The following is a 126,832-nucleotide window of genomic DNA, read 5'->3' on the forward strand; positions in this document are numbered from 1 at the left end:
GATTCCCCCTGTAGGAAAGAGGGACTTCCTGTGCAGCATGGCAAGTGCAAACTCTCCACATGTCTGGCCAAAAAGGCTATTCACTCCCCCCCCCCCCAGCCCTTGCAGTGGGCAAAACTCTGCTCCTCCTCTATGGACTGTTTTGCCCTGTAGAAAAGAATGATTTATTCTGTCCTCTGCCTCTGTCTAGCTCCTGGCAAGGAAGTTGCCAAGAACAGATCCCGTGAACAGACAGCAAACACCCTGCCCACATGAACACCAAAGGGGCAGTCCAGTGGGAGCCAGGCATCCCCAGCAGGGGCACTGCTGAGAAATGTCGCCACCTTGTGGACACGGAGTAGAATGCATCTCAAGGGAGACTAGAACCCAGCAAAGGGCTCCCGTGTTTCTCTGAATGTTGTCTTTTCCTCACACACATCCAGTGAGAAAAACACAGAGAAACAACACCACACCTATTAGCTCAAGCTCATGATGGTGCCACATACTGAACCTGAGTTTTTAAGCTGTCTCCCAGCCCATGCAATTCTTTCAAATATGCCTATTTTACTGTACTTTGTTCATCAGCTTAGTAAAGAGAAGTTTAAAGAGAGAAGGATGGTAACTGAGAGGCAGTCGCTCAAAAAAATAAAAAAAGAACAAACAAACAAACAATCCAAAAAAATAGAGGCAGTCACTTCTGCCCAAGCTCTCTCATTTTTCTTATTTCTTCATTCTTCTTTCTCCTATTTTATTATATTGTCCTCTTAGGGATGAGAGGTAGAGACCCATGAGGAATATACAGAGACACTGACATGGGCAGGGGCAGGTATCACAATGGGGATGCAGAGAGTCTCATTCCTGAAGCTCTGAGGTTCCCACAACTGCATGATGCAGGGTTGATCTTTTTTTTTTTTTTTTTTTTTTGGTAGAAAGAAAGAGAGAGATTAGAATTCCAGATTGGGGTATAGCACTGCCAGGTCAGATTTATGCTGGAGAGCTGGGATTGAAGCTGATGCCCAGCTACGTCAAGCACAGAGCCTTTGGCGTCACCATGATGCTGTCTGCACAGCCCCTAAGGTGTTCTATGAACTCGAGCCCACGCATTGGTGATTCAGGCCAAGAATGGAGCAGCCTGCCAGAGGGCTCAGTGCACGACAGGGAGGCTTACATCAGAGAGCCCCACTTCCATTCCCTGCCCTTCCCTGGCCTAACTGTTCAGATACCCTCTTGACTGGCTTGGCTAAACGCACAAACCTGTTCTGGCCAAGAGTGGGGCAGCCTGCCAGAGGGCTCAGTGCACAACAGGGATTCTCACACCTGAGAGCTCAGTTTGATTCTGTGCCCTTCCCAAGTATAACTGTTCAGATCCCCTCTTGCCTGGATCAGCTAAATACACAAATCTGCTTCCCCCTGTAGAAAAGAGTGAATTCCTCTGCAGCCTAGGAAATGCCAACTGTAAATACCCCTGGACAGAGAGAAGACCTTGACTCATATCCCCCATCAGTGGGCAAAACTCTGCTCCTGCTGGGTGGACTGTCCATTCTCCCAGCCAGCACTGAGCAATCCCCAATCCACTTTGATTTTTCTCTTTCTCTCTCTCTCTCTCTCTCTCTCTGTAACATTTTCAAGATATCATTTATTACCTACCATGCACTAACAAAGGGAGAGGGAGAGGGAGAGACTGAGGGAGAGAGAGAGAGAGAGAGAGAGAGAGAGATTCTGAGCATTTTGTGCTCAAATAAAGATCAGAGGAACTCAGACCTCACCATCGGAGGCCCTGTGCACTTACCCACCTCCTGGGACACCAGAGACCTTTGAGAGACCTCAATGAGGTGGACAGCTCAGAGATTCCTGGGTCAAAAACTGCAAGGGAATGAATCCCCTTGAAGGATTCCTGCTGGGGTCACCTCCACCCTGACCCCAGGCACTGTGCACAGCTTGGAAACTTTCATGCACTTTCTGCTTGTTGGCTCAATGACAAGCACCAGCCTTGTCCTTCATTCTACCAGTTCAATCGCTAGCAGTACCTGTGAGCTTTCCTGCAAATGAACATTAACATTGTCTCTTTCTTTCATTCTTTCTTCCTTTCTTCCATTTCTTCTCATATGTACTTTTTCCCATTTTTTCCCCTCCTTTCTCTCTTTTTAAAACTAGACCACTGATCTGGTGGTTAGGGGCATTGAATCTAGGCATTCAGAGCCTCAGGCCTGAGAGTGTCTTTGCATCACCATTATGATATCTTCTCCTGCCCCCTTTTCTAGTTTGGATGCCATTAGGCTGACTGATGAGGCTCTGTGCCAGCACTAGGAACCCAGACTTACCCACAGCTTCACCACCCCTCCCCAAGACCCACCCATTTGTTCTTTCTCTGAGTTCTAAGTGCACTGAGAAATTGAGAGGGAGGGATGAGATAGGGACATGAAAAAAAAAAACAAACCACTGCAGACTTGCCTCACCTCCCCTCCCTTTGCAGGTTGGGAACAGGGTTACAACGCTGGTTTTTGTGCACTGAAGTCTGGGAACAAAGCGAGTTCCACAGAGCCCAGCAGACCAGCATAGGTGCTAAAATCACTTTTTTCTTGTAAGGGGGGTTGGAGCAGTGCAGGAGATGGTAGGGGACTGGCCCATGGCAAAGACACAGGGAGTGCAAAGGCAGAGCTCCAGGACCCTTCTATTCAAGTGGTCACCCCACCAGATCAGTGAACCGGGAGCCTCAGCCTCGAAAGCCTGGTGCTCAACCCAGTGAACCCTGTCTCCTGCCTCTTTCTAGTTCCTGGGAAGGAAGCTCCCAAGAACAAATCCTGTCAGCAGGCTGCAAGCATCCTGCCCATAGCAACAACTAGTCTGGACCAAGGGGCAGTGAAGTGGGAGCAAAACCCACCCAGCAGAGGCCCTGCTGTGTTATGTCGCCGCCTTGTGGACACAGAGCAGAATGCACCTTATGGGAGACTAGAGCCAACCAAGGGCTCCCGTATTTCTCTGAATATTCTCTTCATTTTCTTTTCCTGACACAGATTCAGGGAGAAAAAGCAGAGGAACACCAGAACACTGTCAGCTCAAGCTAAAGGGGCTGGGAGGGACTGAAACTGGGTCCCTGAAGCCACAGACATGCAAGTCCTTGGCAGAAGAACTATTTAAGAAAGCTCATAATCAAAAGGTCTTTTTATCTTAATATTTGTAATAACTTGTATTATTATATTTAACTATGGAGAGACAGAAAGTGAGAGAAAGACAGAAACAGAGATACAGAAAGACAGACAGAGAGAATTATGCTAACTATGAAGCCTTTTCATAGCCAAGGAATTCCTTTTAAAAGACTTTTACTTTACTTTGTTCCTATTTTGAGTAATGAGAAGGGTTTAAAGAGAGAAAGATGATAACTACTAGGCAGTCACTTTATCCAAGCTCTCCTATTTTTTTAATTTATTGTATTTCATTGTTATGTTTAGTAATGAAAGGTAGAGATACAGAGAGAGTGAGATGGGCAGGGGTAAAATCATAACGCTCATGCAAAGAGACTCTCATCTCTGGAGTTCTCTGGGTTCTGACTCACTATGATGCAGGGCTGAGCAGGGCTCTGGTGTAAAAAAAAATGAATGAATAAAATAAATAAATGACTGTGAAAGCAGAGCACTGCTCAGCTCAGACTTATGCTGGAAACCTGGGGATTCAACCTGGAGCCTTGAATACTCAGGCATGAAAGCCTTTTACTTAACCACTAAGCTATCTGCCTGGCCCACAAGGGCTTCCTTCAACAGGAGCCCACAGACTGTTGATTCAGGCCCAGAAAAGAGCAGTCTGCCACAGGGCTCAAAGCAGGACAGTCCTGCTTACAGTGGAGAGCCCCAGTTCCATTCCCTGCCCTTCCCAGGCCTAACTGTGGTGACCTCCCTCTTGACTTACTTGGTTAAATAAACAAACTTATTTCCCCCTGTAGAAAAGAGTGGCTTCTTGTGCAGCATGTCAACGGCAAACTCTCCACATGTCTGGCCAAAGAGGAGACTCACTCCCTGCCACCAGCCCCTGCAGTGGGCAAAACTCTCCTCCTGCTCTATGGACTTTGCATTTTCCTAGCAGTTAGCAATCTCCAAGCCAACGTCATTTCCATCCCTCCCTACCTCCCTCTCTGATTTTCTTTCAAAATGGCATCAAATTAGGATGTATCATTTTCAAGATGTTATCACCTATAACACACCAACAGGGAGAGAGAGTGAGACAGAGAGATAGACACAGAGAGGGAGAGAGCATGCATTTTTTGCTCAGACAAAGGTCAGAAGAATTCAGACCTCCCCACCCAGGGCACAGTACACTGACCTGGGACACCAGAGACCTTTGTATCCACGTGAGGGAGGCAGCTCAGAGCCTTCCTGGGTCAACAACCCCCAAGGGAATGAAACTTTTTGAAGGATTCCTGCTGGGGTGACCTCCACCCTGACCCCAGGCACTGCACAGCTTGGAAACTTGATGCACTTACTGCTTTTAGTCCAATGACAAGCACCAGCCTTGTCCTACATTCTACCAGTTCAATCCCCAGCACCTCTTGTGAGGGTTCCTGCACATATACTTTGTCCCTCCCATTTTTCTGTTCTTTTCTTTTATCTCTTCTTGTTTGTACTTTTTTATTATCCATCTCCTTTTTATTATCTTTTTCTGTCAAATATTATTCTAATTTCTTAGTTGGGGCATTAATGCCTAAGACTTGACAGTAAAATACAGTGGTTTTCAGTTTTCTTTTTTAAACATTTTGTTTATATTTATTATTATTATTATTATTATTATTATTATTTACCAGAGCACAGATCAGTTCTGATATATGGTGGTGTGGGGGCATTGAGCATAGAACTTCTAACCCTCAGGAGTCGGGCTGTAGCTCAGTGGGTTAAGCGCACGTGGTGCAAAGCACAAGGACTGGCATAAGGATCCGGGTTCGAGGCCCCGGCTCCCCACCTGCACAGGAGTCGCTTCACAGGCGGTGAAGCAGGTCTGCAGGTGTCTGTCTTTCTCTCCCCCTCTCGGTCTTCCCCTCCTCTCTCCATTTCTCTCTGTCCTATCCAACAACGACAACAACAATAATAACTACAATAAGGGCAACAAAAGGGATTAAATAAATAAAATAAATATTTTTTAAAAAACTTCTAACCCTCAGGCATGAGAGCCTGTTTGCATACCATTATGCTATCTATCCCCACTCTCAGTTTTCTATATAATAATAAAACCCCTTCTAGGTCCTCCTCTGCCATCATGTTTCAGGGTCTGAATCATGAACCCCACACTGGAGTCTTCACCTTTAGTACAGTATACCATTTATTCCCCTTTTCCAGTCTTTCGTTTATTTTTTCTGTTTTTTTTTTCCAACCAGAGCACTGATCAGCTCTGTCTTATGCTGGTGCTGGGGATTAACGCTGGGACTTCAGAGCCTCAGGACAGAAAGTGCCTTTGCATCACCATTGTGGTATCTACCCCTGCTCACTTCTTTAGTTTAGATACCACTTGGTGGATTGCTAAGGATTTGCAACAACACTAGGAACCCAGGCTTGCCCGAAGTTTCCCCACCCTCTCCCTAACACTCTCCCATTTGTTCTTTCTAGCTCCTGGCAAGAAAGCTCCCAAGAACAAATCCTGCAAGCACTCTGCCCAAAGCAACAACTAGTCCAGACCAAGGGGCAGTGCAGTGGGAGTAAGACCCGCCAAGCAGGGGCCCTGCTGTGTTATGTCGCCGCCTTGTGGACACGGAGCAGAATGCACCTTACAGGACAACACACCCAACCAAAGGGCTCCCGTATTTCTCCCAATATTGTCTTCATTTTCTTTTCCTGACACAGAGCCAGGGAGAAAAGCAGACAGAGAAACACCAGAACACTGTCAGCTCCTGCATTAGGTGGTGTCAGGGATTGAAACTGGGCTCTTGAAGCCACAGGCAAGAAAGTCTTTGGCAGAACTCCTTCTAATCCCTAGGTCTTCTTATTTTAACTATTTTATTGTATTGTTATACCTAGATATGGAGAGAGCGAGACAGAGAGAAATACAGAGAGAAGGATGCTAGCTACCAAGCTGTCTCCCAGCCCAAGGACTTCTTTTAAAATATTTTTATTTACTTTAAATATATTTAGTAATGAAATACATGTAAAAAAAAAACCAGAAAGATGATAACTACTAGGCTATCACTTCTTCCCTAGCTCTTAATTTACTTATATTTTATCACATTTACTTATTTTATCACATTTACTTATATTTTATCACATTTTATTTTATGATGAGAGCTAGAGATACAGAAAGATACAGAGAGAGGGAGATGGGCAGGGGTAGATATCATAATGCTGATGCCAAGAGACTCTCCTACTTGGAGCTCTGAATTTCCTGTAGCACCAGGACTCAGGGCTGAGCATGGCTCTGGTAAAATAAATAAATAAATAAATATAAATGTGTGTGTGTGTGCGTGTGTATAACAGAGAGTGAGATCAGAGCACTGCTCAGCTCAGACTTATGCTGGAGAGCTATAGCATCAGTCTGAAGTCTTAAAACCTCAAGTATGAAAGCTTTTTACCTGGCCACTATGTATCTCTGTGGCTTCTAAGGGCTTCTTTCTACAGGGTCCCACAGACTGTTGATTCAGGCCCAGAAAGGAGCAGCCTGCCACAGGGCTCAAACCAGGACAGTCCTGCTTACAGTGGAGAGCCCCAGTTCCATTCCCTGCCCTTCCCAGGCCTAACTGCGGTGACCCTCACTCTTGACTTACTTGCTTAAATACACAAATCTCTTTTCCCACTGTAGGAAAGAGGGACTTCCTGTGCAGCATGGCAAGTGCAAACTCTCCACATGTCTGGCCAAAGAGGAGACTCATTCCCCCTTCAGCCCTTGCAGTGGGCAAAACTCTGCTCCTCCTCTATGGACTGTTTTGCCCTGTAGAAAAGAGTGATTTCTTCTCTGTCCTCTGCCTCTGTCTAGCTCCTGGCAAGGAAGTTGCCAAGAACAGATCCCGTGAACAGACTGCAAACACCCTGCCCACATGAACACCCAAGGGGCAGTTCAGTGGGAGCCAGGAGTGCCCAGCAGGGGCACTGCTAGGAAATGTTGCCACCTTGTGGACACGGAGTAGAATGCACCTGAAGGGAGACTAGAACCCAGCAAAAAGGGCTTCCGTGTTTCTCTGAATGTTGTCTTTTCCTCACATACATCCAGTGAGAAAAACACAAAGAAACAACAGCACACTGACAAGCTCAAGATCAACATGGTCCCACGGATTGAAACTGAGTTTTTTTAATCTTTTTATTTTATTTATTGGATAGAGACAGCCAGAAATCTAGAGGGAAGGGGGTGATAGAGAGTGAGAGACAGACACCTGCAGCCCTGCTTCACCACTCGCAAAGCTTTCCCCCTGCAGGTAGGGAATGGGGCTTGAACCTGGGTCCTTGTGCATTGTCACATGTGCTCTGTCTCCCAGCCCATGCAATTCTTTTAAATATGCCTATTTTCTGTACTGTGTCCATCAGCTTATTAATGAGAGGTTTAAAGAGAGAAGGATGATAACTGAAAGTCACTCAAAAAACAACAAACAGATAAATAAACAGCCAATCCAAAACAAAAAAGAGGCATGGGGATGTAAATTGGTCCAGCCTCTGTGGAGAGCAGTCTGGAGAACTCTCACAAGGCTAGACATGGACCTTCCATATGACCTTGTGTGGTCTTAAAGGGGGTGGGAAGGCACAGGACTTTGGTCGAGGGTGCTAGACTTATACACACCCTGTCTGTGAAACTATGCTCCTGAAATCTTACAATTTGGTTACCCACCATTCAATCAGCAGCAATAAAAGATATCAAAATAACTCTTTTCAGCCGTCAGGTTCCAGATGCTAGCAGGATGCCAGCCGGGCTTCCCTGGGCAGATGATCCCACCAATGTGTCCTGAAGCTCCACTTGCCCAGACCTCTGCCCCACTAGGAAAAGAGAGAGGCAGGCTGGGAGTATGGATCCACCTGTCAACACCCATGTTCAGTGTGGAAGCAATTACAGAAGCCAGACCTTCCACCTTCTGCATCCCATAATGACCCTGGGTCCATACTCCCAGAGGGATAAGGAATAGGAAAGCTATCAAGGGAGGGGATGGGATACAGCGTTCTGGTGGTGGGAATTGTGTGGAGTTATACCCCTCTTATCCTATGGTCTTCTCAATGTTTCCATTTTATAAAAACAATTTTAAAAGGTATCAAAATAATAAACAAAGGACACTCAGCAGGGAACAGGAAACTCCCCATAGCAGTCCCACCCCAGAGCCACACAGAAGCCCTGCCCCAGACCTCTGGAGCCCAGGGCCCACCCAAGCCCCCAGCTGCAATCCTCACCCACTGGCCCCACCAGGGCTCTCCACACCCTCACAAAGCAAAAAGCACCCCAAGGTGCTCTCCAGAGCCAGACACTCACCCAGAGCCCCACTGACCTGCTGGTGTACGTGCTGTCAAGGCCGCAGGCAAGTCAGGAAAGCACCGAGTCTAAACTAATCAGTTCAGTCATGCAGCTCACGAGATCTTCAGGGGCAGAGATGGTGGCCAACTTGCCCCATTCCTGGTATCTGTGGCCAGGCAGCAATGTCTTCTTGGGGTCAGCCATTTCAAAGTCTGCTGCCCTAACGCAGACCAAGCCTTGGTTCCTCTCCCGGGAAAGCTGAAGTCAGAGTTCAGTCACAACAGCCCCACTCACCTACCAATTGCAAACACCTGAACTCTGTCAGGGCTGAGCCTTTACAGTGTCCAAGGGGGTGGCGGTGATCATGGAGAAGGTGGAGGCTGGGCTTGCATTCCTCAATGGGCAGCTGCTCAGAAGCCAGCCGGCTGCCTCCCCTTCACACAGTTTTCACGGGGGGGCTGAGGGTTGGGGGCTGGACCATGACCCTCAGGGAGTTTCTTTTCTCCTCCTCTAACAATTGTTCCTCCTCCTTTTCCTCTTTTTACAGAAGCTGCTCAGCTCCGGTTTAAGGCTGAGTTGAACACTGAACCTGGAACTTCAGAGCCTCAGGCAAGAAAGCCTTTTGCACACATTATGCACAGCCCCACAGCCCTGTGACTGGTTGGCATTCAATGTCACTAATTTGCAGCTTCATCTATTCTTGCCCTCAGTAATAGCCACTGCAGAGAACAAATTGCTATTTTTCATCTCTACCAGTTTAACTTGGATTTTTCTATGTGTTTATTTTACTTTATTTTATTTTTAACCAAAGCAGTGTTGAGCTCTGGCTTCTGGTGGTGCTGGGGGAGGGGTGCGGCTTGAACCTGACACTTTGAAGCCCAAGGCAGGAGAGTCTCTTTGCAGAGCCGTTATGCTAGCTCCCCACCCTATGTAAATCTTAAAAAGAAAGGCCAGTAAAATATCTCACCTGGAAATGCACTGCTTCATTCTGTGCATGACCCAGGTTTGGCCCTGAACCCCACCTCATTGAAGGAAGCTTTGGTGTGGTGGGCTCTCTCATTCTCTTCACGTCTTTGCCTCTCTGTCGATATCAAAATTAAATAAGGAGAAGTTATGAGATAGAGACTCAGTGGGAATCTATGGTGCCATAGTAAAAAGAGTATTGTATTCTTCTGGACAAAACAGAGGAAGCTGGAGGTGATTATGTCTCTGTCTATCCTCTCCTGGAGCTTTCATGGTTGTCTGTCTGCCATTCACCATCCCAATCCTCCCCAGCTCCTGGGGCTCCACGGGGTCCTCCCTGCCTCCCCAGGTCCTGGGGGCTGCAGTCTACCTTGGGGGGACATGTCCTTCTCTCTCTACTTCCATCTCCACGGGACACGCACATGTGTGTGTCCTGTTCTACCTCTTGGGAGCCGTCCTGGGAGTAGGGACCCCATCCTCCAAGAGGAGCCCATCTCAGACCCTCCCCTAAATCACCTCTGCAGAGACTCCATCTCCAAGTAGACCCCCATCTGCAGAGTCTAGGTGGCTGTGAGCTTGAGGGCCACCCCACCCCATACTCTGTACTTCCAGACAGACTGTGGCTGCAGGGGCTGCCCAGGACTCCTGCTGGCCACCAGGCGAGCAGAGACGGGCAGCATTAGCCCAGGGGTGGGGGAGGCGGAAGAGTCTAGGGGATTTCTGTGCTGGCTGGAAGGCGTGCACATCGGGTTCCAGCAGGAGTCTGGGCTTGAGGCAGGCCTGAGTCGCAGCTATGAGCAGAGCAGCTGTGCAATCAGAGACAGCTGTGGTCTTCCTGCAGAGTACAAGGACAGACCCAGCCTTGGAGCATCACTGAGGCAGGAGCAGGGGTGCTGAGGGTGGGAGGGCTCACCCAGCGAGGGGCTCCTGAGTGCGGTCCCAGCAAGCGGGGCTGAGAAGACTCACAACATCCCTGAGGCCAACCCGGATGGCAGCAGGCAGCTGGCATGCATTAAGGGGAGGCTCTGCCATCTTGGGGTGGGGTCAGGGGGTTGTGCAGGTAGGTCCTGACCTCGGAAGAGAATTCAGCTGCCTGCCAGCTGGGCAGATGGCCCCCGTTCTGCTTCCTGTTCCTGGCACAGCATCCTGGACAGCAGGGGTGTACAGGCTGTCCTCTCTCAGCTGCCCTTCTGCTGACGGCTGGGGACTGACTGGTGGGAAGGACGAACTGAGAGGAGGGGACGCTTGACTGGGGATATCAGGGTCCATAACCTTCCTTTCTTTCTTTTTTCTTTCTTCCTTCCTTTCTTTCTTTCTCTCTCTCTTTTTAACATTTTTAATTTGTTGGGTAGGCTGGGCTATAGCACAGCGGGTTAAACACTCATGGCATGAAACTCAAGGACCAGTGTTAAGGGGGTTGTTTTACTAACGGTGAAGTGTTGTTTTTGACGGGCTATGTTGTTTTCACCGGGCTGGCTTCATGGGTGGGTAACAGACGACCAGGGACTCATGGTTGAGCTGTAGGCAGTATCTCTTTATTCATGCAGGACGCAGCACAATCTAAGATGAGCTAAGCTAAACTCAAGGTAAAGTACTCTAAAACTCACAGTGCTGTCTTTATATATACTTCCCAAGTAGGGTGGAAACAGGATGTGACATAGAGAGGGTGGAGAGAAAAGTGACTGGTGAAAATCAGGGTGTGACAAAGAAGGGATCAGGGTGTGACAAGGAGGGGGGGGGGGTGGAGCAAAAACATATCATGAAACAGTGGGGATTGAACCAATGCCCTGGAGGGAGGTGCTTGTTAACAGCGGTTATGTAAATAGAATGAAGTGGTTATGTAAATAGAATAGTGTTAAGCAGGGGGGATTTAAACCAAATGAAACAGAAGGGGTCTCATGCATACCAACAGTGAAGCAGGTCTGCAGATGTCTGTCTTTCTCTTCCCCTCTCTGACTTCCCCTCCTCTCTCCATTTCTCTGTTCTATCCAACAACAGCAGTGGCAACGATAACAAGAACAATGAAATGGGAAAAATGGCCTCCAGGAGCAGTGGATTCATAGTGCAGGCACCGAGCCCCAGCGATAACCCTGGAGGCAAAAAAAAAAAGTATATTTATGATTATCTTTATGTATTTATTTATTGGATAGAGACAACCAGAAATGGAGAGGGAAGGAGGTGATAGAGAGGAAGAGAGACACCTGCATCCCTGCTTCTCTACTCGCAAAGCTTTCCCCTGCCAGTGGGGACCATGGCCTCAAACCTGGGTCCTTGCACATTATAACATGCGTGCTCAACCAGGTGCACCACCAGCCAGCCCTCCCCACCACCACCACTCCTGCATTCTTTTTTTTTTAACCCCCAAATAACGTGATTGACAGCTTTCTTGTACCACAAATAGTAATTGGCCAGGAGGGGCAGCTGACGGGCAGGCAGCTCAGAGTCTGTGGCCTCCCTGTACCCCTGAATTTGCTCTCTGACTTTATAAACTAGAGCATGGCCAATGGTCCTAGAAGGTTCCAAGATCCACAAATGCCCCCTGGGAATGGCAGGGGAGTGTAACACCTGGGCCCCAGGTGTGTGTCAGAACAGAGCAGGGTCAGCTCCGGGGTGCGTGCACAGCCAGCCAAGATCACCTGCAAACAAGTGGCTCAGTCCGAGGGCCCACACAGTGTGCTGTGACTCAGGGCTCCTCAAAGTTTTTTAATTAATTATGAGAGAGAGAGAGAGACAGCGAAGGGGACACACACCAGGCCCATGTAGCAGCCCTGCACATGGGCCTCACCTGGAGGACCCTGGTAGCAGCTCCATGAGGGGCCCAGACAGGTGGGTGGTCATGTGGCGCCATCCCTCCCCACCCTGGGGATGGTGACCTCCCTACTTGGGCAATGGCCCTTCTCTGAGGGACTGGGCTGGGGTGGGCAGGGCTCATCTGGGGGGCACTCAGCAGTGAGACTGCCACACATTCAGGTGAGTCCTAGGCAAAGGTCATGTGCAGAAAAGCTACCTGCCCAGGTGTGCCCAGGCAATGAAGAGGGCCCATATGCAAGATGCCAGTGAGCCCAGTTTTTTTTAAGTTATATCATTATTCTCTTTTTATTATTTATTTATTTATTCGCTTTTGTTGCCTTTGTTGTTTTGTTGTTGTTGTCACTGATGTCATTGTTGTTACCCAACGTCGTTGTTGTTGGATAGGACAGAGAGAAATGGAGAGAGGAAGGGAAGACAGAGAGGGGGAAAGAAAGATAGACACCTGCAGACCTGCTTCACCACCTGTGAAGCTACTTCCTTGCAGGTGGGGAGCCGGGGGCTCGAACCAGGATCTTTACCGGTCCTTGTGCTTTGTACCATGTTGGTGTGCTTCTAAAAACCCCTTCTGTTTCATTCGGTTTAAATCCCCCCTGCTTAACACTATTCTATTTACATAACCACTGTATTCTACTTACATAACCTCTGTTAACAAGCACCACCCTCCCTCCAGGGCATTGGTGGTTCAGTGGTAGAATTCTTGCCTGCTCCACCCCCTCTCCTTGTCACACCCTGATTTTCACCAGTCACTTTTCTCTCCACCCTCTCTGCGTCACATCCTGTTCCCACCCTACTGGGCTAGTATATTTATAAGGACAAGATTGTTTGTAGTTTTAAGTTTAGCTTAGCTTGGTATAGATTGCCCTGCGTACTGCATGAATAAAGAGATACTGCGTACAACCCAGCCATGAGTCCCGGGTCGTCTGTTACCCGCCCGTGAAGCCAGCCCGGCGAAAACAACAGCACCACATGCACTTAACCTGCTGCGCTACCACCTGACTCCCTCCCTGAGCCCAGTTTTCACCCATGTACAGCCTCCTTCTCATACAGTTTCATACAACTTCCTATTTGAGAGAGAGAGAGCACTGCTCAACTCTGGAAGAAGGCAGGGTGCTAAGGCTATAATTTAAGTGAACATTTTACCCAGAGCAAGGACCTCAGTTTGAGCCCCTACTCCCCACCTGCACAGGCAGGGTGGGGGGAGAAGCTTCATAAGCAGTGATGCAGGTCTGCAGGTGTCTCTCTGTCTCTGTCCCTATCTCCCCCTCTCAGTTTCTCTGTTTTATGTAATAAAATGGGGGAGGAAAAATAGCCACCAGAGAGGCTCCTGGGATGGGGAGGATAGAACTGTGGAGTTGGGGGAAGAGTAAGGATGGCTGACACTTGAGATTATTATTATTATTATTTTAAGATTTATTTATTTATTAACATGAGAAAGACTGGGAGTGAAGTGTGGAGAGAACCAGACCATCCTCCCCTTATTGTTTTTATTTATTTATTTATTTATTTATTTAATATATTTAAACTTTTCTTTTTTTAATATTTATTTATTCTCTTTTGTTGCCCTTGTTGTTTTATTGTTGTAGTTATTGTTGTTGTTATTGATGTCGTCGTTGTTGGATAGGACAGAGAGAAAAGGAGAGACGAGGGGAAGACAGAGATGGGGAGAGAAAGATAGACACCTGCAGACCTGCTTCACCACCTGTGAAGCGACTCCCCTGCAGATGAGGAGCCGGTAGTTCAAACCCGGATCCTTACGCCCCTCCTTATGCTTTGCGCCTTATGCTGCGCTACGGCCCACATCCCCCCGCCTTTTTGTTTTTAATGCAGTACCAGGGATTGAACTCAGGGCCTTCTGTATGTGCCACCTGGATTCTACCTATGCTACCTCTACTGAGCTACCTCCCCTGTCCACTGAAGACTAAGGTGGCTTAGTAAGGAACATCCACTGAAATTGCTTTAGTGTTCAGACTTGTATTCTCCAACCAGAATTTTTTTTTCCCCTCACTCCCCAAAGGCCAGCTCTCCAGAGTTAGTTTTACTGTTGCTTCCTGAGGGGAAGCAATTTCTACAGTAGTTCCAGCCCTACTATTTTGTGCTAGGTGATTTATGGGCCTCTTTGGTCTCCCAAGAGTGTGGCCATAAGCTGTCAATCAAATACGAGCTCTGGCACACGGCAGGAACTCAACAATACAATAAAACTCAATTAACAAGCTGAGCCAACAAAACTCTGCTTCCACAGTATAGGACTGAGCAAGGGAAGTCAAATCAGACATGCTTCCTGATCTAGATTTAAGACAGAATTGGGGAGAAGTGGGACAGAGCTCACCTGATTAAGAGACAAATTTACCATGCATGAAGACCCAGGTTTGAGCCCCAACACCACAGAACACCAAGCAAAGGGAAAGGGGTGTGTGTGTGTGTGTGTGTGTGTGTGTGTGTGTGTGTGTGTGTGTGTGTGTGCGCGTGTGTGTGTGTGTGGTGCACTTTTGCTGCGATGCACTTACAAACTGGTCCCTGCAGCTTCTCGGAAGCTCAGCAGCATCTTAGCCCGGGGTGCAGGGGCGTCTGCTCCTGAGTGGATGGTCTGCCAGGCAGCTGCTAAGCAGGGACCCGCCGCTCCCTAAAGGCCCACCCCTCTCGGGGGCGGGTCCCAGATGCTTTCTTCTCCCCCACCCCCACCCCCAGCACTTAGCAACAGCCACGTCCACCATTGGCTAGGCTTTCCCTCTGACCAGTCAGAGCTGACTTGACTTCACAGTCATAGCATTGGCAACCAGTGGGTTCCATTCAAATTCCCCAGAGGAAACCTGGAGGCCTGTTACCTGATTGGTGAAGTCATCTGTCCATCTCCGGGGCCCTGGCTTATCAGGCGCACTGGGAGCTGGAAGGCGGGCAAGATGAAGGACTGGCAGAGATCGCTGGAGGGACCCCAGAAGAAGCGTGCAGCCGTTCAGGGCCACCCCGATCCCTGGTTGGCACTGAACTAGGAGTCTGGCTGGTTTGCACCCACCCCGCCCCGGACTGGATCTAGCTGGGCTGTCAGGGGCCAGGCAGGTGACGGAAAGAGGGGACGTGGCAATCAGGACAGAAAGGAATTCAGTCTTCTCAAGGACACCGCGAAAGCCCCTCACTTGGAGTGGAATGTGAGGCGGTGCACAGGAGAGGGCACTTCAGTGTCATCTTGCCTTTTACCCATTGAACCCATGGAAAGGGCAGCCCTGGGTGGCATAGACCCCGTGCACGTACCTTTTGGGCACATTGTAGCCAATGAGAAGTGGCGCGGGTCCGAGCTGGCACAGGGCATGCAAGGTCGGTGGCTTGCTCCCTGCTTTCACCTTTTAATTTTATTTTTTTAACCTACTTAAACTTTTACTTTTTTTCTCTCTCTCTCTCTCTTTGAAGTCCAGCAATCTTCAAGGCATTGTAATAGTTGAAAAAACTCAAATGAGTGAACAGTACTTCTTGGCCATGCAGAAGTTTACTGTTCTGGACCTGGGAATGGTGTTACTTCCAGTAGCCAGCCAGATGGAAGCATCCTGCCTCATTATCCAACTAGTAAGTACTGATTCCTGCACTTCCAGGAGCCTGGTCTTAGGGACAGACTGTCAGCTGACCTTTGTTATACTTTCCATCCATCTATACAATCTAATTAATAATCCCTGTGTGCTTCCTAAGAGGTGGCACACTAGTATAATTCTGGACCTGAAAGCATAAGGTCCAGAGTTTAATCCCTAGTATCTCGTGTGCCTGAGTGATATTCTGGTTCTCTCTCTCTTTCTTGAAACATACAGGGCTGAGACCCTAATTAGAATTGGAGCCAGCCCTATGTGAATCAGAGATTACCACATTACTTGCTTCACTATTCCTAACTTCTTTTTTTTCTTAGTATGTATTTTGTGATTTTTGTTTATATCTTTATAGGGAAATTGAGAGGGAAGGAGGTGATAGAAGAGAGAGATACCTGCAACATTGCTTCCCCACTCATGAAGTGCAACCCCTTCCATATACACACATGGATGGGGACGGGGGACTTAAACCTGGGGCCTTGAGCGTTATAACATGTGCCCTGTGAGGTGCTCCACTCCCCGCAACCCCTAACTTCTCTTGATATTAATGCTGTTAGCTCTGTTAATGTAACTTCTGACTGGACTGTAGGAACATGTTTGAGTTCTTCATTGTTTATTGGGTTCATCCTAAGCATAGTGGAAATGCAAATGTTTCTGTGTCATTTTTTTTTTTTTGCGTCCAGAGTTTTTGCTGGGGCTTGGTGCCTGCACTACAAATCCTCTGCTCTTTTGAGGCTGATTTTTTTCCTTTTGTTGCCCTTGTTGTTGTTATTATTGCTGTTTGTTGTTGTTGGATAAGACAGATAAATCGGGAGGGGAGAGGGAGAGAAAGATAGACACCTGTAGACCTGCTTCACTGCTTGTGAAAACGACCTCCATGCGGGTGGGGAGTTAGGGGCTCGAACTGGGATCCTTACGCCGGTCCTTGCTTTTTGTGCCATGTGTGCTTAACCCACTGCACAACCGCCCAGCCCCCTAAGTTAGTCATTTTTATCCCTTAGTCCTTTGTATTGTCATATGGGTCTTTTTTTTTTCAATAATGTTGCTAATGACAGAAAAAGTACATAATGGTATATGAAAACATCTCTCATAGGAAGTCAATCTAATGTAAAAAACAGCTGGGGAGATATTTCAGCCTGTGAGAGCACCAATGTGCATGGCTGAGGCCCCAGAGGTCCCAGAGTCGACCCCCATCACAACCAACCACAGAGCCTAGCAGTGCTTTGATCAGTCTTTCTCCTCCTTTCATTTTCTTCCCCCCCTTTTTCTGTAGCCTTTGTTGCTATTATTGTTGTTGTTATTGCTGTAGTTGTTGTTGCATAGGACAGAGAGAAATGGAGAGAGGAGGGGAAGACAGAGAGGGGGAGAGAAAGACAGACACCTGCAGACCTGCTTCATCACTTGTGAAGCGACTTCCCTGTAGGCGGGGAGCCAGGGGCTTGATCTGGATTCTTGAGCTGGTTCTTGCGCTTCGCACCATGTGTGCTTAACCTGCTGCACCACCGCCTGGCTCCCCTTCTTTCATTTTCTTAATAAATAAGTATATAAATAAATATTTTAATTGTTTATTTTTCCAATACCTAAACACAAAACACCATTTAAAATTTATTTATTTTTAAAATATTTATTTATTCCCTTTTGTTGTTTTATTGTTGTAGTTATTATTGTTGTTGTTATTGATGTCGTCATTGTTGGATAGAACAGAGAGAAATGGAGAGAGGAGGGGAAGACAGAGAGGGGAAGAGAAAGGCAGACACCTGCAGACCTGCTTCATCGCTTGTGAAGCGACTCCCCTGCAGGTGGGGAGCTGGGGCCTCGAACTGGGATCCTTATGCCAGTCCTTGTGCTTTGCGCCACCTGCGCTTAACCCGCTGTGCTACAGCCCAACTCCCCGTTTAAAATTTATTGAGCTGCTAGGCAGCAGCGCATCTGGTTGAGCACACAAATGACCATGTGCCAGGCCCTAGCTTTAAGCCCCCAGTTCCCACCTGCATGGGGGAGGCTTCACAAGTGAGGCAGTGCTGCATGTGTCTCTCATTCTCTCCTCTATTTCTCCATCCCCTCTCAATGTCTGTCCTATCAAATGAAAAAAAGGGGGGGGGGTGCTGAAGAGATAGTATAATGGCTATGCAAAAAGCCTTTCTTGCCTGAGGCACCAAAAATCCCTAGTACTACCACAAACCAGGGCTGAACAGTGCTCGGGTAAGAAAAAAAGAAAAAGGGAGTCGGGTGGTAGTGCAGCGGGTTAAGCATACGTGGCGCAAAGCGCAAGGCGCAAGGACTGGTGTAAGGATCCCAGTTTGAGCCCCTGGCTCCCCACCTGCAGGGGAGGGGCGTCACTTCACAGGCATTGTCTTTCTGTCTTCTCTCCCCCTCTGTCTTCCCCTCCTCTCTCCATTTCTCTGCCCTATCAATAATGACATCAATAACAAGAACAACAATAATAACTACAACAATAAAAACGAGGGAAACAAAAGGGAATAAATAAATATTAAGGAAAAAAGAAAAAAAAATCAATTGTTGGGGCCAGGCAGTAGAGTACCTGGTTAAGCACACATTACAGTGCACAAAGATACAGGTTCAAGCCAGTGTTCCCCATCTGCAAGGGGAAAGCTTCACAAGTGGTGAACTAGAGCTTGCAAGTGTCTGTCTGTCCCCTTCTCTATTTCTCCTCTTCCCCCTCTCAATTTCTCTGTCTCTATCCATTAAATATAACTTTTTATATTTATTTATTCCCTTTTGTTGTCCTTGTTGTTTTATTGTTGTTGTTATTGATGTCGTCATTGGATAGGCCAGAGAGAAATGGAGAGAGGAAGGGAAGACAGAGAGGGGGAGAGAAAGACAGACACCTGCAGACCTGCTTCACCGCCTGTGAAGTGACTCCCCTGCAGGTGGGGAGTCAGGGGCTCTAGCCAGGACCCTTACCCAGGTTCTTAGGCTCTGTGCTATGTGCGCTTAACCCACCGCGCAACCTCACGAATCCCTATAGTTTTTTTTAAAAAGCTAAAAAAAATTGTAAGATTATGATTGAAAACACTTAAGATGAAATTTCTATGAATGTTTAAAACTGCCAGTCCTCTAGAGGGCGCTCGTATACTTAAACTTTTTTTTTTTTGCCTCAGGTTCAAGAACAAGTCAAAGAACCCAGTAGTAACCCTTTCCTTAGGAATAAGCAGGCTCAGATATCCGAGCCATCCCTCCTCAGAATTGTGCAACAGATCTCAGGAGTTGGAAAAGTCAAAGCTCCTCTGCTGCTTCAGAAGTTCCCAAGTATCCAGCAGCTGAGCAATGCTTCTGTCTGAGACCTGGAGCCGGTAGTTGGACAGGCAGCAGCACAACAGATCCACACCTTCTTCACACAGCCCAGGTGACAGCTCTTCTCCTGGCCTGGACTTCATTTCCCGCTGGAGACCACCAGCTCCAGGACCTTCTTTTTTCCGCTTCATATTTAAAAACCAAGAACAATTTCTCTGGCCTGGGAGATAGCATAATGGTTATGCAAAAGACTCATACCCGAAGCTCTGATGTCTCAGATTCTAGTCCCAGCACCACCATACACCAGAGCTGAGCAATGGTCTGGATTAAAAAAAAAGAAAAGATTCCCTCTTACAGCAACTAATGAAAGAAGAGGTGATGTCTGAATGGAGCTGGTTGTCCTGCCTGGGATACAGAAGTGTGTGTGTGTGTGTGTGTGTGTGTGTGTGTGTGTGTGTGTGTGTGTGTGTGTGTGTGTGTGTGTGTGTGTGTGTGATCACTGGGGTCTCATGGCTCTGTGATGACTTTCTCAGACAGAGATAGATACAAAGAGGCAGAGAGAGAGAGTGTGTGTGTGTGGTGAGAGGCCACAACACCAAAGTCTCCTTCAGTGTGGTGGAGGCCAGGCTCAGACTTGGTCTCACACACTGCAAAGCAGTGCACTATCCAGTGAGCTACAAGATTTTGTTAGCTTGGAGAGGGCTGGTAGAGATGTTTCCAAGCGAGTCTATTTAATTAATGACTCTTCGGACACAGCAAAAAGCCAGCTTGGGCGGATTGTGTTGTGTGACCTTGACCTACTTGTATCTTGGAAAAGAGCTTCTCAGATTGCCCCGTGGTGGTTGTGATTGTCTAAGGGAAACAAACCGACAATGAAGCACTGTGTTCCCTAAGCCCCTTGTTCCTGGTTACAAAGCCACTGTTCTTCAGGGCTGGTTTCAATATACCTGTGCTTGGAGGACTAATGCCAGTGTAAATAAACAACCCCACTGCCTTTTTATTTCTTTCCTTCCTTCCTTCCTTCCTTCCTTCCTTCCTCACTCCCTCCCTTCCTGGTTGCTACAGTTTGTTTCTAATCACTAGTTATGGCTTCTGAACACAGAGAACCTAGAGTCTGGAATTCCTGTTTAAGAATTTAGCAGCCTAGTATAAAAGGATATAGTATAGAAGGAAAATAATTTGTTTATGCCACCACTGTGGGGTGATATATGGCACGGTCAAAGAGAGTTGGCTGGATGGTTCAAGCCCCTGGTCCCCACCTGCAGGAGGAAAACTTTGCAAGTGGTGAAGCAGTGCTGCAGGTGTCTCCCTCCCTCTCGATTCTGTATCCATCTTCTTTATCCAGTAAATATATTTAAATTTTTTTTAAGTAAGATAAATGTAAGACCAGCAAAACAGTTCACCTAGATAGTGTGCCTGTTTTGTGATGTACAGGTTCAAACCCCGTCCTCACCACACTGGAGGAAACTTCAGTGCTATGTGTTTATCTATCTGGAAGGGGAAAAAAACCAAAGCAGTAAGGCCCTCCTTATAACAACAAAGTAAATGAGTACAATTAAAGATGCGTTCATGGGGCCGGGTGATGGCGCACCTGGTTGAGCGCACATGATGCTACAATGCGCAAGGACCCAGGTTCAAGTCCCGGTCCCCATTTGCAGGGGAGAAATCTTCACTAGTGGTGAAGCAGTGCTGCAGGTGTCTCTCTGTCTCTCTTCCTCTCTACTCCCCTTTCCCTCTTGATTTTTGGCTGTCTCTATCCAATAAAAGATGTGTTCAAATAGAAGATGAACTGAAAGCTCTGTAGGTGCTATTTTTGAAGTGTTAGTGATCAAAGTGTTGAAATCAAACACAACAGAAACATTAATAGCACCATTTGAAGAAGGGAACTGAAGAAAAAAAACATTGTCTGGCAAATGTGTTTATTTAAATATTTATACAAAAGATAACTCTAAAAATAGTGAATATACTTTCCCTTTTGATATTGCACAATAGAAAACAAGTTATTAATTCTCAGAACTTAAGATTTCAGTGATACATAGCCTGTCCTACGTTTGTCCACAGTGAATCTTACTAGAATCACAGTATCATCCAACTTAGAAGCAAAGTAGTCAGAAAGAATGTCATTCTGAAAAGTCGAATGGAGCTTTCAAACACAAATCAGTCACATCTTTACTTTATCAGCTGTAAGAACTAGTTTCTAGCCCCTCCTAAAGACTCTTATTAAAATATACAATCATGGACTTCCTACTTTAAACAAAACGAGTATGTTTTGAGTATCAAACAGCATATCATCTACCTTGTAGATAGCATCTTCACCTAACACTGCCACTGTGTTAGCAACTTTAAATGACAAAACTGAAAAAAGCTGCTTCTAATTTTTTTTTAATCTTATAAGTCACCAAAAAATTTGGCACTGAATTTTGTCTGGAAATAGTTTTTGTACTATGTATTTTGTACTGGGAAGCAGCTTTTAGGAACAGTTTCTAAGTCTGTCCTCATCCCCCAAAGTGCCTTAATTTAGGGTCGTCTTTAATTCTGAGTTAGGGAAAGTTCTGTTGCCCAAATGTAGGAATTATAACAAATGGGGTAATTACAGATAAATGCCATGAAGCTTTCACAACAACTAAGACATTTTAGGTATTTGGAAAAAAATGGCTATTTTTTTCAGCCTAGGGAATATAACAGAGTGGTAACACATAGGACTTCACATGTGAGAGGTCCTTGGTTCATTCCTTTGCACCTCCAATATCCACAGCTATGTGGCTTCCTGGGGAGGAAAAAGTCATATTCTTTTTACAATACTTTATGGAATAAATAACTTGCAGCACTATGGTGGCTTTCCTTGAATGAGTTTGTTTCCCCCAATTTCTAGAGGTTTCCTGGAACTTTCATTCATACAGACTTAGCATATTAATGATTTTGCCCAGGAAGTTGAGATTTGAGTATGTTAGAATGTTGAGAAATATCCCAACCCTGGCACAGATGCAACAGTCTAATCAAGACCTAAATGTCCAGGATCGGAACATTTCTGTTTCCTTGCCTTAGTACAGAGAACTGTCAGAGGTGAGGAGGCTGAAAGGAGAAGGGAGCTTCTTCTTGATCTGAGGTCTGGTGACGCCCACTGACGGAAGACACAAGGTGCTGGCGGATTTCTGTCTGTTCTTGTTGGTGCCCCAACTCAGAAAGGAAAGCTTCTTTGAGATCTTCTTGGTTTTGTCGGTTTTGTCACCATCTTCAATAGCTAAGCAGATCATTGAGTAGGTTTTCTGCATCCCCACAGAGTAGGTAGCACACTTGTTATGCTGCACATAGAAAAGGATGGAAATGAGTGTGAATAATCCTCAAGTAGTGCAAGTGATCGTGAAATTTGAGACTTGCAGGGGTTGGGCTGAGCACAGTGTGTTAAGTGCACATGGCGCAAAGCTCAAGGACCAGAGTAAGGATCCTGGTTCAAGCCCCTGGCACCCCACCTGCAGGGGTAGTCGCTTCACAGGCGATGAGGCAGGTCTGCAGGTATCTATCTTTCTCTCCCCCTCTCTGTCTTCTCCACCTCTCTCCATTTCTCTGTCCTATCCAACAATGACAACATCACAACAACAACAATAATAATAACCACAACAAGGGCAACAAAAGGAGGAAAAATGGCATCCATGAGCAGTGGATTCATGGTGCAGGCACTGAGCCCCAGCAGTAACCCTGGAAGTAAAAAAAAATGAGACTTGCACTTTAAATCCTCTTAAAAATCTTGGACCAGGTGGTGGTGCACCTGGTTGAGTGCACATGTTATAGTGCGCAAGGACCCAGGTTCAAGTCCCTGGTCCCCACCTTAGGGGGGAAGCTTCAGGAGTGGTGAAGCAGGGCTGCAGGTGTCTGTCTCTCTCCCTATGTCCTTTTCCCCGCTTGATTTCTGGCTATCTCTATCAAATAAATAAATAACAACAAGGACAACAAAAGGGGAAAAAAAGCTCCTGGAGCAGTGGATTCATAGTGCAGGCACCAGTCCCAGTGATAACCTTCGAGGCAGTGCAGCAGGTTAAGCACACGTTACGAAGTGCAAGGATAGGCTCAAGGATAAGGTTCAAGCCCTACCTGCAGGTCTCTTCATAGGCAGTTAAGCAGGTCTTTCCCCACCTCTATGTCTTCCCCTCCTCTCTTGATTTCTCTTTGTCCTATCCAACAACAGCAATGGCAACAATAACAGTAATGACAACAATAAGGGTAACAAAATGGGAAAAATGGCCTCCACTGGGCGGCCACAGGAGCAGTGGATTTGTAATGCAGGCACTAGCGATAACCCTGGAGGCAAAAAAAAAAAAAGGGATATATTACATGTGCCCTCTCTTCTTCATCTGACCCTAGATGAGTGCATCCCAGAGATAAGCCTAGGAGTTTTGTTTGTAGTAGGTGACAATGCAGACAGGAAGCAGGGGGTCTGGCACAGTCTTCTGGGGCAGGACTCACTCCACACCCCACCATTTCCTGCTGGGGTGGTGAGTGCTCACCATGGAGGAGGTGGAGTCCAGGAGCCGAATGACTTTCATCTCAATGTCCTCATCACCAAAGCTTTTGAGCAGCTTCATCACTTCACTTACAGTCAGCCACTTACAGTCCACGTCTTGGATGGAAATAATATAATCCCCTTCCCGGGCTCCAGCCACCTACAAAAATGATTTGAATAACGGTCAACTTTGTGTCCAAGTATCCGAACCAGTAACCAGGTTCCTTAGCAAAGAAGTCTTTGCATATGACTGACTCAAGAAAGGAAGAAAAACATAGGCCAGGGACATCGCTTGACATAAGTACAGACTTTGGTCAACAATTTGTTTGGCTTTGTATATGTTAACTCTCTTTTCAGCCACCAGGTTCCGGATGCCAGCAGGATGCCGACCAGACCTCCCTGGACAGATGACCCCACCAATGTGTCCTAGAGCTCCGCTTCCCCAGAGACCCACCCTACTAAGGAAAGAGAGAGGCAGGCTAGGAGTATGGATTGACCTGTCAACACCCATGTTCACGGGGGAAGCAATTACAGAAGCCAGACCTTTCACCTTCTGCATCCCGCAACAACCTTGGGTCTGTACTCCCAGAGGGATAAAGAATGGGAAAGCTATCGGGAGAGGATGGGATACGGAGATCTGGTGGTGGGAATTGTGTGGAGTTGTACCCCTTTTGTCTTATGGTTTCGTTAATGTTTCCTTTTTAAAATAAATAAATAATTAAAAAAAAAAAGAGTACAGACTTGTCTGCCTGAGGCCTCCAGGGCCTCCATATGCCAGGGTTGAATGGTGTTCTGTAGTCTCTCTCTCATTCTCTCTCATCAAAATAACTAAATCTTTTTTTAAAATTATTGGGGATTTTTTTTTGAATATTGTATTTATTTTGGATAGAGACCAAGAAATCATGAGGGAAGAAGGAGATAGAGTGATAGAGAAAAGCAGCACTGGGGGGTGAGTTGTGGCTCACAATGCGTAAGGACCTGGGTTCAAACCCCCATGTGAAGCAGGGATACAGGTATCTTTCTGTCACTCTCCCTTCCCTACCACCCTACTACTTTCTCAATTTCTGGCTGTTTCTATCCAATAAATAAATAAAGATAATAAAAAATTTTTTTAAAATAAAATAGCACTGCTTCACCATTCATGAAGCTTCCCCTGTGCAGATGGGGACCAGGGGCTTAAATCTGAGGCTTTGTACATGGTAATGTGTGTGCTCTACTGGGCGCTCAGGCCCCAATATATTTAAGATTTATATATTTATGAATGAGGGAGAAAAAAAAGGAAGCATCACTCTGACACATGTGGTGCTGGGGACTGAACTCAGGACTTCATGCTTGCCAAGTCAAACTCTTTTTCCACTACACCATCTCCTGGGATACAAAAATAAAGTCATGGAGAGATGAGAAATTGTATTCATGGCGGGGGCTGGGTGGTGGCACACCTGGTTAAGTGGTTACATTACAGTGCTCAAGGACCCAGGTTCAAGTCCCCAGTTCTTACCTGCAGGGGGAAAGCTTTGCAAGTGGTGAAGCAGTGCTGCAGGTGTCTCTCTCTCTTTCTATATCCCCTATTCCTCTCGATTTCTAGCTGTCTCTATTTTAAAAAATACTAAGAAAAAAAAAAAAGAAGAAGAAATTCATGGCCCTGGAAGTGGCACAGTGGGTTGAGAGTTGGACTTTCAGACAAGGGATCTTGGGTTCAGTCCCTGGCATCACATGTGCCAAAGTGATATTCTTGATACACTGGTTCTCTCTCACCATCTCTCATTAATAAATAAACTAGTAAATAAAGGGAGAAAAAACTAGTTTTTTAAAATATTATTTATTTATTTATTATTGGATAGAAACAGAGAGAAATTGAGAGGAGAGAGGGAGATAGAGAAGGAAACAGAAAGACACCTGCAGCCCTGCTTCACCACTTGTAAAACTTTCCCCCTACAGGTGGGGGAACAGGGGCTTGAACCTTGGTCCTTGTTGTACACTGGAATATGTGCATTTAACCAGGTGTACCACTGCCTGGTCCCTGAGAATTTTTTTTTTTTTTATCAGAGCGCTGCTCAGTTCTGGCTTATGGTGATGCAGGAGATTGAACCTGGGACTTTGGAGCCTCAGACATGAGACTCTGTTTGCATAACCATTATTCTATCTACCCTCCACCCAAGAAATTCTCTTTTTATAAAAGAAATTGTACCACTGTGCCAACAACTGTCCTATAAATCATTATTTCCCCTAATAAAATTATTTCTTTTTTTTTAAATGAAGGAAGAGGGGGCCAGGCGATGACACGCCTGGTTAAGCACACACATTACATACACCGTGCAAGGAAATGGGTTCAAGCCCCAGGTCCCCAACTGCAGGGGGAAAGCTTCACAAGTAGTGAAGTAGAGTGCAGGTGTCTCTCTCCCTCTGTTTCCCTCCTCGCCTCCAATTTCTCTCTGTCTCTAACCAATAATAAAGTAAATTTTTTAAAAATCAAAAAAAGAAGGAAGAACAAATTCTTTCATCTTAGGACATTCATGAGCAGCCTGTCACCCAAAGTCACACCTTTTCCATAAAGGAACCAAACATTTTATTGACCTGCATAAGCAGCATTCTTTGACTTTTTTTTTTTTTAAGGATTTTATTTATTTAGGAGAAAGATAGGAGGAGAGAGAACCAGACATCACTCTGGCACATGTGCTGCCGGGGATCAAACTCATGCTTGAGTGTCCAAAGTTCTATCACTGTGCCACCTCCTGGACCATGCTTTCTTTGACTTTTATATCTAACTGCCAATAAAGACACAATGAATTTTGCTTCATATCTATAAGAATCCGCCCCCCTACCTGCCACCCTGCTTACCGCAGCAGAGCAGTAAGGATCCAGGAATTGGACTTGCACTGGGGAGTTTCCTCTCAGGGTGAATCCCAAGTCTCCCTCTTCTGCAGTAAAGTGAATGCTCCGGGGAGGTGTCCATTGCTTATTAGCCGAAAACACAGGCAACGGGCCCTGTGGAGGAGAGCACTGTGAAGTGGAGGAGCTGCCAGCTCAATCAGACATTTGGGGTTAAAGGGAGAGCTAGTAAGATAGCTGGCCTGGCTCGTGAGCTTGCTTGGTCTTGTGCCTGGCTTGAGCCTGGCCCCCCTCTACACTGAAGAAAACATTTGTACAGGGGCTGGGAAGGGGCAGACCCAGCAGAGTATGCATGTTACCATGTGCAAGGACCCGCCAGAAGCCCCCGGTTCCCACCTGCAGGGGAGAAGCTCCAGCAGTGGTGAAGCAGTGCTACAGGTCTCTCCCCTCCTCCAGCCACCTTTCCACCCCTGCTAACTCCCTCTTCCCTCTCGGTTTCTCTCTGTCTCTATCCAATACATAAATAAATCATATTTAAAATAATAATAAGGGGCCGGGTGGTGGCGCACTTGGTTGAGTGTGCAGGTTACAGTGCGCAAGGACCCAGGTTCAAACCCCCAGTCCCCACCTGCAGGGAGAAAGCTTCGCAAGTGGTGAAGCAGACTGCAGGTGTCTGTCTGTCTGTCTGTCTCTCTCTCTCTATCACCCCCTTCCCTCTCAGTTTCTGGCTGTCTCTATCCAATAAATAATTTAAACAATAAAAATAAATTTAAAAGATTATTTTGAAAAATAGTAATAATAATATAGAAAAGAAAATGTCGGTACTGTGATTTTTTTCTTTCTTGCTGTCTTTCTTTTTTTAATTTTAATATTTATTTTTTAATTTATTTTCCCTTTTGTTGCCCGTTGTTTTATTGTTGAACTTATTATCATTGTTGATGTCGTTGTTGGATAGGACAGAGAGAAATGGAGAGAGGAGGGGAAGACAGAGAGGGGGAGAGAAAGATAGACACCTGCAGATCTGCTTTACTGCCTGTGAAGCAGCTCCCCTGTGGGTGGGGAGCTGGGAGCTTGAACCGGAATCCTTACACCAGTCCTTGTGCTTTGCACCAACTGCACTTAACCTGCTGCACCACCTCCCAACACTCTCTTTCTGTCTTTCTAAATAACTGAAAATGTCAGCCTGGAGCAGTGAAGTATCTCTTCACCTAAATAAAACAATGAAAGCGGGGGCCAGGCAGTTGTGCACCTGGTTAAGCACTGACATTACAGTGTATAAGGACCCAGGTTCAAGCCTCTGGTCCCCACCTGCAAGAGGAAAGCTTCACGAATGGTGAAGCAGGGCTGTAAGTGTCTCTCTTTCTCTTTCCTTCTCTATCTCCCCCCTATCCCCTCTCAATTTCTCTCAGTTTCTATCCAATAAAAAACTAAAGGGAAAATTGACCTGCTTTCCTTGCTGATTTCAGAAAAACCTACTCAGATACTAATAACAACATCTGGGATTAAAACATGCTACAGCAGTTAATACAAAAGCAATGTCATTTTCTCTCCAATATCCAATATAGTTTTAAATAAAAATGTAAGTTTATTTATTTATTCATGAGAAAGGGAACCAGAGCATCACTCTGGCACATGATACTCGGAACAGAACTTAGGACCTCATGCCTAGCAGTCAAACAGTTTTATCCACTGCACCACCTCCAAATTGGAATGTGTGTTTGGCACATGACCAGGGTAGGTCCTGGTCCCCACTACACTGAAGGGAGCTGCAATGCTGATTTCTCTGTCCTTTTGTCCCTCTGTCTTTCAATAAGAAAAAGTCCACCTGCAAGAATGATGTCCCAGTGGTCAAGCAAACAAACAAAAACAAAACACTATCTTCATTAAAGTAGAATTTATAAAAGGGGTCAGAGAAGTGGCTCAGTGGTAGAGCCTGTTCCTTACATGAGTAAGATCCTGGATTCAAACCAGCACTACATTAAAAACAAGAAAAGTGTGGTCTGGGAGGTAGTGCCATGGATAAAGCATTGGGCTCTCAAGCATGAGGTCCCAGGTTCAATCCCTGGCAGCACATGTACCAGAGTGATGTCTGGTTTTTTTCTCTCTCTCCTCCAACCTTTCAAATAAATAAATAAAATCTTTAAAATATATTTATTTATTTATTTATTCCCTTTTTGTGGCCCTTGTTTTATTGTTGCAGTTATTATTGTTGTTTTTATTGATGTCATCCTTCTTGGATAGGACAGAGAGAAATGGAGGGAGGAGGGGAAGACAGAGTGGGGGAGAGAAAGACATCTGCAGACCTGCTTCACCGCTTGTGAAGTGACTCCCCTGCAGGTGGGGACCCGGGGGCTCGAACTGGATAAATAAAATCTTAAACAAACAAGAAGACCAAGAGATATTAAAATAAATAAAATGTCATGAGATAGGGAGCAAGCATCATGGTTATGCAAAAAAAAAAAAAAAAAGTGTTTCACACCTGAGGCTCTGAGGTTCCAAGTTTAATTCCTAGCAACACAAATAACCCAGAACTGAAATAAATAAGATTAAGGGCTGGAGTGAGAGCATTATGGTTATGCAAATGAATTTCAAACCTACGGTTCTGAGGTCCCAGGTTCAATCTGCAACACCATCATAAACCAAAGCTGAGCAATGCTCTGGCAAATAAGTAAACAGCTAAATATTAATAAATAAAAACTGGAAAAGATCCTCTGGTATCTCTTACACACAGAAAAAGATAAACATAGTTGAAAATACTCTTTTACACATTTATAATAAGTATAACCCCTAAGGCCATTATGAAATGAGTATTCAACATACCAGCTTCTGGAAGAAGTCTGTTACTGTCACCTTGGAGAACTGTGGGGGTATAATTTCAACCTCTTGTTCAGTTTTAGCTAGAACAGAAGATTTAAAAGGAAAGTATAAATATTTCCACAAAAGAAAATTATTCCCAAAAATCCAGGTCTAAATCTTTTCTCCAAAGAGAAGAGAGACGGTGGGGGTAGATAGCATAATGATTATGCAAAGTGACTCTCATGCCTGAGGCTCCAAGGTCCCAGGTTCAATCCCCTACAACACTATAAACCAGAGCTGAGCATTGCTCTCATAAAAAATAATAAAATAAAAAATAAAGAGAAGAGAGAGCAAGCCTCCTGTCCAGTTACTTGTTCTTTGGTTACTTGTTCTCTTTGGTTTTAAACAACTGTACAACCACTGGCCCATGCAGCCTGCAGCTTTCACTTGGGTACCTTCTATCAGTCATATGCTCTGGGGTTGAGGGCAGAACAGCGACAGTTAAACACACCTACGCCAAGGGAGGAGCATGAGCAAAGGGCTCCGCCTTTCCCACGCAGTGCGTTCAGCAAAAATTACTCACGGATAATTGCGGGAGCGGAAGCCAACGTCAGCAGGTCGTCATCCTCCTGGTGTTGAGCGTACTTGAGCCGGGAACGCTGGTGCGCTGCGGAGAGCACCTCCTGCAGCACTTCAATGTCCCGCAGCTTCCGGCACAGGCTGGCCTCCCTCACACACTCCTCGTGGTGGGAGATGGCGCTCAGCAGATGGGACTTGCCTGCCAACAGAAACCCGCGGGTGACTTCTGTTCTCAACAGCAAGGGGTCAGGCCAGGAGGAGGGGCATTCTCCTTTCTGATGTATAAGAGGGTGAGTGGCGGGTCGAGCACACATGTTACAGTGCACAAGGATTCAGGCTCATGCCTTCGGACCCCACCTGCAGGGGTGGGGGAAGAGGGGGATGGGACGGGGGAACTTCATGAGTGGTGGGGCAGTGCTGCAGGTCTCTCTCTCTCTCTGTTTTCCCCTCCCCTATCAATCTCTCTGTCCTTTCAAAATAAGATTTTTAAAATGCAGATGTATAATCCTTGTGTATAAAACATTCACTGACCAAGGACATAGTGACCACATGTTCTAGACACCAGAGATAAAACAATAAACAAAAATGAACTGCTGCCATTCGTGGGAAGCACATACTAGAAACTTAAGACAGACAAGGAACAAGCAAAGAAATACATACTGGCTCATGTGATGAGAAGGCAATAGAGGAAAATAAAACAGAACAGTTACGCATGGCAAGAAATGACTGGGATTGTCTGAGAGGTGGTGCAGTGGATAAACCATGGGACTCTAAAGCATGAAGACCTGAGTTCAAGCTTCAAGTATTACATGTGCCAGAGTGATGCTGTTTCTACCTCTCCCTACACCGCCCCCCACTCTGTCTCTTCCCCTTCCTCTCACCCCCCACCCCATTACTGAATAAAATCTTCACGAGGGCCGGGTGGTAGCACCGTGGCTTAAGTGCACATGGCTCGAATTGCAAGGACCAGCGTAAGGATCACAGTTTGAGGCACTGGCTCCCCACATGCATGGAGGTCTCTACACAGGCAGTGAAGCAGGTCTGCAGGTGTCTATCTTTCTCTCCCCCTCTCTGTCTTCCCCTCCTCTCTCCATTTCTCTCTGTCCTATCCAACAACAACAACAATAGCAACAATGTCAATAACAACAACTATAAACAACAAGGGCAACAACAAGGAAAAAATGGTTCCAGGAGCAGTGGACTCATAGTGCAGACACCAAGCCCCAGTGATAACTGTGGAGGCAAAATAATAATAATAATAAAAATAAAATCTTAACAAGAAGAAAAGACTAGAAGTGGGTGTTCTCTTCTTTGGTGGGTGGTCAGAGTGGGTTCTCTGAAGGTGTTTTGAGCAGAGTGCTCAGAGAGGTTAGAGAGTGATGATGAGGATATCTGACAGAAGAGCATTTTCTATTCTTTTTTTAAAATATTTTATTTATTTATTAATGAGACAGATAGGAGGAGAGAGAGAAAGAAGCAGATATCACTCTGGTACATGTGCTTCCAGGGATTGAACTTGGGACCTCATGCTTGAGAATCCAGTGCTTTATCTACTGTGCCACTTCCCAGGCTACAGAAGAAGAGCATTTTCTAGACAGTTCACCTGGTAGAACACCTGCCTCACCACGTGTATGGCACAGGTGTGGGGTCCTGGCGCACCACATGGGAGTTCTATGCCACCAGGGGCAATTCTGGTGTTATGATATCTCCCTCTCTCTATCTCTCTGAAGAAGTCAGCCCAAACAGATGAAACCGGGCATAAAATTTAACAAAATTGAATTAAGCACAAGGACCGGCATAAGGATCCCGGTTCGAACCCCCAGCTCCCCATCTGCAAGGAAGTTGCTTCACAGGCAGTGAAGCAAGTCTGCAGGTGTCCGTCTTTCTCTCCCCGTCTTCCCCTCCTCTCTCTATTTCTCTCTGTCCTCTATAACAATGACAACATAACAACAACAGTACAAAAGCAACAAGGGCAACAAAAGGGAAAATAAATAAATATTTTTTAAAAAGGAAAAGCATGAAACAGCTGAATCATATTGCATAGATAGTACTTCAGATACAAATAATATACTCAAATTTAGTAAACTCCTAGGCTTAAAAATTCAAATAACAGGCTCATGATTAATCAACAATTTGTTGCGCTTTATTTTTTTTTTAATTTTTATTTATAAAAAGGAAACACTGACAAAAAACACAGGATAAGAGTGGTACAACTCCACACAATTCCCACCACCAGAACTCCGTATCCCCTCCTCTCCCGATAGCTTTCCCATTCTTCATTCCTCAGGGACTATAGATCCAGGGTCATTATGGGGTACAGAAGATGGAAAGTCTGGCTTCTATAATTGCTTCCCCGCTGAACATGGGCATTGACAGGTCGATCCATACTCTCAGCCTGCCTCTCTCTTTCCCTAGTAGGGTAGGGCTCTGGGGAAGCGGGGCTCCAGGACACTGGACGCTGTTTGCCCAGGGAAGTCCGGCCGGCATAATCTTAGCATCTGGAACCCTCTCCAGAGAATCCCAGGTTGTAAGCTGCTTCTTCTGGGGCTTACACCAGGTGTTGTCTCCAAGTTGCCATCTTGGCTCTGCCTCCTTTGTTCTTCTTTGCATCTTAACTCTTTTTTATCCACCAGATTCCAGATGCTCCATGATACCAACTCGACTTCCCTGAGCAGATGACCCCACCAAGGTGTCCTGGAACCTCCCCTCTCCAGATCCCTGCCCCACTAGGGAAAGAGAGAGACAGGCTGAGGGAAAGAGAGAGACAGGCTGGGAGTATGGATCCACCTGTCAATGCCCATGTTTAGCGGGGAAGCAATTACAGAAGCCAGGCCTTCAACCTTCTGCATTCCATACATAATGACCCTGGGTCCATTCTCCCAGAGAGATAAAGAATAGGAAAGCTATCAGGGGAGGGGATGGCATACAGAGTTCTGGTGGTGGGAATTGTGTGGAGTTATAACCCTCTTATCCTATAGTCTTGTCAATATTTCCAACTTATAAATAAAAATTAAAAAAATAAAATAACAGAGCAAAAAGATTCAAATAACAGTAGAATGCATGGCAAAAAAAGATGTTGGTGTAGTTGGGGGAAATGAGAGCTGAAGAGAAAGGTAGTGGATGAAGGCAGAGAAAAGCAGAGGCCAGGCCATGTCCAAGTTTATCAGGTCCAAGGTGAGAGTGACCCAGGAGATGGTCATGGTGACTCAGGATGCCCTGTTCTCCTACCCTTTGCCCTGGGAACCTGTCTGGGGCTGGCTGTGAGCAGGACCCATTGGGCGTCAAATAGGACACAGGAAGGAGAGGGCAGGACAGCTGGCACTCACCCAACTGTTTTCGCTGGTGGTCATTCTTCAGCGTGGCCAATGGCGTCAGTCCCTCGGGCATGTGGTCATAGAGCTGAGACAGGCATTTCTCCTGGTGGTCTTCATCTGCACCAGGCTTCACTGCAACAAGAAGCACAGGGTCACTCCCTCCCTGGGGATATGAGTTCGATGATCTGGATGTGACGCCACAAGATGCATCTAGAAGCTTTTCTCTGGTAAAGCATTGGACTTACATGTATACGGATCCTATTTTGATCCTGGGTATCACATGTACCAGAGTGGTGCTCTCACTGACCCCCTTTGATGTGGGACTCCCTCTTGCATATAATAAATCTTATTTAAAAGGGGGGTGGCTGGGTCACCACATCCACACTGAAGTTCCAATGCCTCCTCACCCAGCTTCCCTACCATTCCTGAGCCCCATCCTAGTTTTAAAATATATCTTTTTATTATCTTCATTTGTTGGATACAGACAGCCAGAAATTGAGAGGGTAGAGGAGGAAACAGACATCTGCAACCCTGCTTCAACACTTGTGAAGCTTCCCCCCTGCAGGTGGGGACCAGGGACTTGAACCTGCATCCTTGCACACTGTGATATGAGTGCTTAACTAGGTGTGCCACCACCTGGCCCCAGTTTTTTTTTTTTGCCTCCAGGGTTATTGCTGGGGCTCAGTGCCTGCCTGCACTATGAATCCATTGCTCCTGAAGGCTATCATTTTTCTATTATTCTTGTTGCTATTATTGTGGTTGGATACGACAGAGAAAAATTGAGAGAGGAGGAGAAGATAGAGGGGGGGAGCATAGGATAGACACCTGCACATCTACTTCACCAATTGTGAAGCGGCCCCCCCTTGCAGGTGGGGAGCCAGGGAGCTCCAACTGGGATCCTTGTGCTGGTCCTTACGCTTCACACCATGTGCGCTTAACCCAGTGTGCTAAACGCCCGTCCCCCCACCATAGTTTTTACTGAGTCTAAAGCAAGTTTATTCATCTCAAAATCAGTGCCATCAATAGACAAACAGAAGGTGGTACAATGGCTAGAGTGTTATATTTCAAGACATGAGATCCTGGGGGTCACCCAGGTGGTGGCGCACCTGGTAGAGCGTACACATTCCTGTAAGTCCACCACAGTTAAGACACAGGCAGGGGAGGCAGGGGTAGATAGCATAATGGTTATGCAAACAGACTCCCATGCCTGAGGCTCCAAAGACACAGGCTGGGGAGGAGGCTCAGTGTTTGGGGAAGAGTTCAGACTTGTGCTAAGGGTCCCAGGTTTCATCTTGGCACCATATATCCCAGAGTAGAGTGATGCTCTAGCTCTCTCTCACTCTCTTGTAAATATGTAAACCTATAAAACATTAAAATGGGGGCTGGGTGGTGGTGCACCTGATTGATTGCGCCTGTGACAATGCTTAAGGACCTAGGTTCAAGCCCCTGGTCCCCACCTGCAGGAGGAAAACTTTGCGAGTGGTGAAGCAATGTTGCAGATGTCTCTCTCTGTCTTTCCCTCTCCATCATCCCCTTCCCTCTTGATTTCTGGCTGTCTCGAGCCAATAAATAAAATCAAGATAATTTTAAAAATTAAGATACAGGACTGTTCTGTTGGAGCTAAGTAAGTGGTGGCTCACTTGGAAGAGACAAACACCTGTTACCATGTGGGAGGGTCAGGGTTTGAGTCTCCACTCCCTACCTGCTTCATTAGGGGAGAAGCTTTATGAGCAGCAGTAGAACAATGCTACACTGTCTATCTCTCTCTCCCCCCCCTCTAGCGCTTTCACCCTCTATCAAAAAGATAGAGAAAAGGTTAAACGCAGGTGGCACAAAGCGCAGGGGCTGGCGTAAGGATCACGGTTCGAGCCCCTGGCTTCACAAGTGGTGAAGCAGGTCTGCAGGTGTCTATCTTTCTTTCCCCTTCTGTCTTCCCCTTCTCTCTCCATTTCTCTCTGTCCTATCCAACAACGACGACATCAATAGCAACAATGATAATAACTACAACAATAAAACAACAAGGGCAACAAAAGGGAAAATAAATAAATTAATTAATTTAAAAAAAAAGCTAGAGAAGGGGGGGTGGGCCACTGAGAGCAATAGAACTGAGCGCCACTGATAACCATAGTGACAAAGGAAGGAAAGAAGGAAGGTAGGAAGGAAGAGAGGGAGGGAGGGAGGGAAAAAGCAAGAGAGAGTTAGAGCAAGAGAGAGGGAGGGAGGAGGGAAGGGAAAAAGATTCTAAGTTTGAGCACTGGCATCACATGTGCCAGAGCAATGCTCTGGTTCTCATAAAAAATTAAACAAAGGAACAAACAAACAAACACAACTAAGTCATACATAGCTACCTTAAGAGCCCGAGGTCTTAAGTTTGGTCCCTGATATCATGTATGTGACAGGGTGATGCTCTTGTTCTCAATCTCTCATGAAGAGAGAGAATGACTAATGGTTATGAAAAAATACTTTCGGGGTTAAGTGCACATGGCGCAAAGCGAAAGGATCAGAGTAAGGATCCTGGTTCGAAACCCCTGGCTCCCCACCTGCAGGGGTGGTCGCTTCACAGGCAGTGAAGCAGGTCTGCAGGTGTCTGTCTTTCTCTCTCCCCTCTGTCTTTCCCTCCTCTTGCGATTTCTCTCTGTCCTGCCCAGCAAAAACGACAGCATAACAACAACAACAATAACAAAAGCAACAAAGGAAAGGCCCACCACCATGACCCAAGCCCTGAGCCCTGAGCCCCAGGCATACACTGGTGGTCGATGAGGAGAATGGCCGTGAAGTAGTGGGCCAGGGCTCCGTAGTGGTGCAACTTCACGCAGGCCAGGCTGGCCCAGGAGTAGGGGATGTTCTCCTTCACTGGCGCCTGGCTCATAGCCACAGACAGCTGCTTATAGACTTCTCCCACCTGAAACAGAAGGGACAGTAGTAAAGGCGAGCCCAACACAGGGGGCCCTCATGTACCTGAACTGCGAAGAAAAATTAAAGGGAAAAAAAAGAGAGAAAGAGAGAAAGAGAGAGAGAGAGAGAGAGAGAGAGAGCCCTTTCTTCTCAACAGCAGCCCCTGTCAGAGAATGCTCCAGAATCTGGGAGCAGCTCCAAGGGCTCCTCATGCCCTCAGTGTCAGAGCTAAGAGGGCGAAGAAGGACCGTCATTATACCGGCTGTTAAGCTAAGCTACTGATGGAATCAGTGATCCGTATCTGAGATGCTGGTCCTTGCCAAGAAAAGGGCAAGCCGACATTCTGGCCTGAGTGGGCAGGTGGCCCAGGTTAAGGGAGAGTTGCTGTAAGAGACTGAGTCTGCACTAACACCCCCACCAGCCCCGGTTTGGCCCCAAAGTTCAGAAAGCCTAGGGTCTCACCTTGGCAGCCTCCTGAGCCACCTTGACCAACATGAAGAACTCATTCCGGATCCCAGGAAGGCAGAATTTCTCGAACACGTTCTCCTGGGCCTGTGCAAGCATCATTCGGACCAGCACACTGAGCATGGCGGGACTCATGTCGTAACTCGGAGTGTGAGTGAATGTCTCTCGCAGGTAATTTAAGACCCCTACAGGTGGACATTTTTTTTTTGCATGTTACATACAGATCATATGTGTTTTACCATGCTGCCCAGAAGACAAGAGAAATGACAAGAGAAAAAAAGCTAAAACTGGGGAGTCGGGCAGTAGTGCAGCGGGTTAAGCGCAGGTGGCGCAAAGCGGAAGGACCAGTGTGAGGATCCCGGTTCAAGCCCCAGGCTCCCCACCTGGAGGGGAGTCACTTCACAAATGGTGAAGCAGGTATGCAAGTGTCCATCTTTCTCTCCCCGTCTCTGTCTTCTCCTCCTCTCTCCATTTCTTTCTGTCCTATCCAACAATGACAACAAGGGCAACAAAAGGGAATGATTAAAAATAAACAAAAAACCTAACACTGGTGTCTTAGAATATATGGGGAAAAATCTGGCTTTTAATTACCAGAAGAAGACCCAGCAATTCTACTCCTAGTAAAACCCCACAGAACTGATAGTGGGGATTTAGTTGGTTTTTTTTTTAAAAAAAAAAAAAAAAAACCAGAGCACTGTTCAGCTCTGGCTTATATAGGTAGTGTAGAGGATTGAACCTGGGACTTTGGAGCCACAGGCATGAGAATCTGTTTGCATAACATTATGCTATCTACCCTCCACCCAAATTTGTTTTTTAAAAAACTATGTATGGAACCAGAAAAGACCTAGAACTGCCAAAACAATCTTGAGAAAAAAGAACAGAACCGGAGGCATCACACTCCCAGATCTCAAATTGTATTTATTATAGGGCCATTGTCATCAAAACTGCTTGGTACTGGAAAATGAATAGACATACTGACCAGTGGAACAGAATTGAGAGCCAGCCCAGAAGTAAGCACCCACACCTATGGACATCTAATCTTTGACAAAGGTGCCCAGACTATTCAATGGGAAAAACAGAGTCACTTCAATAAATGGTGTTGGAAAAAATGGGTTGAAACATGCAGAAGAATGAAACTGAACCACTATATTTCATCAAATACAAAAGTAAATTCCAAGTGGATCAAGGACTTGGATGTTAGACCACAAACTATCAGATACTTAGAAGAAAATATTGGCAAAACTCTTTTCCGCATACATTTTAAGGACATCTTCAATGAAACGAATCCAATTACAAAGAAGGCTAAGACAAGCATAAACCCATGGGACTACATCAAATTTAAAAGCTTCTTCACAGCAAAAGAAACTACTACCCACACCAAGAGACCTCTCACAGAATGGGAGAAGATCTTCACATGCCATACATCAGACAAGAGACTAATAACCAGAATATAAAGAACTTACAAATCTCAACAAGACAACAAATAACCCCACCCAAAATATGGGGGGAGGACATGGACAGAATATTCACCACAGAAGAGATCCAAAAGGCCGAGAAACACATGAAAAAATGCTCCAAGTCTCTGATTATCAGAGAAATACAAATCAAGACAACAATGAGATACCACTTCACTCCTATGAGAAGGGCATACATCAGAAAAGGTAACAGCAGCAAATGCTGGAGAGGTTGTGAGGTCAAAGGAACCCTCCTACAGTGCTGGTGGGAATGTCAATTGGTCCAGCCTCTGTGGAGAATAGTCTGGAGAACTCTCAGAAGGCTAGACATGGACCTACCCTATAATCCTGCAATTCCTCTCCTGGGGATAGATCCTAAGGAACCCAACATATCCATCCAAAAAGATCTGTGTACACATATGTTCTTGGCTGAACAATTTGTGATAGCCAAAACCTGGAAGCAACCCAGGTGTCCAACAACAGATGAGTGGCTAAGCAAGTTGTGGTCTATATATACAATGGAATATTACTCAGCTATAAAAAATGGTGACTTCACCGTTTTCAGCCGATCTGGGATGGACCTTGAAAAAATCATGTTGAGTGAAATAAGTCAGAAACAGAAGGATGAATATGGGATGATCTCACTCTCAGGCAGAAGTTGAAAAACAACATCAGAAAAGAAAACAAATAGAACCTGAACTGGAATTGGCATATTGCACCAAAGTAAAAGACTCTAGGGTGGGTGCGTGGGTGGGGAGAATACAGATCCAAGAAGGATGACAGAGGACCTAGTGGGGCTTGTATTGTTATATGGAAAACTGGGAAATATGATGCATGTACAAACTATTGTATTTACTGTTGAATGTGAAACATTAATTCCCCAATAAAGAAATTTAAAAAAAAAAAATGAACTAGCAAGCTAGCACATACCAGAATCCATAGCAAATGTAAAAGAAAAAAACGCATTGTAATGGTAAATTTAAAAAAAAAAACCCGATGTATATTTTATTCTTTTAAAAAATGTCTGGGATAGCGCAGAGGATAAAGCACTAGACTCTCAAGCAGGAGGTCTTGAGTTCTATCCCCAGAAACACATGTACTGGAGGGATGTTTGGTTCTTTTTCTCTCTCCTTCTATCATTCTCATTAATGACTAAAAATCTTTTTAAAAGGGGGTCGGGAATAAGTATAGCTGGATAAGGGCAGATGGCACAAAGCACAAGGACCAGCCAGTGTAAGGATCCCGGTTCGAGCCCCTGGCTGGAGGAGAGTCACTTCACAAGCAGTGAAGCAGGTCTGCAGGTGTCTATCTTTCTCTCCCCTTCTCTGTATTCCCTATCTCTCTACTTTTCTCTCTGTCCTATCCAACAACAACATCAATAACAACAACAATAATAACAATAGGGTGGAGGGTAGATAGCATAATGGTTATGCAAACAGACTCTCATGCCTGAGACTCCAAAGTCCCAGGTTCAATCCCCCGTAACACCATAAGCCAGAGCTGATTAAAAAAAAAAAAAAAAACTTAAAAAAAATAACTACAACAGGGAGTCGGGCTGTAGTGCAGCGGGTTAAGCGCAGGTGGTGCAAAGCACAAGGACAAGCGTAAGGATCCCGGTTTGAGCTCTGGCTCCCCACCTACAGGGGAGTCGCTTCACAAGTGGTGAAGAAGGTCTGCAGGTGTCTATCTTTCTCTCCCCCTCTCTGTCTTCCCCTCCTCTCTCCATTTCTCTCTGTCCTATCCAACAACAAGGACAACAATAACTACAGCACCGAAACAACAAGGGCAACAAAAGGGAATAAATAAATAAAATATTTTTTAAAAATAACTACAACAATAAAACAATATGGGCAACAGAGGGCAAATAAATAAATAAAATGTTTTTAAAAAATGTCTGGGGGGGACAGGATAATGATCATGCAAGCAGATTTTCATGCCTGAGGGTCCAAAGTCCTAGATTCAGACCTTAGCATTTCCATAAATCAGAGATGAGCAGTGCTCTGGTTTTTTTTTTTTTTTTTTAAAAACTGCATATTTAAAATAAATAATTAAATAAATGATATTTTATTTATTTATTTATTGTATAGAGAGAAATTGAGGGCAGGGGAGATAGCATCATGGTTATACAGAGCACTACTCAGCTTATGGTGGTGTGGGGAAACCTAAAGAGACTTTCATGCCTGAGGTTTCAAGTTCCCAGATTCAATCTTCTGCACCACCTTAAGCTAGAGCTGAGCAGTGATCTGGTAAAAATAATAATAAGTGGGAGTCGGGCGGTAGCGCAGCGGGTTAAGCGCATATGGAGCAAATCTCAAGAACAGGCATAAGGATCCCGGTTCGAGTCCCTGGCTCCCCACTTGCAAGGGAGTCACTTCACAGGCGGTGAAGCAGATCTGCAGATGTCTGTCTTTCTTGTCTTCCCCGTTTCTCTCTGTCCTATCTAACAATGACAACATCAATAACACCGACAATAACTACAACAACAATAAAAAAAAAACATGGGCAACAAAAGGGAATAAATTTTTTTTAAAAAAAAAAAGGGAAGAAAAGAAAACTTTTGTGGAAAAATTTTCTCCATCTAAAAATAATTAATAAGAACATAATGTCAGAGGGGGGAGAGAAAAAGAAAAAAGGAGAGAGTGGGGGACAGAGACACCTAGAGCCCTGCTCCACCTTTCATGTAGCTTCCCCCTACCATTAGTGGAAACCAGGGACTTGAACCTTAAGTCTCCAGGCACAGTGAGGTACACTACTCTACTGGGTGAGTCACCACCCAGCCCCTCTAACCAAAACATTTAGATCACCTGAGACGACTTGCAAATTTCCAAACACGACAGGTATTTCTTTATTTTGAGGGAGGTAAAAGAAAAAGTAGCAGAGCTCTTGGGAAGGCTTTCAGAAGGGGAGAGAAAACTCACACCTAACAACAACTGCCTCCTTAGGAAATTCAGAAGTTTTCCCCTAAGGAACCTCAGGAAAGAGTCACTCAGCCCAATTCTCAATGGAAAATTTCATACTGTCACCCTCAGCTGACTTTTTTTTTTTTTAACATGCTAGCACATTAACTGTCACAGTATTAACTGATCATCACCCTGGAGGTGAAATAAAATCTCTACCATGAATCCCACCTGACTGGTTCCTCTGGTTTCCCAACAGAGCATAAATGTTCTGCAGAGGACCAGCAAGTGCTGCTGGAGGGACTGGTCCCTCCCCTCTGAGGGTGTGGCCACTGTATTCAGGCTTCCTGTATCTCTGCAATCTAAGATCACAAAACATACCTGCTTCAGATTCCTTGAAAGATAGCCCCGGAGGGAGGTGTGCAGGGAAAGAGACGAACTACTTGGAATCTTAGCCTACTGCTTCACCACCCAAGAGACTGATCATTTTAACATGGAATTTGCCAAAATGACAAAGCTGTGGCTCTTCCCAACTTTGCAAAGGGAAATGAATTTAAAAAGGTTCTCTTGGGGCTGGGCAGAGGCTTATACATTAGAATGTGAGAGGATCTGAGTTCAAGCCCCGAATCCCGACCTGCCAAGGAGGAAAGTTTTTTGAGCTACGAAACAAGTGTTGTAGGTGTCTATTTTTACCTATCTAGCACCCACGTCCCCTTTCTATTTATTTCTCTCTAACCATTAAATTAAGAACAAATACAAAAGATTCCCCTCCCCCCCCCCCCGTTTTGTTGCCACCAGGATTATCTCTGGGGCTCGGTGCCTGCATCACAATTCCATGGCTTCTGGCAGCCATTTTCAGTTTTTTTTTTTCCTTCCACTTTATTCAGTAGGAGAGAAATTGAGAGGGGAGCGGAGAGAGATGGAGAGGGAGAGAGAAAGATAGACACTTGCAGACCTGCTTCACTGCTTGTGAAGTGTCCCCGCTGTAGGTGAGGAGTGAGGGCTTGAACCTGTCCTTGTTGTTGTTTTTTTAATAATGGTACTGGAGGTTGGAGTGGGGGGAGGGAACCACAACACTGAAGCTTTCTTTAATGTTGTGGTGGCCAGGGTTGAACCCAGAAAGGTTCTCTGCCTAGGAAATACCTCAGAACAGGCACTGAAACAGACAGGCTCTGGCTAGTTCAGGGGTGCATGCTATGGTCTGCACTGTCATGGCTTTTATGTCACTGGGCCCTGGAAGCAACACAGAGCCTTTGGACACTCTGGGCAGCAGACAACCCCCAGTACTTAAATGACTGTTGGCATAGTAACACTCTGTGAAGTGTGACATGTCAGAGGGTTAAGAGTGACCTCAGTGGAGTCGGGTGGTAGGTAGCACAGTGGGTTAAGCTCACATGGCGCAGAGCGAGCGCAAGGACCGGTAAGGATCCCGGTTTGAGCCCCCAGCTCCCCATCTGCAGGGGAGTCACTTCACAGGCGCTGAAGCAGGTCTGCAGGTGTCTATCTCTCCCCCCCCTCTCTTCCCCTCCTCTCTCCATTTCTCTCTGTCCTATCCAACAACGATGGCACCAATAACAACAATAATAATAACTACAACAATAAAACAAGGGCAACAAAAGGGAAAATAAATAAATATAAAAAAAAAATTTTAAGTCTGCTTTATGGAAAAAAAAAAAAGTGACCTCAGGTAGGTGATCTCAGAATGAGCACAATATAAAGGTATGGATAAAATATGTACTCATGAGGTTGTCTTGATGAAAGAAAGCCAAAGTTTCACAGGTCCATTACTATAATGTGGCCTAAAAATAACTTGCTAGTGAGGAGCCAAAGAACAATAGGTAACGAGCTCCTAACGGTTTGTCTTTTGCATTTTTCTTCACTTAAGACAGCAGCTTGTGGATCAGAAGGTAGTGCAGTGAATAAAGCAATTAACTTGCAAGATTGAGGTGCTGCTGTATCCCTGGCATTGCACAAGTGCCAAAGTGGTGATCCAGTACTGTCTTTTCCTCCTTTCATTGATACACAAGTCATAACAAGTCACAAGTCTTACCCCAACCCCCCCCCCACCCCACCGGGCCCCATCCCCTGGGATGAGGGTGAACTCATTTAAAAAAAAGGGGGGGTGTCAAGCGGTAGCAGCCGGTTAAGCACACATGGTGCAAAGCACAAGGACCGGCGTAAGGATTCCAGCTCAAGCCCCCGGCTCCCCACCTGCAGTGCAGTCACTTCACCGGGGCGGTGAAGCCGGTCTGCAAGTGTCTATCTTTCTCTCCCCCTCCGTCTTCCCCTCCTCTCTCCATTTCTCTCTGTCCTATCCAACAACGATGACATCAATAACAATAATAACTTCAACAACAATGAAAAACAAGGGCAATAAAAGAGAAAATAAATAAGTATAAAAAATGTTGGATTTAGTGTCTGGGAGGGAGTCGGGTGGTAGTGCAGTGGGTTAAGTGCACGTGCCGAGAAGCGCAAGGACTGGCGTAAGGATTTAGTGTCTGGGGACATGGGCCAGCTGGCAGAATCCAAAACTTGCATGCTTGAACTCTACGTTCGGGCTTCAATGCTGCATGTGCTATAATGGGGACCTGGTTTCCCTCTCCCTCTGCCTCTCAAAAGAAAGATACTGAATTTAGCAGTTGGGGAGTTGGGGCTGGGGAGACAGCATCATCATGCTAAAAGACATCAATACCTGAGGCACCAAAGGTCCCAGGTTTAATCCCCAGCACCACCAAAAGTCAGAGCTGAGCAGTGCTCTGGTAAAATAAAAGTAAAGTAAAATATTTAGTGGATGGGGAATTGACCCAGTAGTAGAGCACAGAATTTGCATTTGTAAGGTCCCATCCCTGGCACTGCATTTGCCAGAGTGATGCTCTGGCTCTCCCTCTTTCTCGTTAAATAAACAGATCTTTAAAACAAAACAAATACAAAAAGAGGAAAAGAAGAAAAGCCATATCTCCACTCTTTTGGAAAACTGATTCTATCCCATGATACAGTGTCCAAAGAAATGGCTTTATCATTGCCATCGCTGGAGCCATTCTCATTTGGAAAAGGTTAACTGTTAACCACAGGATTCGCTGTGTACACTGAGCCCTACCCAGACCGAGTTGACAAGGTTTGAACGGTTCTTATTAGGAAGTTACATACAACAACCCTGCAAACCAGCTCTTTTTAAAAAAATTTTTTTGTATTTATGTATTTACTCCCTTTTGTTGCCCTTGTTGTTTTATTGTAGTTATTATTGTTGTTGTTACTGATGTCGTTGTTGTTGGATAGGACAGAGAGAAATGGAGAGAGGAGGGAAAGACAGAGAAGGGGAGGGAAAAATAGACACCTGCAGACCTGCTTCAACGCCTGTGAAGCGACTCCCCTGCAGGTGAGGAGCGGGGGCCGAACCGAGATCCTTACTCCGGTCCTTGCGCTTTGCGCCACCTGTGCTTAACCTGTTGTGCTACCGCCCGATTCCCGCCAACTGGCTCTCTCAGGCCTGTGAGGTTAAGCATGGGTCTGGGGAGGACCCTCAAGGCCCCTGAAGCTGGGTTATCTGTTCTAGCCTGCAGCCCTTGGGAGACACACCTGCAGCTCTCTGAAATGCATCCACCGCACTCTCCAGTCCTGCTTGTGTCTGCCGGTTGCACCGGGTCCCAATCTGTGTGTAGAGGGCTCCAGTGTTAAACAGGATGCTGGCTTTCTCCAACAGCAAGTTCTGTTGGCTGACTGGCACCCCAGTGAGGGAGTCATACCTAGTGAAAAGAGACGCCTTGTGAGAAAGCAGATCAGTTGGATGGCTAACGCCACTTCGGGGGTGAAAACAGACATACTTCATGAGTGCACATGCACTGAGCTTTCCATTTCCAAGCCAAGATGAAGGGACCTGCCCACAATGAGTTAAGACACCTTCAATTACATGCAAAAATAAAGACTCTAAACTAGGCTGTGGAGATAGCCTAATGGTGATGCAAAAGGCTTTCATGCCTGAGGCTCTGAAGCCTCAGGTTCAATCCCCAGCATCACAATAAGCCAGAACTAAGCAGTGCTCTAGGAAAAAAAATAAATAATTTTTTTTTAAATGACTCTCAATCAAGATGGCCTTCAGGAGGTGAGTGGATCAACTGTGACACATCAGACAATGGCATGTCACTAGCAAGAAGCAAGCTGTCAAGCCATGAAGAGGTGTGCAGGAGCTTTAAATACGTGCTACTAGGTAAAGAAGCTACATACTATAGGGGTCCGATTCTATGACATTCTGGAAAAGCAGAACAATGGAGAGAGATATCAGTGGCTGTTTGGACCTTAGAGGGGACAAGGGATAGAAGGGCTGGGTGGCATACAGAGGAGCTCTAGGACAGGAGACTGAGCTGTACAGTAGTGGATACATGTCATTTATTAGACATCTGTTCAAATCCACGGAACATCACCAGAGTGGACTCTAATGTACACTATGGACTTGGGGGTGATGATTTGCCAATGCAGGTTTGATAGCAGGGCAGTTGAGGAGTAGGGAACTGAGGAATTTGTATACAGTCCCTTCAACTTAGTTGTGAATCTAAAGCTTCTCTAAAAAACAAAGTGTATTAACAGTTCTATAATAAAAAAACAGGGGGCCAGGCGGTGGCACACCTGGTTAAGCACACACACTATAGTGCACAAGGACCCAGTTTCAAGCCCCTGGTCCCCACCAGTAGTGAAGCAAGGCTGCAGGTGTCTCTCTGTCTAGCTCCCCCCTCCCCTCTGAATTTCTTTGTCCCTATCCATAATAAATAGAATAAATTAAAAATGATTTTTTTGTGTGCCACCACCCAGCACCAATAAGTGATTTTTTTTTTTTGCCTCCAGGGCCATCGCTGGGGCTCAGTGCCTGCATTCACTCCCGAGTGCCTGCATCCACTGCTCTTGGAGGCTACTTTTTCTCCCCTTTTGTTGTCCTTGTTGTTTATCGTTGTTGTTATTGCTGTCATTATTACTGGATAGGACAGAGAGAAATGGAGAGAGGGGAAGACAGAGAGGAAGAGAGAAAGACAAACAGTCCTGCAGTCCTGTTTGTGAAGCGACCCCCTGCAGGTAGGGAGCCAGGGGCTTGAACTGGGATCCTTATGCTGGTCCTTGCGCTCGTGCCATGTTGCATCACCGCCCGGCCACTTAAAAAAGTTCGTTTTTTTTTTGGTCTCCAGAGTTATTGCTGGGGCTCTGAGCCTGCACCATGAATAGCCACTGCTCCTGGAGGCTATTTTTTCCCTTTTGTTGCCCTTGTTGTTTTATCGTTGTTGTGGTTATTATCATTGTTGTTGAATAGGTCAGAGAGAAGTGGAGAGAGGAGGGGAAGACAAAGAGGGGGAGGGAAAGATAGACACCTGCAGACCTGCTTCACCGCTTGTGAAGCGACCCTCCCCTGCAGGTGGGGGCTTGAACCGGGATCCTTGCGCCGATCCTTGCGCTTTGCGCCATGTACGTTTAATCCACTGCACTACCGCCCGACCCCCTTAAAAAAATTTTTTTAAAGAATAAGAACAGGGAGTCGGGCTGTAGCGCAGCGGATTAAGTGCAGGTGACGCAAAGCACAAGGATTGGCATAAGGATCCCGGTTCGAACCCCGGCTCCCCACCTGCAGGGGAGTCGCTTCACAGGCGGTGAAGCAGGTCTGCAGATGTCTATCTTCCCCTCCTCTCTCCATTTCTCTCTGTCCTATCCAACAACGACAACAACAATAATAACTACAACAATAAAACAACAAGGGCAACAAAAGGGAATAAATAAAATAAATATTCAAAAAAAAGAACAAGAACAAATGAATGAATTTAGGAAAACAAAAATAAACTTTCAGAGTATATGACCAAATGGATGGTTGCCAGGAGAGATAAGGAAAGAAGCAGGGAGAGTAAATCAGATGAAAGAAGGAGCTGAGGAGACAGTATAATGGTTATGCAAAAAGACTTTTATGCCTGAGGCTCTTTGATACCAGGTTCAATCCCCAGCACCACTATAAAGCAGAGGTGAGAAGTACACTGGTCTTTTTCTCACATTAAAATAAACAAATATTTCTTTAAAAATCATAGAGGGATAGAAGGTGTGGGCCAGGCAGTAGCACACAGGATTAAGTGCACACAGTATGAAGTACAAGGACTGGCGTAAAGATCCCGGTTCCAGCCCCCAGTTCCCCACCTGCAAGGGGATCACTTCACAAGCAGAGAAGCAGGTCTACAGGTGTCTATCTCTCTTTCCCCCCACCCTGTCTCTCCCTCCTCTGTCTGTCGTATCCAATAAAAAATGGAAAAAGTGACCTCCAGGAGGTGTGGCTCCATAATGCAGGCACTGAACCCCAGTGATAACCCTGGAGGCAAAAAAGGAAAAAAAAAATCATCGGCTTCTCCTAAATGAACTATAGCAGTTACTGACCAACAACCCCTAACCCCTCAAAATAATTTTTCCTCAAGTCTGGAAGACACAAGATTTGTTTTACAGCCCCCATGTCAACCAACAGGGAGACCTGGAGCTTCCTCCTGACTGACTCTACACTGAGGTGAAAGAAACTGTCAGAAACAAGATGGAAGGCATGTTGAGAATGACACAGATTTGCATAGGAACAGACAAGAAGCTTGGTGTACACCTGCAAACCAACCCCAATCAGCCACACCCCTGGAGAGAAAATCGTGTGGTTCTGCACTTAGCAGAGACCACCCACTCCGCTTCACCTGCCAGATAAGGAGCGTCAAACAGTAAATATAATCTGACTGATTGCAAGCAGCAAGGGGGTGTGGCTAAAAAAGATCATAAAATTCAAAAGGAGCTTGACCTCTAGTCCAGTTTCCTTAGCTCCTTTTTTTGCCTCTGGGGTTATCACAGGACCTGGGTGTCTGTACCACAAGTCCACTGCTCTTAGCAGCCATCTTTTTCTATTTTTGTTGTTGTTGTTGTTGTTAGGACAGACAGAAATTGAGACGAGGAAGGGAAGATAGGGAGAGAAAGATGCCTGCAGACCTGCTTCACTGCTTATGAAGTAACCTCTCTGCAGGTCTCTCTGCAGGGAGCCAGGGGTTTGCATCAGGATCCTTGCTCCAGACCTTGCACTTCATACTAAGAGTATTTAACCAGGCCTGGCCCTTCCTTAGCTCCTTTATAAAGTAGCCCCCTCTTGGGAGGGGGTGAACTATTTTTCCTAAATAAACTTATTCTCAATTCTTTCATTAATAAGTTTTTTTTTTTTAACACACTAACAGTTCTTGTATTCACTAATCATTCTTACCTTTGGTTAAATTCTTCCTAACTAGGCTGGGGAGACAGCATAGTGGGTAGACAGTATAGTGGGGAGACAGTACATGCGGGCAGAGGGTAGATAGAATAATGGTTATACAAACAGATTCTCATGCCTGAGGTTCCAAAGTCCTGGGTTTAATCCCCCACACCACCATAAGCCAGAGCTGGGCAGTGCTCTGGAGAAAAAGAGAGAGAGAGAGAAGAGAAGAGGGAGACTTTTACGATTGAGGTTCCACTCCAGGATCCCAGGTACAACCCCCTGTATCAGAATCACCATATGCCAAAGCTAAGCAGTGATCTGGTGGGAAAAAAAAAAAGAGAAGAAAAGAAAAGAAAAGAAAAGAAAAGAAAAGAAAAGAAAAGAAAAGGAAAGGAAAGGAAAGGAAAGGAAAGGAAAGGAAAAGAAAAGAAAAGAAAAGAGAAAAGAAAAAGAGCTTTCCTGAGTAAAAACCCAGGTCAGGACTCCCCATTAACAAAATCACTTTGGCAGAGCCAGACCATGGTGAACCTGGTTATGCATTCACATGACAGTGCACAAGGACCCAGGTTCAAGCCCCTAGTCCCCACCTACAGGGGGAAAGATTCACAAATGGTGAAGCCAGGCTATAGCTGTCTCTCTCCCTCTCTATTTTCCCACCCCTCTCAATTTCTATCTCTATCCAATAATAAATAAATACTTTTAAATAATAATTTTAAAAAGTCACCTTTGCCTTTCTCCCATGCTGACATCTTTAGAAAGACAAAGGCTTCATAACAAAAAAAGGCAGCTAGCCACCTGCTATGGAGAAATCTACCTCTAAATATGCCCCTAAGCTCTTCTTCCATTCAAGTTCAGAGGACCTCAGTATTTTAAACAAACCAATCTTTAAAAGTTACAATTCTTAGAATCAGGCTATGTCACGCCCAGCAGAAAGCACATGTTACCACGCACAAGAATCTGGGCTCAAACCCCCCAGTTCCCACTGCATAGGAGAAGCTTTACAAATGTTGAAGCAGTGCTGCAGGTCTGTCTGTCTCTCTCTCTCTCTCTCTCCCTCTTTATCTCCTCCTTCTCTCCCAATTTCTCTCCATTCTATGAAATAAAAGAAGAAAAAGAAGAAGAAGGAGACTCTGCCCTTGTCACTGGGGCTAACCTTAGTCACACACACACACACACACACACACACACACACACACCACACACACACCAGCTCATCTGGGCAAGAATCTGGCTTCTCGTTAGTTCCACCTCAGAGCCCTGGTGTTTCCCCAAGGATAAAATAAGGAGGGGAAAAAATGCCTCTTATCCTTGGCTCACTGGTTTTGAAAATCAAGAAACCACAGTCTATTGGAACCCTCTCCTCTGCATACATAAGCACTTATTTCCCTACGCATCTCCTGTATAAATGGGACTCAGGAGTCTCTGTACAGCTGAGGCTCTGAACTTGAGCCTGAAAGAAGTAAGGAGGGTACAGAAGCCCCAGAAGCCCGGCACCTACCATGTAAACAAGATCCCCATCTGTCGGGTGGGCGGGAAGAATCGGCTTTCCACAAAGCCCAGCTGGATGAAGTAGCTCAGCAGAAGACCCACACCAGCCTCATCGCGGCTGGGAGTCCGGCAGGCCTGGAAGCGACCACAGAAAGGGAGTGAGAGCAGGCCGCTGAGGGGACAGCGTGACTGGTGACGGAGCACCAGACTCGGATGCCTGAGGTTCCCAGTTCATTTGAACCTCTGGCACTGCATGTACCAGACAGGTGCTCTGGCTTGTCTCCTTGGTTCTTTCTTTCATTCTGTATCATGTGAAGCTCTCATATGTAATAAATCTTAAAAACAATAATAACAGAAGCACCTTCACCGTTACTGACTGGGATGCTGCAGGTGCTGCTAAAGACTTGAGCACACGCGGCCAGGCTAAGTAACTGCTTCCCCAGCTTCCAGAGACCCTCGTTCATCTGATCGCACCAACAGATGAAGGACCATCAGTTTGGCGACACAGCAACTGGTGACCACGTCGTGAGCCTTACCTGTAAACAGCTACTAACCACCAGGCTCCAGATGCTAACAGGATGCCGACCAGACTTCCCTGGACAGACAACCCCACCAATGTGCCCTGGAGTTCCGCTTCCCCCAGAACCCTTCCCCACTAGGGAAAGAGAGAGACAGGCTGGGAGTATGGATCAACCTGTCAACACCCATGTTCAGCGGGGAAGCAATTATAGAAGCCAGACCTTCCACCTTCTGCATCCCACAATGACCTTGGGTCCATGCTCCCAGAGGGTTAAAGAATAGGAAAGCTATCAGGGGAGGGGATGGGATATGGAGTTCTGGTGGTGGGAATTGTGTGGAGTTGTACCCCTCTTATCCTATGGTTTTATCAATGTTTCCTTTTTATAAATAATAAATAATAATAATGTGGGGGGAGGTGCACCAGGTAGAGGAAATGCTCCCAGACTGGGGAGATAGCATAAGGATTATGCAAAAGACTCTCCTGCCTCAAGTTTCAGATTCAATCCACAGCACTCCTTATAAGCCAGAGTTGAACAGTCTCTCTGTATCTTCATATATCCAACATTAAAATAAAATAAATATCTTTCAAAATATCACTAAAAAAAAAAAAGATACCAGGGAGATTGTGCCATGATTAAGCAGAAGGCATTCCTGCCTGAGGCTCTGAGGCTCCAGGTTCAACCCCCAGCACTACCATAAGCCAGAGTTCAGTAGTGCTCTGGCCCCTCTTTCTGTTTTTTTCTCTCTGTATCTCATTAAAATAAATAAATAAATAAATAAATAAATAAATATCAATAACTAAAAAAAGACTGAAATGAACTCAGGAGTCTGAGATAGCCAGTCCCAGATGTATCAAATCAAAGGTCTCCTTATATGACAAGTGGAAGGAGTGGTTCCTTCAGACTCCATGGGTAGACAATGAGTTATTCAGAAGATTCAAGCTTAGGTGAACATCTTCCCCTCCCTGTGGCATACTTGTCTCAGGTCCATAAGATCTGCTATTTCATCTTCATATAAGTAACCGTCTTCACTGTAATGTTCCTGGATAAAGTCCTATGAGAAAAAAAAAGAAGACACCGTCAGGTGAAAATCGAAATTAGCTAAAGCAGCAGTGCCTGATGGGCCCTCCTTTCAGAACATAGGTGAAAAATATCAAAAGTTACGAAAGATTAGAGTAAGGGAGATAGTATAGTATAATGGTTACGCAAAGAGATCCTCATGTCTAAGCCCGCTCCCCCCCAAAAAAAGTTGCAGGTTCAATCTCCCACACCACCCTAAGCCAAAGCTGAGCAGTGTTTTTTTTTTAATATTTTTAATATTTATTTATTCCCTTTTGTTGCCCTTATTATTTTATTGTTGTAGTCACTGTTGGATAGGACAAAGAGAAATGGAGAGAGGATGGGAAGACAGAGGGGGAGGGAAAGATAAGATACCTGAAGACCTGCTTCACCACTTGTGAAGTGACTCTCCTGCAGGTGGGGAGCTGGGGGCTCGAACCAGGATCCTTACACTGGTCCTTGTGCTTTGCGCCACATGCGCTTAACCCACTGCGCTACCGCCCAACTCCCGCTGAGCAGTGTTCTAACAGAATAAACGAAGAAACTTATGAAAGACTGTACACTACAATGAGTTTCTGAAGGCTGGGGTTTGTCTGCATTTTTTAAATACTTTTCTTACAAATAAAAAGAGAGATTTCATTTATTTATTGGAAACAGAGAAATCAAGAGGGGAGAAAGAGATAGGGAGGGAGGGAGAGAGGCACCTGCAACACTGCTTCATCGCTCATAAAGCTTTGGTTCCCTGTAATTGGAGACCAGGGGCTTGTCACAAGTTCTTGTGCATGGTAACATATGTCCTCTACCAAGTGGGCACCTGATCCCCAAATGTATTTTCTTTTTTTTTTGTATTTTTATTTATTTTTAATAGAGATGGAGAAATTGAGAGGGAACGGGGAGACAAAAGGAGGGGGAAGCAGGGGGGGGAGAGAGAGAGAGAGAGAGAGAGAGACCTGAAGCACTGTTTCACTGCTTGTGCTGCATCCTCACTAGAGATGGAAACTCGAGGCTTGAACCAGGATCCTTGTGCATTGTAATGTATGGACTCTACCAGTTGTGCCACTGTTTAGCCCCAATTTCTTCTCCCTCCCTCCCTCCCTCCTTCCCTTCCTTTTCTTCTTCTTCTTCTCCTTCTCCTTCTCCTTCTTCTTTTTTTTGCCTCCAGGGTTATTACTGGGGCTCAGTGCCTGCACCATGAATCCACTGCTCCTGGAGGCCATTTTTTTCCCTTTTGTTGCCCTTGTTGTAGCCTTGTTGTGGTTATTATTGTTGTTGTTATTGTCATTCATTGTTGGATAGGACAGAGAGAAATGGAGAGAGGAGGGGGAGACAGAGAGGGGGAGAGAAAGGTAGACACCTGCAGACCTGCTTCACCACCTGTAAAGCAACTCCCCTGCAGGTGGGGAGCCGGGGGCTGGAACCGGGATCTTTACACCAGTCCTTCTGCTTTGCGCCACTTGTGCTTAACCCACTGTGCTACCACCCAACACCCTCCTTCTTCTTTTTAAGGGATATCATAGGACTAAAACTTCCCTCAGTGCCACAGCACTCCCATATGGTGTGCCCGGAGCTCAAATCTGTGTCTCCAGCATGGCAGTACAGGTACCTTATCATGTGAACTATCTCGCTGGCACTTTTTTTGATTTTTGTTCTTGTTGGCTCACTAAAAAGAAAAGTTGGCAGCTCATATAGGTTAAAGACTGGATGTTAAGATTTTTGGAATGTCTTATAAACCATTATATTTAAATATTTTTAAGACAAAGCTCGGGGGGGTGCAGGGAGGAAATATATATATTTAAACCAGAGCACTGCTCATTTTAGTGATGGTGGTATGGATGAGGATTGAATTTGGGATTTAGGAGCCTGAGGCATGAGAGTCTCCTTGCATAGCCATTATGCTATCTACCTTCCTCCCAGCAAAAAGATTTTTTTCTGTTTTTTTATATTAACTTATTTATTTATTACCTTTTGTTGCCCTTGTTGCTTTGTTGTTGTAATTATTGTTGTCGTCATTGTTGGATAGGACAGAGAAATGGAGAGAGGAGGGGAAGACAGAGAGGGGGAGAGAAAGACAGACACCTGCAAACCTGCTTCACCGCCTGTGAAGCGACTCCCCTGCAGGTGGGGAGCCGGGGGCTTGAACTGGGATCCTTCCTCCAGTCCTTGAGCTTTGCGCCACGTGCGCTTAACCTGCTGCGCTACCGCCCGACTCCCCCAGCAAAAAAGATTTTTATGCCTGAGGCTCTGATGTCCCAGATTTAATCCCCAGCAACACAGTAAACTGGGGCTGAGCAGTGCTCTGATCTTTCTCTTCCTCCCAGGATCTCTCTCATTAAAATAAATAAATATTATAAAAAGAAAAAAGGAAAGAAAGAAGAAAATAAAGAAAAAGAAAAGGATTAATACCCAGTATAACCAACTGTGAAGATAAAGCAGCCACACACAGTTGGTAGAAAAGCAAAGAAGCCCACTGTAGTAAGTCACTAAGTACTATTTACCTCCAACCCACCTACATGCAAAGAGGGCCAGGTGGTAATTTACCTGGTAGAATGCACATTAGTTACCAAGTGAGAAATCGCTGATCTCAGCAGGTTAAGTGCACATGCAGAGGGGAAACCTCATCAGTGGTAGAGCATGCTGCAGACGTCTCTCGTTTTCTCTCTCTGTGTGTGTGTGTGTGTGTGTGTGTGTGTGTGTGTGCCTGCACCAAACTCCAGGGATCACTCTGGTGGCAAATAAAACAAAAGAAATACACATACAGAAATAAATCCACAAAGGATATTCAGATCAGGAAGATAACTCAGCCTAGGACCCAGGGTTTGAATGTACAGGAGAACCCAGGTTGGATCCGCAACGACACATACTGCCAGAGTTGAACAATGCTGTGGTACTTCCCTCTCTCTAAAGAAAGAGAAACAAGAGCTAGAGAGACAGAATAGGTGTCCGGGTGGTAGCACAGTGTGTTAAGTGCACATGGCGTGAAGCACAAGGACCAGCTTAAGGATCCCAGTTTGAGCCCCCGGCTTCCCACCTGCAGGGGCAGGTCACCTTACAAGGGTGAAGCAGGCCTGTAGATGCCTATCTTTCTCTCTCCCTCTCTGTTATCCCCTCCTGTCTCAATTTCTCTCTGTCCTATCCAACAGCAACAAAAATAACAACAAGGGCAACAAAATGGAAAAAATGACCTTCAGGAACAGAGGATTTGTAGTACAGGCACCAAGCCCCCAGCAATAGCCCTGAAGGCAAAAATAAAAAATAAGTAGTTAAAAAAAATTTAAAAATTGCGCACGTGGCATGAAGCACAAGGACCACCATAAGGATCCCACTTCAAGCTCCTGACTCCCCACCTGCAGGGGAGTCACTTCACAAGCGGTGAAGCAGGTCTGCAAGTGTCTGTCTTTCTCTCCCCCTCTCTGTCTTCCCCTCCTCTCTCCATTCCTCTCTGTCCTGTCCAATAACAATGACACAAATAACAACAACAATAATAACTGTAACAATAAAACATGGGCAACAAAGGGAATAAACAAATAAATATTTTTAAAAAAAAGAAAGAAAAAAGCAATTAATAGATGTCTCTAGTAAAATTTCTGCAAGGGGCCAGGTGGTAGCACACCTGGTTGAGTGCACCCACTACAGTGCACAAGGACCCAGGTTCAAGCCCCTGGTCCCTACCTGCAGGGGGCTTGCTTCACAAGTCGTGAAGCAGATCTGCAGGTGTCTATCTCTCTCCCCCTTCTCTGTCTCCCCATGTCTCTTGATTTCTCTGTCCTATCCAACGACAACAAGGGTAACAACAAGGGCAACAAAATGGGGGAAATAGCCTCCAAGAGCAGTGGATTCGTAGTGTAGGCACCAAGCCCTAGCAATAACCTGGAGTCAAAAAAAAAAAAAAAAAGGTTGGGTAGCCTGGCAGGAGCCAGAATTCACAGACATTTGATATTCTGGATAGAAAACAATTCTGGAGCTACAGTTCTATGCCAGCTTTTCCCCGTCTGCTTGAACTACTACTACACGGGACACTGGCACAGGTCTGTGAGCCTGGAAGCAAGCTTTATGCCTGTGGCAGTGCCTTTGGTTGCCTTTGCAAAACAACTTTTTAAAAATTACTGTGCCATCACTGAGAGCAGACATTTAAAAGGAGACACTCTCAGATAAACTTGGTATTTTCAAGACATCCACAAGGATCCAAGCATATCATATGCTGAATTCCACATAAAAGCAAGTGGAAAAAAAAAATCCCATGTTGTGGGCATGGCCAACTGCCATTCAGCTGAGGCTTCCAACCATGTCATTTTAGCCTAAAAGCAAATGTCAGTCAGACCCCAAATGAGAATGTTTAAAATGTTCTATTTTTCTCCCTCCCACATGTGCTCTTAAGACATGGTTACCACAGAGGCTGTTTGAGTAACTTAGCCAAGACCGTCTAAGCTATCTCTCCAATCTGCTGTGTGTGTCGGTGTCATGTTCCATGGTCAGCACAGCCTTGTTTTATTGTTGTAGTTATTATTGTTGTTGTTATAGATGTCGTTGCTGTTGGATAGGACAGAGAGAAATGGAGAGAGGAGGGGACGACAGAGAGGGGGAGAGAAAGATAGACACCTGCAGACCTGCTTCAGGTCTGTGAAGTGACTTGTGAAGTGACTCCCCTACAAGTGGGAAGGCGGGGGCTCGAACCGGGATTCTTAGGCCATTCCTTGCGCTTTGCATCACCGGCGCTTAACCCACTGCATTACAGCCGACTCCCTCTTTTTTTTTTTTTTTGCCTCCAGGATTATAACTGGGCTTGGTGCCTGCACTACAAATCCACTGCTCCTGGCAGCCATCTTTTTTCCATTGTTGTTGCTGTTATTGCTGCAGTTATTGTTGTTGCTGCTGGTGGTGCTGCTGTTGTTGTTGGATAGGACAGAAACAGAGAGACGAGGAAAAGACAGAAATAGAGAGAGAAAGACACCTGCAGACCTGCTGCACTGCTTGTGAAGTGACCCCACCCCCCCTACAGTTGGGGAGCCAGGGGCTCGAACCAAAATTCTTGCGCTTCATCCTGTGTGCCACCACCTGACCCTCAATCAATTGCTTTTTAAAAATATTTTATTGGGGGAGTTGGGCAGCAGCACAGTGGATTAAGTGCAGGTGGCGCATACGCAAGGACCGGCCTAAGGAACCGGTTCGAGCCCCCGGCTCCCCACCTGCAGAGGAGTCGCTTCAGAAGCAGTGAAGCAGGTCTGCAGGTGTCTATCTTTCTCTCCCCCTCTCTGTCTTCCCCTCCTTTCTCCATTTCCCTCTGTCCTATCCAACAACGACGACATCAATAACAACAACAATAATCACTACAACAACAATAAAAAACAAGGGCAACAAAAGGGAAAATAAATGAATATAAAAATTAATTAAATATATATATATATTATTGGGGGCCGGTGGCCAATAATAGAAAAATAAAATAAATTTTTAAAAATATATTTTATTCATGTTTTCATTTACTGGAATAGAGATGCTGAGATGGAAGGGGGAAGTAGAGAGGGGAGAGAGAAAGAGACACCTGTAACATTGCTTCACCACTCATGAAGCTTCTTCCCTGCAGGTGCCAACTGCTTTTCAAAGGAACACTACTCTATAGTAGCTGAAACGGTACAGCATAAAGGTGAGTGAGGAGAGATACCACAGCATTGCTCCACTGCTGTCCCCTGTGGTGGCCAGGGGTTCCTGTGCGGTCGCTACCAGGTGAGCTATCTCCTGACCCCTTAACTTCCTCCTTTTCTAAACCAAAAGCAGTGAAAGATGATTCAGCTAACAAGATTTCCATGGAAAGAAACATTTGAAGATGCGGGGATTAAATCCTCTACAGCAGATGTTCTGGAAAATGCAGAGACAGGCACCACCTTCCACTCTCTTCCCCTTCCCTTCCTAAAGGGATGCCTGTGTGGATTCACTGTGACTCATACTTATGGAGCTGGGGAGACAGGGGGGAGAGGCGGGGGAGGAAAAGGAGGAGGGCATTCCAGGCAGAGGGAGGCCTCTCTGGGTCCCAGCCTGAGGACAAGGCAGCTCTCAGAGGATCTCTCCCAGTTTCCACCAGAATCTCCTACTGGACTGCCCACAGGTCTTGAGGGCAGCACCTGTGACATCACCAACGCCCATCACAGGAACAGATGAAGGTGGGCCAATGTGTACTGGCTGCTTGTCAGAGACAAACTCTATTAAGAGGAGACAGGGAGTCGGGCGGTAGAGCAGTGGGCTAAGCGCAGGCGGCACAAAGTGTAAGGACTGGTGCGAGGCTCATGGTTTGAGCCCCCGGCTCCCCACCTTCGGGGGGGTCGCTTCACAGGCTGTGAAGCAGGTCTGCAGGTGTCTATCTTTCTCTCCCCGTCTGTCTCTCTCCATTTCTCTCTGTCCTATCCAACAATGATGACATCAGTAACAACAACAACTACAACAATAAAACAACAAGGGCAACAAAAAAGGGAATGAATAAATATTTAAAAAAAGAGAAGACAGGATGTCTTGTCTTTAAAGAGAGGAATTGGGGCTGGAGAGATCATTCCCTGGGTAGGACATGGGCCTGGCCATGCAGCCCACGATGAAACCCTCACACCACCACATGGGAATACCATGAAATCACAAGTTCTGGCACTCTGGGTGTCTCTCCTGTCTGTCTCTCTCTGAATGAAAAAGTAGGCTGGGGAACAGTGAAATCACACATGTGTGATGTCCAAAGTCTGGAAAATATATGTATATTTTTAAGTTTCTTTTTTAATTTTTTTTATTTATTTTATTTATTTATTATTGGATAGAGACAGAGAGACACCTGCAGACCTACTTCACCTCTTGTGAAGCTTTCCCCCACAGGTGGGGACCAGGGGCTTAGAACCCAGGTCTTTGCACACTGTACTGTATGCATTTAACCAGTTTTTTCATATATATATATATGTGTGTATATGTATATGTATATATATGTGTATGTGTATATGTATATGTATATGGAATTCCATGGTATGTGAATTAGATCAATACATGTTATTTAAAACAAAGAAAAAAAGAAGACAGAGCAGAGGAAACCAGATACCCGGAATTAGAAAGGAATAAGATAAGCTCCCTGGTAAGTGTCGGCATTTCCATGTGTGAGGCCCAGGTTAAAACCCAGATGCCACATGAGGTGTTATGGCCCTGGAGAAAACTCTAGTGCTGGGATGTCTCTTTCTCTTTCTCTCTGCTGCTCTATCTGAATGAAAAAGCAGTCAGGAGTGGTGAAACCAAGCATGAGTGAGTCCAGTTCTGGGGTAAAAATAATATAATATAATATAATATAATATAATATAATATAATATAATATAATATAATATAATATTATATTATATTATATTATATTATATTATATTATATTATATTATATTATATTATAATAATAGCTGACACTTGGCCCACTGAGCCTAGAATTACTGGCAAGGAAGACACAATTCCACTATTTGCATTTTAACAACATGTCTTTGAGATTTAACAACATGGCTTTGAGATTTACCTTGAGAACGACTGAAAAGTCAACATCCTTGGTCTCCTTCAGGCCAAGAGGGATCAGGGGGATCGTAAATGCCTCCCTGTAAGGAACACAAAAAGGCAAGTGAACACCTCTCCACCTGTCCGTATCCCACAATCTTACCCAACAAATAGGTCAGGTGCTCTCCTCACACTCTGTCCTACTCAATTTCCAGCAAGATGAGGTTGGTTGAGGTCCGGGAGGAGGCACAGTGGATAAAGCATGAGGTCCCTGGTTCAATCACCAGACTGCATGTGTCAGAGTGATGCTTTGGTTTACTTTATTTTTTACTGCCACCAGGGTTATCTTTAAGGCTCATATCTGCACAACATATGGGTGTTTTTCTTTCTGACAGAGACAAGAGAAAAATGAAGAGAGAATGGGAATAGAGAGGGAAAGAGAGAGGCTTGCAGCACTATTTCACTGCTCATGAAGCTTCCCGCCTGGGAACCACAATCCTTGTGCATGGTAATGTGTGCTCTACCAGGTATGCCACCAACCAGGCCCAATACTTTATTGTATGTTCTCTCCACCCTCATTAATAAAAACACAAATATATAAATCTTAAAAAAAAAAATTTTAATATTTATTTATTCCCTTTTGTTGTCCTTGGTTTATTGTTGTAGTTATTATTGCAGTCGTTGTTGTTGGATAAGACAGAGAGAAATGGAGAGAGGAGGGGAAGACAGAGAGGGGGAGAGAAAGATAGACACCTGCAGACCTGCTTCACCACCTGTAAAGCAATTCCCCTGCAGGTGGGGAGCTGGGGGCTCGAACCATGATCCTTATGCCGGTCCTTGCGCTTTGGGCCACCTGCGCTTAACCCGCTGTGCTAACGCCCAACTCCCAATTTTTTTTTTTTTAATGACCATGGTCATGTGAATTAACTCTTCTAAAATCTGTCCCAGTTCCCTGTGACCTTTGAATTATGTAATCTCACATGAAGCCTTTACCGTCTTGAACCAGGGACCCCAATGTAGCTCTTTTTCCAGTAACTGCTGAGGACACTGGGCCAGCGTCTGTACCTGGAACATCCACTGACCTAGAAGGCCACCTAGTCGCTGAAGCACCATCATCAGCCCCAGTGTCCACCCTCCTTCCCTTCCTCCCCCTCGTTCCCAGCAGCTTCCAGCCCTGGGCCATCAGGGGTCTCCTCCACAGGCTGCATCCCTGCAGGTGTCCTGGCACCTGTACAAGGAAGGTGTGAAGGGCAGGACCCTCCTCTTGACACTTGAGTACAAGCTCCCAGCCCAGGGAGACCATACTGGCCCCCTCCTCTCTCCCGCCACTGACCTCACAGGTGCCGCCCCCCCATACACACACCTGAAGCTACACCTTTAGGGCAGGGCTGGTGGGATATGAAGCCTGTTTTGCAAACAGGAATTTAGCTCCCTGACCTGTAACAGGAGACCTCTCTTCAGGCTGCTCAGCCCAGCGGCTGGCTGGAGGAGGTCAGGAATGCTGGGGAGTATGAGTGGACAATGCAGCTGTAAGCAGAAACCAACCCTGCCCTGGACAGAAAACAATGCGGGAAGGAGCTGAGAACAGCCTGCCTTTCTCCTCTTGTCCTCATCCCCAACAAGGGAGGCAAAAGAAAAAGGTTTCCCCTTGGCCCCTTATTCCAAGAGCAGTGAGTGTCCTGATGTCCCCTCATCAGGCCACCCCAGTCCCAACCTTGTCTTAACATAACTTCCTCTGTGACTTCCTGCCTGTGTTTCCTACACAATGGGGTTGTCTCTTTCCCACGTACCTAATAAAAATGTTTAAAGATGATGCACTGTGGGGCATGGTGGGGCCACATCCGGGTTGAGTGCACACATTACAGTGTGTGAGGACCAGGGTTCGAGCTCCTGGTCCCCACCTGCAGGGGGGAAGCTTCACGGGTGAACAGAGCTACAGGTGCCTCCCTTTCTCTCTCCCTCTCTCCTCTCTCTATTTCTGTCTCTATCCAGAATACATTTTTAAAAATTTAATTATAAGTAAATAAAGACTGAGTGGCCCACCCAGGTGGTATAGCTGTGGCATAGTGCTGGACTTGCAGGGCTCAGAGTTCCATTCCTGGCACCACCTATGCTCTGGTGTGTTCTCTCTCTGCAATAAAGAAATACATCTAAAACAGATGAATACAACAGTGGGTTGACAAGATAGCTTACATGGATAGTAAACCAAGGACAGTCCCAGCTAAGTGGGGTTCCAGGCCTCCTATCCCTCAGGGCTTCCCTCTAACACCAGGTTTGAGCCCAGCCAACAGCACAGTGGAAAAAGATTTGTTGGTGGTCCGGGAGGTGGTGCAGTGGATAAAGCATTGGACTCTCAAGCATGAGGTCCTGAGTTCGATCCCCAGCTGCACATGTACCAGAGTGATGTTTAGTTCTTTCTTTCTTTCTCTCCTTTCCTATCCCTCTCATTGATAAATAAAGAAAATATTTTAAAAAGAAAAAGCTGTGTTGCTGTGGTGTCTATCCTTCTCTCCCTGTCTCTGTTTCTCCATCTGAAAAAGCTAGCCCAGAGTGGCAGAACCCCAACAAATATATATATATATATATATATATATCCAGGGGAACCATATCAGCAAAAGAAATAAAATAAGGGGTCAGGGGAAATATCACACAACAGAGGTTCTTGCTTAAGGCACCAGAGGTTCCAGGGTTATTTATTTATTTATTTAACCAGAGCACCGCTCAGCTCTGGCTTATGATGGTACAGAAATGAACCTGGGTCTCTGGAGCCTTAAACAGGAGAGATTTTTTTGCATAAACATTATGCTATCAACCCCCCACCCCCACCCCCACCCCCACCCATCCACCTGAGATTCCAGGTTCAATCCCAGGCACTACTATAACCCAGGGCTGAGCAGTGCTTTGGTCAAAATAAATAAATAATAAAATTAATTTTTAAAAAATGTTAACAGAGGGCCAGCAAAATAGCTCGCTGGCACAGTGAGCTGCTTGTCACGTGCTAGGTTTGACCCCAGCCCCAACCTCACTGAAGTAAGCTTTGGTATCGTGATCTCTTTCATTCTGCCTTCTCTGTTTCTTATCTTATTAAATAAATAAATAAATAAATAAATAAATGTGTAGGTGGGTAAATGGCATGGCCTATGAACGGTATGTCAATAACACTATTAAAAACCATCAAGATCAACTGTGCTAAGACACAAGCAGCTTTGAAAACTGGAAGCGGGGAGGAGGCAAAGCAAGGTATCTTCATAAACCTGCAGGTGGAGTGGGGGATGGTATGGGCCTCTCCCCTCTTCTCTTGGGCAGTGGTGTGCCTTCTGTCACTTCAGAGTCACAATGGGGCCACACAGTGGGGGGACTTGACTGTATTCTCTGTGGGCCAACCCTGTCCTTTAGGACAGTAAGTGGGAACAGGAAACAGCCCACACTTGTCACCTAAATTTGGCTCTGCTTCATTGCCTTTAAGGAACTTTGGTCTCTGGGGTAATTGGGAAAAATACTGAAATTTAATAGTAGAGTTTAGGCTGGGAGGGGCCTCTTTAGCAGACGTTCTGACTAAGTGTTTGAAACTGCCAGGAGCCCACAGATCAGCCAGCCAGGGCTCAGGGTGTCACAAAAGGAAATTGTTCCAGGTGTCATTCAGAGCCCTGGGGACAAAGAGGAGAAACACATTCCAAAGGTAACTAACTCAGAGCTCCCAAATGCCTTCCTAGGACTAATCCAGGAGATAAATTTCCTGTGGTAGGGACTCACCTACCACAGGAAAAATCTCTCCTTCCCAAACAAGTCTCTAAGGCTTTTTCAAAGGCATTTCCTCCCCTGGGGGGGGTGGCTCAGTGGCACCACACCAGATTTGTATTCCTGTGACCCCAAGATTCCAAGTTCAGGTGGCAGGTAGAGTGCACATATTACAATGTGCAAGGACCTTGGTTCAAACCCCCATTCCCACCCTCAAGAGGAAGCTACACTAGAAGAGAAATACTACGGCAGGTATCTCACTCTCTGTCCCCTCTTCCTCTCAATATATCTGTCTCTATCAAAAGAAAGGAGAAGGAATTTGTGGGTTAAGGGAGTTGGTGGGTTAAGCACACATGGTGCAAAGCACAAGGACCAGCATAAGGATCCTGGTTCGAGCCCCTGGCTCCCCATTTGCAGGTGGTCGCTTCGCAAGCGGTGAAGCAGGTCTGCAGGTGTCTATCTTTCTCTCCCCCTCTCTGTCTTCCCCTCCTCTCTCCATTTCTCTCTGTCCTATCCAACAACAACAGCTATGACAACAGTAATGACTACAACAAGCACAACAAGGGCAACAAAATGGGAAAAATAGCCTCCAGGAGCAGTGGATTCATAGTGCAGGCACTGACCCCCAGCAATAACCCTGGAGGCAAAAAAAAAAAAAAAAAAAGGAAAGAGTGGGGAAGATAACATATGGTTATGCAAAAAGATTCATTCCTGAAGCTCTAAAATCCCAGGTCCCCATACCACCATATAAACCAGAAATAAGGAAATAAAAAATAAAATAAAATTATGACATATATCCTTTTTTTCCCCTAGTGGGCTAGGGAGATAGCATAATGGTTATGGAAAAGCCATCATGCCTGAGGCACCAAAGGTCCTAGGTTCAATGCCTAGCACCACCATGCGTCAAAGCTGAGCAGTGCTCTGGGAAAAAAAAATAATAATAATTTGAAATGATTCCAGGGGAGGACCGGATGATGGTGCACCTGGTTAAGCACACAAACTACCAAGTGCAAGGACCCAGGTTTGAGCCCCTGCTCCCCACCTGCAGAAAGGATGCTTCACAGATAATCAGGTTTACAGGTGTCTCTTTTTCTTCACGTCTCTATCTCCCCCTCCTCTCTCAATTTCTTTCTGTCCTATCTAATAAAATAAAAAAACTGGGGCCAGGCGGTGGCACACCTGGTTAAGCGCACAAGGACCTGGCTTCAAGCCCCTGGTCCCCACCTGCAGAGGGAAAGCTTCACAAGTGGTGAAGTGGTCTGTAGGTGTCTCTCCTTTTCCCCCTCTCTATCTCCCTCTCTTCCCTCAATTTCTGTCTCTATCCAATAATAAATAAAAAGAAAAAAGAAAAAAAAAGAGTAGGAGTCAGGCAGCAGCGCAGCAGGTTAACCACACGTGGCCCAAAGCGCAAGGACGGGAGTAAGGATCCTGGTTTGAGCCCCCACCCCCCTGCTCTCCACCTGCGGAGGAGTCGCTTCACAAGCAGTGAAGCAAGTCTGCAGGTGTCTGCCTTTCTCTCCCCCTGTGTCTCTCTATTTCTCTCTGTTCTATCCAACAACAACGACATCAATAATAACAACAATAATAATAACTACAACAATAAAATAACAAGGGCAACAAAGGGGAATGAATAAATAAATTTTTCTTAAAAAAAGAGTAAAGAGGTCTTGGGAAAAAAAATAGAGGGGGGAAGAAAACAGGAAAAAATGGCTGCAGGAAGCGGTGGATTCATAGTGCCAGCACCAAGCTCCAGTGACAACCCTTGTGGCAGTATGATAATAAATAATAGTAATAATAAATAAAAAGATTCCGGGTTCGATGCCTGATAGCACCATAAGCCAAAGCTGAACAGTGTTCTAGTCTCTTCCTCTCTGTATCCACCACTCACTAAAATACACTCCTAAAGAGGAAGACTTTCTAAGGCCTGGGAGATAGATACCTCACCCAGTAAAGCACACACTTCATCATGTGTGAGGAACCCAGGATCCAGCCTGCGAGCTACACGGGAACACTTGCACCGGGGAAGCTTCACGAATGGTAGAGCAGCACTACAGTGTCTCAGTCTCCCAACCTCTGTCTGGGTGTGTGTGGGGGGGAGAGTCCACTTGGAGTGACAGAATTATCTAGGTACTAAGCCCCAATTCCCCCACCCACACCCCCCTGCAAAAAAAGAAAGAAAGAAAGAAAGAAAGAAAATAAGAGAACTTTCTGAGCTTTTCTGAACCCAAAATTCTTGACTTCTCGCCTGCTACAAACACTCTCTAATGGCTATTCCTGAATCGGAATACTGTTTCTCAAACTGGGATGAATTTCATCCCACCCCCAAGATTTAATTGCTTATTTATCAGGAAGGGAAGGAACAAGAGCATCACTCTGGCATATCTCATGCTGGCAGCTAAAAGCAGGACCTCATGCCTTAAGAGTCCAATACTTGTTGCACCACCTCCCAGGCTGAAGTATTTCCTCAGGGAACATGCATGGGCCTCTTGTCTTTGATGGCACAGATCTCTGGCAAGGCAGTTTATGCTTTTTTGAGTCTAGCGGCAGCAGGCCCAGAGCCAGATACTGTGATTGCTGGTAGAGCTGAGCAGGTAGAAAAGAGTGTGACTTGGGTGGGTCCCAGTTGGCAGGGAATCTCAGAGTTAATCATACTGATTCCAGGGCAACCTGACAACAGAGTTGCCACTTACTCCCTGCGACATGCCACCTCCCCTCCCCGCGTGGATTCAGTCACATGTCACAAGTGCAAAACCATGTCCCAAAAAGCCAAAGGACAAAGACTCACCTTTTAATCCCATTTTCCAGACATTCCCCCAACACATCCCAAGGGCTCATCCATTCATTATTCATTTATTTTTTTTTACTTCATTTTTTTCTTTTTTAAAAAATTTTACTAGTGATTTAGTGTTGACTTACAAAATTATAAGACAACAGGTGTATAATTCTGCACCATTCCCACAACCATGGGGAAGACAGAGAGGGGGAGAGAAAGATAAGACACGTGCAGACCTGCTTCACCGCCTGTGAAGCGACTCCCCTGCCGGTGGGGAGCCGGGGGGCTGGACCCGGGATCCTTGGGCCAGTCCTTGCACTTTGCGCCACATGCGTTTAACCCGCTGCACGACCACCCGACTTCCCTTTCTCCCTCTTTTAATTTCTCTCTGTCCTATCCAAAAAAAAAAAAAAAAAAACATGGCAGCCAGGAGCCGTAGATTCATAGTGCCAGCACTAATCCCCAATTGATAACCCCGTAGGCAAAAAAAAAAAGAGAGAGAGAGAGACAGAAATCCAGAGGGATGGAGGGGATAGAGAAGAAGAAAGTGAGAACAAACACCTCCTCACAGACCCCTGCAAGCGTCAACCCGGCTTTGACCTAGCACGTTATGATTGGGCCCTCCTCAATCGCTATCGAACAGGCCATGGCCGGTGCGCCGCTATGTTCCATCGCTGGGGAGCCAGAGACGACCCGAACTGCCCCTGCGGCTCCAGACAGACCATGACCCATAGTCAACGACTGCCACCTCTCCAGATTCAAAGGAGGTCTCGAAACTTTACATCAGGCTCAACCTGATGCTGTTGACTGGCTACGGAAGAAGGGCAAACGCTAGAAGTAGAAGAAGCACTCAGGAAGCTTCCCCTCCTATAGGTGGGGACTAGAACCTGGGTCCTTGTGCAAGGTAACGTTTGTGCTCTACCAGGTGTGTCACTGCCTGCCCCTGGCATATCTATTTAATTCTTCTCTCTCTCTTTTTTAAAAAATATTTTGTTTATTAATGAGAAAGATAGGAGGAGAGAGAGATAGAACCAGGCATCACTCTAGTACATGTGCTGCCAGGGATTGAACTCAGGACCTCAAGCTTGAGAGTCTAATACTTTATCCATTACGCCATCTCCTGGACCACAATTCTTGTCTCTTGTTTAATCCCAAAATAAATAATTTTCTTGCTTCCAGAAGAGATATCAGGTCTCTCTCTTTCTCTGTGTTCTGTCTTTAGTACAGTACTATTTGAAGCCCCCACCATTCTGCAAGAATCCCCACTCACTCCATGTTCTGATAGACTCCCACTGAGATGTTGAGCCCCTCCAGCTGTTCCTTGAGCATCTGCAGGTCTGAGTTGACAAAGCTGAGTTCCAAACGCACCTGTTCCCGTACCTTCTGATTGGTGACTACTCTGAAAAGAGAGACAAAAAGAAACACTCAGACAAGCATCCCAGTTGATGAATGAGTAGACCCTCCTCCAACCCCCACAAGTCATCTCTGAGGGTTCACTCCACGTTCAGCACAGCGCAGATGTGGTCAGATAAGGAGTCTCAGAGATGCCGAGCAACTGCCCCAACTTGATTCACACCTGTTGGTAAATGACCCTGGGGCACTGTCAACACTGAACAGCAGCCAGATGTGAACCTCAAGACCTCCCTGCACAAAGTCAGCACTGGGTAGAGAAAGACGTTCAAATTAGAAAGGAGCAATTAAAACTGCATTTCCCTGGGACTCTGCGGTGTTGCAATCAGTAAAACGCACAAGTTACCACCACATTTGAGGATTCACGTTCAAGCCCCTGGTCCCCACCTGCAGTGGGGAAGCTTCATGAGTGGTGGAGCAAGCTACAGGTATCTCTCTTTTTTTTTTTATCTTTTTTTTTTATCCATTTCTTGCTCTATTTCTGTCTCTATCATAATAATAACATTAATACCTAAAAAAGTGGTCCGGGAGGTGGCGCAGTGGATAAAGCACTGGACTGTCAAGCATGAGGTCCTGAGTTCAATCCCCGGCAGCACATGTACCAAAGTGATGTTTGGTTCTTTTTCTCTCTTCCTATCTTTATCATTAATAAATAAATAAATAAAATCTTTAAAAACAAACAAACAAACAAAAAAACCCTGCATTTCCACAGATGGCATTATCTTGTATGTGGAAAATCCCAAAGCATCCACAGAATAAATACCGGAACTAATAAACTCAGCAAAGTCACAAGATCTATTCAAAATACAGAAACCGGGGACAGGTGATGGTGACGTGGTTGAACAAACATGTTATGTGCAAGGACCCAGGTTCTGCTGGGAAATTGTGCCGATGCAGTCACATCTGCCATGTTGTCCCCTCAGGCTACTGCTAGTTCTGCGAGAGTTGGGACATTCTCGGAGTGCCTGTTCAGCCATGTTGTGCCCTCAGGGCATTGTCTATAACCCCGCGATATTTGGAGTGCTTTGGTTACTCCTCCCCCCTCCCATTCTCGCGAAAGCTGCTCCTATAAAAGCCCTTGTTCTTCCGCACCTCGCTCTCTTGCCAGCGCTTCACTCCAGTGTTCAGACGCAGGAAGGGTTACTGCACGAGGCAGCCATTTTTCGCTACCTCCACGTGGCCCAACCTGCTTCTCTAGCACCCAACTCTGAGGTGCCAGCGCAAATAAAGATTTGTGTTTCCTCTTCGCTCTGGACCCCTCCTCTCTCCTCAGCGGCCCGCGCACAACATATGGCGCCCAACATGGGGCTCGAAACCACGACCCTGAGATTAAGAGTCTCATGCTCTACCGATTGAGCTAACCTAATGAGGTTCATGCCCCTGGTCCCCACCTTCAGGAGGAGAAGGAAGATTTACAAGCAGTGACGCAGGGCTGCAAGTGTCTCTCTGTCTCTCTCCCTCTATCTTCCCTTTCCATCACGGTTCCTTTCTGTCTCTACCCAATAAATAAATATTATTTAAAAAATACAAAAATCAATTTTATTTCTGTATACTATCAGTGAATAGGTTTTAAATTAAAAAAAAAATCACAGTTGCAACCAAAAGAGTAAAATATGAACTGGTGAAATAGCTTACCTGGAAGTGAGCCTCCTTCGACATGTGTGCAACCCAGGTTCTGGCCTGGTCCCCACATGTTGAAGGAAGCTTTGGTAGTGTGGTCTCTCTCTCTACTCCCTCTCACTATGCTTAAAACAGTGGTGGTGGTGGTGGGGGGTGTATTGCACCAAAGTAAATGACTCTGGGGTGGGGGAAGTGTTCAGGTCCTAGAACATGATGGCAGAGGAGGACCTACAGGGAGTTGAATTGTTAAGTGGAAAACTGAGGAATGTTATACATGTACAAACTACTGTATTTTACTGTTGACTATAAACCACTAATCCATTAATCCCCCAATAAGGAAAAAAGTATATATATATATATATATCTTTCCCTCCAAGAAGGGCTAAGGACATAACATAATGGTTATACAAAAGTCTCTCAGGTCTGAGGCAAAAAAGGTCCCAGGTTCAATCCTAGCACCACCATAAGCCACAGCTGAGCAGTTCTCCAGTAAATAAACAAATATAATAATAGGAAATATTAGCTGGGGGGAAAAAGCTCAGCTGGTAGGTAGACTTCCGTGCCTGAAGTTCCCAGTGACTTGCCTCTTTGTCTCATGGGAAACTTTCATTTCTCAAATAAATAAAATCTTCAAAAAAAGTAAATCCATCATTAAATAAAATAAGAGTTACTGGAAAAGCAGGATATAGTAGTATCATGATGGGTAATGCAACAGAATAAAGTGTTCAGAAGCAAATTCTTTTTTTTTTAAATTTATTTATTTATTTATTCCCTTTTGTTGCCCTTGTTGTTTTATTGTTGTAGTTATTATTGTTGTTGTCGTTGTTGGATAGGACAGAGAGAAATGGAGAGAGGAGGGGAAGACAGAGAGGAGGAGAGAAAGATAGACACCTGCAGACCTGCTTCACCACCTGTGAAGCGACTCCCCTGCAGGTGGGGAGCCGGGGTTCGAACCGGGATCCTTGTGCTTTGCACCACCTGCGCTTAACCCGCTGCGCTACAGCCGGACTCCCTAGAAGCAAATTCTTAATTGTACTGACAGTCAGTTGATTTATTTTTTAAAATATTTTATTTATTCCCTTTTTTGTTGCCCTTGATGACAACAATTATAATTGTTGTCATCATTGTTGAATAGGACAGAGAGAAACGGAGAGAGGAGGGGAAGACAGAGAGGGGGAGAGAAAGACACCTGCAGACCTGCTTCACTACTTGTGAAGCGACTCCCCTGCAGGTGGGGAGCCCGGGGCTCGAACCAGGATCCTTATGCCAGTCCTTGCGTTTTGTGCCTTCTGCACTTAACCCACTGCGCCACCGCCTGACTCCCAGTTGATTAATTTTTTTAAATAATAATAATAATATATTATTATTTCTCAAGAGTCTGTGAGTTGACTGGGTAGTTCTTTTTAAAAAATTTAATTAGGGGGCAGAAGGTAGATAGCATAATGGTTATGCAAAGAGACTCTCGTGCCTGAGGCTCCAAAGTCCTAGGTTCAATCCCCCACACCACCATAAGCCAGAGTTGAGCACTGCTCTGGTTAAGAAAAAAAAAATTAATTAGGGAGTCGGCGGGCATAGCAGGTTAAGCTCACGTGGCACAAAGCTCAAGAACCAGCGCAAGGATCCTGGTTCGAACCTCCGGCTTCCCACCTGCAGGGGAGTCGCTTCACAAGCGGTGAAATAGGTCTGCAGGTGTCTATCTTTCTCTACCCCTCTCTGTCTTCCCTTCCTCTCTCCATTTCTCTCTGACCTATCATCAATGGACAACATCAATAACAACAATAATAACTACAACAATGAAAAACAAGAGCAACAAAAAGGGAAAATAAATAAATCTAAAAATTAATTAGTTCATTTGTAGTGAAAGAGAGAGAAGGAGAGGGAAAGAGAGAGAGGGAGGGAGGCACTAAAGCACTGCTCAGCTCTGGCTTACTGTGGTGTGGGGGATTGAAATTGAACCTAGGACTAGCGTAACTATTATGCTGTCTCTCCAGCCCAAGGTCAGTTCATTTTAACAAAGGTAACAAGATAATTTAAAGGGGGGAAAGACAGTTTATCTAGCAACAATAGCTGGTCAGCATAAGTAGATCAGAGTCCTTAAGGCCACCCCCAGGCTCAAGGATTTGCTAGAGGACTCAAGGAACTCAGCACAGAACAGTATTCCTGGGTCTACCTTACTACAGTAAAGGTAACAAAGCAAAGTTTGCAAGAGGGAAAAGTGCATAATATGAGATGGGAGGGAAGCCACACACAAGGTACTTGAGTCCTCTCCCAGGAGTCATAAAGGATGGTCTAATCCCTCCAGCAGAGAATAAGGGCAACACAGATCTCCTGAAATGCTATCTATCAAGGAAGTTCATTGGAGACCTAATAGCTTTTATTGGGGGCAGGCCAGCTAAATATCTCTGCCTAGCACATTCCAACTTCCAGAATCCCAGGGAGAGAGCAGGTGTTCAGCACATACCACGTTGTTTGGCCTAAGAGTTCAGGCAGTCAGCCACCTTATCTAGGAAGGGTCAAAACTCTCCTGAAATCTACATTTCCAGACACCAGCCCAGGGCTGACCATGCAAGCAGACCTTTCAAAGATAGGCATCTCAGGCCTACTGTGTTAACCCTCTTCTGCACAATAAGCCCCAAATAAGCCTCCAGCTAAAAGTCTTAACATATAGAAGCCGTAAGTCAAAACAGATCAGATATTAGAGCCCAAGCTTTCAAATTCCTGAAGCAAGCATACAATAAGTGGTCCGGGAGGTGGCACAGTGGGTAAAGCGTTGGATTCTCAAGCATGAGATCCTGAGTTCAATCCTTGGCAGCACATGTACCAGAGTGATGTCTGCTTTTCTCTCTCTCTACTCTTATCTTCCTCATTAATAAATAAATAAAATGTTTTTTAAAAAAGTGGTCTGGGAGGTGGCACAGTGGATAAAGCACTGGATTCTCGAGCATGAGGTCTTGAGTTCAGTCCCTGGCAGCACATATACCAGAGTGATGTCTGATTCTTTCTCTCTCTTCTCCTATCTTTCACATGAATAAATAAGTTCTTTAAAAAAAAAAAAAAGAAAGAAAGATCCCCACTTGCAGGGCTCACTTAACAGGTAGTGAAGCAGTTCTGCAGGTGTCTGTCTTTCTCTCCCCCTGTCTTTCCCTCCTCTCTCCATTTCTCTCTGTCCTATCCAACAATGATAACAATAATCCAACAACGACAATATAAATAACAACAATAATAACTACAACAACAATTAAAAAACAAGGACAACAAAAGGGAAAATAAATACAAAAAAAGAAAGAAAGAAGGGGAGATAGAATGGGAGACAGAGAGACTGCAACAGTGCTGCACCAATCTTGCAAGCTTCCCTTCTGCAAGGGGGGACCAGGGACTTGAATCTAGGTCCTTGGAGAATCTAACATGTCTGCTCTACCAAGCACACCACCAACTGACCTGAATATTTTTTTAAATTTTTATTTCACATGTGTATTTATTCAACAGAAAAAGAGAGCCAGACAGAGAGAGAGAGAGAGAGAGAGACACTCGCAATAAGTTTCATTCAATACAGTGGTGACAGGGCTCAAGCCTGGGTTATGTGTATGTCAAAGCAGTGCAGTATTTTACTGTCTTTCAATGGAATTTTCTTTTTCTTTTCTTTTTTAATTTGCTCCCCCCTTTTGTTGTCCTTGTTATTGTATTGTTGTTGTAGTTATTATTGTTATTGTTATTGATGTCGTCGTTGTTGGATAGGACAGTGAGAAATGGAGAGAGGAAGGGAAAACAGAGGGGGAGAGAAAGACACCTGCAGACCTGCTTCACCACCTGTGAAGTGACTCCCCTGCAGGGGGGGAGCCAGGAGCTCGAACCAGAATCCTTGCTCCGGTCCTTGTACTTTGTGACACGTGCACTTAACCCGCTGCGCTACCACCAGACCCCTGGAATTTTCTTTTTACTGCCACCAAGGTTATCATTGGGCTTGGTGCCTATTTATTCATTTAATATATTTTTATTTAATCTTTTAATGATAAAGAAACATACAGAGAGAAAGACCAGAGCACTGCTCAGGTTTATAGTGGTGCTAGAGATTGAACCTGGGACTTTCGAATCTCACATATGAGAGTCTTTTGCATAACCACTATCTATGCTGTCTCCCCAGCTCTTGTTTTTGATAGGACAGAGAGAAATGGAAAGGGGAGGAGAAGGCAGAGAGGGAGAGAGAGTGGTGTGGGAGGTGACACAGTGGATAAGGTGTGAGGTTCTGAGTTCAATCCCCAGCAGCACATGCACTAGAGTGATGTCTGGTTCTTTCTCTCTCTCCTCTTATCTTTCTTATTAATAGACAAATACAATCTTGGGTGCCAAGCGGTGGCTCACCAGATTAAGCACACATACTATGAAGCATAAGGATCCCCACAAGATCCCAGTTTGAGCCCCCGACTCCCCACCTGCAGGAGAGTCACTTCACAAGTGAAGAAGCAAGTCTACAGGGATATTTCTCCTTTGTCTATCAATTTCTCTACCCCCCCCCCCAATTTCTCTCTGTCCTATCAAAAAAAATTGCCACAGGATCAGTGGATTTATAATACTGGCACCAAGCCCCAGTGATAGCCCTGGAGGAATTAATTGATTAATCTCTAATTAATTAATTACAGAGAGGGGCAAGTGCAAACCTGCATCACCACTCATGAAGCTTCCCCTCTGCAGGTGGGAAGTAGGGGCTCAAACCCAGATCCTTGGTAACGTGTGTGTTCAACTGGGTGCACCAACCCCACACACACACACACACACACACACACACAACTCCCACCTCTGTGCAATTTTTTTTAAATTTTTATTTATTATTGAATAGAGACAGGCAGAAATTGAGGAGAGGATTCTAGAGAAGGAAAGAGACAAAGAGACATGTGCAGCCCTGCTTCACCACTCATGAAGCTTCCCCCCCTCCCTCCCTGCAGGTGGGGGCCAGGGTGCTGAACCTGGTCCTTGTGAGCTATAATGTGTGAGCTTAACCAGGTGTACCACTACCTGGCTCCTTCAGTGCAATTTTATCTCCCAAGTCTTTCAGTAAAATCGTCCCTCCAGGAGCAGGCACACTGGCAGGCACCACAGGCTTGTCTCAGCTGCACAGACCTTACTGAAGGAGCTTGGCCTTAATCCATCTGATCCCAAAATCCTGCTCGGCCAGGGATTCAGGGATTCAGGGAGGCTGGAGGCTGGAGGCTGGAGGCTGGAGGGAGTGCTTCTGGAGCCTTTGGTGGGCCACCTAGCTAAGATAGTCGGTCAGCTGCTGGGACACCTGCTCCCTGCCCACGTGCCAGGGCAGGAAAGCAGGCCTTGGAGTTGGTGCCAGCTCCTGGGGCCACAGAGAGCTCACACCTCACTGCACAGACACAAGGCAATGCCCCCTGAGAACTGACACACAGTGGCAGCATTAACCTCAAATAGTTCACACTATAACCAAAGCCACCCCAGGTCACCCGGTCCTGAGGTCATGACACCATGGCCTACAGTTTGCAAACCAAAGGTCTACAGGATGTGTCCAGGTAGATCTCAGGGTGGAATTTGCCCACCCTCACCCCCAGACATGTTATCAATTTGAAAAGATGCAACTAGGTGGAGAAAGTAGCTCCATGGGTAGAGCACAGGACTTGTATGCACGGGGCCCAGAGTTCAATGCCTAGCACTAAGCGTGCAGGACAATGTCCTGGTCTCTCACACACACAGAAATATATGATTTTCTTTCTTTATTTATTTTTTTATTTATTCCCTTTTGTTGCCTGTGTTTTTGTTGTTGTTGTTGTAGTTATTGATGTTGTCACTGTTGGATAGGACAGAGATAAATGGAGAGAGGAGGGGAAGACAGAGGGGGGGAGAGAAAGACAGACACCTGCAGACCTGCTCCACCGCCTGTGAAGCGACTTCCCTGCAGGTGGGGAGCCAAGGGCTCAAACAGGGATCCTTAATGCCAGTCCTTGTGCTTTGTGCCACCTGCACTAAACGCGCTGTGTGAGTGCCCAGAAATAATTTTCGACTTGCAAGGAAGTCGCTTCACAGGGGAGAGTACAGGTCCTGGAAAAGGATGACAGAGGACCTAGTGGGGGTTGTATTGTTATGTGGAAAACTGAGAAATGTTGTGCATGTACAAACTATCTATTTACTGTCAAATGTAAAACATGAATCACCCAATAAAGAAATTAAAAAACAAAACAAACAAACAAAAACAACCTGTTAATGGCTGGGGAGACGGCCTAATGGTTATGCAAATGACTTTCATGCCTGAGATGCTGAGTTCCCAGGTTCAGTTCCCAGTATGTAATAATAAACCAGAGCTGAGCAGTGCTGGGGGGGGGGGGGGCAAAATAAAATAAATTATAATAATAAAATAACTCTTAATAAATCACCTCACCAGGTTAGCAAGACAGCTTACCTAGAAGGTGTCTCCGCTGTCCTGCAATGACCCAGGTCTGAGTCATGCCCTTAGAGAGAAACTGAGAGGGGAGGGGGAGACAGAGAGACATCTGCAGCCCTGCTTCACCACTTGTGAAGCTTTCCCCTTGCAGGTGGGGACCAGGGGCTTAAACCTTGGTCCTTACTGTGATGTGAGCACTTAACCAGGTATGCCGCTGCTTGGCCCCTAAGAATAGCAAATCTTTGGGGGGAAACAATTCTAAAGATCTGATAACCTGCAGGGGGAAAGTGTCACTCTCTTCCCTCTCGATTCTTGGCTGTTTCTATCCAATAAATGGATAAAGATAATAATAATAATAATCAAAAATCCTGCATGGCAAGATCTGATAGCCTGTCCCTACCCTCTACATGGAGCAAGTGCAGCCTCTACTCTGTACTTCACCACAGTCCCCTCCAATCCTTAATGTCTCGCAGAATATGTCCAGTTCCCTTCCCTCTTTTCCATGCCCATGTGGCCCCCAAAAACCTGACTGGGCCGCGCTGATCTGGACCAACTGATACCAATTTAAAGGGGAAACCTGAGGCCCATAGACACTCAATGATCTGCCCTTGTTCACAAAACCAGTTGACTAGAACTTGTAGCAACCGGCTTGAAATTTCACAAAGACCATCTCTGTTTTGGAGAAACATCATCGCCCAGCTTTCTCAAGGGAGGGAAGGATATGAGGAAAAGAGAATATTGTCTTGCTTGGCCTGCAAGAAATCTCTCTCTCTCTCTCTCTCTCTCTCTCCCTCCGTCCCTCCCTCCCTCTCCCTGAAAATCTAGTATCTTCCTAATCCAACTCCAGGAACCCTGTGGATTTTTGGCTGATAGAGATTGAGGTAGGGGGCAGGTGGTGGTGCACCTGGTTGAGTGCACATGTCACAATGCTCAAGGACCGGGTTCAAGCCCCCCACACACCTGCAGGGGGAAAGCTTTGCAAGTGGTGATGCAGTGCTGCAGACCCCCCCCCCTCTCTCGTTGAATATAAATCAATTTCTTTTTTTTTTTTAATCATCTTTATTTGGGGCTGGGTGGTGATGCACCTGATTGAGCGTCTAAGTTACAAAGCACAAGGACCCGGGTTCAGCCCCCACCTGTAGGAGGAAAGCTTCACAAGTGGTGAAGCAGTGCTGTGGTGTCTCTCTGTCTCTCTCTATCTCCCAATGCCTCTCAATTTCTGACTGTATCTATCAAATAAACAAAGGATAATAAAAAATTAATATATTTATTTATTTATTTATTTATTTATTTATTAGATAGAGACAGCCTGAAATTGAGAGGGAAGGGGGCGGTGACAGAGAGGGAGAGAGAGACAGAGGTACCTGGCTTCACCACTCATGAAGCTTTGCCCCTGCAGGTGGGGACTGGGGGCTTGAATCTGGGTCCTGGTGCACTGTAACATGAGCACTCAACCAGATGTGCTACCACCCAGCCCCTTTCCCTCTCTTTCTCTACTACCCCTTCCCTCTCAACTTCTGGCTGTCTATCCAAGACAGAGAGAGAGAGAGAGAGAGAGAGAGAGAGATTGGTGAAGGGGGGAGGCTGGTGAGGTGTACAAAACCCAGCTCCTAAAACTCACTGCCTGACCTCAGATCTCCCTGACCAATGAATACACTGAGACCCTCACATTCCTGAATTTGTTTCATTTACTTATGTCTGTATTGATTTACAAGAGAGGAGGAGGAAGAGGAGAAGTAGGAAGAGGAGGAGGGCTAGAAGGAGTGAAAAGAAGGGGAGGAGGAAGAGAACCAGAACATCACTTTGGTGCACACAATGCAGGGGACTGAACTCCAAAGCTCATGCTTAAGAGTCTAATACTTCATTCACCATGCTACCTCCTGGGCCACACATTTCTATGCTGGGAGGGGGGGGGCACATAATCCCCAAAGCCATGCCCCTCTATTCCCATAGTTCCTAGAGACTATGAGATGACATCTGTGAACCTGAAGACAAACAGCCCAGAAGGTAGCTCAGTGGCTAGTGTCCCCAGCAGAAGGTCTGGAGTTGGATCTCTGGCATTGCATGTGCCAAAGTGATTCTCTCTCCCTCTTACGTCAATAAATAAATGCATATTTAAAAAACAATAGTAAGGGGGCTGGGCGGTGGCACACCCGGTTAAGAGCATGCAGTACTAAGTGCAAGGACCCGTGCAAGGATATGGCTTTGAGTGCCCGGCTCCCCATCTGCAGAGGGAAGCTTCATAGAGAAACAGGTTTGCAAGTATCCACCCTTTTCTCTTCCTTTCTAGCACCCCCCTCCTCTCTCAATTTCTCTCTGTACTATCCACTGATATGGAAAAACAAATAGCAGAACTCAACAACAAAATTATCTCTTGCGTGGGCAAAAGAGCTCACTTGGGAAGGTACCTGTTTTGTCATGTATGTAAACTCAGGTTCCAGCCAGGCACCCACCACACTGGGGAAAGCTTTGGTGCTGTGGTGTCGTTGCCTCTCCTTCTCTATCTGAAAAAAAGTTTGGCTCATAGCAGTGAAACTCTGGCCAGATACCCAATACACACACACACACACACACACACACACACACACACACACACACACACCTTGCCCGCAGGGACATTCACCTAAATGAGGTCACTCACGAGGTCAGAGCTGGACTTGGCCAAAGGCCCTATTTGTTTTCGGGAAACCGTTGGTGCCAGTTGAGTCAGATTAATAAATACCATTGGGGTTTCCTCTGACAACATTCTCTAGTGAGAGGCACTTTGAACTTTTAGGTCACTGCTGGAATCATTAACAGCCATGCCCCTCCCCTACTCACTTCTATAGCTTATTGTCCCAGAGCCCAGGGGCAGTTTGCTGGGGTCACTAACAAAGCCAGGCAGACAAAAGCGGTCTTCCAAAGGACAAGTTCCTCGTGGGAGTGGGGGCCTCCCTGATGACCACCCAGTTTCCTAAGCCCCGTCAGCCTCTAGCCATATCCCTTTCACACACCCTAAAAAACATCACCTTCTGACGTCATTGGATTTGTTTACTTGAGTGGTAAGGTCCACACAAGTGATTAAGTTCCATGAGAGTAGGGTCTCCTTTAAATTGCTGTAGGCCTTATTCCTGCCCCTCAAACACACCTGCTACTGAGCTGTTTGGTCAGTGAACAGGAAAATCCATTGCAATCCCTACTCCTTGAGAATAGAGACAGACAGACAGACAGAAAGGAAAAGAGACCACAGCAGGGCTGGGGAGATTGCATGCCGCTTATGCAAAAGATGCCTGAAGCTCTGAGGTCCCAGGTTCAATTCTCCAGTACCAATAGAGCTGAGTCTGGTCTCCGTGTCTCTCTCTCTGTCTCTCTCTTCCCTCCCCTCCCTGCCCCCATAGCTTTCTTCCTGTGTCTCCCATTAAAATAAGTAAATAAATAATAGCTATTTTTTTTCTTTTCTTTTAAGATTTATTTATTATTATTTTGTCTCCAAGTTTATCACTGGGGCTCGGAAGAAATAAAGGACCAGGGAAATAGCTGAGTCTGTTAGAGACCACCCCCTCCACATGCCTGAGGAACCAGAGGCCCCAGCGTCAATCCTTATAACTGATTTATGCCAGAGCTGAGCAATGTTCTGTTCTCGCTTTATCCCTCCTCAAGCAGAGTGTCAGACTTGCATGCCTGAGTTTCCTGATTCCACCCAACAGCACCACATGTACTAAAGTGATGCTCTGGCTAGTCTCACGCTATGTCATGGGAAGCTCTCTCATATATAATAAATAAATCTTAAAAGAAAAGAAAAAATATGAGCAATATAAGCAATATATGTGCTTGGTAAAAGAATATTGGGGGGGGTAGATAGTATAACGGTTGTGCAAAGAGACTCTCATGCCTGAGGCTCTGAAGTCCCAGCTTCAATCTCTCTCCTCACCATAAGCCAGAGCTGAGCAATGCTCTGGTTAAAAATCATGATAGAAGCCAGGGGGTAGTGCATCTGATTAAGCGCACATGTTACAGTGTACAAGGACCCAGGTTTGAGGCCCCAGCCCCCAACTCCTGGGGGAAAGCTTTGAGAATGATGAAACAGTGTTTGCAGATCTCTCTCTCCCTCCCTCCCTCTCTCCTTTGCCTCCAGGGTTATTGCTGGGGCTCGGTGACTGCACTACAAATCCAGTGTTCTTGATAGACTTTTTTTTCCCATTTTTTTTTTATTTTTCTTTTTTTAATTTTTTTAATATTTATTTCCTTTTGTTGCCCTTGTTTTATTGTTGTACTGACTGTTGTTGTTATTGATGTCGTTGTTGTTGGATAGGACAGAAATGGAGAGAGGGGGGAAAACAGAGAGGGGGAGAAAAATAGACACCTGCAGACCTGCTTCACCGCTTGTGAAGCGACACCCCTGCAGGTGGGGAGCCAGGAGCTCGAACCTAACTCTTATGCTGGTCCTAGAGCTTTGTGCCACGTGCCCTTAACCTGCTGTGCTACCGCCCAACTCCCTCCATTTTTTTTTTGCCTCCAGGGTTATTGCTGGGGCTTGGTACCTGCACTATGAATGAACTGCTCCTGGAGGCCATTTTTCCCTTTTTGTTACCCTGGTTGTTTTACCATTGTTGTCATTTTTATTATCGTTGTTACTGATACTGTTGTTGTTGGATAGGACAGAGAAATGGAGAGAGAAGGGGAAGACAGAGAGGGGGAGAGAAAGATAAGACACCTGCAGACCTGCTTCACCGCCTGTGAAGCGACTCCCCTGCAGATGGGGAGCCAGGGGCTTGAACCACGATCCTTATGTCAGTCCGTGTGCTTTGCGCTTAACCCACTGTGCTACTACCCGACCCCCATTCTTTTCCATTTTTATTGGATAGAGCAGAGAGAAATTGAGAGGGGAGCAGGAGAAAGGTAGATAGATAAAGAGAAAGACAGAAGACCTGCTGACCTGCTTCACCACTTGTGAAGAGTCCTCCCCTTGCAGGTTGGAAACCGAGGGCTCGAATGGGGATCCTTAATTGGTCCTTGTACTTTGCGCCATGCGCGCTTAACCCACTGCGCTACTGTGCTACCACCCAGCGTCCCCCCGCAATTATTATTATTATTATTATTATTATTATTATTACCTCCAGGGTTATTGCTGGTGCATGCGTGCACTACGAATCCACTGGTCCTGGAGGCTATTTTTCCCTTTTATTGCCCTTGTTTATCATTGTTGTTATTATTGCTGTCGTTGTTGGATAGGACAGAGAGAAATGGAGATGGGGAAGACAGAGAGGGGAAGAGAAAGATAGCCCTGCTTCACCGCCTGTGAAGTGACTCCCCCACCCCCCGCCGGTGGGGAGCCGGGGGTTTGAACCCAGATCCTTACGCCTGTCCTTGTGTTTTGCGCCACGTGCACTTAACCAGCTGTGCTACCGCCTGACTCCCCGCAATTTTTTTTAATGCTTTTTAATAAGTGTGAGAGATGAGAGAGAGAGAAGCATAGCATCCAGTGCCGGGGATCAAACAAAAGATGTCTTACTTGAAAGTCCAGTGCTGCAACCTGATTGGTTACTCAACAGGAGCCACTCACCTGATGATTTATTAAGAGGTGTGTGTGTGGGGGGGGTTTTCTGATCATGAACCCAGGATAGATTTCATTTGTGGAACAAACTTGTTCCTTAGGGAAAGAAAAAAAACAAACTCCAATATAGTAAGTGGGGAATGGTGGGGAGAAGGAGAATTGTGCAAGGCAATTTGCCCTGTATATGTATTTAAAGAACTTGCTCATTTAAGTTGTGTACACACAGATTTTTTATCTTCCAAAAGGGACAAAGGGAGAAGCTCTTAGTTGACTGGGCTCTGGGGAACAAGATAAGGGTTGAGGGGGAGTCACTTTTCTTTGTCATTTTGGTTCCTCACTGGTTTTGAATTGTATTTATTATTTATTTATTTGCTTGTTGGTTGGTTGGTTTGTTTATTGGATAGGGACAGCCAGAAATTGAGAGGATAGGGGAGCTTAAGCACACATAGTACGAAGCACAAGGATCCCGTAAGGATCCCGGTTGGAGCCACCGGGTCCCCATCTGCAGGGGGTGGAGGGGATCGCTTCACAAGTAGTGAAGCAGGTCTGCAGATGTCTATCTTTCTCTCCCCCTTCTCTGCCTTCCCCCCATCTCTCTAGATTGCACTCTGTCCTATCTAACAACAATAACAAACAAGGGCAACAAAAATAGCCTCCAGGAGCAGAGGATTTGTAGTGCAGGCACCAAGCCCCATCAATAACCCTGGAGGCAAAAAATAATAGTAATAAAATATAGGGCAGGGGTAGATAGCATAACGGTTATGCAATGAGATTCTCGTGCCTGAGGTTCTGAAGTCCCAGGTTCAATTCCCTACACCACCATAAGCCAGAGCTAAGCAGTGCTCTGGTAAAAAAAAAAAAAAGATAAACAAACAAATAAATAACAGGGGAGTGGGGTAGACAGTGGCGCACCTGGTTAAGCACACACATTAAAGTGCACAAGGACCCAGGTTCAAGACGCTGATCCCCACCTGTAGGGGGAAAGTTTTATTAGTGGTGAAGTAGGGTTGCAGGTATCTCTCGCTTTCCCTCTCTGCCTCCTTCTCCCCTTTAATTCCTGTTTCTATTGAATAATAAATAAAAACATGGGAGTCGGGCAGTAGCACAGCAGGTTAAGCGCATGTGGTGCAAAGCGCAAAGACCAGCGTAAGGATCCAGGTTCAAGCCCCCGGCTCCCCACCTGCAGGGAAGTCACTTCACAGGCGGTGAAGCAGGTCTGCAGGTGTCTATCTTTCTCATCCCCCTCTGTCTTCCCCTCCTCTCTCCATTTCTCTCTATCCTGTCCAACAACAACAACAATGTCAATAAAAACAAATACTAACTACAACAACAATAAAACCAAAGGGAACAAAAAGGAAATAAATATAAACATTTAAAAAATAACTTAGGAGAAGATGGGCAGTAACGAAGCGGGTTAAGCACAGGTGGTGCAAAACACAAGGACCGGCATAAGGATAGGGGTTCAAGCACCCGCTCCTCACCTGCAGGGGAGTTGCTTCATAAGTGGTGAAGCAGGTCTGCAGGTGTCTCTCTTTCTCTCCACCTCTCTCCCCTCCTCTCTCCATTTCTCTCTCTCCTATCCAACAACGACGACATCAATAACAACAATAATAACTACAACAATAAAAAACAACAAGGGCAACAAAAGGGAATAAATAAATAAATATTTAAAAAATTATAAAAGAAATAACTTGTGGACTGGGGAGACAGCATAATAGTTATACAAAAATACTTTCCTGCCTGAGACTCTGAGGTCCCAGGTTCAATCCCAGCACCACCCTAAGGTAGAGCTGTGCAGTGAAGTCTTTCTCTCTGTTTCTCTCTGTATCTTCCTTTCATTAAGGCCCCAGATTCCACCTGCAAGCAGAGAAGCTTCAGGAGTGGTGAAGTGCTGCAAGTGTTTCTCTCCCTTTCTATCTCCCTCACACACACACTTCTCAATCTCTATCTCTATCCAATTAAAAAAAAAAAGCCAATCAGGATATTCATATACATCTCTGGCTACCAGGATCTTGTAGTTTCTTTACACACACCCATTTGGGTGTATTTGCTTTTCCCAACAACCTCCTGAGCAGCCTCTGGACTCCCCAAATGCTCCAGCAGTAAGGCTGACCCACGGCAAACACCTGCTCCCTGTACCCTGCCAGATCCCTGGGTGGAAGGAAGGAAGGAAGGAAGGAAGGAAGGAAGGAAGGAAGGAAGGAAGGAAGGAAGGAAGGGAGGGAGGGAGGGAGGGAGGGAGGGAAGGGGAGAGAGGAAGGGAGGGAAGGGGAGGGGAGGAAAGGGGAAAGGGGCAATGGAAAGGAGAAAGGAAAGGTGGGGAGGGGAAGTGGAAGAGGAAGAGGGAGGGGAGGGGTGGGGAGGGGAGAGAAACCTGCTTGCTTAAGGTAAAGTGAGCTTTGGGTAGGGTTGTGTTGAAGGGCAAAGAGCCGGCTCAAAGCTGTTGGGACACAGGGAAGGCTTCGCTGAGCTCTCAGCTTGATAAGTAACTTTTTGAAAATCACCCGAGCATTATAATGAGTGCCCCGAGAGGGCAGGGCTGGAGGGGGCCCCCTCTCATTAGAGAGGCCACTGGCAACTAAAATGCTCCCTCCCCCGTCCCTCCTGCCCTCCTTACTTCCTTTATCCACTCAAGAAACACTTAGCAAGAGGTGATTCAAACCCGACACAGTGCTGGGTAGTAGAGAAAACTTAACAGCCCCACAGAAAGCACCAAGACAATAGACTTACTCTCTTACACCCATTCCCAAATACACAGTCTGGGTAACAATTTTGTCCTTTTTTTTTTTTTTTTTTAATAGTTGAGCTCTTGTGTGCATGTGATTTCACCACTCCAGATCACCTTTTTTTCATTCGGACTAAAGGTGAGGCCACAGCACAAGAGCCTTCTCTGGTGCCAAAGCATCTCACATGTGGTGCCAGGGTTTGAACCTGGATCTTGCAAGGCACACAGCAACCCCTCCCGGCCCAAACACGCCAAGGCAAGAAACAGTCTGTCCCGCATGCCAGAAACGAGGAATCCCAAAACTAACATGGAGAGCAGAGTGAGGAGGTGAGGCAGGTGTAGGAATTTATGAACAGGCCTCGGGAGAGAGGTTGGTGGAGCCAGGAGACACCTACTTTAGAAGGTTTTCTGCTCCTGTTCTCATCCGCACAGCTTTCAGGATCTGCTGGTTCAAAGCGGCTCTCTTATTTTGCAGTTTGCTTCGGCCAGTTTGTGCAAGGGGATTGCAGCCCTAAGGGAGGAAGACAGAGGGAGATGCCCCTTCAGGTTAGTCATGCTAAGAGTAACATTTAACATCATAGAAAATACTTTTTTAAGACTTTTATTTTTTAGGGACCCAGGTGGTGGCGCACCTGGTTGAGTGCGCACATTTAACTGCGCAAAAGGAGTCGGGCGGTAGCGCAGCCGGTTAAGCGCATGTGGTGCCAAGCACAAGGACCAGTGTAAGGATCCTGGTTCCAGCCCCCGGCTCCCCACCTTCAGGGGCGTCGCTTCACACAGTGAAGCACGTCTGCAGGTGTCTGTCTTTCTCTCCCCGTCTTCCCCTCCTCTCTCAATTTCTCTCTCCTATCCAACGACAACAACAACAATAATAACCACAACAATGATGGAACAACAAGTGCAACAAAAGAGGGAAAAATGCTCTCCAGGAGCAGTGGATTCGTGGTGCAGGTACCGAGCCCCAGCAATAACCCTGGTGGCAAAAAAACAAACAAACAACAACAAAAAAAACAGTGCGCAAGAACCCAGGTTCAATCCCCTGGTCCCCACCTGCAATGGGAAAGCTTCACAAGTGGTGATGCAGGGCTGCAGGTGTCTCTCTGTCCCTTTCCCTATCACCCCCCCTTCCCTCTCAATTTCTCTCTGTCTCTATCCAATACTAAATAAACAAAAATAAATTTTAAAAAGGCTTTTTTCTTTTTTTTTTTACTTAAAAAATATCTTTTATTTATTTATCATTGGATAGAGACAGAGAGAAATTGAGAGGGGAGGAGGACAGAGAGAGGGAAAGAGACAGAGAGACACCTGCAGCCCTGCTTCACCACTCGTGAAGCTTCCCCCTGCAGGTGGGGACTCTTTTTCTTTTTTTTTGGATAGAGACAGAAAGAAATTGAAAGGGAAGGGGGGAGGGGGGAGAGACACCTGCAGCACTGATTTACTGCTCATGAAGCTTCCTTCCTGCAGGTGGGGACTGGGGGCTTGAACCTGGGTCCTTGCACACTGTAAGGTATGCACTCAACCAGGTGCACCACCACCTGGTCCCAAGACTTATTTTATTAGTACAAGATGGAGAAAAGGAGAGAACCAGAGTACCACTGTGGCACATGTGATGTCAGGAATTAAACTCAGGAGCTCATGGTTTTTGTTTTTTTTTTTAATTATTATTTATTTATTAACGATAGAGGAGTCAGAATTAGAACATCACTCTGGTATGTGTGCTACCCGGGATTAATTTCAGGATCTCAAGTTTGAAAGTCCATTGCTTTATCCACTGCACCACCTCCCAGATCATCAGAAATAACTTTTAAAATTAACTTTTTCTCAGGACAGCAAAATAGTTCACTTGGACAGTGCGCTGCTTTGTCATGTACAGGACCCAGGTTTATACCCATTCCCCAAAGTACTGAAGGAAGCTTTGGTACTATGGTTTCTTTCCCTCTCTCTAGAAAAAAGTCAGACCCTTAGAGATAACCAAAAAAATAAATAAATAAACAGAACTTTTCTGAAAATAAAAGCAGGGAGGTTAGGCAGTAGCACACTCAGCTGAGTGTATGTTACCATGTTCAAGTACCTAGGTTCAAGTCCCCAGTCCCCACCTGCAGGAAGCTTCACGAGTGATTATGTCTCTTTTCCCCCACCCTACCCCCCCACACACACACACTCTTTTTTTTTTTTGCCTCCAGGGTTATTGCTGAGGCTTGGTGCCTGCACTATGAATCCACTGCTCCTGGAGGCCATTTTTTCCCATTTTGTTGTCGTTATTATTGTTATTATTATTGACATTGCTGTTGTTGGATAGGACAGAGAAATGGAGGAGGGGAGACAGAGACGGGGAAAGAAAGACAGACATCTGCAGACCTGCTTCACCACCTGTGAAGCAACCTCCATGAAAGTGGGGAGCGGGGGCTCGAACAAGGGCTTTGTGCCACCCACGTGCGTTTAACCTACTGTGCTACCGCCCGACCCACTGCCCCCCCCCACACACACACACTCTTTATCTCCTTTCCCTCTCAGTTTTTCTCTGTCCTTTCAAAAATAAGACTACCAGGAGCTGTGGATTCACCATGTAGACATGGAGCCCCAACAACAACCCCGGTAGCAATTAAAAATGAAAAATAAAAGCAGTGCAAGGGCAGGGGAGATAGCAAAATGCTTATGCAAACAGACTTTCATGCCTGAGGCTCCAAGGTCTCAGGTTCAATCACCCGCACCACCATAAACCAGAGCTGAGTAGTGCTCTGGAAAAAAATAAACAAAACAAAATACATAAAAGCAATACACAAAATACTCAAGTAGCTGGGGAAATAGCTTCCTCTGATAGAGCACGGAACTTTCTTTTCTTTTTTGCCTCCAGGGTTATTGCTGGGGCTTGGTGCCTGCACTACTGAATCCACTGCTCCTGGAGGCTATTTTTCCCCCATTTTGCTGACCTTGTTGTTGTAGTTATTGTTGCCATTGATGTTGTTGTTGGATAGGACAGAGAGAAATGAAGAGAGGAGGGGAAGACAGAGAGCGGGAGAGAAAGTCATCTGCAGACCTGCTTCATCACTTGTGAAGCAACCCCCACTGCAGGTGGGGATCTGGCGGCTCGAACTGGGATCCTTACTCAGGTCCTTGCGCTTTGTGCCATGTGCACTTAACCTGCTGTGCTACTGCCGAACCCCCAAAGCACGGAACTTACATGTCGGAGCCTCCCTGGTCAACCCCCAAGGCTACATGTACAAAGTGGTGTTCAAGCTTCTCCCGTTTCTTTTTTCTACTTCATGTGAAACTCTAGCTCTCCCATTTAGTAAATAAAAATAAATCTTAGGCTCTGAAGTCCCTGGTACAATTCCCTGCACTGCCATAAGCCAGAGCTGAGCAGTGCTCTGGTAAAAAAAAATAATAAATAAGTCAAAAAATAAATCTTAAAAAAAATAAAATATAGAAAAGCACTAAATTCATGATCACACAATCCCCAAGCTGCCACTGGGAACTGGCTTCTTTCTTACCCATCTACATTATAGACTCACTTATCCCCCCTATTGGTGGCTGGGCAGGAAGTCCTAAGACCACCAGCACGTCTGGAGATTCACTGGGATTTGCAGGGTTTAGCATTTAGTTGCACACAGGGCTAAGATTGATGACAGCAGCTTTGCTGGATCAGAAGGAGAAAGACCCACAAGATGGTGGAGGAATTCATACACAGATACCCGTAGGCTCTCCTCTCCTGCAAGTGCACATTCTTCCTCCAGCCACAAATATGCAGCAACATGTAGAGCAGCCCCTCTCCCCAGGTTGAATGTTAGAGAATTAAAGGCCAACATTTTTTTTTTTTGCCTCCAAGGTTATCACTGGGGCTTGGTGCCTGCACCATGAATCCACTGCTCCTGGAAGCCATTTTATCCCATTTTTGTTGTCGTTATTATTGTTGCCATTGATGTCATTGTCGTTGGATAGGCCAGAGAGAACTGGAGAGAGGAGGGGAAGACAGAGAGGGGGAAAGAAAGATAGACACCTGCAGACCTGCTTCACTGCTTGTGAAGTGACTCCCCTGCAGATGGGCAGCCGGGAGTTCTGAACTGGGATCCTTGAGCCAGTTCTTGCACTTTGTTCCATGTGTGCTTAACCCACTGTGCTATCGCCTGACCCCCAACTCCCTCCTTTTGTTTAAAGTAACTTTATTTAATTTGATAGGACAGAGAAAAATTGAAGGAGGATAGAGGAGAGATAACAAGACACCTGCAGTACTGCTTCACCACTTGTAAGCTTTCTCCCTGCAAGTGGGGAATAGGGGCTTGAACCTAGGACCTTGTGCATGCTAACATGTACACTCAACCAGGTGTGCCTAGCCCCACCTTACTAACCATATTCTACACAGTGGCACAAAGTTTCTAATGCTTCTTCACTTAATACTCCATCCTGAATCCTTCCGTTTTTATTTATTCATTTTTCCATTCTATTATTCTTGATAGGACAGAGAGAAATTGAAAGGGGAGAGAGAGAGAGAGAGACACCTGTAGACCTGCTTCATCACTCATGAAGTGCCCCACCCCCTGCAGGTGGGGAGTGAGGACTCGAACCCAGGTCCTTGCTCATGGTACTATGTGCGCCTAACTGGGTGCACCACCACCTAGCCCCCCCCCACCATTTTTATTTTTTCATATCTCTATCTATTAATGAGAGGGAGAGAGAGAGAGAGACACCAAATCAGAGCATCACTCTGGCATATACAATGACAGGTATCAAACTCAGGACCTCATGCTTAAGAGATCAGCTCTGCATCCAACTGCTCCTCTTCTGAGGCTGAGAAATTCTCCTGTACTACAAAAGTGCCTCAAAATCATGGTCCTAATGATTATATAATTTTACCTTTTAAAAAAAAAAATAATAAATATATATATATATATATATATATATATATATATATATATGGAGTCAGGTGGTAGAGCAGCAGGTTAAGCGCAGGTGGCGCAAAGCACAAGAACTAGCATAAGAATCCCAGTTCAAGATCCCCTCCCGCTCCCCACCTGCAGGGGAGTCGCTTCACAAGCAATGAAGTAGGTCTGCAGGTGTCTATCTTTCTCTCCCCCTCTCTGTCTTCCCCTCCTCTCTCCATTTCTCTGCCCTATCCAGCAACAATGACAACAATAACGACAACAATAAGAAAACAAGAGCAACAAAAAGGGAATAAATATTTAGATTTATTTATTTATTTTACCAGAGCACTGTTCAGCTCTGGCTTATGATGATGTGGGGGGGGGGGGAGGACTTGATGGAGCCTCAGGCATGAGAGTCTGTTTATAATAATAATAGCCATTATCCTATCTATCCCCACCCTATATTTATTTATTTATTATTAGAGACAGAGAGAAATTAGAGAGGAGACGGAGAGAAACACATGCAGCACTGCTTCACCACTAGTGAAGTCCTTTGCTCATTTTAAACTGCTTGTCTTAAAAAAAAAAAAAAAAAAGATTTACCAGTAAAAGGCAACTGGTTAAGCTCACATCACCATGCTCAAGGACCCAGGGTTCGAACCCCTGCACCCCACCTGCATCAGGGACACTTTATGAGTGGTGAAGGCGGTCTGCAGGTCTTCCTCTGCCCTGTTAAATAAAAAATAGGGACCACACAGTAGTGCCAATGACCAGAGAAAGCTCCAATACTGTGGTCTCTCTCTCTCTCTCTGAACTAAAAAAAAAAAAAAAAAAAAAAAAGGGAGGAAAAAAAGAGCCTGGGAGCAGTGGAATTGTGAATGTGCAAGGCCTCAGCATCACAATAATAATTAACAATAAAAATTTCACACTGGGCTGGCAAAATAGCTCACCTGCTTTGCCATGTGTGCAGCCCACGCTTCCCATCCCAGCAGGCAGCAGTTCTGCACTCTGAGTAATAACTGGATTCTTTTTTTTTTTAGTTTATCTCTCTTTAGGTTCTGTCCTGCAGGAGCTGGCGGACAGCTCTGCCCTCTCTCTCCAGCTGTGTCATGGTGGCTGTCATGACTTCTCTGCATAACTAGCCCTCCCCAATTGTGCCCAGGCCACTACGTCCATGACCTTTGGCCCTGAGGAGAATGACACAGATTATTTACTGACCTCAAACTTCAAGAAGCCCCATATCAGTAGCCTTTGGAATATCAGGTTAAAAAACAAGTTACCTTTCTACTTCCACAAAGAATTCCCCTTCTCACTTCCCTGCAGATACCACTACAAGTCCCAAAAGTGGCCCAAATTCAAATGACTGATATTCAAATGAATTGGAAGGCTCTTAAAGTCAACATTAAATGGTCCCTGGTTTAGATCAAGAGGTCAGGCATGTAACCTAGGATGTGAGTCCTAGGTTCAATTCCCTGAGGTCCTCCAAAACAAAATAAAAATCAGAAAGCTGGTTTTTTTTTCAGATACAAAATAAAAATAATTTTAATGTGAAGCTAATTTTGCTATTAATAGGCTAAAATAATTCCCAGGCATTTTTCTCTTCACTTTTAATTTATTGTCATTATTATTACCACCACCACCAAGGTATTGCTGGAGCACAGTGCCAGCACAATAAACTCACCACTGCCAGGAGCCATTCATCTCTCCCTCACCCCTTTTTTATGGATAGGACAGGAATTGAAAGGTGAGGGGGAGACAGAGCAAGCAAGAGAAAGAGAGATACCTGCAATCCTGCTTCATCATGTGTGAAGCTTCTCCCCCTCCAGGTAGGGGCTGCTGGGGGCTTGAACCTGAATTCTTGTACATGGTAATAATGTGTGTGCTCGGGAGTCGGGCGGTAGCGCAGAGGGATAAGCACACATGGTGCAAAGCGCAAGGACCAGACTAAGGATCCTGGTTCAAGCCCCCCGGCTCCCCACCTGCAGGGGAGTCGCTTCACAGGTGGTGAAGCAGGTCTGCAGGTGTCTGTCTTTCTCTCCCCCTCTGTCTTCCCCTCCTCTCTCCATTTCTCTCTGTCCTATCCAACAATGACGACATCAGTAACAACAATAACTACTATAACAATGAACAACAAGGGTAACAAAAGGGAAAATAAATAAATATTTTTTAAAAATTAATGTGTGTGCTCAACCAAGTGTGCCATCACTTGGTCTCTCTTCCCACTTCTCAAAATTATCATGAAGGGATGGTTCGCTCTGACTCAGTCACATGATTAACCAAGTCTGGTTTGCATTTTAGAGAAAACCTTTAATACCTAATTATCTTCTGTGCATTCACAGAGCTGATAAGTGGCCCTTCCAGCTCATGATAAAAACTCTTCCTGCTCTTAAACTTTACCCAACACTTCTGGCCGGCCTGCAATCACTATGCCCTAACCAGCCTACAGATGTGGAATCTAGTTTCTAGATAAGACCCAGGAATGCTCAGGATTAGACGTGGCTGAGTAATTGGACCCCAAACCACATTACTTCTTATTGACAGGTGGGAATGTTCTCCCCTGTTGCAAACACCAGAAGCGTCCATGGACGCTCTAGAAACCTCTCTGAAGTCTTGAGAGGTGAATCTGGCAAGACAGCCAGAAAGAACTCTGGCCTCTAAGAGCCTGTTAAAGGTCTGTTGGGGGCCCATAGTCTTTGCCACACCTTAATCTTTTATCTATTATTAAATTGTTGTTTTTTTCTAGTATCGTTGTGGTTTCATGCATGCATGATTTTGCCACTCCAGGCTTACTTTTTTTTTTTTTTCCAGCTAGAAAGAGGTAGAATGACACAGAGAGAGGGAGAGACACCAAAGCACTGAGACTTCCCCATGTGTTAAGCTAGGGCTCGAACGAACCGGGGTCTTGCACATTGCAAGTCAGGCACCCTAGCAGGTAAGCAATCTCTACTCCCCTAGAGTTCTTTTTTGTTTGTTCGTTTGTTTTCTCCTGGGTGGTGGCACCAGGGTTTTATGCCTGTGCAGTTCTACTGCTTCTGCTGGACGCTCCCCATCCCTACCATTTATTTATTTATCTTTAATTTTTTTAATTCTTTTGTTGCCCTTATTTTATTGTTGTAGTTATTATTGTCATTGTTACTGATGTCGTTGCTATTGGATAGGACAGAGAGAAATGGAGAAAGGAGGGGAAGACAGGGAGAGAAAGACACCTGCAGACCTACTTCACCATCTGTGAAGTAACTCCTCTCCAAGTGCAGGGGCCGGGGGCTTGAACCGGGATCCTTACGCTGGTCCTTGTGCTTTGCACCACCTGGGCTTAACCCGCTGCACTACTGTCCGACTCCCCCTTTTATTTATTTATTTGTGCCACTAGGGTTGTCACTGGGGTTGTTTCTGCAGGAGTCCACCACTCCCGATGGCCATTTTCTTTTCCTGATAGAGGAGAGACATAAAGTGAGAGAGACAGAAAGGGAGACAACCACAGCACCACACCACAGCTCCTGGAAACCCCCCCCCCCCGCAGGTGGGGGTCAGGAGCTTGAATCCAGGTCCTCCCACATGTTAAGGTGTGTACTCTACTGTGTGAGTTATATCCCCATACACTAGCCTTTGACTGGTTCACAAGAGAATGCCAAGCTGCTCCAATTGGGTACTAAGCAGGCACTGATCACACCTGCCAGGCTGGGAACCAGGAAGATGGTTCAGGGAAGCAAGTGAATCGTTTCAGCCTCCAGGGTCACTCTCTATACATGCCCCTTCTCTATACATACCCCAGGGGAACTGAGATCACTCCCTTCTCAGACGAAGGTTTAGGAATTTGTGTCAAGACGCAAAACCCGTAAGAAGGACAACACTCTCAAAAACAAATACAGGTTTCTCCTATTACCTGCAAGTAGAATGATTTGGTAGGGGTGGAGGGTAGATAGCATAATAGTTATACAAAGAGACTTTAATACCTGAGACTCTTAAGTCCCAGGTTCAGTCCCCTGCACCACAATAAGACAGAGCTGATCATTACTTTGGTTTAAAAAAAAAAAAAAAGAGGGGGTCGGGCATAGTGCAGCGGATTAAGCACACATGGCACGAAGTGCAAGGACCAGAGTAAGGATCCCAGTTCCAGCCCCTGGCTCCCCACTTGCAGGGGAGTCACTTCACAGGAGGTGAAGTAGGTCTGCAGGTATCTATCTTTCTCTCCCCCTCTCTGTCTTCTCCTCTCTCCATTTCTCTCTGTCCTATCCAACAACAATAACAACAACAACAATAACTATAACAAAAACAAAAAAGAGAAGGAGAAGAAGAATGATTTGGTAGGTGGGCTATGGGAGTGAGAAGTCTAAGAACACTTCATCTTTCCCCCCAGAAAAATGAATGGGTGTAGGGGCTGGCACAAGAACACACTTGGAAAGTGTGCTGCTTGGCCATGTGACCAGCCCAGGTTTGAGCCTATTAATAAATAAATAAATCTAGGAACTAGGTAGTGGCACACCTGGTTGAGCGCACGTTACAGTGCTCAAGGACCCAAGTTCAAGCCCCTGGTCCCCACCTGCAGAGGGAAAGCTTAGCAAGTGGTGAAGCAGAGCTGCAGGTGTCTCTCCTCTCTCCGTCTCTATCTCCCCTAGCCTCTTGATTTCTGGCTATCTCTATCCAAAAGATAATTTAAAAAATTTAATAAATGAATATAAAATTATCATCATCAGAACACTGGGGCCGGTGGTGCCGCACCTGGTTGAGCACACGTTACAATGCACAAGGACTCGGGTTCGAGCCCCCAGTCCCCACCTGCAGGAGGAGAGCTTTGCAAGCGGTGAAGCAGGGCTGCAGGTGTCTCTCCTACCCCTCTAAATTTCTGGCTGACTATCTATCCAATAAATAAAAATAATAAAGAATTCTAAAAAATAATCACAACATTTCACCTCCACTTAACCAATTCAATCATTACAGTAGGTTCACTCACATAAACTCAATATGCAGTTTGTATCCATGTGTGTCTAGCTGGTTTTACTCACTATTCTAAGATGTGCCCCTGTGGTTGCATCCATCATCAACAGTCTGTTCCTTCTTTTTTTTTTTTTTTTGGCCTCCAGGGTTATTGCTGGGGCTCAGTGCCTGCACTACTGGAGGCTGTTTTTTTTTTTTTAATTATTTATTTATTTATTCCCTTTTGCTGCCCTTGTTTTATTGTTGTTCTTTATGTCGTCGTTGTTGGATAGGACAGAGAGAAATGGAGAGAGGAGGGGAAGACAGAGAAGGGGAGAGAAAGACACCTGCAGACCTGTTTCACCGCTTGGCCCTTGTTGTTTTGTATTGTTGTAGTTATTATTGTTGTTGTTGTTGATGTCATTGTTGTCAGATGGGACAGAGAGAGAAGAGAGGAAAACAGAAACGGGAAGAGAAAGACAGATACCTGCAGACCTGCTTCACCATCTGTGAAGTGACCCCACACACACACAGGTGGGGAGCCGGGGGCACAAACCAGGATCTTTACACGGGTCCTTGTGCTTTGCATCATGTGTGGTTAACTACCATCGGCCCCCAGTCTGTTCCTTCTTATTGCTGAGAATCCCTCTGTAGGAAAGCACCAAGATGTGTGTATCTGCCTAGGCCACTTGGCTTGGATTTTCAGGTACCCCACAACTCAAAAGTCACTCAGAGTGAAAACTCTTATTTGTCAAGGCAGATCCCCCTGCTCTTGTGGACAGCCGGCTAGTTCAACTGGGAAGCAAGTATTTAAGCAGACTCTTTTTTCTCTTTCCCTCTCTCTCTCTCTTTTTAAAATAATTTATTTTATTTTTTTAATATTTATTTATCCCCTTTTGTTGCCCTTGTTGTTTTTTATTGTTGTTGTAGTTATTATTGTTGCTATTGATGTCGTCGTTGTCAGATAGGACAGAGAGAAATGGAGAGAGGAGGGGTAGACAGAGAGGGGGAGAGAAAGACACCTGCAGACCTGCTTCACCTCCTGTGAAGCGACTCCCTTGCAGGTAGGGAGCCAGGGGTTCAAACCAGGATCCTTAAGCCTGTCCTTGTGCTTGGGGCCACATGTGTTTAACCCGCTGCACTACCACTTGACTTCCTTTTTAAAATAATTTTATCTTGAGATCAAGACTCTGGGGTGGGTGGGTGGGTGGGTGGGGAGAATACAGGTCCATGAAAAATGATGAATGAAATAGTGGGGGTTGTATTGTTAAATGGGAATCTGGGGAATGTTATGCATGTTCAAACTATTGTATTTACTGTTGAATGTAAAGCATTACTTCCCCAATAAAGAAATAAATTATTTAAAAAATAATAATAATTTTATCTTTATTTATTTACTAGATAGAGACCAATTGAGTGGGAAGGGGGGATAGAGAGGAAGAGAGACAGAACCTGCAGCACTGCTTCACCACTCACAAAGCTTTCCCTCTGCAGGTGGGGACTGGGGACTTGAACCCTGGTTGAGCGTACATGTTACAATGTGCCAGGGCCGAGATTAGAGTCCCCGGTCCCCACCTGCAGAGGGAAAGCTTCGTGAGTAACAATACTTAGCCTCTTCCTGCAGAGATGAACACTGGACGGGTAGGACAGACAGGTCCATGACCTAGCATACAAGGGACAAGGGGCAAGAGAAATCCTTCCTCCCAGGCTGGGGCACTGCTCTTGGCACCTGGCACCCCTCCACCAGAACAGAGGACTCTTCCACACAGTCATAGGTAAAGCCCACATGTGCATTTCCAGCAAAGGGAAAGCACTGCATAAACTCTGGGGTCCCATGTGAATTTCGATAGGCACTGACGTCCCAGGTGGGAAGAAAGGCTGAATGAAAGCTGCAGGAGCAGGGCAGCTAGTCTCCTAGCTAGAGACCCTCACACGGGGAACTGGACAGAGGGTGCCTTCCACTGCTTCCCTGGCACTGAGATATTTTCTCTGCCTCTCTTGCTGCTTCCTAGCTATGCAATCCCTCACATAACCACCAAACCTTGGACAACAGTTCTGTTTGTTGATGAGCTAGCCAGAAGCTGTCAACCAGAAAGCACAGAAATAGCCTGCAATACCCCACAATATAGACATCCACCTAATTTAGCTTGTCCTCACGCTGGAGATTCAGAATGAATTGGAGGCAGAGAATTCTGTTTTTGCACACCCACAAAAATAAACAAAGAGTCGGGCAATAGCACAGCGGGTTAAGGGCAGGTGGCACAAAGCTCAAGGACCAGAGTAAGGATCCCGGTTCGAGTCCCTGGCTCCCCACCTGCAGGGGAGTCGCTTCACAGGCTGTAAAGCAGGTCTGCAGGTGTCTGTCTTTCTCTCCCCTCTCTGTCTTCCCCTCCTCTCTCCATTTCTCTCTGTCCTATCCAACAACAATGACATCAATAACAACAATAACTACAACAATAAAACAAGGACAACAAAAGGGAATAAATATATTTTAAAAAGAATAAACAAACGAACCGACATGAAGTTGGCATTTGTAAAGAGCTCTGCTGTCCTTCCACGATTTCTGCCAAAGTGTGGGGGCTATAGAGCCCCCTTAGCTGCTTCCGTCTAACTACCAGTCCATTCACTGGGTTGGGGGATACCCACACTGAATCAACACTTAGCAACAGTCTTAACTAAAGGTTCCCTGTGAATCTGTCTTCCTTTTTTTTTTTTTTTTGGGGGGGAGCTAATTATTGAGGCTAGGTGGTGATGTACCTGGTTGAACGCACATGTTATAATGCGCAAAGATTCAGGTTCAAGTCCCCGGTCCCCACCTGCAGGGGGAAAAGCTTCACAAATGGAAGTGAAGTGTCTCTCTGCAAGTGTCTCTCTCAATTTCTGGCCGTCTCTACACAATATATAAATAAATATAATAATTTAAAATTTTAAATAGAAATTTATTGTTTTTATTTATTAGATAGAAACAGAGAGAAACTGAGAGGGGAGGGGGAGACAGAGAGGGAGAAAGAAAGACACCTGCAGACCTGCTTCACTGCTCATGAAGCTTTCCCCTGAAGGTGAGGACTGGGGCTCGAACCCAGGTCCTTGCACATTGTAATATGTACACTTAACCAGGTGTGCCACTACTCAGTCCAGAAATTTATTATTTTTTGAAATATTTTTAATATGTATTTATTTTCTCTTTTGTTGCTCGTTTTTCATTGTTGTAGGTATTGTTGTTGTTAATGATGTTGTCGTCGTTAGATAGGACAGAGAGAAATGGAGAAAGGAGGGGAAGACAGAGGGGGAGAGAAAGATTGACACCTGCAGACCTGCTTTACTACCTATGAAGTGACTCCCCTACAGGTGGGGAGCCGGGGGCTCAAACTGGGATCCTTACACCGGTCCTTGCGCTTTGCACCATGTGTGCTTAACCTGCTGCCCTAACACCCGACTCCCTTTAAAATCTTTTTTATTTTATTATTGGCTAGAGATGGAGATAAATTGAGAGGGGAGGGGGAAATTAAGAGGGAGACAGAAAGACATCTGCAGCCCTGCTTCCCCACTTGTGAAAGTATTTCCCTTTGCAGGTGGCACCAAGGGCTTGAACCCAGGTCCTTGCACACTGTAATGTGTGCACTTAATCAGATGTACCACCACCTGGCCCTTCTTCCTTTCTCTACCTGCCTTTTCTTAATTTCTTTTTTTAAAAGATTTTATTTTTTAATTAATGAGAAAAAGGAAGGGGGTGGGTGGTAGTGCACTAGGTTAAGTGCACATGGTGCGAAGCACAAGACCTGGCATAAGGATCCCAGTTTGAGCCCCCAGCTCCCCTCCTGTGGGGGGGGGGGGGCGGTACTTCCCAAGCAGTGAAGCAGGTCTGTAGATGTCTATCTCTCTCTCTCCCCCTCTCTGTCTTCCCATCCTATCAAACAACAACAATAACAACAAGGGGAACAAAAATAGGGAAAAATGGCCTCCAGGAGCAGTGGGTTCGTAGTGCAGGCACTGAGCCCCAGCAATAACCCTGAAGGCAGGAAGGAAGGAAATGAAAGAAAGAAAGAAAGAAAGAAAGAAAGAAAGAAAGAAAGAAAGAAAGAAAGAAAGAAAGAAGAGAGAAAAAGAAAGGAGTGAGAAAGGAAGGAAGGGAAGGGAAGGGAAGGGAAGGGAAGGGAAGGGAAGGGAAGGGAAGGGAAGGGGAGGAAAGAGAGAGAAACAGAAATATCACTCTGGCACAAGCTGTGCTAGGAACTGAACTCGAGTCCTCAAGCTTGTTGATCCAAAAACTCTGGGGGAGTCAGGTGGTAGCGCAGGGGGTTACGCACAGGTGGCGTGAAGTGCAAGGATCGGTGTAAGAATCCTGGTTCAAGCCCCTGGCTCCTCACCTGCAGGGGGTAGCTTCACGGTGGTGAAGCAGGTCTACAGGTGTCTTCCCCTCCTCTCTCCATTTCTCTGTCCTGTCCAATAACGACAACATCAATAACAACAACAATAAAACAACAAGGGCAACAAAAGGGAAAATAAATATATATTAAAAAAAAATCCAAAGACTCTGGCTGCTGTGCCACCTCCTAGGACAATGAAGGATATATATGGAGAGAGATAATTAGTGAATGGAGAGAGACAGAGAGACAGAGAGAAAGGAAGAAAGAAAGAAAGAAAGGAAGGAAGGAAGGAAGGAAGGAAGGAAGGAAGGAAGAAAAAAAAGGAATTCAGAGCAACAAAGGGTGGCACAAGCAGTGCTGGGCATTAAACTCTGGGCCTCATGCTTGGGAGTCCAATGCTTTCTCCACCGCACCACCTTCAGGTCCACCAGTCCTACAAATCTTTATAAACACCTACTGCATGTCACCATAATTATTTTTCAACACGATGAATCTACCAAAGCTTTTATATCCATCCATCAAAATGTCCACAAATCAAATCTGTTTCCAGACCTACTAACTGTAAACTCAATTTCAAATGGTAAGAGGCAGTCACTAATAGTATTGATAGTCCATATTCAGGGTTTTGTAGTGGAAGCAGGGCTGGTGTGTGTGTGTGTGTGTGTGTGTGTGTGTGTGTGTGTGTGTGTGTGTGTGTGAGAGAGAGAGACAGAGACAGAGACAGAGACAGACAGGGGGGATATTCATTTCTGTAATTATCTTTTCTAAAGATTTATTATATTTACTACAGATGAGGGAGAGTTTCACATAAGACAAGAGAAAAGTAGAAACCAGAGTGTGACTCTAGAATAGGCAGAGCCAGGAATTGACTGAAGGGGCTGAGGGGTGGGGGGGGGGCTCAGGCTTGCAAGCCTTAACCCCTACCAGTAGATATTTTCCAGCTGCTACAATTACCTATTTTATCAATACAATGATTTTAAACAACAAATTTAATGCCCACATTCAAAACTTTTTAATGCCTATTCCAAAATTAAGAGTTTCTTTTGACTTGAACAGTGTGGTTAATTTGTCAGCAAATTCAGATGGTCCAGGAGGTGGTACAGTGGATAGAGCATTGAATTCTCAACCATGAGGTCCTGAGTTCAATCCCTGGCAACACATGTACCAGAGTGATATATCTGGTTCTTCCTCTCTTCCTGTCTTGCTCATTAATATATAAACAAATTCTTTAAAAAAAATTGTCAGCAAATTCTAGGAAGAACTTTGACTAGCCTTTCTTCTAGATTTCAAAATGTATGTACATTTTTTAAAGTTTTTAAATTTTTTTTAAGTATTTTATTTATTTTATTTTTGAGAGAGAAAGACACAGAGAGAGAAAGATACAGAGATAAACACCAGAGCACTGCACAGCTCTGCTTTATTGTGGTGCAGGGGATTGAACCTGGGACTTCGAAGCCCCAGGCACTAGAGTCTCTTTGCATAACCATTATGCTATCTACCCCCCTCCCACCCACCCCCCAAATGTATGTACTTTTATAAGACAAAGTCTATAAAAATGGACAAAAGAATTCCACCAGCTCGCATCCCTGGCATGGCAGGCAGGAGGCCTCACTCCCAGCTGGCACCTGTCATTGACTGGAGACTGTACCTCCGCTGTCTTTTGGAGCCACCTCCATCCACCAACCACAGCCTTTGTGTCAGGTGACTCTGAGCCAAAGGAGGAAGTGGTGACCAGGTGAAAGCCAAGGCCCAGTATCATCAGGTGGAGACTTGGGACTGGGCCAGATGCCCCAGGAAGCAAGGGATATTTACAGCATTACAACTCATCACTCTGGCTCTCCTCTGAGTCACCCTGAAAACTATTCCTGCCAGTAATACCCAGCTGCATTGTCAGACATGTCCTCGGGGCTAAGGTGTGCACCAGTAGAAGCCTGGTGGTCCTCATCAAGGCCGGGGTCAGCCTGCATCCAGCATGGGCTCCAGGACCAGCTCAGACCCAATGGCACATGAAAGGGGGTGGGTGGGTGGGCAGCCAACAGCTACCTTTGCACCTCTTTTCTCTCCTGCTTCCCTGAAGGATTCAGGGCTCTGAAAAGATGAGTCCAAACAGCTGGAGGGGCATTAACAGCCCAGTAAAGCACTCACTGATAATGAGTGAGTGCTGTGTCCATTTTAGTTTGGTTTTTTTTAGATTTAATTATGTATTTATTCATTAAAACGAGAGGACATGGAGTCGGGTGGTAGCACAGCTGGTTAAGCGCATGTGGCATGAAGTGCAAGGACCAGTGTAAGAATCCCGGTTCGAGACCCCGGCTTCCCACCTGCAGGGGAAGCAGGTCTGCAGGTGTCTTATCTTTCTCCCCACCCCCCACCCCCGTCTTCCCCTCCTCTCTCCATTTCTCTCTGTCCTAGTTAAAAAAACAACGACAAAAAAAAAAAAAGAGAGAGAGAGAAAGAGAGGAGAACCAGAGTACCGTTCTGGTAAATGTGAAGAAATGGAGAGGGATGGGGGAGATAGAGAGGGAGAGAGACAGAGAGACACCTGCAGTCCCGCTTCACCACTCATGAAGCTTTCTCCCCCTGCAGATGGGGACAGGAACTCAAACCTGGGTCCTTGAGCATTATAATGCGTGCGTTCAACCAGGTACGCCACCACCTGGCCCCAAATTCACGTTTCTGAATTCAAATGCTTGAGCCTGGGCCACGAAGTTTTTTTTTTTGTTATTGTTGTTTGTTTTGTTTTAATTCATTTATTTACTGGATAAAGACAGAGAAGTTGGGGTGGGGAAAGACCTGCAGCAGCTCTGCTTTACCACTTGTGAAGCTCCCACACACACATACCGCAGGCGGGGGCCAGAGGTTGGAACCCAGGTCCTTGCTCATTGTAGCATGTGCATAACCAAATATGGCACCAACACCTCCTGGCCCTAGCTGGGTGTTTTTGTTTGTTTGTTTGTTTTTGGTTTTTGCCTCTAGGGTTATTGCTGGGGCTCGGTGCCTGCACTATGAATCCACTGCTCCTGGAGGCTATTTGTTTCCTTTTGTTGCCCTTGTTGTTTATCATTGTTGTTGTTAGTATTATTGTTATTAATGTCATTGTTGGATAGGACAGAGAGAAGTTGAGAGTGGAGGGGAAGACAGAGAGGGGGAGAGAAAGACACCAGCAGACCTGCTTCACTGCCTGTGAAGCCACCTCCCTAAGGTGGGGAGCTGGGGACTTGAACCGGGATCCTTGCACTGGTCTTTGTGCTTGGTGCCATGTGCACTTAAGCTGATGTGCTACTGCCCAGCCCCCTAGTTTTTATTTTTAAGATTTACTCAGGGCCAGCAAAATAGCTCACTTGCATAGTGTGCTGCTTTACCATAGGCACAGCCCAAAGCTCAGCCCCTACAGAAGTGCTGTAGCGTCTCTCTCTCAAAAGAAAAAAAAAAGTTGTATTTATATGACTGGAGAATGACTCAACTTCTAGAGTGTCAGATTTATATGCCTGAGGTTCTGGTTCAATCCCCGGAACTGTATGTTCTGGCCTCCTTTCTCTCTCCCTCCATTCTCTCTCTTTCACATGTGAAACTCTCATATGTAATACATAAAATAAAATTTTTTTTTAATTTTATTATTTATTTTCCCTTTTGTTGTCCTTGGTGTTTTTTGTTGTTGATGATGATGTCGTTGTTGTTGGATAGGACAGAGAGAAATGGAGAGAGATGGAGAAGACAGAGGGGGGAGAGAAAGACACCATAGACCTGCTTCACCGCCTGTGAAGCGACTCTCCGGCAGGTGGGGGTGGGGGGCTCTAACTGGGATCCTTAAGCCAGTCCTTGCGCTTTGCCCTACATGCGCTTAACCCACTGTGCTACCGCCCAACTCCCAAAATAAAATATTTTTAAATAAATAAAACATTTTTAAGTCATTTATCTAGAGGACTGGAGACCTACTTGACAGCCTAGGTTCAAGCCCCTGGTCCCCACCTGCTGAGGGAAAGTTTCATGAGTAGTGAAGCAGTGCTGCAGGTGTCTCCCTGTCTCTCTCTCCCAATCTCTCTTCACCCTTAATTTATTTTTTTAATTATTTTATTGGATTGTTACTGAAGTTGTAAGTATGTAGACCATTCTCTCTTTTTAAAATTTTTTTAGTATCTTTATTTATATATTGGATAAAGACAGCAGAAATTGAGAGGACGGGGAGATAGAGAGATACCTGCTGCACTACTTCACCACTTGTGAAGCTTTCCCCCTGCAGGTGGGGAGTAGGGCTTGAACCCATGTCCTTGAGCACTGTAACATATGCACTCAACCAAGTGTGTCACCACCTGCCCCTTTCCCACCTTTTTTTTTTTTTAACCAGAATGCTGCTCAGCTCTGGCTGGTGGTGTGGGGTATTGAATGTGGGAACTCAAGAGCCTCAGGCATGGGAGTCTGTCTTCCTTGCTCCTCAATTTCTTCCTGTTCTATCAAATCAAATAAAGTTTTTAAAAATAATAAAGTTTTTTTTTAAGAAGATATTTGTATGAGGCCAGGTAGTGGTGTACCCAGTAGAGCAAACATGTTACAATGTGCAAAGATCAAGGTTCAAGCCCCTGGTCTCCACATGCAAGGGGGAAGTTTAATGAACAGTGAAGTGGTACTGCAGGTGCCTCTTCCTTTCCCCTTTTCTCTCTCTTTTAACTTTTTAAAATTATCTTCATTTATTTGACAGAGGCATCCAGATATTGAGAGGGAAGGGGGAGATACAGAGAAAGAGAGACAGAGAGACACCTGCAGAGCTCTGCTTCACCCCTCACAAAGCTTTCCCCCTACCGATAGGGAGCGGGGCTCTACACTGTCTCCTTGCACATTACATAACATGTGCATTCCACCAGGTGCACCACCACCTGGTCCCCCTTTCTCCTTCTCTACCTTCCCCTTCCTTCTCAATTTTTCTCTGTATCTATCCAAAATAAACAAATACGGAGTCGGGCAATAGCGCAGTGGGTTAAGCCCACGAGGCTCAAAGCGCAAGGACCAGCATAAGCATCCCGGTTCGAGCTCCTACCTCCCCACCACCTGCAAGGGAGTCGCTTCACAGGTGGTGAAGCAGGTCTGCAGGTGTCTATCTTTCTCTCCCCATCTCTGTCTTCCCCTCCTCTCTCCATTTCCCTCTGTCGTATCTAACAATGACAACACCATTAGCAACAACAATAATACCTGCAACAATAAAAAAAAAGGGCAACAAAAGGGAATGAATAAGTAAATATTTAAAAAAATATTTTAAAAATTATTTAAAAAATAAACAAATAAGTAAAAATTTAAAATGCTATCTTTATTTCCTAATTAATGTGAAGGAGCAAGAACTGGAGCATCACTCTGGTACATGTGATGCCAGGGATGAAACCCAAGAGCTTGTACGTGCAGATACTTCACACCCTCCCAGCACCGCCTCCCCAGCTGCGTTGCCATGTCAGCTGATGCTTCTGATCCCCTCTGACCCACGCTGTGCTCAGCAGGTTCCCCCACGCACACGTGTGCTAACAAACACATCTAACATGCAAGTGCACCCCGCCAAGATGAATCATGCGGTGGGGGGAATGGAAAGAAGCATCTGGGTTTAAAAAAAAAAAAAAAACAGAATTCTCTTTCCCTCTCTGCTGGAGCTTGATGAGCCCCAGAGTAAACAAGGGACCTTAAACCAGGACACAGTGAACCAACTCCCCCCCCCCCCCCAAGTCCTTTCTGTGACAAGAAACAAACTTCTTTAGCTCTGGAATAAAAACAATGAATGGAAATTCATTTGGGGCCATTAGAGTTCCCACGGGATGAAGAGGCAAGATAAGGACTGACAATGCTGTGCTTTGTCCTGACTCTTCTTCTACAGTGTTCAACAGCCCTGGGGAAAGTCTCTTCCTCCAGCTGGCTTCTCTCCAAGCCAGGAACACAGTTTGGGGGTTGGGAGGCGCTGCTCAGCCCCCCACCCCCAGGAAATGAGGTCTTGTGTGGGATCAGAACTGTCCCACCAGAAGAGCCCTACGACAGGGACCGGCTCCTTAGGACTGAAGAGGTCAGCACACAAATTCCTGCAAGATTTTCAGTAGGATGAGCACGAAAGTCTGTCTGGGAAATGTTATAATAGCTCCATTTCCCTCCCTCCTTCTCCCTTTTTTCCTTCCTTCCTTCTTTTTTTTTTCCATGTCAAGACCAGCAATACAATGCCTCAGGCCAACTTGTTCGGTTATAAAGAGGAAGGTGGGGGGCAGGTGATGGCACACCTGGTTGAGTGCACATGTTATAGTGCGCGAGGACCCTAGTTCTAGCCCCTGGTCCCCACCTGTAGGGGGAAAAGCTTCACAAGTGGTGAAGCAGTGCTGCAGTGGTCTGTCTCTCTGTCTCCCTCTCCATCACCCCTTCCCTCTCAATTTCTGACTGTCTCTATCCAACAGATAAAGATTAAAAAAAAAATAAACAAAAAATAAAAAAGAGGAAAGGGGAGTAGATAGCATAATGGTTATGCAGAGACTCTCATGCCTGAGGCTCTAAAGTCGAAGGTTCAATTCCCACACAACCATAAACCAGAGCTGAGCAATGCTCTGGTTAAAAAAAAAAAAAGAAGAAGAAAAGGCTGCCCAGGAGGTGGAGCAGTGAACAAATCTCAAGCAAGGAGGTCCCAAGTTTGATGCCTGGCATTGTATGTGCCAGAGGGATAATCTGATTCTCTCTCTCCTCTTTCATAAATAAATAAGTGAACATTTTTAAATAAATAAAAGGGCTGGAGAGATAGTATATTATGCAAAATGTCACTCATTCCTGAGTCACTGAAGCTCCCAAATTCAGTCCCCAGCAGCACCATAAACCAGAGTTCAACAGTGCTCTGGTAAAAATCAATCAGTGAAACTTTCTGGTCCTATAAAGAAAAATAAATTAAAACAGAAAAGGGGGGGGTAATGGGTGATAGTGCAACAGGTTAAGCGTGCATAGCATAAGGATGCTGGTTCGAGCCCCTGGCTCCCCACCTGCAGGGGGGGGAGGTCGCTTCACAAGAGGTGAAGCAGGTCTATAGGTGTCTCTCCCTCCCCCTCTCTGTCTTCCCCTCTTCTCTCAATTTATCTCTGTCCTATCCAACAACAGCAGTACCAACAAGGGCAACAAAAATGGGGGAGTGGCCTCCAAGAGCAGTGGATTTGTAGTGCAGACACCAAGCGCCAGAGACAACCCTGGAAGCAAAACAAAATAAATAAATAAATAAGTAAATAAAGGAAGGAAGGATAAGGGAAGGGAAAGGAAGGGAAAAGAGGAAAGACAGACCAGTATGGAGTCAGAGAAGAAACATGATGTCACAATAAACCAGAGAGCATTCTGTTTTGTCTTGTTCTATTTTGAATGCAGAGACACTCCCCGCTGCCCCAAGCTGTCAGGCCAGGAGCCTAGAGTCTATACTGGGAATGCCTATGTCCAGCTGGGGGCAATGGTATAGCTATGTCCTCAGACCTTGTATACAGTCCAGTTTCTGTGGCTGCAAGAACCCAGTTTACCAGGAACTGCACATCTGCCAATGAATGCATCACACTTTTCGGGTCCAAAGCAGCTGGTATAGAGAGGACTTTAAACAAGTTTTCCTTTTGCTTGCAAGTCATGAAACAGAGCTGAATGACATTCTAAATATGGACTGTGATTCTCCCAACACACACACTCTTTTTGCTCTGGAGACTAAAGCAGAGAAACTGACGCCTATTCAAGCATGACGGCCCGTGCTATGGACAAAGCACCAACTCCCAACACTGCTCAGCACCCACCCCCCCTCCCCAGGAAATGAGGTCTTCTGTGTGTGGCCTGTCACAGAAGCCACACTGAGCCAGGGGCAAGCGTGTCCCAGAACTGGACAGGGGTCATGCTCAGAACTGTGACTCAGTAAGTAGTTTTTGAATGACAGGAGCAGAATGGCATTTTCAAGACAAGAGAAAGGGAGGGGAGAGAGGATAAAGAGAGCAGAAGTGTGGCCTGAGAAGAGTCTCCATGGATAATGTGTTGGACTCTCAAGTATGAGGTCTGGGAGTTATAGCATTGCACATACTAGGATGATTCTATGGCTCTTTCTCCTGTCTCTCTTATTTTAAACATTTTATTTATATTAATTTATTATTGGATAGACAGAGAGAAATTGAGAGAGGAGGGGGAGAGAGAGAGACAGAGACAACTGCAGTTCTGCTTCACAACTTGCGAAGCTTTCCCCCTGCAGGTGGGGACCAGGAGCTTGAACCCGGGTCTTTGTGCACTGTAACGTGTGTGCTTAACCAGATGCACCACCGTCTAGCCCCTCCTCTCTCCCATTAATAAATAAATCTTTCTTTATAAAGGGTGGGGTGGGGAGTGGCACACCTGGTTGAGCACACATGTTAACAATGCTCAAGGACCTGGGTTCCAGCCCCCAGTCCCCACCTGCCGAGGGAAAACTTCACAAGGGCTGAAGCAGAGCTGTAGGTGTCTCTCTGTCTCTTTCCCTCTTTATCTCCTGCTCCCTCTCAATTTCTGTCTCTAGCCAACAATAAATTAAAATAAATAAATAAATAAATAAATAAATAAAGAGAGAGCAGGAGGAAAACGAAACTTTAGTAAATTAATCTGGCCATGTGAATGTGTGAAAAATTCTCAAAGTCTAAAGACAGAATTGGTCAAAGCATCTCAATTTCAAGGCAGTTAGCTGATGCTCTAACTGTATCTTCAATCTTGGGGACCTTTGGCTTGTCCACCCAATACAAACATGCACATTCAAGCTCTAGCATCACCAAGGTGGTGCTAAGGGAATAGAGATCTGCTCTGGTACCTGTCCTTCTTTCTCTATATTGGAATGGGGGGTGGGGGGGTGGGGAGGGGAAGTGTCCCAGAGGAGTTTAATCACTCATGCATGAAGTCCCTGTTCCACAAAGAATGGAAAAGAAAGATTTTTTTGGGGGGGAGGGGAGGGTCAGAATATCACTCTAGCATAAGAAGTTTTGGAGTTGGAACCTGGAGCCTCAGGCTTGTAAGTCCTGTACTCCACTGCTGAGCCATAACCTTTGTCTATTCAGTATCCCTGCTCCCCGCCACTCCCCACTCCTAGAGGTATGTGACCAGACTCCCAGACAGCCAAGACAGACATTCAAACTTCCTCACCAGATCCTGTCCTACTAGTTGCTCCCACCCCTGCCGACACTGCTTTTGTCCAGGCCCTCACCAACTCATCCTTTTCACCGGAGCCCCTGCCTCCAGCTGAACCCCAGCTTGATGGTAGGGTGCCAGCTGGTGGGGTGGGGGCAAGCACGGAGGAAGGGAGGATGTGCTTACACAGGACTTTACCTAAGTCCCTGAAAACTCACCAACAGTCCTTATCTGAGTTAGAAGGGCAGAGACAAGGAAGATAAGAGCAGACTAAATCCCAGCTCCTCCCAGCATGGCTCTCCACCCACCCACCCTCCACCCACCACCCCCTTCCCTCCCCCACACACTATTCAATCAACCCTCCAAGTGACCCACTCTCTAGTCCTGCTTTCAGTATTTCAGTGGATCCCAGGAGCTCCCTGGTTTCTTAGCAGCATGCACGTCCCCAAACAGCCTATTTCCCACGGAACGCCTCCACACCCTGAAGGGCCTGCCTCTCACAAGGCTCAGCTCATGATTCTACACTTCTGCCTTGGTTTCCTTTTACCTAAAAGGCCTTTTCTCCCCTCCTTCACCTACACACCCCCTACCAAACATTCAGGGAGCAAGCTGACTCAGACACAACTTTGGAAAGCTACAGTGTCAATGTGTTTTTAGCCTTTAATGTACTCTTTACTCTTTTTATTGATTTATTTTTTACAATTCTTTTTCAAATATATTATGTATTTACTTACTTATTGGATAGAAACAGAGACAAACTAAAATGGAAGGGGGAGACAGACAGGAGAAAAAAACAGTCTTTGGATTAGTGAGAGACAGCACAGTGATTATTACAAAGTCTCTTTTTCTTTTCCTTTTTTTTTTTTTTTGCCTCCAGGGTTATTGCTGAAGCTCGGTGCCTGCACCATGAATCCACTGCTCCTGGAGGCTTTTTTTTTTCCCCTTTTGTTGCCCTTGTTGTTGTAGCCATTATCATTGTTGTTGATGTCATTCGTTGTTGGATAGGACAGAGAGAAATGGAGAGAGGAGGGGAAGACAGAGAGGAGAGAAAGATAGACACCTGCAGACCTGCCTCACCACCTGTGAAGCGACTCCCCTGCAGGTGGGGAGCTGGGGCTTGAACAGGGATCCTTACGCTGGTTCCTGCACTTTGCGCTATGTGCGCATAACCCACTGCGCTACCGCCTGACTCACCACTTTCTTTTTTCTTTTTTTAATTTTTTAAAATATTTATTTATTTATTCCCTTTTGTTGCCCTTGTTTTTTTATTGTTGTAATTATTATTATTGTTGTCATCGTTGTTGGATACGACAGAGAGAAATGGAGAAAGGAGAGGAAGACAGAGAAGGCGAGAGAAAGACAGACACCTGCAGACCTGCTTCACCGCCTGTGAAGCGACTCCCCTGCAGGTGGGGAGCCAGGGGCTTGAACTGGGATTCTTAACACTGATCCTTGAGCTTTGCACCACCTGTGCTTAACCCGCTGCGCTACCGCCTGACTCCCTCTTTTTTTTCTTAATGTTTTATTTCTTTTTAAAATTTTATTTATTTATTCATGAGAAATGATAAGAGGGGACATATGGTTATACAAAGAGATTCTCATGCCTGAGGCTCCTGAATCCCAGATTTAATCCCCCGCACCACCATAAACCAGCGCTACTCAGTGCTCTGGAAAAAAAAAAAAAGGAGAGAAAGAGACAGACATCACTCTGGTACATGTGCTGCCAGGGATTGAACTCAGGACCTGCTTGCCTTAATTCATTGCGCCACCTCCTGGACCACTTAATGTTTTATTTCAATGACAGAGATACAGAGAGAAAGACCAGAGGACTGCTTAGCTCTGGCTTATGGTGAAGGGGCTTGAACCTGGAACCTCTGAACCTCAGGCATGAATTTTTTGTAGGGTGGAGGGTAGATAGCATAATGGTTATGCAAAGAGACTCTCTCGTGCCTGAGGCTCCAAAATCCCAGGTTCAATCCCCCACACCACCATAAGCCAGAGCTGAGCAGTGCTCTGGTAAAAAAGAAAAGTCTTTTTGTATAACCATTATGCTATTTCCCCAGCCCCAAAGTCTCATTTTTCCAGATAGGTATTTCTAATTATTGGGGTGTGGGGTTGTCCGTTTATTTTCTTTGCTTTCGTACCAGGGCCTTGTATGATTTCACTGATCCAGACTGCTTTTTTTTCCATTAAAATGGGGGGGAGGGGAGAAGAGGGTGGAGAGACACAACACTAATGCCTCCTCCAGAGAGAGTCAGAGTATCTACCATGTGGTGAGCTTCATATATAGCAAGGCCCACTACACTCCACCCAGCAAGCTATCACTCTGACTCTTGATATCTCTAATTGCAAACCAGTGATTCATTTGACCCCTCACCTAACACTCTCTTATCTACTGCCAGAGCAACTGCATTAAAAAAAAAAAAAATCTAAATTCCAGCCTTGCATATTTTCACAACTTCTCACCATCATTTTCTTTTCCTGTGCAGGTCCTTCCCATCCCCTCCCCTACCGGGGGGAAAAACTGTCTTGAAACCTGGAAACACTCCCCCACACACACCCTACTCACACCTAACCTCCAGTTTCCTTGCCCCCACTTGCTGTCCCTTCCCCCAGGTGCTGCTGTAAAACCAAACTGTTCAGCCACCTGTTCAGAGAACAAATAATTCAAGGAGGAAATGAAGTCCCAGAAAGAGGCAGTGACTCGCTGGAAGATTTATAGCGATTGTGTGGGGCTGGCCACCAAGCTCTGCCTACCCACCCACCCACCCCAGAAGTGACATGTAGGGATTCCCAGGCCCAGCCTCTTGCAATTCCATGACTTGTGATCCTCTGTCCAAATGCCACACATAATTAGAAGTTATAATCCTGTAATTCCATGATGACATCTTTGAAGTTAAATATACCTTAAAACGACTCTCTTTTAGGCTCAAAGCAATTTAACCAAAAAGAATGTTTCCCTCTCCGGTCTTCACCTGTTTCAAAAATCCCCCTCCAGTCCTACCAATCTCCTCGGATCCCTTCTGAAAACACGAGCACAAACTAAAGGTTGTGTCACATGGGAGGAAGAGGAAAATACTAAGACCATTTACCAATTGGCTAGCTGGCATTTGAACAATTAAGAACTGATTGTTCTGTGAGAAAGAGTTTCACTTCCCTATTTATAATTACGAAGTCTGCGCCGGATCATATATACCATAAAACCACCACCACCTCTCAATCCACTAGGTCAAACCTGGCCAACATCTAACAGCTATTTTTAGACTTGCTGGGGAACCTACAAGACGCAAGGATGAGAACGATTGTGCTGCTGCTTTGCGATGTCCAAGACCCAGGTTCAAGCCTGGCCCTAATTGCACAGAAGGAAACTCCGGCGCTGTGTTTTCTTACACTACCTCTTTATCTCTTTTAAAAAGAATGGAAGAAGCCTGGAAGATAGCATAACAGTTATGCAAAAGGATTTTCAACCTTGAGGCACATAAGGTCCCAAGATTCAATCTCCAACACCCTCATAAAGGAGGTCTCGAAACTTTACATCAGGCTCAACCTGATGCTGTTGACTGGCTACGGAAGAAGGGCAAACGCTAGAAGAACCCTCATAAACCAAAGCTAAGCAGTGCTCTTAAAAAAAAAAAAAAAAAAAAGTAAAGTATCACTGTAACTCCAAGCTCAAAAGCATCTTTGCAGCCCAGGATTAGTGTCTGGTGGTATGCAAACAGCACTGCTCCTTGGGTTGGGATTACTTTTGAGGGACTGGGTTGGGCTGGGCTGCGGGCAGTTATTTTCAGGGCGGGAGACCTCGTTGTGTGCCGAGGGTCGAGGGGAACGACGTGCCAAGCGCCGGAGGAGCTAGCAGTCGCCGCCCCGCTCTCCAAGAACCAAATAAATCCCCTTGCGGCCATCCCAGCTGTGACATGCACCCCAATCCCAGAAGGGGCGATGTCAGAGGTCACCTGCCACCTCATCCTCGAAAAAGTCCAAGAGGCTCACCTTGGGAGCACTGTGAAGGGAAAAGGAAAGCCAACCCGCCTGGGGTGTTTCTGCCAGCTGCCCGCGCCTCTCGCCAAGCGCCCAGAGTGTGAGCGAGGTTCGGGAACGGGTGAGGGATCGCCGGCCGGGGCACCCCACACACACTCCTCCCGGCCCAGATGGCCAGCAGACACCTGCGCCTAGGGACCTGGAGAGGTGCATCCAGCAGCCCCGGAAACCACCTGCTCCCAGACGCCCCCTTCATCCTCCCCCTTCCCCCCACCTCCTAACCTCCCTTCTTCCCCCGCCTCCGCCCCGCGCCCCTGCAGCGCGCCCTCCCCCTCTGGGCGCAGAGAGGACCCCGGCCGCCCGCTGCTGCCGCCTCCCCCCCCCCCCACTACAGCCTGCGGGGCCCGAATGCGGGGGTTGCAGCCCGCCGTGTCCGCCGCCCGCAGGCGCTCGCTCACCTTCCGAAAGTAGCCGTCTCCCTCCCGCTCCAGCGCCGCGGGGGCCGCGGGCAGCAGTGCGTCCGTCATGCTTGCAGCGCGCACCGAGCCGGGACTGAGAAGCCAGGTGGCCGCAGCCCTAAGAGAACCCAGGCCCGCCCCCGGCCCGCCCCGCCTCCCCCTCGCTCCTCCCAGACCCTCCCTTCCAGCCCCAGGCCAAGCCCCGGGCCCCCGAGACCTGGCAGGCTGCCGAGTGCACTCTCCCCGGCCCCGCCCCTGCGCGGGATTGGTTGGCACCCCGAGTTCGGGGCTCCAGGGGCTCGGGGGCTGGGTCACTTGGCACCGCTGGGTGGTTGCCGTGGTTCCGCGCGGCGCGGGGCTCAGCCGGGGCCTCGGTCGGGGGCCTCCTTCCCGGAGGACCCGGGGCGCCGCGAGGACTGTGCTCACTCGCCCGCTACGTCCAGGGCGCGCTGGGAGCGCTGGGCCCGGGCGCTGGGGGCCCTTGAATGAGCCACCGAGGGTCTCCTTTGGGTGACTCCGGGTGTTCTGTCGAGCCTATGACTCTCCAGCCTGGCTGCAGAGACTAGAAGGATCCGCTGGGAGTCGCCGAGAGTGCAATGGACCAAGCGATCCCGGGAAAGAGTTTTGTGTCTGGACCAAGCGATCCCGGGAAAGAGTTTTTTGTGTCTGGGGTACTCCGCGGGTTATGTCTGAGCATTAGTCTTAAGCAACCTCTTCAAACCTCGGTTTCTTTATTTATTTTTACCTTCAAAGCATGATCCGAGCACACTCGGGTTGTCGGAAGAATCATAACAAAAAGTACCTGTAAGGGCAGGAGTGGATAGCATAATGGTTATGCAAAGATACTCATGCCTGAGGTTGCGAAGTCCCAGATTCAGTCCCCTGTACTCCCATAAACCGAGCTGCTTAGTGTTCTGGTTAAAAAAAAAAAAATTAAAAATCCTGTAAAAGCAAGAACCAACAGCGTGGGGACCGATGGTGGCTCACTTTATTGAACTGGAAGCTGGATCCCAGCTCCTCCTACCCTCTCAATTTCAATGTTTTATCTGGTTTAAAAAAAAAAAAGGAAAGAAAAAAGGTGGGAAAAAATGGACGCCAGGAACGGTGGGTGGGTTTGTAGTGCCTGAACCAAATGCCAGGAATGACGCTTGTAGCAATAAAAAATAAATAAATAGGGTGAGGGTAGATAGCAAGATGGTTATGCAAAGAGACTCTAGCCTGAGGCTCCAAAGTCCCAAATTTATCTCCCACACCACCATAAGCCAGAGCTAAACGGTGCTCTAGTAAAAAACGAAAGAAAGAAAGAAAGAATTTAAACTAACTAAATAAAAAAGTTTAAAAAGAACCAACAATCTAGTAAATGTAGAAAGAAAGAAAATTCATTAACTGAAAAGGGGAGAAGAAAAGAAACAGTAAAAGAAAGAGGGGAAGGGCTGCTGCGCACCTGGTTAAGCACAGGCTCACATTGCCAAACGTCCCTGCAGGGGGTCTGCTTCATGAGAGGTAAGGTAGGTCTGTAGGTGTCTTTCTCTTCCTCTTTATCCCCCTTCCCTCTCAATTTCTCTCTGTCCTGTCAAATTAAAAAAGAAAGAGAGGAAGGAAGAAAGGAAGGAAGGAAGGAAGGAAGGAAGGAAGGAAGGAAGGAAGGAAGGAAAGCCACTAAGTCTCTGACTGGTCTCAGACTTAACTGTTGAAGAAAATCTTAACAACCCAACAACAGAACAGGTGTTTGGGCCATTTTCTAGCAGCTGCAAAGATTCCCCTTCTCTCAGGATCAGACGTGAACAACAAACTAGTTTCAACAAATGTCTGTCACCCTGTGATTAGTCCATTGCCTTGGAAACTTCCATCTCTTGGCTGGGAATAAAAGAAAACAGCCAACTAGAATTTCTGGAAAGGTAACACACTGGTTCTGTGAAAGACTTTCATGCTTGAGGCTCTGAGGTCCCTGGGTCAATCCCCAGCAACACCATAAGCCAAAGCTAACCAGTGCTCTGGTAAAAATAAATTAAAAAAATGTTATGGCTAAAATACCATTCCTTTCCCACTATTACTAGTTAATAGTACTAGGTTAAATAATTTCTATTGCACATTTAAGAACACAACTGCTAGCTGCTAAAAATGGCTTTTAGTTCAGGTCTGCTAATTCCACTCATTTTATCTTACTTATATATTATGATTGTTTTATACTTAACAATAAAATTGTGGTCTGGGAGGTGGTGCAGTAGATAAAGCATTGGATTCTCAAGCATGAGGTCCTGAATTCAATCTCCAGCAGTACATGTACCAGAATGATGTCTGGTTCTTTCTCTCTCCTCATATCTTTCTCATTAATAAATAAATCCTTTTAAAAAATAATAAAATTAAACAAGGATACACCACCAAGCTAGAGAACCTGGAAGAAATGGATGATTTCCTAGATACCTACCAACTTCCAAAACTAAGTAAAGAGGAAGTAGATAACATGAACAGGCCCATCACAGCTAATGAAATTGAAACAGTTATCAAAAATCTCCCCAAAAATAAAAGTCCTGGACCAGATGGTTTTACAAATGAATTCTACAAAACCTTCAAAGAAAAACTAATACCTCCACTTTTAAAAGTCTTCCAGAAGATTGAAGACACTGGAATATTCCCTACCAGCTTCTATGAAGCAAACATCACTCTGATACCAAAAGCAGACAGGGACACAACCAAAAAAGAAAACTACAGACCAATATCTATGATGAACATAGATGCTAAAATACTGAACAAAATTCTAGCCAACTGGATAGAGCAGTATATTAAAAAGATTGTTCATCATGACTAAGTGGGGTTTATCCCAGGCATGCAAGGTTGGTTTAATATACGTAAATCAATCAATGCGATCCAACACATCAATAAAAGCAAGACCAGAAACCACATGGTTGTGGTCTGGGAGGTGGTGCAGTGGATACAGCATTGGATTCTCAACCATGAAGCCCTGAGTTCAGTCCCCGGCAGCACATATACCACAGTGATGTCTGGTTCTTTCTCTCCTATCTTTCTCATGAATAAATAAATAAATTCTAAAAACAAAACAAAACAAAAAAACCCACATGGTCATATCAATAGATGCAGAGAAAGCCTTTGACAAAATACAACATCCCTTTATGATCAAAACACTACAAAAAATGGAAAAAATGGGAATAGATGGAAAATTCCTGAAGATAGTGGAGTCTATATATAGCAAACCTACAGCCAACATCATACTCAATGGTGAAAAACTGGAAGCATTTCCTCTCAGATCTGGTACTAGACAGGGCTGCCCACTATCACTATTACTATTCTTCTTCTAGCGTTTGCCCTTCTTCCGTAGCCAGTTAACAGCATCAGGTTGAGCCTGATGTAAAGTTTCGAGACCTCCTTTGAATCTGGAGAGGTGGCAGTAGTTGACTATGTGGGTCATAGTCTGTCTGTAGCCGCAGGGGCAGTTCGGGTCATCTCTGGCTCCCCAGCGGTGGAACATAGCGGCACACCGGCCATGGCCTGTTCGATAGGAGGAGGGCCCAGTCATAATGTGCTAGGTCAAAGCCGGGTTGACGCTTGCATTACTATTCAACATAGTGTTGGAAGTTCTTGCCATAGCAATCAGGCAGGAGCAAGGAATTGAAGGGATACAGATTGGAAGAGAAGAAGTCAAACTCTCCCTATTTGCAGATGACATGATAGTATACACAGAAAAACCTAAGGAATCCAGCAAGAAGCTTTGGAAATCATCAGGCAACACAGTAAGGTGTCAGGCTACAAAATTAACATTCAAAAGTCAGTGGCCTTCCTCTATGCAAACACTAAGTTAGAAGAAATTGAAATCCAGAGATCAGTTCCTTTTACTATAGCAACAAAAGCAATAAAATATCTAGGCATAAACCTAACCAAAGAAGTGGAAGACTTGTATACTGAAAATTATGAGTCACTACTCAAGGAAACTGAAAAAGACATAAAGAAGTGGAAAGATATTCCATGTTCATGGGTTGGTAGAATTAACATCATCAAAATGAATATACTATCCAGAGCCATCTACAAATTTAATGCTATCCCCATCAAGATGCCAAGCACATTTTTTAGGAGAATAGAACAAATGCTACAAATGTTTACCTGAACCAGAAAAGACCTAGAATTGCCAAAACAATCTTGAGAAAAAAGAACAGAACTGGAGGCATCACACTCCCAGATCTCAAACTGTATTATAGGGCTATTGTCATCAAAACTGCTTGGTACTGGAACATGAATAGACACACTAACCAGTGGAATAGAATTGAGAGCCCAGAAGTGACCCCCCACACCTATGGACATTAATCTTTGACAAAGGGGCTCAGACTATTCAATGGGGAAAGCAGAGTCTCTTCAACAAATGGTGTTGGAAAAAATGGGTTGAAACATTCAGAAGAATGAAACTGAACCACACTATATTTCACCAAATACAAAAGTAAATTCCAAGTGGATCAAGGACTTGGATGTTAGACCACAAAATATTAGATACTTAGAAGAAAATATTGGCAGAACTCTTTTCCGCATACATTTTAAAGACATTTTCAATGAAACGAATTCAATTACAAAGAAGACTAAGGCAAATATAAACCTATGGGACTACATCAAATTAAAAAGCTTCTTCACAGCAAAAGAAACCACTACCCAAACCAAGAGACCCCTCACAGAATGGGAACTCTTTACATGTCATACATCAGATAAGAAGCTAATAACCAGAATATATAAAGAGCTTGCCAAACTCAACAACAAGAAAACAAATAACCCCATCCAAAAATGGGGGGAGGACATGGGCAGAATATTCACCACAGAAGAGATCCAAAAGGCTGAGAAACACATGAAAAAATGTTCCAAGTCTCTGATTGTTAGAGAAATGCAAATAAAGACAACAACAAGATACCACTTCACTCCTGTGAGAATGTCATACATCAGAAAAGGTAACAGCAGCAAATGCTGGAGAGGGTGTGGGGTCAAAGGAATCCTCCTGCACTGCTGGTGGGAATGTCAATTGGTCCAACGTCTGTGGAGAACAGTCTGGACAACTCTCAGAAGGCTAGACATGGACCTACCCTATGATCCTGCAATTCCTCTCCTGGGGATAAATCCTTTTTTCTTTTTTTAAATTTATTTCTTTATTGGGGAATTAATGTTTTACATTCAACAGTAAATACAATAGTTTGTACATGCATAACATTCCCCAGTTTCCCATTTAACAATATAACCCCCACTATGTCATTTATCATCCTTCATGGACCTGTATTCTCCCCACCCACCCACCCACCCCAGAGTCTTTTACTTTGGTGCAATACGCTGGGGATAGATCCTAAGGAACCCAACATATCCATCCAAAAAGATCTGTGTACACATATGTTCTTGGCAGCACAATTTGTAATAGCCAAAACCTGGAAGCAACAAAGGTGTCCAACAACAGATGAGTGGCTGAGCAAGTTGTGGTATATATACACAATTGAATACTACTTAGCTGTAAAAAATGGTGACTTCACCATTTTCAGCCAATCTTGGATGGACCTTGAAAAAATCATGTTGAGTGAAATAAGTCAGAAATAGAAGGATGAATATGGGATGATCTCATTCTCAGGCAGAAGTTGAAAAACAAGATCAGAAAAGAAAACAGAAGTAGAACCTGAAATGTAATTGGCATATCGCACCAAAGTAAAAGACTCTGGGGTGGGTGGGTGGGTGGGGGAGAATACAGGTCCAAGAAGGATTCAGAGGACCTAGTGGAGGTTGTATTGTTATATGGGAAACTGGGGAATGTTATGCATGTACAAACTATTGTACTTACTATTGAATGTAAAACATTAATTCCCCAATTAAAAAATTTAAATTAAAAAACAGAATCAGAGCATCAGTCTAACACATGCAATGCCATGCCAGAGATCAAACCCAAGATCACATTCTTGAGGACCCAATGCTTTATCTATTGTAATATCTCCAAGGCTGCGCTATTCTTGGTTTTGTTTGTTTGTTTGTTTGTTTGTTTTTGACAGAGTGAGAGAGAGGCCAGGAAATGGTGCAGCTGATTAAGTGTCCATGTTACCAAACTCCAGGACCCTGGTTCAAGCCCCTGGTCCCCACCTGCAGGGAGAAAGCTTCACAAGTGGTGAATCAGTACTGCAGGTGTCTTTCGGTTCTCTCTCTCTCTCTCTCTCTCTCTCTCTCCCAGAGCACTGATAAATTCTGGCTTATGGTGGTACAGGGGATTGAACCTGAGACTTCAGAGTCTCAGCCATGGGAGTCTCTTTGCATAACAATTATGCTACCTACTCCTGACCTCTGTCTTCTTTTTCTATCTCCCCCTCCTCTCTCAGTTTCTCTATCTCTATCCAATAATAAATAAATACAAATTTTAAAAAGAAGACGAAGAAGAGTGAGAATGAGAAGAACACAGGAAAGAAAGAGAAAAAAATTAGGAAAGAAAACGATAGGGCAAGGCAGGGGTAGACAGCATAACGGTTATGCAAAACAGACTTTCATGTCTGAGGCTCCAAAGTCCCAGGTTCAATCCCCTACCCCACTGAAAGCCAGAGCTGAGAAGTGCTCTTGTTTTTAAAAAAAAAAGAAAAAAAAAAGGAAGAAAGAAAGAAAGAAAGAAAGAAAGAAAGAAAAAGATTGGGCGTGGTCCAGGGGGTGGCACAGTGGATAAAGCGCTTGACTCTCAAGCATGAGGTCCTGAGTTCAAACCCTGGCAGCAAATGTACCAGAGTGATGTCTGTTCTTTCTCTCTCTCCTCCTTTCTTTAAATAAATAAAATCTTTCTTTCAATAAATAAATAAAATATTTAAATAATAATAATAATAATAAAAAGAATAGGGCTTACCTGGGAAGGTACCTGTTCTGCCACGCATGTAACCTCCCACATTTGAGTTCTTCCCCCCCGACTGAGGGATGCTGAGACGCTGTGGTCTCTCTCTCTCTCTCTCTCTCTCATCCTCCCTCCATTCTTCCCTTCTCTTATTGCCTCATGTGAAAATTTTTCTTTTCTTTATTTATTAATATTATATTACAAGGTTGTAATATTACAACCTATAGTTTCTTTTTATTTTATTTATTTTTTTCTTTTTCATATTTATTTATTCCCTCTTGTTCCTTGTTATTTTATTGTTGTAGTTATTATTGTTGTTGTTGGGTAGAACAGAGAAATGGAGAGAGGAGGGGAAGAGAAAGATAGACACCTGTAGACCTGCTTAACCGCTTGTGAAGGGACTCCTCTGCAGGTGGGGAGCTGGGGGCTCAAACCAGGATCCTTTCTGCGGTCCTTGCACTCTTTTTTTTTTCTTTTTGCCCCCAGGGTTATTGCTGGGGCTTGGTGCTTGCACCATAAATCCACTGCTCCTGGAGGCTACTTTTTCCCCTTTTGTTGTCCTTGTTGTTTATCATTGTTGTGGTTTTTATTATTGTTGTTATTGATGTCGTTGTTTGGATAGGACAGAAAGAAATGGAGAGAAGAGAGGAAGACAGAGAGGGGGAGAGAAAGATAGACCTGCTTCACCACCACTTGTGAAGTGACCCCCCTGCGGGTAGAGAGCCAGGGGCTGGAACCAGGATCCTTACACCAGTCTTTGTGCTTAACTTGCTGCGCTACCGCCTGACCCCCTTAATTTTTTCTTTCTTTTTTTTTTAAAGAATTTATTTATTTATTTATTCATGAGAAAGAAAGGAGGAGACAAAAAACCAGACATCACTCAGGTACATGTACTGCCGAGGATCGAACTCAGGACCTCATGGTTGAGAATCCAAAGCTTTTATCCACTGTACCACCTCCAAGACCACAATTTTTTTTCTTAATGTATAGTTTCACACCACAGCCAACACCAAGCTTCTGTAATCCCACCCTCCCACCTCCAGAAGATAACCACCATAGTTCTTTTTTTTTTTTAATATTTATTTTATTTATTTATTCCCTTTTGTTGCCCTTGTTGTTTTATTGTTATAGTTACTATTGTTGTTGTCATTGTTGGATAAGACAGAGAGAAATGGAGAGAGGAGGGGAAGACAGAGAGGAGGAGAAAAAGATAGACACCTGCAGACCTGCTTCACCGCCTGTGAAGCGACTCCCCTGCAGGTGGGGAGCCGGAGATCGAACCGGGATCCTTATGCTGGTCCTTGTGCTTTGCGCCACCTTCGCTTAACCCGCTGCGCTACAGCCCGACTCCCTACCACCATAGTTCTGAGAGGTGGTTCCCCTGGTAGACCACATACATCACCATGAATGAAGACCAGGCCCCCACATTTAGGGAGGAAGCCTCACAATCTGTGGAAGTGTTGCAGGTGTCTCTCTTCTCTCTCTCTGTCCCTCACTCTCAAAAACAAACAAAAGCAGGGGCCAGGCGGTCGCGCACCTAGATAAGCGCTCACATTGCAGTGCGCAAGGATGCAGGTTCAAGCCCCTGGTCCCCACCTGCAGAGGGAAAGCTTCATGAGTGGTGAAGCAGGGCTGCAGGTGTTTCTCTGTCTCTCTCCCTCTCCCTTCTCGATTTCTGGGTGTCTCTATTCAATAATAAATAAATAAATAAATTTAAAAAATGTTCACCAAGAGCAGGAAGAGTATCAAGCTCCAGCGATAACCCTGGAGGCAATAAATAAATAAAAGTGAGCCAAGTGGTGACATAACTGGTTAACCGCACACCTTACAGTGCACAAGGACCTGGGTTCAAACCCCTGGTCCCCACCTGTAGGGAAAAACTTCACAAGTGGTGAAATACAGCTGCAGGGGTTTCTCTATCTCTTTCCCTCTCTACCTCCCCCCTCCCTTCTCAATCTCTCTCTGTATCCATCCAACAGTAAATAAAGTGCAAAACTGGGAGGATGGGGGGGATAGCATGATAGTTGCGGAAAAAAAAAAAAAAAGAAGAAGAAAAAGAAATTCATGCCTTAGGTTCTCAGGTTCCAGGATCAGTTCCCAGCACCACCATAAGCCAGAGCTGAGTAGTGCTCTGGTGTAAAAAAAAGAAGAATGTGATCTGGGAGATGGCACAAAGATAAAGCTTTGGATTCTCAAGCATGAGGTCCTGAGTTGGATCCCCGGCAGCACATGTGCCAGAGTGATGTCTGGTTCTTTCTCTCTCCTCCTATCTTTCTCATAAATAAATAAAATCTTAAAAGAAAAAAAAAAGGAGGAGGAGGAGAAGAGGAGGAGGAGGAGAGGAGGAGGAGGAGGAGGAGGAGGAGGTATCTTCAGGCAGGGGGTGGCATGGCGGGGGTGGGGGGAGTGCCTTTTTTTGAATCCCATTGAGGTCATCTAGGTGTTACTCCTTGGGGCTGTGCAGGCCCAGACATAGCTCATTGCAGAGGGGCTCCCAGGACTGACCCACCAAGTCTCTGAACCCCACTGTGATCAGGAAATGAAGCTGGTACCTCTGTCCCAGCAGGAAGATAATGCCAAGCCTCCTGTTTGTCAGAAACCTCCTGGTGTTGTGTATTCCAGCAACCACCAATGAGCTGTGAGCAAAAGCTGGGGTGGAGATTTCTTTCTTTCTTTTTCTCTTTCTCTTTCTTTTTCTTTTTCTTTGTCTTCTCCTCTTTCTTGTCTCTCTCTCTCTGTTTTTCTTGCCATCACGGTTATAGTTGGGGCTCTCAATTTCTCTGTCTCTATCCTAAATCATTCTTTTTCTAAGTAAATAAATAAAATAAATTAACCTGATCAACAAGGTCTCTTATCTTTCTAAGCTCTACTACTATACATGCAACTGTCCAACTCTGTCAAAATCATATATAATTTGTCCATAAACCTACTGAAGTTTACACACACACACACACACAACTTTATTGATTGGAGTTAATGGGTTAGAGTACAATTGTTAACATATAGGATAACTTCTCACCTCCCCATGATAAGTGTCTACAAGTCATTCTCTCCCCCAAACCTAGGTCCCCTCCTGTCATTATACACCAGGACCCTAGTTCCCCTCCACCCAATCCCATCCCTTCCTATTCTTCCCCAGAGTCCTTTGCTTTGGTGCAAAAGACTGAAATCTTTAAAAAAATATATATATATATTTATTGTGGCCCAGGAGGTAACAGAGTGGATTAAAGCATAAGATCCTGAGTACCACCTCCCGCATCTTATGTGTCAGAGTGATTCTCTCGTTCTCTCTCTCATAAATAAATAAGCACAATATTTTGTATTTACCTATTTATTCCATAGTGCTACCTCTTAGCTCACAAGATTAAAATCTCCACTGCCAGGAAGGATGCTTGCTACCAGGTCCCTGTTTTGCCATTTGCTGAGGCCAACAATTGGCTGTTCAGGGACCCAGTTCCTTCAAGTGAAATGCAAATCCCACCTCCTAAGGCCTGTTTGTTGACAAAAGAAGCTCTGATTTCCCTGGGATCAGCCTATTGTATTTTGCCTCTTGGAAAGAAAGACTGATGAAAGTGTCAGAATAAAAGCTAAAATGGCATTAAGCATTAAGTGAATAAAATTAACTGTAAATTTACATTTTTAATTTTTTACAATTTATTGATTTCCCCTTTTGTTGCCCTTGTTGTTTTCTACTGTTGTTGTAGTTATTATTGTTGTTCTCTATATTCATATGCAGAATATAGAGAATTGAGCATACAAGTGTGGAGGGGAAAAAGTCAGCCTATATCTAAGACTGTGGGAGAACTATAGTGATGATGAGGATGGAGATGGGGAAATAGACCTTGGGTGATGGAAGAGGTGAAAAAAAAATGATCTGAACCAAATCTGTGTCCACAAAGAGTTTATATTCTAGTGGGGAGAGAAGGACAATAAACACAGTAAGTTAATCAAATTATGTTGTATGTTAACCATGATAAGTCAGTCAGGAGAGTGGGACAATGGAGAGTGAGACTGTGCAATAGAAAAAAAGTCTAGAAGAGAGGTTCAGTAGACAGTGAACCTGGTTAAGCACTCAAATCACAGTGTGCAATGACCCAGGTTCAAGCCCCTGTTCCCCACAGGGAGAATTCTTCTTCATGAGTGGTGAAGTAGGGTGCAGGTCTTTCTTTCCTTCCTTCTTCCTTTCTTCCTCTCTGTCTCTGTCTCTCAGTCTCTCTGTCTCTCTCTCTTTCACCTCCAGGGTTATTTTTTTTTTTTGGTTTTTTTATTTTATTTTTTATTTTATTTTTTTATTTAAGAAAGGATTAATTAACAAAACCATAGGGTAGGAGGGGTACAACTCCACACAATTCCCACCACCCAATCCCCATAATCCCCCCCCTCCCATGGTAGCTTTCCCATTCTCTAGCCCTCTGGGAGCATGGACCCAGGGTTGTTGAGGGTTGTAGAAGGTGGAAGGTCTGGCTTCTGTAATTGCTTCTCCGCTGAACATGGGCATTGACTGGTCGGTCCATACCTCCAGTCTGCCTCTCTCTTTCCCTAGTAGGGTGGGTCTCTGGGGAAGCTGAGCTCCAGGACATATTGGTCACCTCCAGGGTTATTGCTGGTCAAATAAATTCTGGTCTCTGTGCTGTGTGCAATGTGTGCTTAACCCAGTGAGCTACCACCTGTCCCCCTTCTCTCTCCTTCACTATCTCCTACTGCTCTCCGTCTCTCTCTCTCTCTCTCTTTTTTTTTTTTTTTTTTTACTAGACCACTGCTCAACTCTGGCTTATGGTGATATGGGGGGTTGAAACTGGGATGAAAGTCTCTTTACATAACCATTATGCTATCTATCCCCATCTCCCCTTTTCCTCTCAATTTCTCTGTCTTTATTCAGTAGTAAATAAATATACTTTTTAAAAAAATCTAGAAAAAGGGCGGAGGGTAGATAGCATAATGGTTAAGCAAACAGACTCCCATGCCTGAGGCTCCAGAGTCCCAGGTTCAATCCCCAGCACCACCAAAAGCCAGAGCTGAACAGTGCTCTGGTGTAAAAAAAAAAAAAAAAAAAAGTAACAAATAAATCTAGAAAAAATGAGCTAGACATCTGGGTCCTGAGACATGGATGGGTGGGGGAGATTTTTGGTGTTTTTAATTTTTGTTATTATTTATTTTCCCTTTTGTTGCCCTTGCTGTTTTATTGTTGTTGTAGTTATTCTTGTTGTTGTCGATGTCGTCGTTGTTGGATAGGACAGAGAGAAATGGAGAGAGGAGGGAAAGACAGAGAGGGGGAGAGAAAGAGAGACACCTACAGACCTGCTTCACCGCCTGTGAAGGGACGCCCCTGCAGGTGGGGAGCCAGGGCTCGAACCGGGATCCTTAAATTGGTCCTTGTGCTTTGCGCCACCTGCGCTTAACCCGCTGCGCTATCCCCTGACTCCCGAGGTTTTTTCTTTTTTTTTTCCTTTATCCTTTTGTTGCCTTGTTTTATTGTTGTAGTTATTATTGTTGTTGTTATTGATGTCATTGTTGTTGGATAGGACAGAGAGAAATGGAGAGAGGAGGGGAAGACAGAGAAGAGGAGAGAAAGAGAGACACCTGCAGACCTGCTTCACCTCCCATGAAGCTACCTCCCACACCCAACTGGGATCCATATGCTGGTCCTTGTGCTTCATGCCATGTGCGCTTTAATCTGTTGTGCCACCGCTCAGCCCCCACCTTTTTTTTTTTTTAGTTGGAGATGCGTAGAGTGCTCCTTCTGTCACTTAAGATGCTCTATTTTGTTTTTGTGTTTCTTTGTTTCTATGTTGTGCTGGGGTAAAGAAAGCAGAGCCTTGGGCACACACTCTACTAAACCATCTCCCAAATCCCGAGGTTTTTTTTTTTTTTTTTTTTTTTTTCATCAGAGCACTGCTCAGCTCTGGTTTATGGTGGTGCAGGGGATTGAACCTGGGACTTTGGAGCCTCAGGCATGGGAGTCTGTTTTTAACAGAATGCACTATTTATATCTTCTGTGTTCAAGAATGATTTTTTTATTTACCAGAGCACTGCTCAGCTCTGACTTATGGTGGTGCAGGGGATTGAACCTGGGACTTTGGAGCCTCAGGCATGGGAGTCTGTTTGCTTAACCATTATGCTATCTACCCATTCCCTTTTTTTTTTCTCCAGGGTTATTGCTGGGGTTCAGTGACTGCACCATGAATCCACCACTCCTGGAGGCCATTTTCCCCCTCTTTTGTTGCCCTTGTTGTAGCTTTGTTGTGGTTATTATTGTTGTTGTTGATGTTGTTTGCTGTTGGATAGGACAGAGAGAAATAGAGAGAGGAGGGGAAGACAGAGAGGAAAGGAGAAAGATAGGCACCTGCAGACCTGCTTCACAGCCTGTGAAGTGATCCCCTGCAGGTGGGGAGCTGGGGGCTCCAACTGGGATCCTTATGCCTGTCCTTGAGCTTTGTGCCATGTGTGCTTAACCCGCTGCGCCACCACCTGACCCCCCCTTTTTTTAAAGGGCTATGAAAGATGCAGAGAAAGTAACCTTTGAGCCGAGACCTGCAGCAGGTGAGACAATTACTGAGTCATGTGGCATGTGGGAGAAGAACTTTCCGGGAGCTGGAAGAGTGAATGCAAAGACCTCCAGGTCAAAGTGTGTGATCCCACTCCCAAAGAATATGATTCAGGAACCCAGCCGGTGGTTGGGAGGGAGGAGCATTTTATCAATGCACTAATGACTCTGACTACTTAGCCTCACAATTCTCTACTAGTTTCTCTTCTGGAAGAAAGGTGTTTTTTTTTTTTTTTTTTAACATCTATTATCTTTATTTATTTGATAGAGACAGCCAGAAATCCAGAAAGAAGGGGGTGATAGAGAGGGAGAGAGACAGAGAGACACCTGCAGCCCTGCTTCACTTTGCAGAGCAGTCCCCCTGCAGGTGAGGACCAGGGGCTTTAACCCAGGTTCTTGTGCACTGTAACATGTGCACTCAACCAGATGCGCCACCACCCGGCCCCCAAGAAAGGTGTTTTGAATCAGATAAAATCTTCCTATTGGTCAGATAATTTTCCTTTTTCTTAGTGATTTAATAATGATCAACAAAATTGTGGGATAAGAGGGGTACAATTCCCACCACCAGAGGTTCATATTCCCTCCCCTCCATTGGAAGTTTCCCTATTTTTTCATCCCTCTGGGAACATGGACCCAGGATCATTATGGGCTGCAGAAGGTGGGAGGTCTGGCTTCTGTAATTGCTTCTCTGCTGGACATGGGTGTTAGGTCAATCCATACCCCCAGCCTGTTTCTCTCTTTCCCTAGTGGGGCAGGGCTCTGATGAGGTGGGGTTCTTGGACATATTGGTGAGGTTCTCTGCCCCGGGGAGTCAGGTTGACGTCGTGGTAGCATCTGTAACTTGGTGGCTGAAAAGCATCAAGATACAAAACAGAACAAATTGTTTAATAATCAGGGACCTAAAGGTAAGAATATAGCAGATGAGATTTGGGATCTTTATGTTGGAAGAAGCTAGAAAGTCTACTTCAAGTATATTCTTTTTGTGTGCCTCTAAAGTTATTGCTGGGGCTCAGTGCCTGCACTACAAATCCACTGCTCCTGGAAGCCATTCTTTCCCATTTTTGTTGCCTTTGTTGTTGTTATTGTTGTCATTGCTGGTTGTTGTTGGATAGGACAGAGAGAGATGGAGAGAGGAGGGGGAGAGAAAGATAAATACCTGCAGACCTGCTTCATGGCTTGTGAAGTGACTCCCCTATAGGTGGGGGGAGGGGGGCTTGAACTGGAGGTCCTTGCACTTTGGGCCACATGCGCTTAACCTGCTGCGCTACCACCGGACTCCCCCTTTAGATATATTTAAGGGGCCGACGACTTTACTAATTTTTACCTTAGCCCCACAGATAACATGCAAGTGGCCAAAAAGTATTGTCTGGGGAGATGGCATCAGAGTTGAGAATAGGACTAGAAAGCCAGATTAGGGCAGAGAGTAGTTGGCAAATATGGGAAAAGCATATAAATACTTTTAACTGTAACCCCCATCCATCTGACCTAGGGCCCATGTCTATTCTTATTTAGCATAGCAGCCTGTGTAACCTCTGTATGCCTGTTTATCTGAGGTCTCTTCCCAAGGTCATAGGTAGGAACATTCTAGGAACATTTCAGAACCAGTCTTCTTTGAGTGGCAGAGTATGTTCACCCAAACTCCCTTCGGAGAGTGGGGCAGTTTCTACCATTATTGTTCTACATTGAAGGCAAGGTCCTGTAGAGGCCCACAAGAGGGCTTATAGTGTTGTTCCTGATGAAGATGACCAGCAATGGTGGAGAGAGGCATCAGTTAGAGGTCTAGGCCCATCATATTTAAGTGGGAATCCCAGGATTCCCTGACTAGGGCCCTGGATGATGGGGTGGCCTGATAGTGACCAAAGGGGCTATCATTAAAGTGAGCCAGTCTCTTGCCCTAATCTGGATTTTATAGTCCTAACTTTATTTGACAGGATTAGAGTTAGAGTGATTGAGGGAAGTGAAATGGGAAGTAGGTGAGGAGGGTATCTAGGTCTAAGTAGAAAATATTTGATTACTTAATTACACATTATAGTGTCTTTTATTTTATTTTTTAGGTCTTTCTACTTGCTTGTTGCACTTATTGAGTCACGACAGACCATTGTGCCCTTTTACTTTAAGGCATATATTTCCCCTTAATTTATGGATACATGTGCACATGTGCCCTATTTCATGGGGCCTGGTCTATATCTAGGTTCTGTAACTTTGTTAGGAAGTATCCACTCAAAATGGAATTAAGGAGTCCTATGATCTAGGAAAGGTCTCACCAGACTAATGGAGCTGGAAGGGTGACATCCCAGACCTGGCATCTCTGGATACAGTCCAAAGTGAAACATGTCACAGATGTGTTTTTTTTTTTTTTTTTTTTTTTTTAGGTTCACTAAGGATCCCTCTGTGTCTCTCACCCACCTGCTCACCTGCTTGCTTTTTCTTTCCTTTTTCTCATTTTTTCCTTTTTCTTTTAGTTTTCTTCCCTTTTGGCTTCTTTCTCGCCTTATTCTTTTTTTTTTTTAAAAACCAGAGTACTGCTCAGCTCTGGCTTATGGTGGTTCAGGGGACTGAACCTGGGACTTTGAAGCCTCAGGCATGAGAGTCTCTTTGCATAACCATTGTGCTATCTACCCCTACCTGCCTTATTCTTTTTTCTAATTTTATTTCTTTATTGGGGAATTAATGTTTTACATTCAACAGTAAGTACTATAGTTTGTACATGCATAACATTTCCCAGTTTTCCATATAGCAATACAACCCCCACTAGGTCCTCTGTCATCCTTGGATCTGTATTCTCCCCACCCACGCACCCACCCCAGAGTCTTTTACTTTGGTGCAATATGCCAATTCCAGTTCAGGTTCTACTTGTGTTTTCTTTTCTGATGTTGTTTTTCAACTTCTGCCTGAGAGTGAGATCATCCCATATTCATCCTTCTATTTCTGACTTATTTCACTTAACATGAATTTTTCAAGGTCCATCCCAGATCGGCTGAAAACGGTGAAGTCACCATTTTTTATAGCTGAGTAGTATTCAATTGTGTATATATACCACAACTTGCTCAGCCACTCATCTGTTGTTGGACACCTGGGTTGCTTCCAGGTTTTGGCT

The 126,832-nt window shown here is 45.5% G+C and overlaps 2 protein-coding genes across 2 annotated transcripts; one reads left to right on the forward strand and one right to left on the reverse strand.

Moving 5' to 3' along the window:
• Positions 1–15,563: 15,563 nt before the first annotated feature.
• LOC103128582 (Fanconi anemia core complex-associated protein 24-like) lies at positions 15,564–19,096 on the forward strand. Its single transcript, XM_060185676.1, has 2 exons — positions 15,564–15,708; positions 18,842–19,096. Exons 1-2 carry the CDS (start codon positions 15,598–15,600, stop codon positions 19,019–19,021), a joined length of 291 nt encoding a protein of 96 aa, XP_060041659.1. The 5' UTR covers positions 15,564–15,597; the 3' UTR covers positions 19,022–19,096.
• Positions 19,097–20,876: 1,780 nt separating this feature from the next.
• On the reverse strand, positions 20,877–110,516 carry RHPN2 (rhophilin Rho GTPase binding protein 2). The gene is made up of 15 exons (XM_007539468.3): positions 110,360–110,516; positions 83,074–83,189; positions 66,267–66,395; positions 58,511–58,586; positions 50,915–50,992; positions 49,431–49,555; positions 44,278–44,444; positions 36,348–36,535; positions 35,736–35,892; positions 33,003–33,122; positions 29,681–29,875; positions 29,122–29,198; positions 26,311–26,457; positions 23,477–23,632; positions 20,877–22,276 (listed from the first exon to the last, which is right to left on the reverse strand). Exons 1-15 carry the CDS (start codon positions 110,426–110,428, stop codon positions 22,016–22,018), a joined length of 2,061 nt encoding a protein of 686 aa, XP_007539530.1. The 5' UTR covers positions 110,429–110,516; the 3' UTR covers positions 20,877–22,015.
• Between the last annotated feature and the right edge of the window lie 16,316 nt (positions 110,517–126,832).

The sequence above is a fragment of the Erinaceus europaeus genome, chromosome 2, assembly GCF_950295315.1.
Source record: "Erinaceus europaeus chromosome 2, mEriEur2.1, whole genome shotgun sequence".
NCBI lineage: Eukaryota > Metazoa > Chordata > Mammalia > Eulipotyphla > Erinaceidae > Erinaceus > Erinaceus europaeus.

Bases quoted from the DNA above. Each gene is read 5' to 3' on its own strand.
- LOC103128582 (XM_060185676.1), top strand. From the start codon at position 15,598: ATGAGTGAACAGTACTTCTTGGCCATGCAGAAGTTTACTGTTCTGGAC. The intron at 15,709-18,841 runs GTAAGTACTGAT...TTTTTGCCTCAG, and splicing joins CCTGCCTCATTATCCAACTA to GTTCAAGAACAAGTCAAAGA.
- RHPN2 (XM_007539468.3), bottom strand. From the start codon at position 110,428: ATGACGGACGCACTGCTGCCCGCGGCCCCCGCGGCGCTGGAGCGGGAG. The intron at 50,993-58,510 runs GTAAATCTCAAA...TTTTTCTCATAG, and splicing joins ACTTTTCAGTCGTTCTCAAG to GACTTTATCCAGGAACATTA. The intron at 49,556-50,914 runs GTATGCCACAGG...GGTCGCTTCCAG, and splicing joins ATCTTATGGACCTGAGACAA to GCCTGCCGGACTCCCAGCCG.